Genomic DNA, 104,344 nt, shown 5'->3' on the forward strand with positions numbered 1-104,344 from the left:
CCGTCTCTGTGCTATGATGCTTTCTAAATCCTGACTGAAAGTCCTCAAATAAGCTATTGCTATGTAGAAAATCACATAACTGATTAGCGACTACTTTCTCAAGGATCTTGGAGAGAAAGGGAAGGTTAGATATAGGTCTATAGTTGGCTAAGACCTCAGGATCGAGGGTGGGTTTTTTCAGTAGAGGTTTTATCACAGCTACTTTAAATGACTGCGGTACATAACCTGTCAATAAAGACATATTTATCATATCTAGCAATGAAGTGTTAACCACGGGTAACACTTCTTTAAGTAGCCTCGTTGGGATGGGGTCCAATAAGGCTCTACTATCTGTTCTCCCATTATGCATCTGAGAATGTTGATCGTTTTCTGCTCTTATCAGTTTTATCAATGCTGATATATGGACATCCACTGTTTCAATTTGGTTTTATTTCTTGGAAGTTGAGTCATACAGTCGTACCAGCGGTGGCCTAAAGGTTAAAGCAGTGAGCTTGTGAGCGAGAGGTCATTGGTTCAATCCCCAGACCGGCAGCATCAAATCTGGGTGGGGAAAGTGAAAGAGCAGCCCTTTTGCCTCCCTCATTACCACCACTGTGGTGCCCTTGAGCAAACCACTCCAGTGGAGCTGCTCAGTGGCCAGCAGATCAGACGGTGGTTGTACTGGGCAGCTTCCAGGTATGAATGTGTAACTGTGTGAATGTGATCAGGGCATTCCTGCAAAAGAGAGGTTGCCTCTCAGTAAACCTTCCCTGAATAAATAAAGGTTAATAAAATAATAAATAAAATAAATGTCAGCATTTACTGAAATTATGACTTATCTTCTGTTTGACTTGTTATACGCACTATGCCAGAACATTTGTATGGCAGCTGTACAAGTGTTGGCAAACAAGTGAAACTGCCAAGGGAAAAAACTGGGCAATGTCACACAAATGTCTGCTTTTCTAATATGTCTAAACCCTTTTCTTTTTTCTTTTTCTCTTTTATGTAATTTTTGGACGAAATATTAACCTTATTTACAAATTTTTTTTTCCAGAGAACAAAAAGGGATTTGAGATTAGATTAGATTAAATAAGATTATATTGACAGTTGAAAGAAATGTAGTTGTTGCATGAGCGAATTGCAAACAGATAAGAACAGAATAATTATTGGATGTCTGCATGCGATTACAGTAAGTATTCAGGTAAAAGGTGAACGTGCACTTCTGGCCTACCATATTACTGTAATAATGTCACAAGTTTATCAAGGAAGATTATAATGATAACATAATACAAACATTTTTAATCGTGATTCTAACAATAGTATAGGAGTGTAATGCTGAATCAGTGCAGTATTCTTTCAAGTGCTAAATTGGTATTGATGTGGTTATACAGTGAGTCTCATGATTTGTATTGTTCCAGAATGGGGAAAGTACATAATTTCATTAATGTGGCTTGTGACAAGAAGCAGCAGTTTGATCCTCAAACTGGCAAAATACATTTTGTTGGGGAAAATAAAATAGTAGTGCTTGTTCCTTGCTCATTACAACTGCTGAGGTGTTTTTGATCAAGGCCCATAACTCCTGACTGCTCCTGTGCAGCTGCTCAGTGGCCACCACCACATTAGATTGTGGTTGAGCAGGGGCCTGTTTCACAAAAGCAGAATATATAAATCCAGGATAACTGATAAAGCGAGGCTTGACCTAGTCTAATCTGTGCATCCTGGCTTGGTGCGTTTCACGAAGGCCAAGCCAGGCTGAGGAGGAGCGACTAGGTCGAGCCAGGCTGAAGTAATTCAGATAGATGCGCGTCCACGGCTTTCCTCAAAAGACCGCGAGGTCGATCACAGATTTACTGATGCCAAAATGGAGAATACGCATTGTACATACTTTATACAGAGTGAGCAGCAGCTTCTTGTGGAAGTATGATGATGTGAAACACATTTTTTTGTATAAAAAGAAAAGAATGTAATGTAATGAAACAGTGAGAGAAAGCGTAGCAGACGATCACGGACCGACTGAATGCGTAGCCTAAATATATACATTTACTGACCACTGCTCTGAACTGAAACCGTCATAATCATTCCATTCAAGGATTAGGTTACTAATCATTTGCACACATTAACAGTTGTACTCTTTGCCTTAAAAGTAAGCAGAAGATAATGTTACTCAGGAAATTTACCATGAAGATCAATTTTCTACAATGCTAGAGTATGATGCGTAAATATCTCTTTCACTCTGTTCCTCCCTCTCTCTCATGGGCTAAAATATAAATTTCCTAAGTCATATTAACTTCCACTGCTCGCTTTTAATGCAAAGTGTACAGCTGTTTGCTTTTGCAAAAAAATTCAGTTAAGAGCAGTAGTTCATAAATGTATATTTTTAGACTATCATTCAGTCGGTGCGCTATTATCTGCCACGCTTTTTCTCGCGTTTTTTTTTATTTTTTATAGAGGACGAGTTTCTTCTCTACATATTATATGCCTTGCTCCCTTGTGGACATAGAAAATAAAGACACTGAAGAAATTGGACTCTAAAATCTAGAAACTATAAAGATAATTAAGTGATAATCCCATGCACATTGTAAACATGAATGGAACAGAGTATATTCATCAGTTATTTCCCCCCCCAGCAAAACATAAGGTCAAAAACCATTGGGGTGTCCTCTCCACTGTTGTTACATGAATGTACAGTAGCCTACATCACTAGATAGTTACTGGTCCAGTGAACTAAGACTATAATTTGGGAGGATTGTACAATTAGGATATGTTCTTTAAATTGTACAATCCTCCCAAATTATAGTCCCAGTTTACTGGACAACACAATTTGTGTGCTAAGAATGCCAAATACCATGCACATGGAAGTGGAGCATGATCCTTATTGTTAAAGAATTAAAACAAATGTATCAACTAAAATAATTCAAGGTGCATTAGTCAACTATAGAAATGTACAGCATTGCATGTGTTGCCCTTAGTAACAGACTTCATTTAAAACACATTTGAAATATTATCAGCCTTTTCTAATTATCTCAACAACTGCAGTAATATATTCATCAAACTTCTAACAACAATATGAACAGCAGTCTGCATACAGAAATATAACAGTAACAATGACTGTCACATGAATAATTATTAAAAACAATTTTGGTCACAACTTTAAATAATAACAGTACTTAAATGAACAGCAATATGCACCTGTTGTATTTTAATCCAGGCTGATAACAATAGGGTAAAACCACTGCTGGGTGATCAGAAAAGGCTCCAGGATTAATAAATCCTGGCTGTTAGCCTGGTCGGGAGCAGGCTAGCTGCACAGAATAAATCTCCATGGTGATTTATGTGCCTCCACTTTCGTGAAACCGAGTCAAGGCTTAAATCATCCAGGATAACTGATAAATCCCGGCTTAATCCCTTATCTTGGTTTTGTGAAACAGGCCCCAGGCAGATGCCAGGTGTAAATAATAATAATAATAATAATAATAATAATAATAATAATAATAATACATTTTATTTAAAGCACCTTTCATGACACCCAAGGTCACTTCACAAACAAACAGTCATCAAACATCGTTAAAATTATAGTCATCTCATCTCATAAAAATAAAAATAAAAATAAAAATAAAAAATAAATAAAAAACTCAGTCAGTCAGTCCATAAGCCATCTTGAAGAGATATGTTTTAAGTCGGTTTTTAAAGTCAGTAATTGAGTTACAGTGTCTGATGTGGTCTGGCAGTGAATTCCACAGCTTGGGGGCGATGTAGCTGAAAGCCCTCTCTCCCAGGGTGCTGAGGTTCACATTAGGGACATGCAGTAGGCCTGCTGAGGAGGATCTCAGTGAGCGGGCAGGTGTGTAAACTTCCAGGAGGTCAGTGAGGTAGGTGGGGGTATAATGGTGTAGGGCCTTGTAGGCCAGGAGCAGGACTTTGAAATGTATTCTGTAGGCAACTGGAAGCCAGTGCAGTTGCATAAGCAATGGTGTTACATGGCCAGTGGATTTGTGTGAGAAATGTGTGTAACTGTGTGAATGGAGCAGGGCGTTCCTGAATGAGCTCCCAGTGAAACTACCCTGAGTAAATAAAGGTTAAGAAAAACTGTTACATAAGCTTGCAGGTTGATTCTTGTAATTGCAACCATATTCTGTATATAAAGATATGGCAACTGATATGATTGTAATTGCAGCATATACTGTACATTTCTGTATTTCTTTCTACTTTTTTTTGTAAATGGAGAAACTTCCTGGTGCCTCTGGGGCCACTAGTGGTATAATGTCTCACTCAAAGACACTTCATGCTAGAGATGATCATTCATGCTTTTATACAAGTATAATCCCGACTGGAATACTGCAATTCCCTTTTTACTTGCCTCAGTAAGTCATCCCTAGACCGTCTACAACTGGTCCAGAATGCTGCTGCAGGCTGTTGACCAGGTCCAGCAGGACGACTCACAACACTCCCTTCTTATCCTCTTTACATTGGCTTCCTATCAAGTTCAGGATTCATTTTAAGGTTCTTCTTCTGCCAGATAGCCTTGCATGGTCAGGCACCTGTGTACATCTCTGACCGGCTCCATCCTTATATTACCAGTATGTCCCTTAGGTCTCCTGACCAGGACTTACTGGTTGTCCCTCACGTTCAACTAAAAACAAAAGGTGACCATGCCTTTGAAGTGGTGGCTCCAACACTGTGGAACACCCGTCCTATTGTCATACGATCTGTGGTCTCTGTTGACGCTTGTAATAAGCAGCTCAAAACTCACCTATTTAAACTGGCCTTTGTTCTAATGTTTGTCATTTGTTTGGTTTTTAAGTTTTTACTTTTTTATTATTTTATTCTGTTTTATTGCATGTTCTTTTCACTGTTTTTTGTCTAATTTTTAATATTTTTTCTCTTGTGAAGCACTCTGTGACTTTATTCTGTAAAAGGTGCTACATTAAATTAACTTTTTATATTATTATATCAATGCAGTGGATGTTTTTGCCTGATCACACACACACTGGACTACCATGCCAGAGCAATTGCATTGATGTGGTTATACAGTAAGTCTCATGATTTTTATTGGTACAGAATGGGAAAGTACATCATTTTATTAATCACAATGTCTTGGGACAAGAAGATCAGCAGTTTGATCCCCAAACTGGCAAAATAATGTTGTTGGGGAAAATAAAATAGCAGTGGGTGTCCCTCCCTCATTACAGCTGCTGATGTGCTAAAATGTGAATTCATTTGTTACAGATATTTCAAACAAAAGCACAAGAAATCAATAACAAAAGTTCATCGTACATGACAGCAAACCCCAGTTACATCTCTGAGTCAAACAGCAAATAAAAACTAACATGATGCATGATTAGACATAACTTGTGAATACAATTCTGTATTTTTATATTATATAAAATTTCCCATCCTCGACTGATTGATAATTGCAACAATAATATTAATGATTAGATAATACAGATCATGTAAAGTAGTAGACATTTAACCAGTAGGCAACAAATATCTTTCACTCAACATTACATTAAATCAAGACTTCCTACATTGGCTCTGTGATTTTGTCATTAACTGCTGCAGTAGCTCATATTCTCCAGAGTGGCTAAAGTGGCTCATCTTTCCTTCTGTAACCATGTAGTCCAGTGCTGAGGACACGTTAGAAGTTCTCATAGTGATGTAGAAAATGGGCCTGATCCCTTTTGTTCATCTGCTGGCAAGCTTTCTCTACGTTCTTGGTCAGTCCTGGTGGTCCGCAGCTGAATACACCAAATTTACCCACCTAAAGAAAATAATAAAAATTGATAAGTAGGACAGTGTATTGGGCAATGTTTCAGACAAACACGAGTTAGATGAAGATGGATGAAGGACTGACCTCGGGGTGAACTTCCTGCAGTGAGCTGAAAAAGGAAACCAGGGGCGGCCGGCCGAAGTGAGTGACGGACCTCAGGCCAGTGAAAAGACTGCGGCTCCACACCTTCTGAAAGTGGCGCTCACACACGTACTGTCCACACATCACAAAGACAAGGGTGAGCGGTCATTATTGGATTTCATTATTATTAAATATTAAAGGAACTGTATAGGGAAATATGCTATTGGCCTTCTTCCCGAGAGTTAAATGAGAAGATCAATGACACTCCGTATGCTAAATATGAAGTTACATTCAGCAGTCACTTAGCTTAGCATAAAGACACGACAATGTGGAAAAATAGCTAGCATGGTTTTGTCTAAAGGTGACAAAATCCTTCTTACCATCACCTCTAAAACTCAGTATAACATCTAATATCTGGTTTGTTTAATCAAGTTGCAAATTGTGGTTTTATAGGAGGTTATGTACACAAATATTTCTTAGCTGGCCACAGTGACCTATTGGAGTCCTTTTTTTCTTTTTTTTCTTTTTTTTTTTTTTTACAGATTAAACAAAGAAGATATAACGTGAGCTGTGTGTGCTGGCTGTAATTTCATATTTACTGTACAGACATGAGAGTGGTATCAATCTTCTCATCTAACTCCCGGCATGAAATATGTCTCAAAATGTTAAACTATTCCGGTAATATACAAGGCACGTATTCAGAAGTCAACATTAAAATGAATGTTTGTTAAATATTTAGTAGAATTTCAGTCAACTTTCTATTTCTACACTTGGAAATGGTGACTGCAGGTCTTACCAGCATGGTGGTGCGAAGGTCGAACTTTTCAGCCACTTGAGTGATGTAAGTGTGGACAGAGACCAGTTCCTGGGTGTCCATCTCTTCCACCTCTCTGATAATGTCTGACACCCACTCAAACTGACGCTGTGTACGTGTCACCCAGATGAAGTACACCTTCAAATAATCAGTAAATGTTAGAGAGAGAGTAGAGAGAAAGAGATTAAGGGGGATTCTTGCACAAATAAATAATGCTTCAGGGAAGGATTCAAGACAAAATGTATGGTAGGTTGTTTGCTTTTAAGCAGCACCTTTTTACATTGAATCTTGGACTTGATTGAGGACTTGAACACCAGGTCTTTTAGAATGGAGGTGAATGGGGTGACTCCAATTCCTCCTCCCACCAGAACAGACACCTCAAAGTCAGTCCACTCCTGATGGCCCTCACCAAACGGGCCATCCAAGTACAGCTTGATGAAATAAATTATGAATATCGGTGTCATAAAAGGACAAAGAATGGAGAAGCAGATGAAACTAATTACACACACAGAATAATGCTTAAACCTACCTTTGGATAAGCTCCGAGCTCAAGCAGGCTTTCTTCGGTGTAGAGGTCTCTGAGCTGGCTGGTCCAGGGCCCCACAGCTCGGATGTGCAGGCTCAGGGTTTCTTCGTGCGGGGCTGACGTCAGTGTAAATGGGTGGTACTCATCTGTGCCCAACATCAGGCATGCAATACGAACCCACTGGCCTGAACGGTACACAAAGCCCTGTGGTCGCTTGAATTCCAGATGTGTCACACCTACAGGTAGGACAGCCAAGGGAAGTGTGAACTTGAATGTGCTAGAAGTGCACCGAAAAGTGCAAATTAGTTAGCAAAGACTAAAATAAGGAGAGACAGAGAATAACGAGACATTTTAAAGAATTTCTAGAAGTTGCTAAGTGTCACCTGAAGGCAGCAGCTCAGCTCTGACCACCGGGATCTCCAGCTTCTTCCTGCTCAAGCTGATCAGTTTGTCCAGCAGAAAGAGCAATGCAGGTGGAATTAAGTAGATGTAGAAACGGGGCTCTTGGAGCAGGGCAAAACTGCCATGAACAACTGTCTGTTGACAAAGCCAGCATCACACTATTCATAAAAACGGCCTCTCATAATGAAAGCCACATGACTACAGAGTGCATTTGGGGTATTTTTAAAGTCAAAAAAGTACTTACTAAAATGTACACAACAATGTAGAGGTAATGTGTGATCCAAAATCCTTGAAAGCTGATGCGACGGAAATAGTGTGAGGCAAAAACATACATAAATGCAAAAGTAAAAAGAAGCAAGACACCAGTCATTCCTAGGAAAAGGACCAAAAAGAGCAAAAAACAGAATTATTATTATTATAACAAGCAGTCTATGTACCACTGAAGGTCTAAAATCAGTTTCCTATGATACCTGGGACAGTTTGAAAGAACCACCAGAACCACTTCAGAGGGAGCTCAGACCTAAAATGAAAACACATCGAAATCAGCGAACATAACTCTCCGCAAAGTGTACAAATGTCTGCAGAAATATCTAACATTACCCGTTGTTGGATAAGACTTTGGGAAACAGACAAGACAGGATGCTGAGGTCGCTGATGGAGAAGATGTAGATGTTGACCACATGGCCCAAACTATGAACAACTACAGTCAGAATAAAAATAAGAGTGAGCTCACACTAGTAAAATGTAAACATGTAAAGATATCAGAACTTAACTTTCCATCATCTCTATCAGCTATCATCTCCTCCAGTCTACCAACCTGAAAGGAGGATGGCAGTCATCGCCATGAAGCGATGGAAATCGATGGCAGCGTCGAAGGGGATGTATCGGTTGAGGAATGTCTCTCGGCACAGTGTGATGAGGTTGCGACACACAGTGAGGAGCATGTAGGGAAACAAGAAGGAGATGGCGGCGGCCGAGCCACGGGAGACGATGATACCCACCACTGAAGTCTCGGGGAAACCTGTAGAATCGGCCTGCAAACCATAGTCTGAAAACAATTATTAATCAGTTTAGAAAAGGCTCATGCTGACCAGAAAGGTATGATGCTGAAGGTAAAGAGGGAAGCTGAACAAGGAGAAGAACGATTTCTACTCACAGTAACATCTTTCAAGTGCCACACCAGCTGCGATGCCGTACACGACGATAAAACAGACGATATGACGGCGATAATTCTCAATGAAACGTTTGAAGTGCTGGATCTTCTTCTGTATTGGGTTCCTTATGTACTGCTCACGCTTGGGCTTCACATAGACATTTGGAGTGTTGACACTTGACCTGAAAATATTTAAATCCATTAGACTTTGATACAGTGGATACTTGTTGTTCTGCCTATCATTTAGCTGTTTAGGTTTTGACCATATTCAGGTTACCCAAAACTACAGAGGAAGTTGGGTGTGACAATTTTTTTAACTTTGTAATGTGAAGCCTTTGTAGTTGGAGAGACTCAAAAGCAGTTGCTATATATGTGCAACTTCATACATTTCTAAACATTTTGGTAAACCACAAGCTGCCATGGTTTTCCACACAACCAGTTTCCTGAACACATAAATACTAGAAAAAAAACTCATGAAAAAGTAACTAAGATGTATTTTTTTAAACCTATTTCAGTAAATACTGTGAGACAAAATAGGAAGTACTAATGTGTTTAACTTCTCTATAGTAAGTCTGGTCCATTGTCAGAAAGTCATTTACAGGAGCAGAAAAATCAAACAAGAAACAAACTTTTTCCGTCTGCGTATCTCCAGTCCATCTGTCTTGATGTTGCTGCAAACAAAAAATGAATAATATTGTAAGCTGGGACACAATGGTCACTTGGGATGAAATGAGTAAGTGGATCATTGTTCTTATCCATCGTCACAAGCAACAGTTTTATTTGTCATCTGGATGAGTGATTACAGCCTGTGTGTCCTGTTCTCTGACCTGTTTCCTGCACAGATGAAGGACACCCTCTGGTCTCGACTTAGCCGCTTCTTGCCCTGTTTCTCCATTCCTGTACACACAGCAGACACATTGATTTCATCAGACAAGGTCAGAGAAATGAGAATGTAGAAAAAAGGCTAATTTAAGACAAAACTTTCTCCAACCTTTGACATTGAGTTGGGCAAACTGCAGCTCTTTCTCGTGGTCCCGCAGGAGGAAATGGAAGTCCTCCCATGTGAGTTTCTCCTTGTCTTCAAAGCCTGCAGCCTGCATCATGGCCTCAATGCCGTCCTCCGCCTGGCTCTTTGACAGAGCACCATTGGAGATTTCAATGAAAGACCTGCAGCACATCAAAAGGGCAGAGATGAACCATCAGACAGAAATAAAGACTAGCTGCAGTTATTAAAGAAAAAATGGAAAAAATCAATCAAACCTGAGCATCCTGGCAAATTCTTCTTTTGATAAGAAACCAGTTCCACTGATGTCGTTCATGGAGAACATCATTTTGGATTTTTCCTCAGGAGACCCTGGTTGAATACAAACATCATCAATGACATAATGTAGGACTAGACTAATACTATTTACTGGTTTATGACATCAACTTTCTGTCAACATGCCATTCATGTAGTCAATTGCTTACTCCTGGCTATTTAGATCTACCTCACTCAATCTGAACCAAAATCCTCCAACTGCAGCATTTTTAGATGTACATGTAATGCAGTGTTTAGGTGGCCTAGACACACAAAACAGCTACAGCATTTTGGAGTCATGAATTTTACCTTTCATAAAGATAACCATCACATCAAGAAACTCTTGGAAGGAGAGGTAACCGTTTCCATCTTTATCAGCTAGTGTGAACATGGAGTCTACAAATAAGGAGTCAGACTTGAGGCCCAGTGCATCAGCAAACTCAGACGCTGTCAGCTCGCACTGGAGAACCTCTTTGGCTTTGTTGTAGGAAACGCCACTCATGTCCCCAGCATCACACTTCTCAATTTCCAAGACCTGTGCAGCAGAGGGACAGTGAGGGACAGATCATTATATGTCACCATAGTGTCATTAGTAATATCACCGACGCTAACTGAGGTTACTGTATGTCCATCACAGATGAGGTAACCATCAAAACCAACAATTAGTTATTTTGGCTGGAGGTCGGACCTAATTCGACCTCAAACAAGGATTGACGACATTTTGTGGCTGAGCTTAAAGCTGCTGCCGTTGTAACAGAGCGGAGGATGAGGTAAACACCCAGAGGCTGATGGTACCTTAGAGAAAGCATGTCGAATGAAAGTTTCCACAATCGGAGCCCTCTGCTCTTTGGTTAAAGCCTCCTTCAGCAGCTCCCTCTCTCTCATCTCCGTCACTCTAATCTCCTGCCCGATGTCTGTCACCTGCTTAACAAACGCTGCACGTTTGCTCTCATCATCAAAAAACAGCACCTGGATGTGCAGACAGGAGAAGAAAAACAGGAGTGAAGTAAGATAAAAAGTGATTTAGATACATCTGCAGAATCATGCTTGCATCAACGATTGGATGAGTTGAAAAATATGAGTAGAAGAAACTTCACTGAGAAAAGTGAGAAAGCTGGATGTGCTTAAACTGCAAACATACTTAAATGTGAACACAGAAATTGGTTGTTTATGCTTACACAAGATGCAGCAGCAGCAACATTTTTCAAAACCCCTTTAGTCCTACAACTTCAATCGGACTGCAGCTGCTTTTTCAGATCAAGAACCTGAAGGTGCAAACTAGAGTTGTTCCGATACCAGTATCGTAAATGCCTCCGATGATGCATAAGTTGCTAGTATCGGTATCTGTGAGTATGCAAGTCTACGCACTGATCCTATACCATGTAATTTAGCTCTGAAAAAGATCTACCTTAAAGTAGTTTATTTATGTTATTTTTCCATTATGACTGTCATAATAGATAATGAAAGAAGGTTATATTGCAATCTCTGTATGTATTTGTTCATGTTTCACAAGTTCTGGTATCAGAATTGGTTTCGGGAAGAAAAAAATGGTATCGGAACATCTCTAGTGCAAACCACCCCCTGCTCACCAGGTCGTACTCTTTTGATACTTTGAGCAGCAGAGCTTTATGGTGCCGGTCGTTGGAGAGAAGGACATCTAGGTAGTCCTGGTTGCCCAGATTGAGGCAGCGATGAGTGGACCCAGATCTGTCAAAGACCTGCAGCCTCCTCTTCTCATCGACCTCCACGCTGACAGGATGCAGGGGTTCTTTATGGCCCTGCCACTCGAAGGCTGCAGAGCAAAAGCAGAATGAGACCAGGTGCAAGACAGGACTCTGGATGATGAAGAGGACAGGTGTAAAAACAGAAACTACCAGATTGGTTTCACTGTCACCTGTGAATAACTGATTATCAGTTGAGTTCAGTTTGTCTAGTGTTTATGAGTTGGGTTTTGAAGCTGACAGAATGTAAATCTAGGAAGGTCATTAACACTTAAATCCATATTATCAGCTCAGTTTTACAATTGTGTTGATACCTATGTGGCATATACATAATGGCTTCTGCCGGCGCAGCAGTAAATAGCTGCTGATAGTCAGCTGATGTTTATTAATAATTGACATTGAGTCAAGTATAAAATCTGACTCATAGATATTATGTTTTTACTAACATTAGACATAATAGAAGTAATAGAAGGATTTTTTTAATCACACAGATTTCGTACCAGTGATTCCCACAGCTGGCTCCTCTGTTCTGTCACCAGCTTTTCTTCTTCTCTGGAACTTCCTGTACCTGTACTTGCGGAGATATGCAACCATACAGGCCACCAGAAAACTAACTGAAAGTAAAATAATCAACAAAACTGCTGATGAGTGAAATCAGTAGTATTGCTGTGCCAAAAAAGATGGATTTGTGAGTGTGATACTGACCAACAGGAAAGAGGAACAGAACAATGATAAATATCCCAAAGCCAGCTTTGCTCCCATCAAAGTAATTAAGTTTGGTGGCATTAGTGCAGGGATGGAGCATTGATGCATTCAGCTGTGTAGGCTGAGGACAAGGGTCACCTAGGACAACAGAGAGACCGTTTTTTTCAATCCAAAGCTTTAAATATTGTATCACTGATTTGAATGAAAGCCTTGTTTGTTTATGAATCAAAAATAAAATACACGTTTTTACCATCCTTCCAGAAGAACACATTATTTTGTATATCAGTGGCTTCTGCATTTGTGACTGCGATAAGGACATCATGAAAGGTCACAGTGCGGATCATTTGGGTCTCCTCATGTGTGAACAAACTGGAAGACACCCCAAAGAACACAACTGTAGTAAGAGAATTGGCATCACTGTAATGGTAATTTACACCTTTGTTGTTTTATTAATGGTAAATTATAGGTTTGTTGTTCTATTGCTTAAACATTTCACAGTTTCTGCCTTCAGCACAAATGTTTCCAAGTAGAAGATGTGTTAGTGCTTCTTGACCTTGGAATTCCACATGTTGCTATTCCCTGATAGTCAGACCTGGTTGAGACCAGACTTTCCCTCCTTCCCTTCGCTTTCAGCCTTCGAGAAACTAGATAGGGATAATGCTCTCCCAAAACTCTTTGTTCATTCTCTCAGACTCTCCTGATGAACTGAACCTTCTTTGCGCAAAGGATAAATACTTAAAATACTTTGTTGAGTGAAGCCTTATTTCAGATCTCACCCTATGTAATACAGTTTCCACCATATCACGCAATACTGTAGGATCAGATACTATGACAGCTGTTTTTATTTTGAAAAACCTTCAAAGAGGATCTTACCCATTCTGTTTGTTCTCGAACCAGAAGCGGTCTCCGTTTCTGATACGTTCAAACTGGTCCAAGATTATGGCGGAGAAAACTTCACCCGGTCCATTAAGAGACTCCAGCAGTCCTCCAGGGAAGAGCTCCAGTTTTGAGATGTCTCTGTTGTACAGTTCTGCAATATCGTGGAGCAACTTTTGGACACAAGAACACACACACACAGGATTACTGTTAAACTATTTTAAGCAGTTTGATCGTTCTTTGTTGAAAGACTTTACCTGTGGGTTGTTGCTGTTGAGCTCAAGATTTATGTCTTCAAATGTCTTGACAGGAGGCAGATCTAGAGCTTTTCTGATCTCAGTGTAACTACGTAGGCCAAAGTCTCTTCCTCTTTGGACGGTCATGGCCACCAGATCTGTCCGGCTGAACCTCAGGGGTCCGTACATGAAGTCTGCCAGGGTGCAAATCAGATCAGAGCAGTGCATATTCATTTTTATTGAATGATATGCTGAGTAATGTTATTGTAAATTTCTTTTTTATATGTATAATTGCTTGACTTTTGTGGTGCTTTTTGTGGTATTTTCTGCAACACAACACCAAGGCAAATTGCAAGGCCTTGCATGTGAAAACCAGTTCCTGTGACATGCAGTGAATAAGAATGATTAAACACCTCTCAGGTCATCAACAACAATGTTGTCTTCTCTCTCTGCAATCTGGGAAGCCATGCCCATGAGGAGGTTGTCTACGTCCTGGCTCCTCTTCACACTGTCACTCTAGAAACAAAATGACAGTAAAAGTAATATGGAAAAGTCTATGTTAGTCTTATTTGCTTGCTCTATCCTGGTAAACCATTTAACAGACCACAGTTATCCCTAATATGCATTAGGCAAGCACTAGATATGGCTGTGGCTCAGATGTAGAGCGGTCGCCAACCAATCGGAAGGTTGGTGATTTGATCCCTGGCCCCGCAGTCCCATGTCGAAGTGTCCTTGGGCAAGACACTGAACTTACTCTCAACGCTGCGCGATCGGTGTGTGAATGTGTATCAGCTGAGCAGGTGGCCGAGGCATGTGTATGAATGTGTGTGACAGGTGGTGACTGTAGTATGTTAAAGCGCTTTGAGTAGTGGTTAAGAATAGAAAAGCGCTATATAAATAGAGTCCATTTACATTTACAAAATGAAGCACGTAACTCCGAATTTATCAAAGAGAAATATATTCAGTTTAAGACTTGATAGACTGTGCCCCACAAAAAACTATGCTTTTCTACCAACGGCCCCATTTGTGCTCAGAGACACACATTGTTTTACTTTCCTGCATCCTGAGTCAACAGTCAAATTACTGTCAAATCCTTCCATACACTCTTTTGAAAATGTGTGAAAAGTATGACCATGATATACCTGACGTTTCCAAAAGCTGTTACAAAGACGCATTGCTGGTGATAAGCTGCCGTCTATGTTGACAATCTTCTGAAAATGGCAGGTTCTGTTTCTGTAGGAAAAAGGAGAGCCGATGCGGAAGGTTTTATTTCTAATAGTTAGTTCATACTGTATTTTAGATGGTGTCTGGCATTGTTCACAGCAGAATATTGATATTACACTCAACTTAACTAACTTACTTTGATTTTCCAGTGCCAGGAGAAAAAAGAATAATACCTCATGTAAACACCAGGTGGGGCCATAGTGATGCCAAATCGTATGGCAGCAGCCTGGAACTCAGGAGAGATCCCTGGATCAACAAACTTCTGGTAACCTGCATACAGATAAATCATCATCACATATTACAAAACAAAAGAAGAACAACAAAATAACCTACAAGCTGAATTATAAACAACCCTTATGCATGCAACAAATCTATACTATCATCTGAATAGCCAATGTGAGGCACCAAAAGCAGTATAGATATGAAATGAAGAGTTATTAAGGTGATGGGCTCATCTGACCATTGTATGTTAACTTTCTTCAGCTGCGGGTGCTTATTCAGCAGAAGAAGGAGACTCAGGGTGATGCTTTGCTGACAGAGCACATATTTGTAAAACACCGACAACGATAGCTCACCTCACCACGGCTTGTGGTCACCAGTGCATTACCTGTTCCCCTCCACTTGTACGCACTCTGGTCTTACCTGGGTAAGGAGGAAGCTTTTTGTCTCCAAGATATCCAGGCAGCCATTCGTAGAGAGCAATATTCTATGTGGAAAATAGGAGGGATAAAAGTTATTGCAGCTTTTGTGAATCCATACTAAATCTCAACACGATTGTATGTTTGATGGTAATATATATGATTTTCCCCCTTTTTTGATGGTTTCTATATAAAAAAAATATTTTTTAGAATTGTAGCATGTTATTTTGGATTTAACCAAACACGTAGTTTGATTGTAGTTTGTTAACTTGTGTTTTCAATAGAAGAAGAAAATGTAACGTGTGTGGTGGTGTTCAGGAAAGTTTTAGCAGAGGACAGACTGAACTAATCAAACAAGTGAGAGATGATGCATTCACCCTTAAACTAAAACCATCAATTTCATCCATAAAATCACGACCACCTGGCGTTGATGCAACCTCTCTCTCTTCAGAGTGCAAATTAAATCAGCACCTGAGTAGCGAGAGGATTACATGGAGACTTTTCCTTCTACCTGGAATGTGGCCACAACGATCTTCCTGGCGTTTTGAAAAAGCTCTTCGTCTGACCACTCTGGGTGTTCCTCATGCAGTTTGGAGGCTACATAATTGTGGTAGCGAAACCAGATAATCCCCTCTGCTGCTGTGAAAATGTTCTCATTCGCCCAGGCATTTCCCATCTCTGGACACAGAAGATGGCACAAATTTTAGGGAATTCTGCTCTCCCTTCATGTGAATCAACATCACACAATAAACAGAGAACAGGCTGTATGTGTTTTTATACATCCATCCATCTTCTTCCGCTTATCCGGTAACGGGTCGCGTTGTTTTTATACAGAATGCTAAAATGTTTCACCATAGTTTCACACTCCCATTACAGTGACTGATGAGCATCTCTAACCACTCATGGTATAATAAGTTGGCTGTTTGTTTTTAAGGATGTGACAACAGAGCGGTGACAACAGAAGATCCTCCGCCTTCACCCCAGATAATAACTACACACCTTTAACAACACAAGCAACAAACACTGGTTTCATGACACCTGCACGGATCCTCTATGCTATAGAAAGAGGAATTTACTGTGGTGAGTGTGACAAGCCATTTACACAATAATTAAAGAGTCATAACACACGTCATGTAGGGCCTCTTTTGACTAAGCCTCACAGGGTGCAACCTGTGCAGACCTGTATGTGAAATAATATTCTGCTTGTTTTCAGCTGCTTGCAGTGTCGACTGGGTGGGCATTACCACATACATTGTATTAGACAGTTCAGATTTCAGATTGTTTTAAGGTGTTATTCATCCAAACATACACTAAAACACATTTAATCTCATCTTGAATGAAATGCATCCAAATAGTTCAGTGTGATTTGCTGAGATTTCGAAATCTATTATGTGCAATTTCAACTAGTTTGTGAGCGTAATAATGACCTTCATTCACTAAAAAAAAAAAATGATTGTGAAGTTGGAAAGAGACGTTGCAGATGAAAGAAAGGCCATAAATGTCACTGAGCTCCACTCTTTTGGGCTGAGTTCAATCCAATACACACTAACACACTAAGTCACACTAAACTATATGGTTGAACTGCACTCCAGGTACAGAGGAAATTATGTTAATTATGTAAATCAATGACATACAGTAGAAGTCAATTTAGTGCACTATAGTAAAAGTATGGGGTTCCGTTTATGCCAAAATTAAGTCGACATGCTAACTGTCTGTCTATGTGTCTTCATCCATGTCTATGTGTCTGCTTACTGTCTATGTCTATGTCTGTCTGTCTATGTCGATTGCTCACAACTCAACTTTTGTCTGTGTCAACTCATCTTACTCCTGTCATCTGTTGCCCTCCTTGTCATTTGACTGTGTCGTCTTGCTGTGTCAATGCTGGCAGTGTATGTAGACATGGACGACGACACAGACAGACAGTTAGCATGTCGGCTTAATTTTGGCACCAACAGAACCCCATATTAAAGCTCCCCTGTTGTATTTATAAAATGCCCCTGATGATATAAACCCCACTGTCTGGTACTCAGTGGACAATAAAATGAATCATTTGCAAACAGTATTTGGTGCAGGTCGGATGCGAATGAATCTGTAAGTATAAAATGTCTCACCATAAAGGCCACTGGGTCCATGATCTCCTGTAGAGGGGTCAGCGGCACTCCACATGAGACTGTGTCCTGTAGCCTTATTTGGCATGTTCCACTCAGAGCCTGAAGTCAAGAGCCCTCCGGAGAAGCTTCTCAGGGAGTCAGACCAGGACGTGGTGGGGCCATAGATGGAGCTGCCATCAATCCATGCTGTTACCAAGTTAACCTGCATGTGATGCATTTGTTTTTCTCAAATTATTGCACTTGAGGAAAAGGGAAATGTAGGGTAACATAATGTAAAGTGTCCACCAGAATTGCGACAGTACTTGACCTACTCTTCACATTTACTGATTGTCTCTGGAGGCATGTTGGCGATACTAATAACAAACATGTTATTTCATATTGATACCTGTGTGCGAGGGTGACTGGGACTCTGGCCAGACTCTTTGTCCCACGGTCCTCTCTGGAAGGGCAGAAGGACTTTTCCAGTGTCAGTGGGGTCAAAGACAGGGTCACCTTTTGGGACTGGGATGTTTATGAACTCAGGTGGACACCCAGGAGTTCTTGAGTCGAAAATTTCAAAAGAAACATGATAACCTGAGAAGTAAAAATAATAAAGCCATTACTACAATATATATATAATATGACATATTATTGGTTTAGTATCTGCCAATATAAGCTTTGATTTGTTATATACATTTGTAACATCTTAAAGTTGGACACTTAATTCAACTTTTACATGAGCAACAGTAAAAGTATTAACTTAAAACCTCACACCTGTGTTGTTGCACCTGCATTTCGGTAAGATGTGGGTGGAAAATATCAGTGCGCCATATTGGTGCAGCCTCACAACAAAAATTCATTTTGGGTCAGTTTGTTTATCAATTTTGATCTCTGGCCTACTTTCCAATGCAACAAAATGCACGATATTTACCAAAGAACAGAGAGAGCACGGTCTGGTTGCGTGTTGAGGGCAGACCGGACGGCCCCCCGGCCAGCAGGCGGCTCAGTCTGCGGGGGTTTGGCAGCAGCGGCTCCTGGACAGGTTGGTAGACTCCGTCCCGGTAATGCGCGGGCACGAGGCGCATAAGGTGAGAACCTGCGCGAGCACAAACACAGTGAAGTGCCCAGGTGTGTTGGCAGGCTGTGAGCTACTGCTGCTGCATACTTTGGCAACTTTGTACTGTAACTTACCGACAGCTCCGCGTCTGGGATATCCCAAACTGTTGTACCAGCCGTCAAAGCGACGTACCTCCCAGGTTATTTCACAGCGTGAATCTGTTTAAGACATGTCGAGTTTAAACATCCTTTTCTAGGTTAACAGAGTTGTGTTAAGTGACTCTGAATATGAAGTACAACTCTACTTACATTCACTGATGATGAGCACCAAGCCAACCGCTGCGCAGATACTCCAAACCCGCTTACGCAAATCCATTGATGCGAGAGATGCTCCTCAGCTCAGTCTGCAGCCAAGAGGAGTGAAGGACTTCTGAAAAGTGAAGACGCGGTGAAGGTAACTGACATTCACTGTCACATTTCTATTATATTTCCATGTAATATACTTTGTTGGTTTAGCACAGATTAGAAAGACAAACCAGGAATTCTACAGCTGACACATTTTTGTCTGCTTGAATGAACACAACACTTCGACACTGTTCCATTTGGTCATGTCTGTAAACTGCAGACATCCAAAGGTCCTGTTTCCTGTAGCACTTCATGTTTAATAGGAGAAGATAAAATAGTTGAGTCTTACCCACTGTAGAGGCTGAAATGTAGTGCAGAAGTAGTGCAGGAGCACAGGTGCAGGTGAGGAATGGTGCAATACTAAAGCCAACATGTGTTGCACAGCTTATCACAAACTGCATGTGACCTGTGTTGCCCAAATGGGTATGGTCCTTACCTCTTAATCACACCTCTTTTCCATAGCATTCCAGTCAGTGCATCCTCCTCCTCAGTGACACAAAGGGGACCGGCGCTATAAAAGAAGTGTATGTTCCCTCAACATTCACACTTCACTCTCTTCTTCTTCTTCTTCTTCTTCTTCTTCTTCGGTCCTCTTCTTTCAACTTTTGGGTAAGAAAAATATTTTGGATTTTCTTTGTTTCATTGATTGGTTTTATTTGAAACTTTTCTTGTCATTTAGGTTCAAATAAATGTATTAAAATCAAAAGCACCTATTTGCATTGCACTGACTGAAGTGGTCACGTGGATGTATAGAATTGCATGCCTTTGTGCATTATACAGATGCATTCATTTCTTTGCTGTAAAGATACACATTGCCAGAGAATGTTAAATGATATTACATGAGTCAGACATGGTTGTGCTTAATCATTTGCCATGTTACACAGCAGTAATATTGTCCCATCTCCTATCTGTAAGGAACAAGAGCTCCTATCTCTGCATCTGGAGGAAACTGAGAACCCCGACACTAACACTGTCTTCTCTGTTACACTGTCTAGTTTCAGCTAAGGAGCTAAGATGACTTTCTACGATGACATTTACCCATTCTACCCTTTACAAAGGACCTCCTTCATCTTCAGTGGCCGCTTGCTCACCATTATTCTGGTCTTCCTTGTGCTAGCAGTCAGTCTTCTTCTCATTCTACCAGGGATACGAGGGAAGTCGGTGAGTTCAAAGCATCAGATAAGCTATTACTCACTGCAAAAAAACTCATGTCTCCTGTCACTTTTTTTATTCAGTGCGCCTGAAATAATTTTTATCCTGCTCTTTCTCTTCCTGTCAGAGGCTGTTCTGGATGATTAGAATAATTATCAGCTTGTTCATAGGCGTGGTGATAGTGGGTGAGTTTTGAATTCTTATCATTGTCATTTAATAAATCAAAGATTATCCTTTTTCTGCCAACATCACTCACCTTTGTGTCCTTTCTCCGCAGCGCTCAACTTTACCAATGACTGGGCTGAGGCCAGAATGACCACTAATGCCACCTACAAGTCTTTCAGCAACGCAGTGGTTAACGCTGACATCGGCTTGCATGTTGGACTGTACGGCATTAATGTGACACTAAAGGGTGAGTCACTGTTGCTGTTCTTATGTGCAGATATAGTATGTGTATAATGCACTTGTACACTGGCAGCTTTAATGTTTTGAACAACTTAGATCTTTGATTAAGATGTTTGCTCAATAGTTTGATATGATATTTCCGCAAGTTCTGTCATAAAAACTTTAAACTACAACACCATTTTGTGGGATATTTAAGGTGCATGTGTCATAAATGTGCTCCTGTTTTCTCTCTCAGGGAATCCTGTTGTACAGTTCAATGAGACCATTGACTACAACGAGATGTTCAACTGGCATGACACTATTGATGAAGAGTATGAGGAAGCTCTGGAGAAAGGTTTACCCAACCCCATCTTGTACATCGCTGAGAAATTCACCCTGAGCAGCCCATGTGGACTCATCTTTCAGTACAGATACTCTGGACGATATGCCTCTGCAACCCTCTGGTAACAGAAATTGTATTAATATACTATCAATTTCAGCAGATGGTTGTAAAAAGTAGCAGAAATTAAAATAGCTGCACGCTTTCACAGGACGGCGTTTTGCTGCTGGATGCTCACCAATATCCTCTTCTCCATGCCAGTCATTCTGTACGCCGGGTACATGATGATGGCCACCGCTGCCTTCATCTTCTTCTCCATGGCCTCCTTCTCCACCATCATGAATGTGCCACAGTGCGTTTTCTCCATAGGGACCGACTCGTTTGAAACAGAGTACAGCCATTCATTCTGGCTGGCTCTAGCTACAGGTAAAGATAAGAAGCTGCACATTCATTTCATATGTTTACTCGTGCTAACTAATATACAGTACAGAGCCAGCTGAAGGGTGTTGATTTCTACTAACTGAAATGATTTCCAGGTGTGTTGTGCACCCTCATCGGGACTCTGGTGGTGATGTTGAACTTTCTTATACCAGAGAAGATGAAAGAGGCTTTCAGTGTTGGCGTCGACAGTTATGAAGACGAGGATGATTCTTATGAGCAGGGATACCTGAATTCAGTTTTTCTTGATGGAGTGACAGTTTCACCATTGACATCAAAAGGCACAGCGGTAAGTTGGCAACACTCAGAGGGTAATATTACTTTGTCATTTATTTACAAGCAGTGCATTATTCATTGTTCTTTTATGAACTTGTTGGAAAACTTTGACATTGATATACATTTATTGTCGCAAAATACATATTCAGTTCTGTGACCATTGCAGTATTAATAAGGGATGCAAGATTAAAATAAAATAAATCACTGCTATTATAGCCACTACCGCATATACGTCCTGAATCCTGAGTGCTGCACTTGCTGCACTCATGTCCATAAAACATTAAGGAAGTTATTTCCACCTTTGCTGCTAATTGACTAAGACGATTTTGTTTCTGTGTCTTAGGAACATATATGAAGCCATCCTGGTTTCCCTCAGGGAGCTTTTTCAGCCAATACTTGAAGATATTTTTGCTGAATGTGTTACAGATGGAGTGTCTAATTTCACACCTGTTTCATTATCTATGCGAGCCTGTTAAGTGTTATGTGTTATTAACGATTTAACTGTACATAGTTGTATTTGTAAAGTTATTGTCATGTTGCATTAGTTGTAAGTACAATATATAAAGTTGTATGGGATCCATACACTGTGTTTATACATGGATCAATAAGGATTATAGGTCTCTCATTGTTCAACTCTTTTTGTTGTTTTTGCTTTTTTTAATGCAAAATTAGACAAAATAGTAATAGTATGATATTGATTACTCTTGATAGCTTCTTTGGGATTTCTTGCGATACATGCACATTTCCATGGCAACAACGTGTGGTTTAATGTGCGCATAGTTCCTGAGCAGCGTCATCCTTTATTCATAGCTTCTGAGATTAAAATAAATGTGAAAACACGAAAGGGAAGAATGAATACTAAACTGCTTGGATAAGAACAATTGATTAGTCTCTAATTCAGGCAAAGGTACTTTGCATCTTGTCTGTTTGTAAGTACTTTTTTTGTAGTAACACCTTAATAAAATAAAAACAACAATCATTCATCCATGACATTGTATTCTTAATGTGTTATAACATTACATTCATTCAGTAGTGTATATTTTGATACATTCTTGTACTGTACGCTCTGGTAAAGGTAATGATCACCCATACTGTATGTCTTTGAAAAGTGTGTGTCTTTGGCCTTCAGCATCACCATAATACACATAATGTAGTGCCTTATACAGCATATTATTATCTTCTTTTAATACTTACTGTAATAGATTATCATGTCAGATTGAGAATGAATCCCTGGTCAGTAATTCTTCATAATAACATGCATATACTGTAGTAGTAATATGGCCTTTCCAACCAAGTCCTTGAGTGATCCAAAGTATTTACAGTACAAGTACATTTTTAAACTCCATACACATTATAAAAATGACTAAATAAAAAATAAATGTACTAATTTATCTCTTCATAAGAAAATAATCATGACCTTAAAGCTACTTCTCTTCAACACCAGAAACTCACGTACAGTACCACAGACAGAGTGTTCACATTGTAAGGCCATTATGACAATGTAATTCAAGATAAAACCTGAAAATGAGAACTGGATGTTCTTTACAGTGTTGCAACAAGAGGCCGAGAAAATAAAATGATAGAAAAATAAATTCTCCTCGTCCCACTGAGCCACCTGTTGGTCGTCTGTCCATCGCCTCCACACAGCCAGACATGCAGAACTACAGTGGGCTGATCCATGCAGGGTCTCTATATGTAGATAGGCGTCTCCTGACCTGTCAACAGTCTGAACATCACAGCAGGCATCGTCTTCATGTTGATCTGGCAGAAAGGCAGAGATGAGAAGAGCGGGGACAGTTACACTGTCAACTCAAGAGCCCCTTTATAGAGGCACAGGCCTAATGACATCACTTGAATCCAGGCCTAATTTACTCCCTTTGGTGCCACCAGACACTCAGAGGAGAACTTGAATCCATTACTGACAAAGAATAAGCTTCTAGGCTTTAATGGAGATACATACTGGGAGAAATTGGGGGGGAAACACACACACACACACACACACACACACACACACACACACACACACACACTAAAGAAAACTCACCTGGCCATATATTAAACAATTTATAATGTAATTTATACTAAACTGTCAACTATACAGTAAGAAAAAGTTTGACAACTTGGGAAATATACTTGTTCACTCTCTTGCCCAGCATTAGATGATCCAAAGGTTACAAAATCCACCTACCAGCACCTCTAAAGCTTACTAATTAACATGCTGTATCTCGCTTATTTAATCCGTACAAAAACTCTAATGTAGAAAAGACACATTGTGGTTTTACGAGGGTTTGTGTGCCAGACTATTTCCTGGCTCAGTGCAGGAACTTCCTGGAGCCTTGAAAGGAAGAGCTTTCAACACACACATTTTCACACTTCGATTTGTATTAAACAAACAAGCTTTAATAAATGAACTTTAGAGGTGATTGTAGGTGAATTTTGTAACCTTTGGATGGAGCCATGCTAGCTGTTTCCCCCTGTGAATAAGTGCATTTCCCAAAATGTCAAACTGTTCTTTTGAATCACAGCATCCATACTGTGTTTCCTAAATTTAACAGTGTACCATGACTGTAATTACATATTGCTTACCAGGCAAGTTTCCCTTTAAACAATCTGCTGCACCACTTACACTTGATTTTATCAGTGTTTGCATAAAGATTTAACTGTTGTTGAGAATGTCCAAAATAAGACCCTGAGGCCGGTCAAATCTGACTCCTATTAATTAATTCCTGCGTCTTCTTTTATGGACTTCACTCTACTCTACACAAGGATCAATCAGAGACGATGAGTTCAGTCAACCAAGTTTACTGAGACCGGGTTGGTCCAGCATAAGAGTTACAACACAGCTGTGGGTTCACAAAACAGAGTCAGGGCCCCGTCTTTTCCATACCCTAATCTTTTATTGTCTTCCTACAGGGCGGTTGTCTCTAGGCAGAGACTGTCATCTTTCACAACACATGCCAGGGTTCAGGCCATCTGTGTTGCACAGCTTCCTTTTTTCATACACATTTTCTGTTTTTCTAGCCAACTATCTGGTTCATAATGTTCCTTTCGTACCATATACCGTAAGGCTTACCCTATTTTAAGACTTACTGTAAGCTTAATCTTCTGTGCATCAGAGTTCTTCTTTGTGAGGGCAATGCAAATGTGCCTCACCCAGAGTACTTTTAACCACTTCCTCAATGACTTCACACAGCTCTTTTGCAATGAGCACAATGTAACTTTAATTGTTAATATTCTACACTGTGGACTTTTGACCAAGGACTTTTACTGATTTTATTTATTGATTAAATGCATGCAGTAGTAATGTATGTTACCAAAGGTCTATGCCTTAAACTAATTTAAAACTGATCTAATCTGTACTTATAAGGCCACCTGCATGGTACAGTGATTTCTGTGGTGCAGTAATCAGTGAAAATTGCCATCTTGTGGCATGATGTCTTCTTACCTCACCGACTGAGACAGACAGGGTTTGAACAATCTTCTCATGTGCCATGGCGACAACACTCTGACCATTTATCTCAATGATTCTGTGTCCAACGCGAACACCGCCTCGCTCAGCTATGCCACCTCGCATCAGACTGCAGATCTGAGGATGTGAAAAAAGACACTTTGCATTCAACTGCATAGTATCTAACACACCCCTCACTCTTTAAAACAGCAGTGCTCTTCAGAAGCTGCCATTCATTTTGAGCCTCAACCTAAAGTGTAGTGCCATGCTTCATACTAACAGAGGCTTACTCACAATGCCATTCTGCACACTGAAACCAAGCTGGAACTTGAGATCGGGTCTCTTGATCAGGACAGTGGTGACAGGAGGACAGCTCACAATACTCAGCTTTACCTTCACCTGGTTCTTCAGACCCTGGAGCAAAAAAACATAAAACCCCATTAATGTTCCAGTAAAGTATAAGTCTCATGATATTTCTTATTTTCAACCAATTAATGTATCCTAATTAGTATTAGCTACCTATTACTAAAGTCTAATATAACTGATTCCTCTATTAGTGTCTAAATAAATGAAATAATATGATAAAAGCTGCAATTTATTTTGATCTGATCCCACATACATCTTCTTGTTTAATACTTACTAGTGCACTAAATCCACAGCTAAAAATAGTCTGCAACAACTGCACTATTTACTTCTGTTTGCAAACAACTATGAAATTGTTTAGTGATATTTCCTGAAAAGACTGAGTGAACACTGAATATGTGAAAACCGGAGGTGCATGATATTTCGTACCTTGATGATGCCCTGACAGGTGGCAAGTGGCAGCCCCACCAGGCTCGTGTCATTGATGGACATAATCTGGTCCCCAACACTGAGTTTTCCAGAGCGAGCTGCAGGGCCGCTGTTCAGCATACTGGCCAGGATGACAGTGGGCAGAATGGAGCCCCAACCAGACTCCACGATCACCACGCCTAGGCTCTCCCCTTTCTGCTTCTCCACATGCAGCTGGAACAAAGAAAAAGCATTTCTTAATCATTTTCAAGCACATTTCGAATGTCACATGCCGAGGTTCAGAAGATTTGTGAGATTCTGGTACAGCGATTTATGTTGAGGGAAATTCATCCGTCATCATCCACAATTCACCTGCAGCCAAATAAAAAATGTCACACCTCTTTACAGTTGTCTGAGTTTGAGAAATGGACGAGGTCATCGTGGTACATTTCCTGGGAGTTGATGATGTCACTGTATTGTTTCTGGCTCAAGTCAGTCGGGTTGATGCCGTTGGCTCGCAGGAATTCTCTGTAGGCCACGCTAAAAGCCTGACCGATGGACTGTGCAATGAGCTGTGCCTGTGGGAAGGGGAGAGTTTGGGGAAAGCTACTCAGCAGAAACGCTATCCCAGTTGACAACAGCAAGGAGGTGAGAAAGATCACAATAATGTATTAAACAAACAATTTAATTAAACATTTTAAAATTTTAAACAAACAAACAAATATAAAAAGGTATGTGCAGTTAAGCAGCAAACACTCACATCCTCTGACTCAAATACATAGCAGATCATCCTGTACTGACTCTTCCCTTCGCTGGCAGAGTCGGGAGATTCTGAGAAATCCTCTGATGAGGCCTGAGACATGCGCCTACGTGCCATCAGAACCACAATACTGCCAATGTCTGCAATATAGGAGATGGTCCGTAAGGCACTGTCCATCATTGTCTCCTACGTGGAGCAAAAATAATGACAATCGTTACTCATTATGTCTCAAAGATAGATTTAACACAGAAGGGAGGCTGAATCAACACACAAATAGTTACTCACCTGTGTGTCAGCATTCAGCACTTTGACAGCTTTAGTGGAAATAAACAGGTCCACTTCTGTCATCATTTGAGAGTCTTCGTCTTGGCTCTTTGAAATAAATAGCATATTGTTTTATTAGATATTTAATATTTCTGTTCTTTGTCTCACAATGCAAACTTTCAGCTCATTATCAAAACACTAACATGAGCAGGTGAGCAAAAGAGGCATGCAACAGCTCCACTGTGTGGTGAAGAAATGACTCTGCTGCTGCATGGCGTACCCTGCACAAATAAGTCAGCTGACAATACAGGTATATACTGTATATACTCATAGAAATTCCATTAAAATCCAAAGTTAAAGGCACTTTGTAAGAACAGGCCTCTGCCAGTGCTGAACAAGTACCTTGTTTTTATACCCAGAGACATCATTTCTGATTTTTAAACATGCAAACACACTCTTAGGATTTGGAATCAAGTCTCTCTGTTAGTTTGATGGCTAAAGCTTAAAAGGAAACATGTCTAATGGCAAGAATCCCAGATACAGATCACCAACTTTCAATCAATTTCTCACATAAGGCTAATCTGTATGCCAAATTTCTTTGAAATTTGTTGCTACATTTTTCAGACACAGAAACAGGGAGAGTGCGTGCAGTAACCTCTTTGGCACATTTGAATATGTATAAATTATATCAATGGATGTTAACGACGAAGAGGCAGATTACCTTGATACGACTGACAGCTTCATGGGCTTGGGACATGCGGACAGACTTGGATGGATTTTTATCAGACAACACCTGAGTGCAGCCAAGGTAGTTAGCAGCAAAGATGATCCCATCAATAAGATCCTCTGGCTCACAGGGACCTGGGACTACTCAGTAAAACAAATCTCATTGTAAAACATTTTGATGTTCTGCAAAGAATTATAAAATGTAAGACTATTATGAAATAATTACCATCCTCAAAGCTGGGGAAAGAAGCTGCTTCCTGTGTGTTCTTTAAAATAAGTTAAAAAAATGTTTAGACTTCAATGGAAAACGTTTTCATGGTCATAATACTTGAAAAAGAGATATCAGTTATCAAAGTCAGTATTTATTTGAGTATTGTGGACCATTTATAGTTACAAAAACATTCTCCAAACATTAGTGTGTATGATTAAAAATTAAAATTATAAAGATGGAAAAAGACAATTATCAATAACAACATGGTCATGAATTTAAAGTGGTTGGAATCACATTTAAAAAGCATTGTCTATTGTGTAATATGTCTTCACCTTGGATGTGTTCCTCTCCTCTGCAGAGACGAGTTCTGGACACTGAGGCCTCCTCGACTGCTCTGACATGTCCTCAGGTATCACAGCTGTGCTTGGTTTCTCACCCTGTTGTATACAAACATCTGCTTTAACTTCAGCAAGCCTTGTTGGCAATGTTTCTTATTGTCCTGTGTAGATGTTAACCCCATGGGGAAAAGGCGAAAAAGACTAAGCATTTAATTAAAATCTTACTTAATTCACTCTGGGACACAGAGAAGGTAGATTGTGCAGAAACAAACACAAGCCACAGGGGAAGAGATCTGACAAAGACCTGCCCTATTTGCATTGGTTACCTGCTGGGGTTTCTCTGGCCGTCTCTGCCTCTCCTCAAGAGGCTCCCTCTGTTGTTCTGGTGTGTGATGAGGAGCCAGGGATGGTTTGATAACCCTGGGTTCGCTCTCCCGGCTGTTAGCAGAGGAGGGACTGGGTCTGGGAACAGGAGGAGTCTCTCTACGAGGCGGGGCCTTCTGGGTGTCAGCAGGCGGCTGAACATGGGAATGACGAGGTGGTGGAGGAGGATGTTGCTTACTGAAACCAGACCTAGCTTTGGTCCGCACAGCGGCTTTTTTGCAGTCCTTTGACAAAGTCTTTGGGCGCTGTTCAGAGCTGTCGGTGGTGCATCCTTTGATCCCAGAAACAATATGCTCAATGTCCTCTACCGCTCCCCTCCTCCCTCGTCCTTTACCCTGCCTCTCCTTCTCCTTTGAACCCATGTGAGACGACTCACACTTCTTACTGGCTCCCGGGATATTATGGTTTCTTGCGACTTGAGTGTCATCTACTCTTTCCCTTTCATCACCTCCCATTCTGATTCTTTCATTCTCATTATCCTGATAAAGGCTAGTCTGCCTTTGAACACTGTTCTCTGTCTCCTCTAAATCCTCTATAAATGTGGCCCCATCCAGCACATCTTCTATCTCATCTCTATTACTGAAGAAGAACCTGTTCTCCTGGCCCTTTTCCATCTCCCTCTCTGCTTCATCCCCAGCAGTCGTAGCACAATGTGACCTAAAGCGATGGCCCGTCTTGTGAGGCTTAGTGACTGATTGTGATCCCTCACATATTTCTGTGCCATGACGAGGCCTGGGAGCGAACTGGTCAACAGCACTGCTGTTCTGATTAATATTTTCACCTACTGCATACTTTATATAGCCACCATCCTCAGGAGAGTACTGTTTGTGGTACCTTGTGTCTACAACGCCCTCTCTGTTTAAATGCAGCACCTCATCACAGTCCTGCTCCACATCAGAGCCCACGTTGTCGTACTCAGAGCAGGTGTCCTCCATGTCCTCAGGACTAGGGTCACAACTCATGTAAAAGTGGCTTGCAGGGACAGGAGGAGTCAGCTGCTCATAGTTATCATTCTTCAAGGTACATGGCTGTTTCTCAGATGTCTCCTTCACCAAACCTCGCTGCTCTTCTTGGCTCTGTTTAGTGAGTCCTGGACCGGGGCACAGTGGAGGGCTGGAAGCCAATATCTTGGTAATGGTGCCTGGCCTTTTTCCATGAGCCATAACTGGCCCTGTAAGCCCACTACCCTCAACCCTGTGAACATAAATAATAACCAAAATAAAATTGTTGAGATGCCTTATGCTCTATGTACATTTTCACTTGATACCTTTACCAGCACATTGCTTTTTGATTCACATACGGCCAGAACAATCATTGAAAAAATACTAGGTTTTATGAGAGAATTTTCACAAATCATGTCAAATTTGTTCACTGAAACCAACATATTGTAAAAAATTAACTGCCACAGATTACAGTATGTCTCTCTCTCTCTCTTCCATATATTTTGCACTTTTTTTAGCCATTAAGATTTTGTTTCAGATACAGGACAACCTCTTCCGTTGATTACTTTACAAGTTATTACAGTACAACCTAACAACACATTCCCAGATCATCTCTCAAACACTTTACACTATATCAGATTTAAATAACATATAATCAAAGATTTGTTTCCACATTTACACAAACATTTGAAATGAAAACGTATCAGAGTAAATGTCTCTGTTTCACACTTTAAACAAACACAAATCTATACTTCAAGGACAAACAGCCACTTATTAAGGTGATATTAATGTACATCCATCTATTACTTCTACATCATCTAACACACCATCTCGGTCCTTTTGTCTATGAATGCTGATGTTGTTTGTTATCTGTCATCTTGCTTTGTTGTATCTGCTCTAATTTTGTCTTGATGTCATGCAGAACATGAGACACACAGCAAAACCGTGAATCAGGCCAGCAGCATGTGATGCTTTTCTTATGTAAAATAAGTCTTATTTTTTATACTAAAAGTATACTCTCACTTACAAACTTATCCCTGAAGCATTTATATAATGTAGTTAGTGTGGGTACCAGATTTATGATCCATGACATATGTCCTCTGAGGAAAATCGTTTGTGGAATATTACATCATTCTTTTGACATCTGAAAAGCATCTCTGAATTGTTTGCCCTGGACTAAGGCACAACATAATATCCGATCTATGGGCAAATGGACAGATAATGCTACAGGTCGATGAGAATGAAAACACAGTTGGTGGAAAATGAATTTCTTTGCACTCCTGTGTTTCTTTTATGATGTTTTAGTTGTTTAAGGAGTCAAACGACAACAAAAAAAAGTCACAACAGTGTTATGCTAAATCAAAGTCATACATTACTATATAGCTGAACTGATAAGTGGATTAATCAATTAGTCGATTGACAGAAGATTCATCTGCAACAATTTTGATAATAATTTTTCAAAAATGCAAAAGTTCACTGGTTTCAGCCTCTTAGATTTCTATAATATTCATTTGAACATCTTTAAATTTTGGACTGTTGGTCAGACAAAGAAAGCTATTTAAAGCTGTTACATTCAATAGGCCAAAGAAAATAATTGGCAGAAGAATATTATCGATAATTCTTCAATTCAAAATGACAAACAAAATAAACAAAACACATTGAATTATACTTGGGGACCAATACAGTGATTTATACTGACTATTGTCTAAGTAAGACCTTACAATCCCCTGGGCCCATTAAATGTATTCTCTATTGTGATTTTAAACAAACCCAAATACCCATGAAATGTGAAAATGCTGTTCTCATCCTGGTAAAGGCGTTATCACTTGATTAGTAGCCTACTGGATGTATCAGAGCTATCACTATCATACTGAATGGAGTTGTCTGATACCCGCCCAGTCTAAATATGTCAACACCCTTATCTAAACATGAATCATGTACGCTTGAGGCTGAACTGGAGAAAAAAAAAACAGTACGATTGTGTAGCTTATGTATCGTAAATACGATTGGGCTTAAGCTTTTGGTTTATCACACTAAACACAATAAATCCTAACCGTTCACAGTGTTGATCAGATGATGATCCAACTGAGAGGTATGAGAACAAAAACCTAATCCCCCACCAGATCACCTCCAATACAGTATAACACGACCTAATCATGACCTCTCCATGGTGCTGAAGTGGACAACAATACGGTTCATTATAGCCTTGAATTGAGGTTAATATTTCACGCATTTCGCCCTGCCCTTGACGTATTTGTGGTGGAATTTTATAAACCTATTATGCTGAACTTTTGCCGCAGCTGCAGGAGTGGTTGTTGTGGTTGCTCTGGTTTCCCCATAAGTGGACGCCGCATTCCCATCTGCTTAAATATCGATAAGATAATCGCATGCTATGGTTTCCCTGCGCATTTAACACGCAGTGATGGAGCTGACTCCCTGTACACACACACACACACACACACACACACACACACACACACACACACACACACACACACACACACACACACACACACACACACACACACCACTATAGTTTCACCATCTGGAAGCAAATATTACCCTGCTGCTGCAATTCACATCGACCTTGATTTGAAGCATCGAGACTGCACCATGCTGACATCCAGCTTATGGGCTGATGTACCAGATCGAGGAGCACATCTAGAATTGTCTTCAGCTTTGTTATCGCAAGCCGAATAGGCCTATATGCAATAATTGCATTCCTCCCACCATCCATACACAGACAATCCTACGTGCCACTTACCAACATCAGTGCTGTAGGAGGCCCTCTTGTAAAATGCCCGTGTGCTGATCAAATCAGATTGGTCTCCGGAATGGTGATTTTTGAATAAAAGCCGCACAGCAGCCCAGGAACCTGTGTAGAAAATACACCCCCATCATGTGCTGCACTGCTCTGTCCCTCTTTACAGTCTGTCCACAGTGACAGTGAGAGGCATAATGAGCACATATAAAACTGACCCATATTATTTTAGTTTAAAACACTTAATAGCAATTGCTTGTATTTTTAAAAGTGTATTGAGGTGCCTTTTAGGGTGTAAAGGGGGTTATTCATGTTTTGCATTATATTATCATTGACTTTCAATTTTTAAATATATACAATTAAATATTCTACATCTAGAACAAGATGTTTGATTTATTTATTTTTGTTTGGCTTTTGCGTTTAGGTAGTTGACAAAAATATCGATGTAGTTGGGATCGATTAGTACACCCTAAAGGCATTCTGCGCTCCGCTGGATAAGCCTGAGAAGCGAGAACGAGAAGCGGGATTATTATTATTGTGCACCGCTCCTCTACGGTATGTTAGCTTATGTTTTGAATTGACAGTCTTTTTATATTCATGTTTTGTCGTTTTTCTAATGCATAGAAGCACCAAACTACAAATGTGTGACAATATAAAATGAAGCGTTTCTTTTTGAGCTAACGTAGGTTCGCTAGAGCTATATCATTAACGTTATCCATCGACCCTGTCCACACCGATAATTCTCCTCAGAGTAACGAGGAGCACAACTTCCGCCAGCATCATGACCGAGAGAGCCAACAAAGACAAACTCAAGCGAAGTTTGTCATTGTCCAAGAGTAAGAAGAAAGGAAATGTCAAAAGTGGGATTTCTGCCAGTGCTGCCACCACAACTCCTATCACCTCATTCTTCAGCAGCCAGCCTCCACCTAAATTGTCCTGTCCCCTGTGTGCCCAGTTGGTACCAAGATTCAAGATCAATGAGCACATTGATTTGCAATGTCAGAACTTTGAGAGAGGAGACAGCAGTGTCGCCTCAGCAAGTAATAGTGTTTTGCCAAGCATCCAGCTGTCACCCAGAAGGAATCCCCCAAAGTCTCCAGAGCTGGATCCAAATAAGGAAGAAGAGATCAAAGAGACAAGCCCCTATTTCAAAAGGAATAATTCTCAGCAGGCACCACGGGAGATAAAAGGAAAAAGTGTGGTCAGGACGATTGACCTGGGAAGTCTCTCCTCCAAGTTATCAATGAAATCTCATAAGGTACCTGAGAGGACGCAGACAGAGGATAAACATGCACAGATGTGTCCTGAAAACAAGATATATTCTTCTGAGGCGCTCAGCAGCTCACAGAAAGAAAATCAGAGTTTAGAAGACAAAAAAGACTATGTGGCAGTCATTGACCTTACACAAACTAGTGCAGACACTCCAGTGGAAGATCTCACATGTTCAGACAAAGGATGTCATCTTGAATACAAACCATTTAAATCAGAGACTTTTGAAAAACGAGTTGCTCCAAAGCTGCGCTCTTCTTCCTCCAAACTATCAAAGAGAAAGATGGGAACAACTTCCACTGGCAGGTCTGATTCCAGAAAGAAAGCAAAATATAAGGGGAGCAGCAGGGAGCCAGAGGAGTTGTTGTCTAGTTTATATGTGGCAGAGATGACTGATACGGACCAGATTAAAACTGAGGTACCTTCTACCACTCCTTGTGACCCCTCTCTGAGTTCAGAGGAAACTTATGAGAAAGGTGCGGCAGCGATCAATAGTAATTCACTGGCAGAGTCGGGTGCTGAGAACATCAGCAGTGACCAGGTTGTCGAGAGCTCGCATACCCCATGGCTTCCCTACTACCTCCGTAACTTCCGGACTGTACTACAGGCTGTCCTGGAGAATGAAGACGACAGGTCATTGTTTAACCAGGATGATATGTCACTTGTACATGCATTTGAGAAACTCTCAGGTATGCTGATATATCACTACTTATTGTTATTTAATATAAAAAAAGGCCTCATCGCTCATATGTATGTTTCCCTCTCAAAGTCATGGGGCAGAAGCTGTATGTGAGACTCTTTCAGAGGAAACTGAAGTGGCTCCAAGTAAATAAACTGGATTATGAAGAGATATGCAGTGATCTGGGACCTGTTGCTCAGGAGCTGGTTCAAGGTGGTTTTCTACAAACAGGTAAGTAATCCATAATAATACGTTTTTCACATTTTGCCGCATCTTTAGGAGAGTTAGCTAAAACCTATTGTATTATTGGCATGTGTATAATTATGATGTTAATGAGGATTGTGTTGGTTACATCTTTACAGAAGAAACACAATGAAATGTTTGAATAAAAAACTGGCTCCACTTCTGGACACTTTTTAATCCCTCCTGTATTGTAACTACTGTTCCTTAAAGGTGGTATAGATTGTAGATCAGAAGATAGAAAAGATGCATACTGGGATAAGTTCCTGACTGCTCCCCCCTGCTATTCTGCACAAAATCCTCCACTGCTTAGATAATGAATGGATTGATGAAATTGTTCTATATCTAGCACTGGGTTCCCAAGGGCCCCCAAACTCTGGAACAGTCTTCCTGTTGAAATTCGTTTTTCTACCTCAGTGACTTTTTTTAAATCTCTACTAAAAACTTATTTTTATAAATATGCATTTCTACATTAATTGGTCTTCATGTGCCTAGTCGCTTTTTAACTTCTACTTTGTATTGTACCAATCGTTTTTGCCTTACTATTTTTTTTTTTTATGTTTTGCAAGCGCTTTGTAATATTGTTTTGCAAATGGATTTACAAATAAAGTATATATAATAAAGAATATATGTTATCCTGCTGAAACATCACATCACCCCAACATGTACATTTTCTGTTTTTCTCTTGTTAATGCCCTCCTGTGCTGTTTTTGTATATCAAAGAGAGTGACCTTCAGGACTTGGGGGAGGCTCTGGAACTCCTGCCTGCTCCTGAACTCAAAGCTCTGGCTAAGACTTTCCATCTGGGCAATTCTGGGACTCAGAAACAGCAGCTTGTGGACGGACTTCTCCGTCTAAGCAGGCAAAAGTCCTTCTTCTCTCTGACCCCTGCTCAGAACAACATTGGGGCTGTCATTCTCAAAAGGTGTGATGATCAAACACATTGTGCTTATTCACAACACTAGTATTACAGTAGTGATCTCACCCCTGTTCTCTCTAACCTTAAAGGGCAAAGCAGCTGGCAAGTTCCTGTGTGCGCCTGTGTCGTCGTCCTCGGGCTGTCTTTTCTCGTATTCTTCTCCTCTTCTCTCTGACGGACACCATGGATGAGGAGGAGGTGGTGGGTGGTGGGCAGAGCCAGCTCTTCACCATTCTGCTGGTTAACTCAGGACGCCTGGCCTTCCCAGACTACACAGTGCAGCGCACAGCCAAGGTGTTCCAGGACAGAGAGGATCTTATCAGGTTAGGGTCTGCCAAAATAGTTACATTTATTGTATTTTATCTAAGCAGGATAGCCAAGAATAAATACTCACAATTCAATCTATCACACCAGATATGAAGCATCCATGCGAGCCCTGCAAGAGGTAGTCTCAGCTATGCAGGGAGGTCAGTGGGAAGAGGCCATGGAGCTTTACACTGCTGCCAAAAGTGTCTGGCAGGAGCTGAGGAAAAACCATGACCTCAGGTGACATACTGTACATTTATTTGTTTCTGTCTAAAACAAAGATATAGAGTCCCTGGATATAATGTTAACATTATCATTGTGTTGGATAGTCACCAGGAGGAGCTGCCTGTGTTTCTGCGTAGCTTCACTACAGGATGGGCTTATACTCGGATCTTATCCAGAGGGGTAGAGATCTTGCAGAGGCTACGTCGCTATGAGGTTTTCTGACCATATCCACTCTCACACAAGTATTTAATAAGTTAAAAGTATGTCATAAAGACATTATGGGTCTACTTTTGTGTTGCAGGAGGCAGTAGAGGAGCTGCGGTCCTTACTGTTGCAGTCCGTTTGCTGTCCTGACAGCCGAGGACGATGGTGGGACAGACTGGCGCTAAACCTTCATCAGCACCTAAAAAAACCTGAGCAAGTGAGCATCAGTATCTGTGGTTCCATTCACCTCTTTAATACATTTTATTTTATTTTTGTGTGATTGTGTGCTTTGTAACAGCTGTTGTGTTTTTCGACGGTGGTCTTTTCCCATTGCTCCTAGGCTATTGGTGCTATCAGAGATGGGCTGTCAGACCCTTTGGTGCGAACTGGACATAAACTTTCTCTTCATCAGAGAGCTGTGAGGATGAAAGAGTCTGCCAGCTTGAAGAAGTATCACCTGCACCTAAAAGACCTGCCCACTATTCAAGTCCAAGATGTCACACATGTGAGTTTAGCACAATACAGTATGTCAGTATTTGGGTTTCTAGGAAAATAAACAAGTGCTAATTGTTGGGTGTATGCAAAATAGTACATTTATGAATTTGTGTTTGTACTTTTGTTTCCAGGTGACCATCCGGGGACAGTTGTTCCCTCATGAGGGGGGCATGGGGAAATCTAGGTTCCTTTTACCAGCAAATGGAGAGGGGGAAGAGGGTGATAATGCCACTGTAATATGCTCTGTGGAAGAGCTGTCTTTAGCACATTACCGTCAAGAAGGCTTTGACCAAGGTAAGCAGTTTTGCTTCACCTATTAATTAATTTTTTTTTTTTTTATCACCTTACCATTGCATTGCCATTGTTAATGTAATAGGGATCCATGGAGAGGGCTCAACATTCTCAACCTTGTTTGCTCTTCTGCTATGGGACATCATTTTTATGGAGGGTATTCCAGACGTTTTCAGAAATCCATACCAGGTAAAGTAAGCTCTACGTGTGTTGTTCATGTTTGCAGGATATCTGCATCTACTGAATACCAGTTTAACTTCTCTCCTTTCTTCTTACAGACATGTCCACTGGATCTTTACACTGACTGTTTCTATGAGAACAGAAAAGAGGCGATCGATGCTCGTGTGCAGTTACTAAGGGAGTCATCTGTGGAGACTCTGCATGACATGTTAGAAGATGTCTGGACCTCCCAGGAGGGTAAAGTGTGTTCACTGGTCAACTGGGAGCTTTTCTCATCCCTTCAACAGGCGCAGGTATTTTAGTCACTCTTGTAAATATACTACTTTGTGGGCACACCTATAAAATCTAATGCAACAGTTAAGCCATGAATTATACGTTTACCAGGATGATAGATAGATAGATAGAGAGAGAGAGAGAGAGAGAGAGAGTTACTTTATTTATCCCGAAGGAAATTAATAATAATGTTCATTTGTTTTGATTGAGACTGTCAGCGAGGTATTCATTTGACTATAGCTTTATGATTGATGTTATAGTTTGCAGTAGTGTTGAACTGGACTTCATTATATTGAGGTCTGTTTAATGTTTTGTCCACCCCATTTACAAACATGAGGGGGGAATGAATATTAGAAACACATTTCAATATAATGCATCCCAGTACAACACCACCACTTACTACGACCTCAATAATAAACATTACATCACATTATACTTTTTATGAATGTTACTGATGCATGTGTTACTGTAGGTACTAACATAACCGCTTTTATACTCTAATTGCAGTCTCTCGTGTCATGCCTGGGTGGAGCCTTCTTAGGAGGGGTAATAAAACGAATGTCGAAAGACTACAGACACTGCCGTGGAGGCTTGCCTGATCTAGTGGTGTGGAACACCTCAAACAACAGCTACAAGGTGAGCTGTTGAATTAGATATTTTCCTTTATGTATGGCTTCAGACACTGTGCTACCTGATTCTTTTAAGTCTGGTTACATGAATTATACCGCAGCATGCAATGTGATGTGGGGTGTCTTGTTGTAGCTGGTGGAGGTGAAGGGGCCCACTGATCGGCTGTCCCAGAAGCAACAGATATGGCTGGATGAGCTGCAGAAGCTGGGGGCTAATGTGGAGGTGTGTCACGTGACAGCTACTGGAGCCAGAGGAGCTCGTCTGGAATAAACACAGACACAGGAAAACTGACTGATAAGACTTTGCTGCTAATTATTCAGAGTGTGTGTAAAATGGAAACATCAGCAGACAGAAACTCAGAAAAATCTGTGAGCTTTTTCTGAGTCTGGTCATCTAGAACAGATGTTGATGTTTATCTCAAAAACTACATCTATCGTCCATCACAAATGTAATCCCTTTTGAGTATAGTGAGTATTATAGCAGGGAGTGTGCTTCATGACATGTGGCATTAAACCACTGCCTTCAACAGGAAGAGGTGCATCACAAGATTTAGATCTTTGCTGAGAACGGCCAGGATCAGAAATAGCTTCCCTACAGATAATCAGAACTGATGCATGAAAGGAAATGCATCCAACACCCACACCAAACTGATGGTATTTCCATTTCTTCGGCAACACTATTTTCAGGATTTTGGGTTGCCAAGCAATGAAAACACACATTTAGTTGGCTGCTTATGACAGCTCTACAAGTTTGTTATGCAAGTAATTACTGTGATAACATGCCTTTAAATAGGGCTGAGCGATATGGAGAAAATCAGATATCACAATATTTTTGACCAAATACCTCGATGTCGATATTCCGACGATATTGTAGGGTTGACAATTGGTGCTTTCACAAAATATTTTCACAATTAGATTTTAGATAAATAATCATCAATAATGCAGATATAATGATTAAGTGGTTAAAGGCAAATAATAGAACAGCTAGAACAGTCTGGTAAAATCAGAATATTACATCACTTTATTGTTATGCTGTCTTTACACCCAGGAAAAGACAACACTTACCATATTATGATATATATCTAGTCTCAAATCACAGTACGATATATTATCTATATATTGTCAACCTTACCTCTAAATATGCTGTTTTTCCACTACTCTACCAGATAAATTAAATAATAGGGCTCCAATTAATGATTTTTTAAATTTTTTTTATAGATTAAGTTGCTATGTTAAGTTTTTTTCTCCATTAATTGATTAACCTTTTGGAATGTCAGAAAATGGTGAAAATTACAATTACAGAGAGCCCAAGTTGTGATCATCACATTGCTTGTTTGGACTAAAACAACAGTTCGAAACCCAAATGATTCAGCTTACTACAACAGCCATCACAGTTGATAAAGAAAGACACAGTTGAGAAGCTGGAACTTGGGTGAGTGCTTTAGCCAATGGAATTGGCATTTTTGTTTAAAAATGACTCAAATGATGAAATTGATTATCAAAGCAAACCAGTTATTAATTTTAATAAAATAATATATAATGGTATTAAACAGATCTGTCACTGAACTGTCTTTATACTGTATGTATAATGTAAGAACTGATTTGACACTGAAATATTAAAAGACAACTTTGGTATTATTTTTCTGTTTTCTATTTTAACTTTAATGGTGGGGGGAAAAGATGTATACATACAGTGCATACATTACATTACACCCAGGCATAGTTAATGGTGTGCCTGGGCGGACTGTAATGTATGCAGGCCTGGATCATGGATGCGTTTGGGGGAAGGGATCATGGAGGAAGGGATGCCAAGCTGCCGTGCGTCTGACGTCACGACGCTGGAGCGAGAGGAGGCGATGAGAGGAAGGTGCAATAAACACACAGGGCGTCTGCGCCTATCTAAGTAGGACAATAAAGTGGAAAAGGTATCAATGTTCTAACAATGGATTTGTCAGACATGCTTCTTCTTGAAGTTTTCCTTTTCGTGTACCTACTAAACTACACCCAAGGTGAGTGAGGCATTTCCAAAGAAAACCTTACAAGTTGTGTTGAATCCATGAAGCTAAGAGGAGAAAGGCTGATAGCCCGTTAGCTAACAGGAGGGATCAGCAGGGCCTGCTTGTTATGAAGAGGACTGCACCCTTTTGCAGTAGTACTTCAAGCTAACAAATGATATATAGTGTAAAAGCTTACTTGGATTCGTGCAGTTGATTGAAATAAACCGATATTGATTAGTTATTTCTGCGTGTTGTCACCATTTTTCTTGTCAGGTTTGGGTCGGTTTTGTTGTTATCGTGCGAATAGCGCCGACAGCCATTGTTATGAGAAGATGGAGATGCCGACTGGGTTAACGGACCGTTAGCTTTGTGCTAGCTAACACTTTAGCCTCTAACGTTACGATTTCTGTCAAAAATAATACATGAAGCCACTGTCATTATGTTACCTGCACCGTGTCAGGGTTTACGCTTAATATGATCGACAAGTTTTCAGTTTTGCAGGCATCATTTTGTTTCTGTGTTGAGACTGGCCAATGCTGTGTCTTAGGCTAGCGTTATACTATTGTCTCTATTCTCTAACAGTAATTTAACGTAGCATACGGTACTGTCTTTTACTTAGGCGCAACAACTCTGTTTTAAGTATTTAGAAAATAATTGGTCTGTATGGGTTTTTTTTGGAACGAAATTACCCCTCCATAAAAATACTGTATTTATTTGTGATGTAGCTACGTTACGGCATCATTTATCCGTACTACTACACTACTGCACCTTTATTATGTCTCATCTCCTCACTATATCATTATATTATATTGTGTTATAATGTTAACGTTACATTGACTATTGCACTATATTGTATTATATTAATACAGACAAACACTTGCGTTTCATTACTTAACCGTATCAGTCTGGTGTAACGTTACACTGTTTACATAGACCTGTTGACTGCTGCTATAAATCACACCACTGTTACTTTATCATGTCATTTTCCTCCAAATACTGTTGTATAGTTTCTATTTGATTCTATTCTACTTTTGTTTGTGTACTCTTATTATGTATTTCTACAATAATCTGTATACATTTTTGTTGAGTCTATTGTACAGCTGCATTTCCTGCTGGGGATCAATAAAGGTGTATCTTATCTTACTGTGTTTTTAAATCGTTTAGCAGTAAAATACAATTAGCCACATAGGACTCAAATTTACTTCTAGAAAAGTCTCAGTCAGTTGTAGAGTCCATGTTTATATTTGGCAATCAGAATATTTTAAATCTCAAGCTGGTTCACTTGTCAAATTTTAAAGTATCAGTCCCAACATTTTCACATAATAGGGCCACGTCCTGTGGTAAAAGTAACATCAAAAGAATGTGCTTCACCACATCATGTTATCAATCATATGTTGTTTTGTACAGGTCTTTAAATAATTTGCATGGTTTGTATGATCTGTGAAGCTGTTTATCTTATTTTGTAGGCCTTAAGAGATTAAGCTAGTTCAGAATAGTCATAGCCTTCACTTCTCATAGTCACCTCAATGAAAAATTTAATGTTAGCACCTAAATATTTCATACTTCCCATGAACAGAGAATTAGCTGAAGCCTGGTCTACTTACCCATGTTTTTTACATAGTTACACTGAATCCTATAATTTATGACTCACTAGTCAGGCATAATTACCTCTCAGACAGTCCTAATTACATATACTATATTTACTGAAAATACTTTCTCTTGGTTTAAGGGGCAAAGATCAGATCTTATAGACTCGCCGCCAGTATGCTTAGTTTACTGTCTAAACATAAAAAAAAAACAATATAACTTTAAGAAGGACTTAAATAAAATCAAAATTACTATGTTTTCTTGAAATGGAGTCTGTCAGACTCCTTTTGAGTGTGATGCAGTGAAATGGGTGGGAATCTTTTTTCTTCAAGCCCACCACCCACTCTTCTGGTGGCGAAGTAATTATGCTGTGACGCTGGAGGCTGTTGTTAAGCACAATTCCAAAACTGGCTGCCATTTGACTTAAATATATTTAGCTGAATTTTAAAACACGGACCATACTGGTTTTCTGTCATTGTACATCATTTTAATCCTGCCTGTCAAACATCTGCCTGATCATCGAATTTTTTGTGGACCTAAAATATAACTTACTCTAAAACGTAGCTGTTATACTCTAATATCACCTTAAAGACTCAAATAAGATGATCTAATGCTAATCTTTTTTTCTGCCATCTGCTAAAAATAGTTGATGTGACAGACACACTGTGGTACCAAGGCGGTAACAAACTTATGGACTTTGATGTTAGTATTTTCTTTGGTAGTGTGCAATTTGCCCTTATATGTTGGTTACCTTTTCTATAATCTTTAATTTAATTTCTGTGTAATGAGGCACACCTATAGACATTTTATTTATTGGTCCACTTACGTACAGACAAGTACACATACATGTACAACCCAGAATGAATGACAAAAAGATTGTATCCATACACCTAGGGTGTCTGTGTTGTCATTTTCTTTAATTCTATAAGGATATGCATTTAATTGTATATCATCAGCATATCATTGCTTGTCTTTTGTCTTTTTGTTTTTGCTGATAACATGAGTTCCTCTGTTCTTTTCACACAGGACACTATAGAAATCCCCTGAACAAGTACATCCGTCACTATGAAGGCCTGTCCTACGACACAGAGCTTGTGCACAGCAACCATCAGAGGGCTAAGAGGGCGCTCTCTCATGAAGACAAGTTTCTTCATTTAGATTTTCACGCCCATGGAAGGTTTGTTTTCCCAGATATTACCCTGAAGGGACATTCTGTTCTATCATGTGGTCATTCTTCTATTTTTATGTCTCCTCATCTATATCTTTATTTACCTGACTGTATGTTTATTTGCAAAACTCCTCCCCTATGCCTACATTGTTTTTGAATAAAGGTGGAGGTCAGGATTGGAGGATTTTAAATCTCATCCTTAGTTTCTTCTGTGTAGTTTCCATGGTCTCCATTAGAGAAAACGTGATTAAATCAATTGGTTGATCATCAGGAAATTACCTAGCTATATTAACTATTTTTAAAAGTCGATTAATCGTTCAAGACTTTTTTAAAGCAAAAATGCTACACATTCCCTAGTTCCAGGATTTCAGTTGCAAGGCTTTCCTGCTTTTCTTTGTCATATTAAACTGATCATTTTTGGGTTTGGGACTGTTGGTTGGACAAAACCAGTCATTTGAAGACATGAATTTTGCCCAAACAATTAATCGCTTTAAAAAAGATTATTTAGCAGATTCATCGATAATAAAAATGGTTGTTCGTTGCAGCCCTAGTGAGGGTTTGTTCCAATTTCCTGCCACAATCTAAACATGCAGGTTAGGTGAAGTAGAAACTGTAATGTGTTGGTGTGTCTGTTAAGCCCCTGACACACCAACCCGACGGCCGACCGTTGGCAGAAAAGGCAGTCGGACTGATCAGCCGACTCCCCGAGGTCCAAAAAGTGCTTCGGAACACACCGAAGCAACGCCGACTTGAGCGTACGTTCTGCGCGTGCGCGAGACGTAATACATCTCCATAACAGCAGGCACTAATCTGTATTGTCGCCCAAAAAATGAAAACCGGCAGCTGATTGGACGAACGCGTCACGTGGGTCTGGCTGCTCCCGAATTTTTCAACCAGGCATAATGGCGGCTTCATTCGGAATACAATCTCATATTTTACTAAAATAGTTCACCGAAACGTGTTTCTGAAAACATTTTAAGTGAGAAATAGGCCATGCAGTTGCTGAATCTGTCTTCATTTCAGATCGACAAAGGTCAGTTTAAAAGAATTTCGTCAGATTTTGAGAGGCTTAGTCACGCTCATCCCGCTCGTCATTTCCGGGTTAGCACTCCACCAATCAGATTGGTCAATGAGTCTGACTGCCCGCCCTCCGACCCAGCAAGTCAGGTCGGCCAAAATGAAGGCCAACAGCTCCTCCGACCGACGACGGCACGGAACACACCGAACAGACTCGAGTCACTGACCTCGCCAGACTGTCCGACAGCCGATTATCGGGTTGGTGTGTCAGGGCCTTTAGTTAGCCCTGTGATGAATCAGGTTTTTTTCCAGGGCGTTTCTGTACACTTGATACCTGGGTGGGAACTCCTTTTTAAGGTATAGAAGATGGATAGGTGGACAAATGGAGTCTTTTCATGGTTCTTCATCCAGCACTATGAAGAGGTGGTGTTGTTTGATAGAAAGTGTCCACACTCTCCATGACAAAGTCAAGACCATCTGGCTGGGAGCTTGGCAAAGGCTGTTAGTCGTCCTGCATGTAGCAGGGCCTGCTGTTCCCAAACTCTGATGCTGCCTAATAGGGAAGAGAACGAAAAGAGCTGTGCAAACAAACACAGAGAAGGAAGATGTCTGTTCTTTTGAAAAGAAGGAATGTGTCATCTTTTTTTCCTTTGAATTCATGACAAAGCTCAAAACACAACTCAAATTCTTACATTTAATTTGCAGCGCCCCATCCACCTTCCACTTGCTGGTGTTGTGTATGGATGTGTTTTAAAGTGCTCATATTATGCTCATTTTCAGGTTCATAATTGTATTTAGAGGTTATATCAAAATAGGTTTACATGGTTTCATTTTCAAAAAACATTTTTGTTGCTGCAGCTCCTCTTTTTACGCTGTGTGTTGAGCTCTCTGTTTTAGCTACAGAGTGAGGCATCTCTCTTTAACAGATTTATGTGCCATCATGTCTAGTTTGACTATACTTTTCTGATCTAAAAACCGACCCCTGTTTTCATGCAGTTAATTTAACTGCTGTCTGACCTACAGAACAGTAACTTACACACAATACGAGCACAGATGCATGAGCACTGTGTAGGTGTTACATGAAACCCAAGGTTTACTGTAGTATCTTTGTTATCCTGCCATTATGTTTAATAATAATATTTGTTTGTCAGCATTATTTTAAAATGTCCTTATTTTTTGTTCCCTGTCTTACAAGAGAAGACAGCAGTTTTCCTTCTGCAACAGAAAACAGCGTAGATGTTTTGTCTTTGCCAAACCATGCCATGCTCTTTCTTTCACCTTTTTTCCCCTTTCCTTTGCATTTTCCTTTTTCTCAAAGACCGCGTGAATATTGCTTACTTTCCAAAGTGAGACCACTGTGTGAAATGGATAACAGCAGCAGACGGTTTCGGACAACAAACTTCTCGCAATATAGATCACTTTTCCCATTGTTATCACCTCTCTCTTATCACATTAAAATGTCTTTTTTTCCCTGTTGCCCATAGTTTCATTTCTTTGATTTCAGGCATTTTAATTTACGAATGAAGAGGGAAACCACCTTGTTTGCCCAAGATTTCAAGGTAGACGTTTCAGGAGATGAGATTCCATTTGATACCTCTCATATCTACACTGGAGAAATCTACGGTAAGATTGTCCTTCTCATTATAATATACTTGTTTTTATGCAGTGATGCTTGATCTTGTGTGAATCCTCTGTAATTTGGATTCCTAGGTGAGAAAGGTACCCTGACTCATGGCTCAATCGTGGATGGTAAGTTTGAGGGCTTCATTCAGAGCTATCATGGCAACTACTACGTGGAGCCTGCTGAGCGATACCTGGAGGGCAAAGACGTGCCCTTCCACTCAGTCATCTACCATGAAGACGACATACGTGAGTCCCCAGCTACTTCAACTACACAAATACTTTGACGTGATGAAATCATCAAGTATTTTTAATTGGATGCACACATATGTAAATGTGTGAACCGGGAAGTGCAAGGTTAGGGCAGCTCAGCTGATGGAGGCAGACTGGTGTGATCGACCCCCCCAAGGAGCAGAGATACCCGGGGTACTCATTAGCTGAGTAACACAATCTTTCTCTCGGGCTACTGGCTGATTTTAGAAGTCTTTACAATGTTGGTACTGTTAGTGAGCACCAAGCATACTTCACTACACTGGCACCCCCTATTTTTCAAATCATCTGTGTACATATTGTAAGTGGCTGAGGGGCAAATTAAACCCAAGTGTGAGAGGAATCGCTAATGAGAGCAACATGAAAGTAGCAGCTCACATAGCAAAGCTAGGCTCAAGTGGCATGTAAGTAGATCCATTAGCTGATCATGAATAGCGCCAGAAATAGAGAGACTCAGGGGGTTAAGTAGCTAACATTGTCTCCCATAATCCTAACTGTGTTGTGTCTGCCTCTCTCACTCAGACTACCCGCACAAGTATGGCCCAGAGGGAGGCTGTGCTGATAGCTCAGTGTTTGAAAGGATGAAGAAGTACCAAGCTTCAGCCGTAGAGGAGCCACCCAAGGTGAACTTAACCACAGTAAACCCTTTCAGTGACTATTAAAAGGAGTTTGGGGGAATTTACAGTTTTCTTTCTTAGTCAGGTTCAGAGATACCCATGGATGCCTTTTAAGTCTCTGTGTGCACTTTGAGGTTATATTGACTGGTGAGAGTAGCCTATCTCAGCTCAATTAATTTTAATTAATTAGTAGCTCATCACAATAGCAGGAAATAAAAGTTGGTTGCTAAATGTTTTGTACTTTGTTTTGTCTAAATTAGGGATGTATGCAGTTATGACTTGACTATGACTTTAAAACTCAGAGCCTGAAATACGCAACAAATGGCAGCAAATGTCCAAAAATTATAATTCCCATGGAAATATTGTATGTTTAAAACTATGAAAAAAGTGACATTAGTACTCATCAACACACAATATTAAACAAGTAAGCTTGGATGCTGTTTTGTTAACTGGTCAAACATTAGTTAACACTTTGACATTCCGACGGCCCGCCGGCGGGCCCGGACAATCTTTTGTCTTTCAGAATCTGTAGCAGGCTCAGATGTGAAGATAGAGTGAAGATATTCATATCATACGAAACTAGACGATCTAAGGAATCCAATGGTACCAACTATGTAATGCTTGTCGGCAACGTGGCTAAATAATGCTCCAAAGTTAGGCTAAAGTTCGGTGAGGGAAAAACTAGCGTGGTCATTTTCAAAGGGGTCCCTTGACCTCAATTCAAAATATCTGAATGAAAAGTGGTTGTGTGGGTACCCACAAGTCTCCCCTTTACAGACTTACCATACAGACCTTACAGCCATACAGACTGTATGCTAATCCTATGCAGTTTGGGCAATAACCATGCAGTTTTTCTCATGCAGAATACATGTGTTATTTTTGCCTATTCTAAAATGGTGTATTTTAATAATTTTGCATACTGAGGTCTTGGAGTTGCATAAATTGGGTATGACTGGAAAGCTGACACTCTTGTGTATTAAATGAGGGGATTGGGAATTGGAGGGACTTGTATTAATGTGTGATGATGTCAGTCTCCATTGTAGCCATTTCAATTTAGTGAGACCATTTCAATCAGGAGAGAGCTCATTTTGAGTGAACAATTATTTATTGACATGCACAATAACAAATTATAAATTAGAAAAGTCTTTGGCAATTAGGCCCCATCGTGACTTCATGAAATTCCTATTCTGACGTCATCATATGTTAGAGGGGGTTGAGATGCCGTGGATAGTGTAGGATACCCCCGTAGGAGTCTGTGATGGTCATAAATGAAGAGGATGCAGAGATCTGGATGAATGAGAAGAGGAGCGAGCTCTGGTTAGCTCAGAGCTGGGAGCTGGAAATAATGAACTGGAGGTGAACGGGGGTTTGCGGGGGGGGGTTGCAGCGATTCACACTGAATTGAGAGCTGACAGCAACGGAGAGGATTTAAATACACATTTAAATATTGACAGCAAAGATGTGCTTGGCTGAGAGAGATTGTGGTTAAATCTGGATGGTTTAATTGGTTGGTTTAACTAAAATAGTAAACACCCCTAATCAACTGATAAGAGGAAGCAGGAGAAGAGGGAGAGTGAGGGGAATAAGAATGAGTGAGTAACATAAGATAGTCTTCCTGGCTTGCTTACTTGGTGTTTTAATGCGGTATTTTGGAGGGATTTTTGATAATTTCTATCAATTCTCGAGTGGCAAAAAATCTCCATGAATTGTGGAAAGCTAGTTTAATCTCACTGTCCAGTGATCTTTGAAAAACCCTGCAGGCCAATTTACAACACTGACTGCTGTTCTGAATATTTTCCAGAATCCTCAGGGACTCTTCTAAACAGCTTCATGAAAAAATATTCAGTCCACTGTACGACAAAAACAAAGATGCTAGCTGGAAATTACAGATGTCCTTCAATGTTCAATTTGTATCACGCAAACCAAAAATAAAATATTATCAGTTATATAAGTTTATATGTTTCTTTCCAATATATGTTTCCCAAACCAAAACATCCGTATTCTATTATATTGTTCTTATTTCTTACTTTTTTCCCACCATATTATTGTATGTGACACATACAGTACATTTTCCACAGAAACATACTGAACTGCAGCTGAAAAACCACAGCCTAAAAATACCCGACATTATTTATTTAGCCACGATTTGGTTGAAATGTTATGTTTATGTTTTATTTAACTTGTCTTTTTTCTACTCTTCATCTTCTCACACCAGGTGCTCCACACTGAGGCGGGCTTTAATGACCCAGTGCTGCTGAGGAAGAAGAGGATGGCCCAGGTTGAGAAAAACACCTGCCAACTTTTCATTCAGACTGATCACCTCTTCTACAAGTACTACAAGACCAGAGAGGCTGTGATTGCACAGGTATTACACAGTCCCTGTCACTCACTTGACACTTGATGCTGCTGTGGTGCTGTTAGAATGAGATTTATACACATTTATACAGTAAGTATTTTTTTTTTTTTGGACTGTTGGTGGAGAGGCAAATTTTTAACCCAGCAGTAACATCATATACAAGACTATAAAGGCTAATTAGTAGTGATGTTACGTTCTGTGCCGAGGCTTCGACGCGTGTCGAGAAATCCCGGAAGTTTTCCGTGAAGCGTGTATCGAGGCTTGTATCGATTTAGACAAATGATGTCATTGATGACATCCGAAGCCTCGCTGCGCGTCTGTACCACGTGACTGGTTTTTGAAGTGGTTCAAATCCACACGGTTTTATTATACATCCATTATCTACACACGCACATTCACTGCCCTCTGCCCAATTAAACCATTGCCACGTACCAGTTTAAGATTGGCCTACAAAACAATTACCCCTCCTGCTATTATATTATGACCCTATTGATGTAAACACGTTTGATAGCCGCATTCCTCTCAAGGAAATTGGTTTATTAGGGACTGTTCGTTATTTATTTCAGGGGCCACCGGAGGAGTTTTGGGATCTTTAGTCAAAATAGACCTGACCCTCCCTTCATCAGCAACAAATTTTGGATGACCCTCCAAAATGATATGGAAAAAAGGAATGACCCTCCCCAACTATTTATTGATGCCTTCTGTACTGGTTTGCGCTTGGCAAAGACATACAGATAGCCATTGTTTTTTTACAGCCATGACATATGTGACTAAACCTCTGCATTCTCATCTTACGCATCACACTCCTCTGTTATGGTGTGGTGGCCATTTCAGTAGATTTACTCACTAACATAGTTGTGGAAACACAATAAGCATGGAAACTAAATGCACACTTCCTGCATTACTGCATTACTTCAAATACTAAGTTACTCATCTAGTAAACTAGTATTCACATGAAATAAAACAATAAAACATTGAGACCATTCAGCAAAGCACACTGGTTGCTATGGACTCGTCACTAGGCTTCCTCAGTCATTGTATATTTTAGCATATAGGTAAAGCTGCCAAAGCTGAACATTATCCAAAACTCCATTTCTCAGACGAACGTCAATTTGGGAGCTTGCATGCTACCACTCCTTCCTTCTCAAATGTCTTGAAAAGGCTGTCGTTTATATATATATATATATAATATATATATATATATATATATATATATATATATATATATATATATATATATATATATATATATATATATATATATATATAATATCACCGGACCGAAAGGATATTTGAGTCGGACCTCCCGTCTCATGCCCTACTGGCTTGGTGCAGTCCGCAAGCTTTGACTTTTCAAAATAAAAGCTTGCGTCTGGTCCATTATGTTTTCGTATGGTGTTTTGGATGTTTTTGAACTAAACAGTACGGCAATCATGCTAATGAATAAAATTATTTTTTCATCAGATGTCTTAGTTACAACACGATGGAGCTAGCAAAGCAGTTTTGTGTTTATATGTGTGAGCGGGATTTATTCAGTTTGGGAAATACCACGGTCTAAAGCTACAGTTCAAATTGTCTGGCTGACTAAATAGGGAGGGACCCATCTGCTAGCGATAGGGGCCGAGACTGAGAGAGCTACATGGATAAATATGCACCAAACAAGCCACTTTGAAATGTTGCTGTTCTCATGAATACAAAAGTTGGGTGACCCTCCCCCTTAGACAAAAAAATTTGGATGACCCTCCCCTCAACAAAGAACAAAAAGACATGACCCTCCTCTATTTTCCTCCGGTGGTCCATTCCATAAATACCGAACGGTCCCTTATACAGTTATGTTAATTATATTATACCACCAGAAAATACACACAATATTGATATGAATGGATTACGTGGAAATTTGTATTTCTTAGTCTTTACTGGCGCAAAATTCAGTCAAAAACTGTCTCTGATACAGTAACACAGATCACATAGATCATCAGTAATATATCTGCCTGTTTTACCTCTTTGACCAACAGGTGGTATTGTGAGCAAATGAAGCCTCGAGAAATGAACCTTTTTGCGAACCACTTTGCTGGAAAGCTTCAATGATTCATTAGGCTTCATCTCGCCATCACTACTAATTAGTATTATAATAATAACATTCACACACTATCATTTTCATTCGCACTGTAGTGAGGCCGGCTGTGGGAAACCACAACACTAGCAGACTGAGGTGGACAAAACACAGTAGAGTACAGTAAAGTACACTCGTGGTTGAAGCTTTTTGTTACGTCTTACTCTTTCAGATATCCAGTCATGTCAAGGCCATTGATGCTATCTATCAGGGCACAGACTTCATGGGCATTCGCAACATCAGTTTCATGGTGAAAAGGATCAGGGTAAGTGTCATACCTATTTTAAGTCTTTTGTTGATTTTAGATTTGGTCACTTCCTCTACCCTCTGACCTCATCATCATCATCCTCTTGTGTAGATAAACACCACCAGTGATGAGAGGGACCGATCCAACCCGTTCCGCTTTGCCAACATCGGCGTGGAGAAGTTCCTGGAGCTGAACTCGGAACAGAACCACGACGACTACTGCTTGGCTTATGTGTTCACCGACAGAGACTTTGATGACGGGGTGTTGGGTTTGGCCTGGGTGGGAGCCCCCTCAGGTACTGAAAGACAGTCATCAGTGATCAGAAACTGCAAATAATCTGTCCTTTTAAAAAAGATGAACAGTTTTTATTTTGATTTATAACAAAACAGAGCATACCGCTCACAACATGAACACATACCCCCCTCAACCCCCACACACATCAAATTGGTCCTATTTTTAAAGCATTATATATCACATAATGTAACGTATAATATTCTTTGTACTGGGTTGGATGCACATTATCATAAGGGACACCCTATCTTGTTTGAATATGAGATTATTCTAAGAAAGCACCTGAGATTTACAGTATTTACTTATCGGAATTACACATTGCAGCTACAGCAAGGACTCAGTGGTATTTGGGATTGCAAATGCTGATTCTGATGTTGATTTGTGTTTCAAATATCAACTCAGACAATATGCAGATGTGATGATTCCCAAAGGTTTTCATCATGGCCCTAGCTATATATTGGTTGCACTCTGTAACTGGTGAAATAGTAACTAAGATGTTTTATGTTCTACATTCTTGATTTGAAGTTTTAACGGAAAATATTGCACTGTTGAAATCTTCAATTTGCTGTTGGAGTTTATGTGTCTCCTGCTGGCAATGACAAATAATTTGAATTTAACATGTTCTGTAAACATGTTGACAAATACACTCATTATGTTTTGAAGTAAGCCATTATGTCATCTGGACATTAATTGAAAAACTGTCATGACATTTATCAAGATTCTCCCTCTTTAATGAGCAAAATCCTTCAGGTTTTGTAGCTGTGGTTTGGAAGGTTTGTTCTAACTTATGCTTTTTCTTTCCCAGGGAGCTCCGGAGGCATCTGTGAAAAAAGCAAGCTGTACTCAGACGGAAAAAAGAAATCTCTCAACACCGGTATAATCACTGTACAGAACTATGCCTCCCACGTACCTCCAAAAGTCTCCCATATCACTTTTGCACATGAAGTAGGACACAACTTTGGCTCCCCGGTGAGTTACTTAGATGTATCACATTTATGTACAGTGAGAATTAATTTATTAGGCTCGCACACTTTCTCCCGTCTTCTTTTAACCTGTGCTTTTTTTTTTCTTTCTCATTCTCAGCACGACTCTGGATCTGAGTGCACCCCAGGAGAATCCAAGAGCCAAGACAAAAAGGAGAAGGGCAATTATATCATGTATGCAAGAGCTACATCAGGAGACAAGCTCAACAACAATAAGTTCTCCATCTGTAGCGTGCGCAACATCAGCCAGGTGCTGGAGAAGAAGAGAAGTAACTGTTTTGTCGGTACGTTTTCATCTTAACTGTCCAACTTGAGGTTTTGTAAATTCTGATTCTGCTCTCCCTGTACTAATGAGTGTGTGAGAGTTTAACCCCGGTGCCCTAATTAGTGATTTATTTCAGCCAGTTTGAGAAGCACCAACACATTGGCTGGTATTAGCTTTGAAATGCAATCTTGGCTTTAGTCCAGTGTTATTTTTACTGACAGTATTTGACATATTGCGGAATTTTGCTTTGTAATCTTGTTTTTTCTTTTTGCAAGTGTCACACTTAATACAACTGTCAAATCGGTAACATAAAATAAACAACAACTAAAAAAGCTTAATTTATTTAGCACATGCTGTTGTTTGAAGTCTCATGCATATCCATCTGGGCTGATATAACTGGGAAAATATTAGATATTGGTGTAGGCTTCCAATACCTCGGTACACCCGTGCTGCATTCTGTTTTTGCCTTTCCTCAACCAAACTTACAAAGAGTGTGTTTGAGTTTAATGTTGCATTTGACTCTATCAATGGTCTGCTTCTATTTAAAGACTTTGGTATTCTTTCCATGTTTTATTGCAGCAACTAACTCTCTAACAGTATTTGTTTGGTTGGGTTTTGTAATGAGACAGATCTCATAGTAAATGTCTGATTTCTAATACACTTTTAGCCTTCAGTCAAAATATTTATACATGTTCCAGTTTTTGGGGACCAGACTCAATATTATATTTTTCCTTCCTAAACAGAGTCAGGTCAGCCCATCTGTGGTAATGGCCTGGTGGAGCCAGGAGAGGAGTGTGACTGTGGCTACAGTGATCAGTGCAGGGACCTGTGCTGCTATGATGCCAACCAGGCTGACAACAAGAAGTGCAAATTAAAGCCCAACAAAGTCTGCAGGTAGATGTGGATGTTATTTTTGTGTTTTTGTTTGCCTGACCGTTTTGATTTGTGATTATTCTTGACCAATCTCTTCTGTTTCCCACCAGTCCCAGCCAGGGTCCTTGTTGTACTGCTGAATGCTCTTACAAGGGTCGTAATGAGAAGTGCAGAGAGGAGTCAGAGTGCGCTCACCAGGGCATGTGTAATGGAGTCGGTGCCCAGTGCCCCACATCTGAGCCCAAGGCCAACTTCACCGCCTGCCACGGAGAGACTCAAGTCTGCCTCAACGGGGTAAGTGGCTGAATGCTTCACACCTAGAAGAACTGGTTATTATAGCATCTTTATTTTCATACCAGTCAGCCTCTGATCTTGCCTGTCCTCATGCTCCTCCCCCCACAGGGCTGCTCTGGCTCCATCTGTGAGAAGTATGGGCTTGAAGCGTGCACCTGTGCCAGCCAAGATGGCAAGGATGAGACTGAGCTTTGCCATGTGTGCTGCATGGAGAAGAGTGAGTCATTTACCTTTTTCCCCCCACCTTGATCACTTTTTTAAATATAATGTGCTTGAGATTTTGTCTTTATAATTTAAATGGTGTTGACTGACTGTGATTCATCTCCACAGTGAATCCCAACACATGCAGCAGCACAGGATCAGAGCGCCTGGCTCGTTTCTTCAATAAGAAAGTGACCACGCTGCCAGCCGGCTCGCCGTGCAATGACTTCAAGGGCTACTGCGACGTTTTCATGAAGTGCCGTCTGGTAGATGCAGACGGACCGCTGGCCAGGCTGAAGAAGGCCATCTTTAACCCAGAGCTCTATGAAAACATTGCAGAGTGGATTGTGGTACGTATCAACTTCGTGATTCTGATTGGATGATTGGTTATTATTATGAGGTGTTTTTGTATTGACTGTGCTTGATTTGTGCTTCATTCTCTTCTCTAGGCCCATTGGTGGGCAGTGTTGTTGATGGGTATCGCCCTCATCATGCTCATGGCTGGCTTCATTAAGATCTGTAGTGTGCATACACCAAGCAGTAACCCCAAACTTCCCCCTCCCAAACCACTTCCAGGTGAGTCCAGAAATGTACAAAGAAAGTTAATCTCACCAGAGAAAATTGAACTTATTTATAAATATATTCTAAATGGTTACACATGGTTTATATCGTTTGCCATTTGACTGATAAACCATGTTTTTGTCATGTGTGTGAACAGTTAACCTGTTCACATGGATGTACCACCTGCTACCCAACTGCACTGAAACATGTTCATTTGTAGTTGAAGGGTTGTTGTATTAAAGGTTTGTGATATCGTGTCCATCCCCTAACAATAAAATGTCCTGGTTATTGCATATGTTAAGCAACATGCATAGTGTGAAAAAAGCAAAAAACTAAAGATATCTGTTTTTAAGATGTTTACATACCTCAATAAATAAAAACATTAGGCATAATTACAGGTATGTTAACCAGATAGTACACCAAATACTGAAATGATGGTAACTGTTGTTTTTTGTTGCCTCAATAGGCATATGATGAAATTGTTAATACATTTGATGATTGTTGCAGTGAAATAAGCTCAAATTCTTAACATTTCCAATTACAATGGTCACAGTGTTTGTGAAACTCTTTTTAGGTTTCAACTTTCAGCATTGAACTTTTTAAAATAAGTTATACTCCGAAAGAAAGTGAATCTGGCATGTTTGCACAGGCTGAAAGGCCCATACCCATACATGAATGTGAACAGTATCATATGTTTGATTTATTTCTGTAGTTTTTTTTTTATTATTTCAAATTCTTAGGTTTGGTATGAATGCCATTAAATGAACATAGAGGGAGTTTAGTAAAATCTTCTTTATTGCCATACTGATTAACACAAGTGTGAGAGAAACTTGTTGAAATCTTTGGTCATTAAACACAAGCAGTGGTCCTGGGTCATACTGTGAGACATGTCTAATGGACAATTTAAAGCTAAAACAACCAAAAAAGGCTCAGGTCAGATATTTAGGACCAAAATGCCACAATGGGACTGCTGCTATGACCTACGTTTGCAAACCAATCATTTTGCAGAATTGCATTTCACGTCCTCTTTTTCCACAAGCTAGTCACACACTCCTCTTCAGAGGTTTTTCAGTGCGAAGTGGCAGCACCATGGCCAAAACTTGAGAGCAGTGCAAAGGAATGACTCAAGTTTTATTTTTTTGTGATTGTAGTGCTACAATTCTCCACACTTTCATCACATCATCTGACATGCCTCCAAATTGATATCGGACGTACAGTCTGATACAGCCTGCGGCCACAATTTTATTAGACTCATCTCTCACAGTGTCACATGTAATGAACTTGCACAATTGTTGTTATTGCAGTGTAGGCATCAGTAGCAGAGTGTCAGTAGGTGCAATTTAGTTTGCAGTAAACCCGCAGTCTGTCTTTTAACAAGCTCAATTAACGGCCTCTCTCCTGACAGGCACTTTGAAGAGGCGGCGAGCGCAGCAGCAGCAGCAGCAGCTGCAGCAGCAGCAGCAGCATGCTAACTCTCAGGTGCAGCACCAGTCTCAGCACCCGCACGCCCACCAGCACGGACACGGCGGCCAGCGGCAACCCCAGAGGCAGCCTCAGCGGCAGGCGCAACCCCAGAGGCACCACCGTCAGCCCAGAGAGAACTATCAGATGGGCCAGATGAGACGCTGAGACCCTGCATCCTGCCCCCCTCCCCCCAATGCCTTGGCTCCTCCTTGTGCCTACAGTGGGAAACAAAAGCGTCACTCCATCCAAAGAAAAGCCTGACATGGTTGTTAGTCATCATATCCTCCATTTACAGACAAAACAGACACGTGAAAAAGAGAAAATACTATCTAGCAACTCGATTGGCTCTTTGTGGAGTGGACTCAAACATCAGCCATTTCCAATGCAGTGCTATCTAGCATCCCGTTCCATCTTTTATTTTTCTTTTAAGGAGTGCCAAGGAGTAAAGGAATCATCTGTAGCTTTAGTACATTCTGTGATGTGTTTTTTGTTCTATTGCAACGTCTTCTTGAGTGACACGCTCGTGGCTGCTGGTGAATTGTTCAGTGATTTTCTTTCGCCGTTCTAGCCAGGAATGAGAGACACTCAGTGGGGATTTGCAGCACTTTTGTGATTTACACATGTCAAACGGCAAAAGACACAGGCTCCGGTCTCTCGTGCAGACCGTCTTCTGCATGTGACTGTACATATTTAGTGTAACATAAGTGAAAACAAACTATTTCTTCTACTGTAAATGTGTAATTCTTCACTTATTTTCTTTTATTTTTCGGTTAGTGCTCTCAGGACTCTTAACACATAATTGAAGGAATGATGGTTGTGATGAGTTCCTTGGACGTTGCTGTTGAGGATTTGGCGCCATCAAGTTCTCTTCGCAGCCGTCCAGTCAGGTGGATCTCTTTCACTTTGGTTAGATTGCTAGATTTCAAATTTGAACAAGGTCACCATATCCCACTTTTTAGGCCTTCTCTGTTCAAGGTCCCTTTGTTCATTTTTCTTTTATTGTCTTGCTAACATCATGATTTGCTCATGTTGTGTAACAAGCTAGATGAGGTAAAGAGTCATGGGAACAGAAAGGGAAGATCACCTTTTATTGTCTTTACCGATATGTTTTTGATAATGAAGAATGAATAACCACTAACTGAAGCTGATGATAATTCTAGATATGAAGGCGAGGGAACATAAAGGCTGCTGTGACTTAGTTTAGAAGTGAGAGTGTATCATGTTACAGAGTTAGTAAACATGAGTGTGGAAATAAATTTAAAAATGACTCCAGTGTGGATGTACAAAAAAAGTAATTATATTATTCTTCAGATCGCGAATCTAAGAACTTTTCAATGTGGGCATGCAGACACATTTATTAAATGTGACTAATAATTGACCAAGGTCTGTAATATTTGTATGTCACGCAACACTATTTACTTTGACAGCTATTAATGTTAGTCTTAAAGCTAGTGGAAGGAGCAGTATAAAGCAGCAGTATTGTCACACTATTCACACATTTCCTCAGTGTGTTCACTAGTTTCACAAGAGACAAGCTGCTGTTTTATTTACAACTCACCTGCAGTTATCTCCCGGTCAGATTTCATCACATACTCAATCCCCTTGAGAGCTCATGAGTGCAGGCCTCTGTGTGAGTTAACATCAGCGTGCCATAAAACTTTATACAACTGATCTTTTTGTGCACAGGTTTTATAAAAATACAGGAAGCACCTGTAAAGTTTCTGGAGCCACTTTAAAGGAGTGAAGGAGATGTGATTGTTTTTTGTTGGATTGTTTGACCTCAGGTGTTTTCTTTCTCCCATCGCTGCAGCACAGCATGGGGGGCATTTTTGATAATGATAACATGATAACACTAACCAAAAGGATGTGATAATCTGGCCATGATATGTTGTGCAAAATCTCATGATTTATTCATCGCGCAAGCATTTCACCCACCATTCAGATTTAGCAAGTGGGTGAAAAGTTTGTGAATTTTGCATTAGGTATTCGGCAAAGTACGTTTTTGTGCTCTGACTTTATTTTATCCTGGCATTATTATTTGTAAACGCATGCAATACTAATCACAACTAATATCTTACAACACTGTCCTGATGGTTGTAATAATCACATGTGCTCTGGAGGGGACATTAAAATCAGTGTGTCTCAGTTAAAAGTTTATTTCACATGGCAGATGAATTAGGCAGGTCAGCGGTCACTATAATATGTCTGTACAATATGGAGCTCTTTTTAAATTTCCTCTTCTAGGCTGGATCGCGCCCGTTAAGCCTCGCGGATTTACATGTAAACTTGTATAGTACTTCGAAAATTTGCATTTCATTTGAAAATGAAAAATTACATTTTGATACATCAGTTTCATTTTTTGTATTCTAATTACAGAGTAAGTTGTTCAAAGATGTTCATATGTGACAAACTTTAATCTCCTCTAAGTTATTTATGTTCTTATATGTGCTAGTTGAACTGAAGTCTGCTTATGATACTTTTCTCCACCATCATCAATGGTAAAACAATTCAGGGTGATGGAGTTAATGTTACATTCTCATTTTTGTCTTCGTTCCCCCTGTGGCATGGTTTGGGTAGAAGAGCAGAAGAATAATGCCTGTAAATTTATTTTCTTTTTAATTTCGTAGTCTTGGTAAAGTTTTTAGATAAACGTGCACTGAAAATGTCCAAATTGAGTTCAAATGTTGTAGGTGATGTAGGCCGAAAGAACACAAGATTAAAAAGTAATACTACTGTCTGATTTTAATGTTCACTGTGTTTTATACAGTATCGGAAATTTTTGTTCACTTTGAACATTTTTACAAAAAAAAATTTCAAATTGTATTGTGCAAAGAGATGTAATTTTTGGAGTACTTGAAATGCATTAATTAAAAGACTTGTTCAAAATAAAATAGACCCCTGTTTACTGTCTGTAATGTGTGCTCTCTTTTTCTATTCCTTTGGTGCAGTTTTAGTTGTGTGAATACAGAGATGTAATGCGGAGATATTTTAAAGGGCACGCTCAGCCTGTGAACACCGTTGTATAATGTCCTCTGGGGTTCCTGATGATGTTGGTACAGTTGTTTCAGATTGGGCTTGAGATCTATAAACTTATAAAGTCTGCATTAGGACTAGTATTGTGGAGTTTGAAAGATGTGGGCATTTTGGGTCTAAAAGACGCTATTAAGTTGCATCATGGGAAGTACAAGTTTCAGTGTGTTTTGGCCTTGACCTGTTTTATTGTACCTTCAACTTGTTTTTGGTTGCATTCGTGTATGAATGTATACGGCTGAAAATCGTTTAGCAAAATAACAAAAATGCATCAATGCTTAATTAACTGCGTTAATGCTAAGGATGGAATGGGTCAGATTTATAACATCCTCATTTTTTAATGTTCTTTTGCACTGTAAATTTTGCATGATGAAGTGTGAAGTAAAAAAGAAAGTATTTTAGTATGAATTATATTGCATTCAGATGAACTGATATGAAGAAATAGATATAAAAAAAGAGATAAATCTGACCTTTGCTTGTTGATCTGTCTCTCCTCTAGTGTTGGGCTCTGGAAGCTGTATTCTGGATTTGGTAAATCCCTCCGTATTGTTAAGTTCCTGTAAAGTAAACCTGCTCACTCAGCTGTATGCAGTAGTGGGGCGTCCACAGCAGAGGGAGCAGCTGCTTGGTCAGATGCTGAAGTGTTGGGACCTATACAGTCTATGGTTGGGACCAGAGGTTGTGGAGCAGCCTGTGAGTCACCAACATCAGCACCACCAAGCCACATACAGTACAGTCTCATCCCCTCTGTTTCCATCAAATATTGGGTCATGCTATACTTTTGTGCGTAAAGTGGGCAGACATTTATTTTTATTTTTAGCTACAATTAAGCAGTTTATTCACAGTATAATTCATGTGTTTGTTACAAACTTTATTTACTCATTGCCTAAATTTATTGATGACTTTTTCCTCATGGGTGTGTTTGATTATGCAACAACCATAGGAAACTGTCTGTCCTGGAAGCACGCATTTGCACATGCAGTGGAATGTGGCCTGCTATTGATTTTCAATGCGGATTTTCAGCTGCAGTTGCTGGTTGTGACATGAACAATCACAGTCACCTCAAACAAGTTTAGGTTCAATATTTTCTAGATAATGCAGCCGGCGAGTTGTATAGCAGTAGGTTTATATTGTTGTTACTGTAATGTAGTCCATTTTCTCACAGCTCTCTTCAAGCTGATGCCTTTAAACAATGTCCCTGCAGAGAGGACAATGTTACTGGTCAATGTTCTACATTTAGAGTTTCAGCTCTGTGCAAGGAGCTGACGGCATGGCCGATGAGCGAGCAGCACCTTTTGTCTCTCCTGGCAGTGACAAAGCATGATTGTAAAAGTGGCTCTGGCTGACACTCGCTCCAATGAGTATATGACCCTGAATACTGTTACTGTTCTAGCTGGTTAAGGTGGAGCCAATCTTTAAACTATTTTGTGCAACTAATAGTTTAAAATTATGATTATTTAATGTAAGGATTAATCTGCTGATTATTTTCTTGATTAATGAATTGAGTTTGTTTTGTAATAGCATTGCTGTCACAATTACACAGAGCCCAAAATTACACCTTTACAATGCTTGTTTTGTCCAACCAACAGTCCAAACCTCATAATTATAAAAAAACAAAACATATATAATAATAAATTAAATTAAATTAAATGTTTTTGCATGAAAAATGACTTAAACGAATAGCAAAATCATTACCAATTAATTTTCTGTCAATAGATGAATGGACTAATCGTTGCAGCTGTACTTGTACATTGCCATATGTTTTGTATGAAATAATCTTAATTTGTAAAGTAACTAAAGCTCTCACTAATTGTAGTGGAGTAAAAAGTTTAATAATTTCCCTCTGCATTGGGGTGGACTTGAAGTAAAAAGTGGAATGAGAAGAACCTCAGATTTGTATTAAAGTACAATACTTGTAAATGTAAATGAACTAGTACTAGTAAATGAAGCATTTAAAAAATAAATATGTCAGTTTAGTTGAAGGTAACAGCTGCTTTGGAGAACTTCAGTCCTCAATAAACTTGTTAGTCCATGTGATACAATTTTGAGGCACTTTGTACTCTGTACTACTTCTACTTCACTCAAGTGGGAATTGTTCTTTTGACTCCACTTTATTACTTTTTTACGAACAGCCTCTAAAATATAAATATTTAACAAAGCTGCTCAACAGTATGTAAAATGTGGTTCCAAGTTGACTAATTGAACAGTGAAATGCTACTTAGATGTAAGTACGGTACATCTGCGCTAATAATCCAATATGTACAGTATAATAATAAATCAACACAATTTACACTGAATAATACTTATTTCCAATAATACTTAAAACACATTTTGCTTTTTTGTTACTTCACTGTGCAGAATGATAAATGTGACACAAGATGGACGTTTTCAAATTTTTTGATTTGACACTCTTGGCAACTGAGCCAGTCATGGTCCAGTTCGCAGTTTAAGCAACAGTAATGTGGAAACGTATAACGTATACTGTATGATGTAATAATGTATATGAAATGTATATTTTCAGTGAAGTAGGAGGCATCTTGTGTCCAGCTGATTAATGTTTAAAAATGAGAAAAACATTTGTACATCCATAGCTTCTGGATTTTTCAATGTGAAGAATTTTTAACCAAATATCTGAACTCGTTGGTGGAGTCTGGAGGGGATCTATAAGTAAAAGTTTGAATTCAGTTCCTTTACCTTAACAGAGTAGGTATATTTGCATTGTGGTATTGACACTTTTACTCTATTAAATAGTTTGAATACTTCTTCCACCACTGAGCAAAGGTGTGAGGAGTCTCCACAGGATGACAGGAAGGCTCCCTTACAGAGAATTAGACTTTAATTTATTCATTTGCCAACCGCATTGCTTTTACAACTTTCACTTTCAAACAGTGCCATCACCGCCTGCGAGTTCAAATCAGACGTCCCACTGTGACTCAGATAATCTTTGATATGTACAAGGACATTGACTAGAGTAATCAGCTCATGCAGGACATATTTCACAACATAATGCACTGAGCTGACACTGAGAGGTGTAATCATCCTCTGCCATCATAACAACTAAAAACAAATTATCCATCACTTGTGTCGGTCCAATTATAGTTGAAAGTGTTCAATCTTAGACTAATAAATATACCTGTCTGCTGGTGAGGTTTACTACAAAGATCCATGTCTGTTATTGTCCTCTTTCACTTAATCACACAAGCCTACACAGCAATTTAATGGACATATGAGGATATATGGGGTAATGGTGTAAATGCTGAGATGGACATTACATGGTCAGCTGAACTGCAGTTTTCGGTGATAAAAGTAACAGATGACGGAGTCTCATCCCTGAAGTGAAATATTTCTTATGCAATCGATATTTGTAGAAACTTTAATGTAGACAAAACAACACAGAGTAAAATACAAATATTATTAAAGAATAGGGAGGGAGGATTCCTCGTGGTTTGCAAAAGAACAAAACAATCACGAGTTAGAAAAAAACAAACTAAAAGTTTTAAGTGAAAATACAGATAATATCATCACAATCACTGAAAAAAATGGAAGCAAACCTAAAAGGAGACTGGCAGGCATGTTAAACTATTAGTCCAGTACCAATTGTGAATATAGCCAAATAAAGGGTCTAATATCAATAATACAGTATTTACAACACATATATATATATATATATATATATATATATATATATATATATATATGAAAAGTCATAACAATGTGAAGCACATAAGACTGAAATTTTCATGTGTTTATGAAACATAAAACGAGACAGTCCAATATTGGTGTAGACACTGAGAGAGGACGCCTGTCCGCTCTTCACCTGACTGACAGGAAAAACTGCTGAATCTGACCAGTGAGTCCTGGAGGTTAATGTCTGTTTTTTAGCTCATGGTGATCATCTCATATTTGTCCTTCAGACTGATGTCCTCTTCATCCTCGTCTTCCTCCTCCTCCAACTCCTCCTCCTGGGGCTTTTCGGGCTCATCGCGCTGGTGGTGCAGCTCAATGAGCAGATAGTAGATGAGGGCTGCGACCAGCCCCCCCACCATGGGCCCCGCCACAGGGATCCACCACCAGTGGTCTGCAGTGCTGTATAGTATTTATTTAAGTATAAGTATGAAAAGACCAAAAGAAAGAGTTAAATATATCTCTGGCAGTCACACAGAGGCCACTGTTGGTCACTGGTGCCATCACTGGATCATTCACAAGCATCGACTGCATCTGTCCAGTGCATGTGACATTATGTAACACACATTATTGTCTTTATTAAAATGTTCATAGATGCTTGTTTTTTTATTTGCATCCTACAGTAGGCCTATGTAAAGAGTATTTTAAGACTTTGAAAAGCGCTATATTAATCAGATTTTATTTATTATTATCACTATGGTTCATGTCAGCAGCTTAGGTCTCATCCGTTTGCATGATGACAGTTGATACATTATATATAAAATAATTTAAACTGAACTATAATTATTCCTTGTTTAATTATTGGACTAAATTTATTTGTTAATAAAGATCAGATGTATTTCTTGAAATAACCAAAATCACGTATCACAGTAACCAAATAACATCTACATAAAGTTAGACAAACCAACAAACATCCTATTTCTGAAAATTAAGCAATAACATCTCTTTGTTCTCACTCAAAAATAATGATTCACAACATGCCATTATGGACATAATTTAATTTTGTTCTATAATGTAGCTAGATTACAATTCATCTGTCCACAACATTGTATGCATACAATCCAAAGGCTAACTCAAATATTTTTTTGTTAATATAATTGTATAGGTTGATAAAATTATAAGCGTTCCCTTCAGATGTAACATATATTTATTCCATATTTCTTTATAGTTCTCATTTTTTCATGGTTCTCTTTAATAACATTATTTCAAATGACGTTGCTCTAATTAATAATCCAGATGTGGAAGAAGTACTAGCAATACTACAGTGTAAAAATATTCTGTTTCAGGTAAAAGTCCTTTACTTCAGTAAAAGTCAAAAGCATCAGAATATACTTGAAGTACGAAAAGTAAAAGTACTCATTACTAATAATTTTAATTAATTTACATGCTGCTGGGTATCTTAAATCGTGTATTAATAATCTGAATCTGCTAAGTAACTGGTAACTTAATATCAAATAAATGTAGTGAAGTAAAAAGTACAATATTTCCCTCTGAAATGTCGTAGTATAAAGTATAAAGCCGCTAAAATTTAATTTCTCAAGTAAAGTACAAGTACCTCAAAATCATATTTAAGTACAGTACTTGAGTAAATGTACTTAGTTACATTCCACCACTAAATAAATCTTACAACTTTTTAAATGAGGACGTATTTGGACATACAAAGTATAATTGCCTGTATTTGATTCAACCCAGGCACATGAGAAAAATTAAAGTTAACGTAAGGCTCTTAGGGGGGTGAAATCCTCTGTTCTATATGTAGTTACCTAAAGACCTCCATCCCCCATCCGGCTACAGCTGTGAACAGTCGGGGTCCCAGGTCTCTGGCAGGGTTCAGTGGGTAGCCACAGTTCAGTCCCATGGACACACCGATGGCCATAATGACCAGACCAATAGCCAGCGGCTCCACACCTTTGGGAGCTCCAATGTTTCCGCCATCAATAATAGCCAGGATACACAGGACCAGCATACCTGTCCCCATCACCTGCAGGAGTGGAACATCATTCGGATCAACGTAGTACTAGAATTATATGTAATTCTGTTTATCTTCCTACTTCTCTAGCACAGGGGTTTTACATTCATGTATATCTGAGTATATGTAGGTAAAAAAGGTGTCTGTATATATGCGAATGTCTTTGTGTACATATCATGCATTTTATAGTAATAGTATATTTAAAAATAAATAAAATATGTAGAGTTAACCTGTATAGTGGTCAGGCTGTTTTGGGCACAATAAGATAACATTTGCAACATTTTCTCTGCAGTCATTCAGCATATGACTCCTTCTAACTGTGGAATCTGTAATATGTATCTCTAAAACAAGTGTAATCTTAATGGTTCAAATATAGGTTTTAACTGCTATTATTATTTAGTATTTAGGGAGCGGAGCGCACACTGTAAAGCACCATTGTTACAAAGATATTCAAAAGGAAACATTAACATGAGCACAATCACACTAATTGGACTTATTTTAGTGGTTCACCTGATGTGGTTTTCAACGGTTTTAAGATAATAGACATGTTATTTATGGATCGCTGCACCAACTAAAAAGGCAGAAAATGGTGTTAAGTATAGATTTGACCTTCCAGTGAATGCCAGGAAATGGGTCATTAAACCCCAAACTGAAGCAGAAGAGGGGGTGTTCTCAGAGTAAATGGGGCAATCAATTTTGCATTAGCTACTTTTGCCAGACTTTGCAGAATTTAGACCATGAATGGGAGCGGCGATGCACAATAGAGGGGAGGCCATTGTTTCACAGAGCTCACCTGATCAATAAAGCCTCCGAGGATTGACAGGTGTCTCGAAGGGTAGGAAGCAAAAATGTGACCTGTTGCATTGATTCCAGTCACTGACAAAATCCCACTGGTGAAGTCCATGAAAGCATCTGTGAGGAGGACAAATAGCTGTAACACTGTACAAAGGCATCAATTAGTATTTTATATTGATGAACATGTAGCTAAAATATTTCACTGTGACAGTGAAATATTACATTACCCACTGGTATGGTTTGATAGGCATGTGTAAGCGAATAAAGTTGAGGCGTATTCACCATGGTATAATCCAAAAACTGCAGCAGCTCCAACAAAAGCACCAAGAAACTGAGCCATGACATAGAAGGGAAACTTCCAGATCTTCAGTTTGCCTAGAACCACCATGGCCAGAGACACAGCAGGGTTCACATGCCCCCCTGGGATGGAAGACAAAGCAAAGAGTGGAAGAGGGGCGCAGTGGGTGGGGGTGTCAGGCATGATATCCTCTCCATCATTAGCGAGGCCGTCACATTTACGAGGGGCAACAGAAGGGGAGCAGCCCCCGGGGCGGTGCAGGGTTTTGTTATGCGTGTTCACAAGCAAAGAAGCAGAATAATGGTCACATATTAGAAATTTAACCTATAAGTAAAAAAAACAAAACAAAAGGGCGCATTATTCTGTTCCTTTTTTTAATCAAGCTGCGCTCGCATCCTGCCGTTTTTAAATTTTTATAAACATCTGTCATCTGTCAGTGATCTGTCTTCATTAATTCAGTTTGGTCCTTTTGATGTAAAATTGGAAGTAGCTGCAGTCTCGTTTGGACTGAGTCTGGTCTCTGTCAAATGAACGTAGCCTATGATCAATGGAGTTTGCAGGACATTTAGTGCCCAGGGTTATGTATGACCCCAGAGAGGCTGTGCACCAGTGCTAACAAATCAATGGTCAGTACACATTCATTGGATCTGGACTGAGAGCTGGAATGTTCCTGCTGACACTGTAGCTGTGGAGGTGGCACATGACTAGACAGGAAGTCATAAAGTTATATTATTACAAGCTGCAAGCCTCATGAGTATGTACAATGTTTTCATTACAACACATACAAGTGAGCTGTGTCAGGTTGTTTGCATTAACTATGAATTATATTAATGCAGTCTGTAGCGCTAAACAGTAAATTAAATGCTGCAAAGAAGCTGAATATCCAAAAAACAAACTTTGTTATTCAAACTGATGATATTTTTCAGTTGTTTTGACAGGATACCAATACCCATCAGAGTAGGAAGTTGATTCCATCCAAATAACAATTATTCATTTAATGGAATTGCTCGTTCATTAAATCCAAAGTACCATATCGAACTAGTGGCGTGTGTGGTGGCTCATGTTAAATAAGTTCTACTTGAGTGGAAATAAACAGTTAGGTGCAGAAGTTTCAACAACCACATGAAACCACATTTACCTGACACTCCACCGGCCACGTACGCTGCCATCATCAGTCCCACAGAGAAGCCGATGTGGACAGTGAGAGGCTCACCCAGAGTGTTTCGACTAAGGACGGTCTGAGCGACTGAGCCACATCCAAACAACTGACAAACAAGAGGGGAAGAGAACAGCAGACTATCACCAACATCATAAAGGGACAAGAAGATTACTGCAGTCTGGAGCTCAACACTTAACTGAAATAAGCATATAAAGAAGATCTCAGACTTGAAACAACTTGTAAAGCAAATATGTATAGCGATATATTTTATATTTTGATTCCTATCCTGAGTATAAAACAGTTTTATAACAGAAAATGCTACTTACAACCAAAACAAATGTCCCCAGGAATTCTGCCAGGAATTCCTTGAGTATTCCATGTTTGATAGCACAGTGTTGCCTCATGCTTCTCTTGTGTTGTATTTCCATGTATCACCGTGCCAACTGCTGTTAAAACTACAATATGTCCAGCAGTGTGAACCTCTGGAGATGTCAAATCTCCACCTCTACCCGACCGCAGCCATTCAGCAGGCACCATTGATCCATTTGTAAAACCATCAAGCTCCTATCAGCCTCGTGAACACATAAAGTTGTAACTTGTATCGTTTCTCCATCAAACGCAACTTCAAATCAGATTTTCTTTATTTGTGTGTGTCATCAGAGGACAAACATACAGCTGGATTTGTTTCTTTTAAGAGTTTCTGGAGGTGTATAAACATGAGTTAATGTTGTGAATGTATCTCACACACATTTATTCATCAGTTTAAGTTTTTCAGATTGCATCATATTAACTCACACTGCAAAGTAATAACTTAGGAAACAAATTAATCCATTTCAGATACAGGTAAATAAGCCAGTGTGTCAGTTGCATTGTAAAAACATCAGTTTGTCAGGTATTATATATATTGTAGTTATATGTATTGCCACAAGAGGTCAGCCTTGGTAAGGTGCCACGCTATTCACAACTGGAAACATCATGAAGTCACCTGAGTTTGTTAATGAAATTATGTTGAATCATGATATCATGGGTTCTTTACAGTATGTCCAACATTTATTAATAAAGTCCAGAAATTGTTGTTGGACAGCATTTTGTTTTAATCACACGTCAGTCAATCAGATCCAATGTCATCCACATCGTTCACATCGTCCTCCACAACCTTAATGAGAGGAGGTGATTTCCTCTTACGCCTGTTAATGCAGAAAAATAAAATGACTGGAGTTAAAGAAAGACATGATTTGATGTGAACACTGTATATTCGAGGAAGAAACTCAGTGGCAGAAGGTGAGTGGTCACCTCATCTCGTTCCGCAGTGAGCTAAGTTGGCCATGAAGCTGCTCGTTAGCCTCGATCTGCTCATCCAGTTCTCTCTGCACCTTCTTTTTGGCATGTTCCAGACGCTCAATCTCCTCCTCCGCCTCATCCATCTGCCTCTTCGCTGTCTTCAGTCTCTGAGTCAGCTGCAGAGTTCACAAAAGTGAGATATTGAATCACAAGTCTGCAGCTCCTGACTACAACTTTGTTTTTTTCTATATAGTTAAAGACGTGTCTACCTGGTCTCTCTGGCTCTGCAGGTTGATGTGTTCCTCGTCCGTCTGCATCTTCATCTCCTTCACTTTGCGCTCCAGCTTGCGGTTCGCTTGTTGCAGGCTGTTGTTGTCTCTGAGAGCAAAAAGCACCAGGAGATCACATCGCTGCTGCAGCTTCCTGTAACTCAACACCTTCCTAGTGTGTTTCAGACCAGAGATACTCTCACTCTTACAACCACAGGGAAAGGGATATGAGTGGGTTCAGTGCTCGACAGCTACCATCAAGTATCTGATGGAACCATAATCCAAAGTGTTATCCTGCGCTGGTAAATACAAACTCTGTATATATTTATTTTTGTTAAGAGCTATAAGGTCATTATTTAATGTGCAGGCTTTCACCTCTCTTCTCCTTGCAACCTTTCCTCGAGTTCCTGGATGCGGGTGTTCAGTTTGGAGACGAGTGAATCCTGGTTTGGCCTCTGCGATCCTTCCAAATTAGTCACTCTGCTCTTCAGGTCTTTATTCTGACAGAGGGAATAAAACAGAAAAAATATCATAAATTAGGCAAAGTTTAGAGGTACCCTGGAGAGTCTTCGACCAATAGTAGTGCTATGGAGCAATGTCAAAGGAGGACATGCATGCATGCACTCAATCAGGCAGATGGTGCAATACACCGTCCAGCCAATGGTTTCACATTATTCCATTGAGGAAATACAGCATTGTGCCAGAAAAGGCAGGAAAGAAGAAAACTGCTAACTTGTAAACATGGATGTAAACAACGCAGGTTTCACATTTTTTTAAAACAATTGGCTTTGCAAATGTTTTATGAGGAAGGAAACGCATTCAACACGATACAAGTTGATTTTCTTTTCACTTGCGATGGCATACTCTAGAGGACGTGCTACAAGGCCAATGTGCAATCATGATAAGAGTAAAAAACGGGGAAGAGAAAAAAAAATGATTAGTAATAATAATAAATTCTAAATATATGTACAGTAATAAAAGTAGTAAAAATGTAAAAAGTACATGTGTCACATCTGTGTATAATAATAAAATCAGGGGACCCAAGTGTGGATTTTCAGATGGTAGGATATGACATATCTGATCCAGGATCTGTCTTTTTGTCATACTTTTTTTTGTTATGCGTGGCATCAGAGGTCAGTACCTGTCTCTCCAGGCTCATCTTGTCACACTCCAGGTCCTGCCTGACTGCTCTCTCCTGCATCAACTCGTTCCTCATCTGATCCATCTGTCACACCGAGAGGGAACAGCTTTCAGCATTCAGCAGTGGAAAGTAACTTAGTACATTTACTCAAGTACTGAACTTAAGTCAAATTTTTAAGTAGTTGTACTTTCTCTAAATATTTCCATTTTATGCTACTTGATACTTCTACTCCACCACATTTATCTGACAGCTGCAGTTACTGGTTACTGACCAGATTGAGATTTTACATAAAGAAAAATCAATTCAACATATCCATATGTGACCTCTCTTGTTATGTTTCAGATGTCTATGAGTTGTTGGCAGATCAACCAGGGGGACATTTAGTCTCTAAACTTCTCATGTGGCTTCATTTGAATACATTTTTGAGACTCAAAGGGGTCAAAGTATAAAATATATTTTACATGACAAAGCAGAAATTCAGTGAAATGTGATATCCTAAACATATTTTTACATTGCTATATTGGTACTGTATTAGTAAAGGATCTGATAATTCTTCCACCACTGGCATTCAGTCAAAATATACTGTATAGCATAACGTATATGTAAGAAGTGTAAAATGTGGGCTCTGAATCCCTAACTAATTCTTTATGCCAATTTCTAACCATAGAGTTCAATATGGGCTTGCACTTTCTATGTACTGTCTTACATATTGACTGAAAACACAGTCATACGTTATTAAAAAGGGCAGCACCTGTTGACAAGCACTTTTCAGGTTAAATGAAAAGTTTTCAGCTTAATTCCTTAAGTCAGAGGAAATGCTGTCTGGTCTGAGCAGCCACATCTACGGTGGCCCTGAAGTGCAAATCACCACAGCAATTAGACAAACGCAACAACAAATCATAAAACACAACGGCAAATAGGAAAACACGACAGCAAATATGAAAACAAAACGGCAAATAGGAAAACACGACAGCAAATAGGAAAACACGACGGCAAATATGAAAACACGACGGCAAATAGGAAAACACAATGGCAAATATGAAAACACGACAGCAAATATGAAAACACGACAGCAAATATGAAAACACGACAGCAAATAGGAAAACACGACAGCAAATATGAAAACACGACGGCAAATATGAAAACACGACGGCAAATAGGAAAACACGACAGCAAATATGAAAACACTTCAACAAATCACAAAACACAACGGCATTAACTTCTACCGGAAAAGGTAGGGCCTATCTAGTAGAGGACGGACCCTCCTGATTGGACAGACGCACTGTCTTTTGACAGGAAGGAGAGGTGAAAAAATAAAAGTGCCTCACTGTCTATGCTTTTAACAGACGGACTAGCCGTTTCTCATTTCAAAACACTGGACGAAATGGATGTGGAACTATGAACTGTGCTGTTGGTGAATCGGCGTCAGTCTGCTTGCAGGAGGAGAACATTCTGTCAGGAACTTTGCTCGCAACGTGCAAAGGTAGGTAACGTTACCGACACCGATAGGCTTTAATGTAAGCAATAGTCGTTTTGTCTTATTTACCCCATGTCAATAAATTAAAAACTCGTGGGAGTTCATGTTTGTACAGTAGTCATAACACTTACCAGTAAGGAGAATTACAGTAGCTAGCCGTTTACATTAGCTTGTAGTTTACTGCATGTATGCAACATTAGCTCATTGTCCAGTAGCTTCTAGCTTTCAGACAAATGCAGTGCAAAATATGATCAGCAACTACAAGGTAAACGCTACCAGCTAATGAGCTACCACAGGCAGTATGATATGCATTAAACTGCAAGTGAGAAAGGGTAAATAGTACTGTAAACACACAAGCTACAAGGCTACAACCAACATATGAAAAGTCATAATACCTCCATTGATAAACACCCACTAACACAGTAAAGGTAGGTGTAAGTGTGTTAAATGGTCAACAGTTGTCAGTTAAGACCATGATGAAGAAACTACACCACTACACAGTTACATGAAGTACCTTCATGTTTCAGTATGCTTAAATATACTTGTGATACAATTCTAATCTTACCAGGACAGGTTGGATAACTACTGGACTAACCTAATCTTACCAGGACAGGTTGGATAACTACTGGACTAACCTAATCTTTCTCCTTCTGTCTGCAGTCCGGAAGCAACACCATCATCGGGAGCTGAGTCTGATCGCCGCTTCATGTTGAATATACTTGTGTACAGTATATAGTAATGTTTGAATAAATGTTATAATAAAGATACATGTTTCATTAATGTCTTTTTAGAGCTTGTATACCTAACTAGTTATTAAAACAGGTAGCATCTGAATATAATTACTCAGTTAGAAGTTTCCTGTGTCCAGGTCATAATTTGATGGAAAAATAAACATTGAAAAACAGTTTATATTATATACACACCCAAAAACTTAAAAGACACAGACAAACTAGTTAATTTAATGCATTTATTTTTTGAATGGCAATCTCTAATATAGCAAATAATCTATTCAACATCTCTTTTTGGCCTCTGTCTCCCTGCTTGTCTTTTGCTTTCCCTCTCCTCCTCATCTCTCCCTTCTGGTGACGCTAGTGCAGCCACGACGCTGAAGTTGGCATCCGATCGCAGCTTCTGATTTGGCAGTTAAGGGGAACTTAAAACTGTTTTTTTAACCTCTTACTGTATTGAATGAGTGTTGGTCATTAAGGTAAATTTATAATTATGTCTAAAACACACTTTTAGATTTGTGAAAGCTTTATTGTCTTTATGAGAAAATAAGTTTTTTTTCCACATATAAACCACATTAGACTAGGTCTAGATCCACCTAGACTTGTCAAATCTGGACTACATTATCCCAGAGAGGCTAAGGAGTCTTAAAAACACAGTTTGGGATTTGTGAAAGCTTTATTCTATTTGTGAAAATGCCATAAAGGGAGATTTTACTGTTTTTTGCATATGTAGACCACATTGGACCAAGTCCACATCCAAAACCACAATACCTAAACTTGTCAAAACTGGACAAGAATTAACTCACTCTCTCCATGTCATTTATTATATCCATGAGCAGGTCTTCCCCTGTACTTGTGTAAACACGGTAACGCAAACTTGGTAATCTACAGTGGGCAATACAGCACCGTAAAGAAAAGACCTTTACGACAGCAGGTGTGGTGAAAATACTACCACTTTTGTCCAAAGTGGCCGCTAGAATTAACACAAACTGAAAGTTACATATAGCCACTTTAAGTCATAGAAAAAAATGTCTTCATGAATATAATGTGGAACTGCTGTGGACCTATCTCTGACAGCAACACATTTAGGATGTATTTGATCCTGTCAGAAGACACCATGGTGCACACTTTATCAGAGAGTGTGTCACAGCTGTCGAGGAAGTTTGACAGGTATTTCACAATCCTGTCCAGCTGGGTTTCATCATCAAAGAAGATCGGGACCCAGCGTTCCCCAGAAGTGGGGTTGCTCCTCACCTGAGACAATGGCCTATGAAGTATGAATTAAAAAAAATCTTAATAAATACTCAGTCCTGCCTCTTTTTCTGAGGAAAGGTGAGAAAACAACACTTATGTTGAAGGAGAAGGATTTGAAGAGTAAATTAAACCACTGGCAAATCTATGACGATATTTGGATTGATTTCCAAAGGTAAAAATAACTTTTTCTACTTTTCTTTTGAAGTTAGAAGGAAGACCTGCTCATGGATATAAGAAATGACATGGAGAGACGTGGACTTGTACGTTGAATGTCAATTAGCAAAGGCCATGCTGTGGCAATAAAATAAAACAGTTTATTTAGCCTCTCTGGGATAATTTAGTCCTGATTTGACAAGTCTTAAGTATTGTGTTTTGGATCTGGACCTGGTCCAATGTAGTCTATATGTGAAAAATACAGTAAAATCTCCCTTTATTGCATTTTCACAAATAGAATAAAGCTTTCACAAATCTCAAACTGTGTTTTTAAGACTCCTTAGACTCTCTGGGATAATTTAGTCCTGATTTGACAAGTTTAGAAAAACGGTGAAATCTCCCTTTATTGTGTTCTCATAAAGATAATAAAGCTTTCACAAATCTAAAAGTGTGTTTTAGACATAATTAATAATTTACCTTAATAACTAACACTCATTCAATACAGTAAGAGGTTCAAAAAACGGAGGATCAGTCACTTAGCAATGTAAATTATGTTTCCCTGCTGAATCGGACAGTTTTAAGTTCCCCTTAAATTTCCCCTTAACTGCCGAATCGGAAGCTGCGAATCGGCAGCTTCAGCGTTGTAGTGCAGCCTCCATTTGTTCCTTAGTCCCTGTTAAAAGACAGCAAACACAAGAAAAAGATCTTTACCATTATAAATGCTATAACGGAATGTTATACTTGTTACATGGGAAACTACTCATACATTTTAGCTTTCATTTAACGTTGCTAGTGAAGTTAACAAGGTGCAGCTTTACCTCCAATCCTGCAGCTACAACTGATAAACAAACCAATTTCTAAATCTCTGCTAACATTACGCATATACAGTAACGGCTTACAAAAAGAGATGAAAATGCCACCGGACATTAAACTTTACAAACACAAATGGCATAAAAGACAGCAACACAGCTAGCTAGCTAACAGCCTAATGTTAAATGATAGGTTCAGTTAGCTTAACGTTAGCTCGGGTGTATCTACCTAATTATAATAGCAATTTGTACCAGCATTAATGCGTAACACTTGACATTGATGTAACACATTAACGGTGATAACAAATGTACGGCAAACACTAAATATACTTACATTTAAATGTTAATTGTGCCATCAGCGATGCCGCTCCAACTCCCACTTAGGTCCGCCATTGTTGTTGTTTTTTTTAACGAGCCGGCAAAGCCGCGCGCATAGGATTGTGGGTGATTTGGGAGCGCGAAAGACAGACAGTGCGTCTGTCCAATCAGGAGGGTCCGTCCACTGCTAGATAGGCCCTACCTTTTCCGGTAGAAGTTAATGCCGTTGTGTTTTGTGATTTATTGAAGTGTTTTCCTATTTGCTGTCGTGTTTTCATATTTGCTGTCGTGTTTTCATATTTGCTGTCGTGTTTTCATATTTGCCGTCGTGTTTTTCTATTTGCCGTCGTGTTTTCCTATTTGCCGTCGTGTTTTCCTATTTGCCGTCGTGTTTTTCTATTTGCCGTCGTGTTTTTCTATTTGCCGTCGTGTTTTCCTATTTGCCGTCGTGTTTTCCTATTTGCCGTCGTGTTTTTCTATTTGCCGTCGTGTTTTCATATTTGCCGTCGTGTTTTCATATTTGCCGTCGTGTTTTTCTATTTGCAGACGTGTTTTTCTATTTGCTGTCGTGTTTTCCTATTTGCAGTCGTGTTTTTCTATTTGCTGTCGTGTTTTCCTATTTGCCGTCGTGTTTTCATATTTGCCGTCGTGTTTTCCTATTTGCCGTCGTGTTTTCATATTTGCCGTCGTGTTTTCATATTTGCCGTCGTGTTTTCCTATTTGCCGTCGTGTTTTCATATTTGCCGTCGTGTTTTCCTATTTGCCGTCGTGTTTTCCTATTTGCCGTCGTGCTTTCATATTTGCCGTCGTGTTTTCATATTTGCCGTCGTGTTTTCACATTTGCCGTCGTGTTTTTCTATTTGCCGTCGTGTTTTCCTATTTGTCGTCGTGTTTTCCTATTTGCCGTCGTGTTTTCCTATTTGCTGTCGTGTTTTTCTATTTGCAGACGTGTTTTTCTATTTGCTGTCGTGTTTTCCTATTTGCAGTCGTGTTTTTCTATTTGCTGTCGTGTTTTCCTATTTGCTGTCGTGTTTTCCTATTTGCTGTCGTGTTTTCATATTTGCCGTCGTGTTTTCCTATTTGCCGTCGTGTTTTCCTATTTGCCGTCGTGTTTTCATATTTGCCGTCGTGTTTTCATATTTGCCGTCGTGTTTTCCTATTTGCCGTCGTGTTTTCCTATTTGCCGTCGTGTTTTCATATTCGCTGTTGTGTTTTCATATTTGCCGCGTTAGTTGGTTGTCGCGTTTTTCTTATTGCTGTTGTGATTTGCACTTCAGGGCCACCGTACACATCAGATCTGAAGGCTCTCTCCTCTCTAATACCACCCAGAGGCCCAGTGAAGGGAGTGTGAATAGCTGCTCACAATAGTTTGCTGTTTTTTGTCTTTGCACTGTGTTTTGTGTCAATTAGTCTGCACCACTTTGCTCCCATGAATGGTGGCCTACTTTACAGGCGCACTGAGGACGTGAGGCGACATCAGAGATAAAGAAACATATATGAAGTCTGTACAGTTCAGTCATGTTTCAGGGATGGTATAAAGTGAACGTTAAGAAACAAAACAAAAAATGTCTGAGAGGAAATCTGAGTACACAGCTCTACATCTGTTTTTGATAGAAACAGATGTAGGGCTGGGTGCTCAAAGTGAAGATTAAAGAATTGTCTCTTCACAGTTGGTTAAAAGGAATGAATGATAGCAAATACAAAATGAGAGTGAGGGAGTGGACCTGCCTGCTCTTTGGTTTTGTCTAATCTTTCCATCAGGCGGTCAGCACTGCTGCGCTCATCATTAAGAGCTTCTTCTAGTTGGCTGATACGTCCCTGAGAGGAGAGGAACACATGAAAAATGTGTCAAGTTTATAAATATTGCATTACGCTGTAATGTTTACAAGTACAGAGGACATGATGAATCTATCTCTTGAGGCTGTGGTTAGAAAACTGACTGACTTATTTTTAAAGGGTATTGGGTAATCATTTATGACTAAAGCTGTGGAAATAAATGCAGTGAGACAAAGTGAACAACATATGAAAAAGATTTTGAACGTTTCTTAACTGCTGAATGGAAAAGAGTGTTTGACATTGGAAAAGGGGGAAAGAGTGCAAGAATGAGAACACCCAGACAGGTCTGATAACTTTGTACAGTAAACATGAGCTTCTTCAGTCAATACGCAGTTCCAACAGTCATCACACTGATGTCACGGTGTGATGTTTTGTAATCAGCAAGACAAACAGTGCTGAGAGATGGTGTTGCTACGGCACTTTTCAGCACCCTTATAGTTCACAGTGCAAATACTGGCACCTGATCAGATAAACACTTCAAAATGTGATAAACTGAAGCACATGCACTCTAATGAGAGTAAGTACAGTTTCTAGTTGAAAGCTTCAGATGATCATCAGTTTTTAGCAAACATATACCTGTATACAGTATGTTATTATGCCAGGGAACATTGCTGTTGTCATCTAAACACACTCCACTTATGTTTAAAGTGCGACTTAAGGATGAGATCTACTGTGAGCTTAGAGGTATTTGATTTAATTTGTCATTTGTTAAAAAACGAGGAGCATCATAAATTCTTTGCAGGTGGTGAGTAACAATAATCTGCACAAAAAGACAGTCAGACCTGAGGAAGACAATTTGTGGTCAAAATATTGTCCAATAAAAAAAAGAAAAATTGGGATGAGAGAGCAGTGTGTGGGTAATTTTTCTTCTTCTTCTTTCTTCTATATTCATCCATTAGCAACAAATGATTAATATTAATGTAACGTTTATGCAAACATAATTCATTTTCACAAAGTATACCTATTATTTAGATGCATGTTTAGCTTGTGACAGCATCTTAAAGGGTCACTCCGCCAATTTTATACATCTTCAGTTTACTAGTCATATTAAGTACTACTCAGCCTGTTAAAACAGTTGTATAATGTCTTTCGTGGCTCTGGAGGGAGGTTTCCAAAGTCTGAGAAGTCAGCTTGGGCTTGGAGACCACAGATTTATAACAGAAACATTGCTTTGCAAACTGGGGATGGCCAGTCAGAGAAGGTCTAACTAAAGATGAAATGTAGGAGCCAGTGTTTAGACCCATATTTGACCCATACTAGAGACTAAAAGTCAGGCTTTCTAGTTTCTTAAGTTAAGGTTGCTGAGACCTTTACCTCCATGACTTTGAACTGGCGCTCTCGCTCTCCCACTGTGGCTGTGTTCCTCTCCTCCAGCTCCTCCACCCTCTGTTCCAGCTGCCGGCCCCTCAGCTGGGCCTCCTGCTGCTCCCTGCGACACCGCCGCAGATCCTCCTCCAGAGGAAGCAGCTGAACACATAACAGACCACAGAACAAACACACACTGTAAGATAAGGTAACATGCAATGTCTGCTGTTTATTTTTTTTATTTATTTAACCTTTATTTAACCAGGTAGGCCGTTGAGAACAGGTTCTCATTTGCAACGACGACCTGGCCAAGAAAAGCATAAGCGTGCAAGACAACATACAGTTTCACATACAATAAAATACAATAGGCTACATAAAGTGCAGATTAGGTAGGCATTACAAAGCCGGCGCAAGGTGAGGTGTAAGTAAGTCGGACGATATGCAAAAGTGATAAGGTAATAACAACACAATATACATGAATAGACAGTCTATAATATGTGCTGAGATGTAGTGAAGAGTCAATATACAGTTAGTGCAAATAGTGGTCTAGGTGATAATGTAGATCAGGAATAACACAATATACATGAATAGACATACTGTATAAATGTTGAAAGAGTCAGCAAAGAGTCTGTTAGGTAATGGTCAATCAGTCAGACATCATTATAGAATTATTTAAATCGGGTAATACATCTGAGACTACTTTTATATATTTTTTTAAATCTCACAAAAAACTGTAATTGAATTGAAAATTGTTTTAAGATCCATTTAGACCTAATAATAAGAAAAATACTTTAAAAAAGGGACATAACTCCTTTTTATCCTAGTGTTGACTTTTCATTTTATGTTATTGGTGACTCAGGCAGTTGTACCCACATGCTGATGAATCAGAGACAATGAGTACCACACCTCTTCCTGGAGTTTTTTGGCTGCCTGTCGGTATTTCTCCAGCTCTGCTCCCTTTTCCTGCAGCTGTCTCCGCAACTCGTCCAACTCCCTCTGACTCTTGTCTCTGGCCTCATCGACCTGGTTCTGAAGTACATCTGTAGACGCCTCGCACTCCTCCATAATGCTATTCATCTAAGACAAACAAAGAGCTTCTACAGTGAGATAAGTGGACCTCTTTGGGTGTATGAACAAGACTGGCTTCAGAGTTAAGATAACAGTTTTATAGGTCTTATTTGGCTCCAAATGTTGCCTTGGGGCCAATAAATAGTCCAGGTCCACCTCTCACCTTCCTCTGCAGTTGCTCCACAGTCCTGTCCTGCAGCCTCCTCACATCCTCTAGCTCAGTTTTAGTCTTCCACAGCTCCTCTATTTGTTTCCTCTCCTCCTTAAGCTTCTCCTTCAGGTCCCTGTGTTCATGGTTTAGCTTGGTTAACTTACCCTGGGAAAAAACACACAAAGGAAACGGAATGACTGTGAGCTTCCAAGCAGGGCTAAAAAGACGGTGTGGAGAGGCAAGCAACGTGGAGAGAGGGAATGGCATGCAACAATGTACATTGTAGTTACATGGTATGCATGTGAGACTTAGGCCACCAAAATTCCACCAAGGGGTTACTCTGAAGCTAACAGCAACCTTGCTTTACCTGCACGTCCTCTAAGCGAGTGAGCAGCGACTGGTTAGACTGACACATCTCCTCCTCATTCCTCCTCACATCTTTCAGCACTTCCTCAACCTGCTGCTTTTCCCTCTAGGGACCAAGGAAAACAGAACATGGCAGAATATATCACATTAGTAAGATAAATGTGGATAAAAACATTTAGAAACATAACAATAAAAAGTAACTACATATGTTCCTCTTATCTCCATAAGGTTTCCCACCTCCAGCTGCTTTTCTCTCTGCTCCAGCAGTCTCTCTGTGGCTTTAGACTCCTGGATTGCCTGACTCAGCTGATCCACCTTGTTGTTCAGCTCTTGCACCTTTCCTCTCAGCTGATCTCTCTCCTGGCTCAGCTCCTTTAACTGTACCTTAGCTGCACTTCTCTCTTCCTCTGCTTCATCCTTCTCTTGACCCAGCAGAGCATTGCTCTGTGACACAGGACGGAATAATAAATGATGAAACCATGTTTTAGCTTTAGAAAATAAAGAGCAGTAGTAGAGATGCATGTCATGCCCTTTTACCTCTTTAGCCAGCTCTAAATCCCTGAGCAGCATTTCAAGCTCATTCTCATATTCATCCTTCAGAGCGGTCATGTATGTGTCATGAGTCTCCACCTCCTCTTTGAGCGCCCCCTTCAGGGCGCTCAGCTCCCTCTCCCTGCGGTGCAGCATGTCCTCCTGCTCCTCCTTCCCCTGCAGCATCTCCTGAAAGTCCACACGCAGCTGCGCCATTTCCTGACAGACATCCATCAAAATACCACATCACTGCCTAGAGTCCAGTGAAGGAGCTTTACAGCCGCTGTTGATTTGTGAAGTGTATTTTGTTCATGTGGTTTCATTTACCTCCATAAGGACTTCTTTTTCTGTATTTATCACCTCGGCCTTCTTGGCTTGGTCCAACTCATCGTGCATCTCAGAGAGCTGCTGCTGAAGGTCTTTCATCTCCGTCTTAGATCTCTCTCTCTCTGCCTTCATCTGAGTCAGCCTGACAACATACAAAAAAAAGTATGCAGGAAAGACAATATGGAAATTTTAGTTCCATATTTTACATCAAGGAAAGAAGCCTGCTTAACGTACTTTAAAGTTTTAGAAAGGTGCTTGATAGAATTAGATGACAAAATAAGATATCTGCACACTTAATCCAAATGGTATTTGACCCTGCTTTCGGTCAAATGACCGTCATCAGATCATACATCACAGTTCACTTGACTGACCTTAGAGTATGAGCAGAAGCTTAGTTAAATGAAGTGGAACATAGCATTGAGGTATTCTATTTAGTTCTGCATTTCAAAACCGTCCCATTTAATATCAATGAAAAACATCTAACTTAGTTTGATACACTTGCGACACTAGACACCCAGAGGAATCATTTAAAGGAATAGTTCAACATTTTGGGAGAGTATAGCAGCCCTCATTTAGCTGATAAGATTTGCATATTTTTTACATAGCATAGTTTTCATTGTAAACTTCCTGAATGACCCAGAGGTCAGATTCATACTCGTGTTTGGTAGACTGAAGTTTGGCCTCGATCTCAGCCAGTCTGTCGCTGAGTTTGCAGAGCTCCTCCTGACTTTTGGCCAACTCTTCCTGAAGTTTCTTCTTCTCTGTCCTGGCCCTTTCACAAGCCTTGGCTAGAGTCTTTTCATTCTGTGCAACACAACAACATCATCAGTCACAGGAAAAATAAGTGAGTGTTTTAGAGATGAACCAGCAGGATGGGACTGCACTACACCTTAATCTCTGTTTCCAGTTTTTGCTTTAATTCAGACACTTCTTTCTCCAGCGCTGCCTGTTTCTCCTGCAAAAGCTTCACCTCGGCTGCACAATCCTACATATGTGGAAACGCCCAACATTATGGTTAGTTTCAGACCAAGACATTAAATCATGCTAACCAGTGATCAACACTGGCAAACATCTCATCCCAACACACACTTTCTCCTCCTCCTCCACATTTTCAGCAGTCTTCCACTTGACATTGTTGACCCTTTCAAGCAGCTGGGTGACTTTCTTCTGAGTGGTGGAGTCATCATCAGTCATCCTGAGAAGCAAGAAAAATATTTCACAAACACGCTAACAGTACTGACAGGGGGTAATGATAACATTGAAATGTATTCAGTTGCTAAACAAAGACATGGCAGTGCAGGACCTCTCCATGGAGTGAAAGGAAAAGGTGTAACTCTTTTCACAGCGGTTTTTAAACACTCTAGTTCAGCAAATATATTTTTTAGAAGCCACTGATGGATCATAAAAACTTTCCATGTGAAGAAGTTATTTTATCAGTGGAAATAAGTACATGCTCTGCATTCCTGACTGCTGCGTGAGCACACACAGATGGAGCAGAACCCCCTTATCTGACTACACTACATGATCACAACTACAAGCTAATCACTAAAATGTGTTGGGTTAAAAAAAAGAGAAAGTGTTAAAGAAAACAAATCTTTTCATTTTGGAACTTTGGAGCTGAAAGTGCAAATGCAAACTCATTTATTGAGCCGTTTTAAAGGAATATTTCAACATTTGGGTAATATGCTTTTTCGCTTTCTTACCAAGAGTTAGAGAAGAAAGCAAATAACCATATTTCCCAAAATGTCAAACTATTTCTTTAACTAAAAGTGCTCAGTGCTGAGCGGCGCTTACCCATCCTGGAGGTAAGTGAACAGCATTTGTTTTGCTGTGTCTTCAGGTGGGTCTACTGAGAGTTCTTGCTGTCCTTTCAGAAGATCAGGAGTGACCTGTTTAAGGAAAATACAGCAAATAAATACACCCTTTTAAATGACAACTGTGCCCTGGTGCTAATCTCTTTACCTGTGTTTCTCTTTCATCAGTTTCATCAGTATAGTCACTATATAACCTGGAGATGGAGGATTTCTCTGCTCTGTGAAGTAATTTTGCGGCATGTGGAGACATCGTCTCTTTTCCATGGTGTTCTTTAAGCAGTGTGCTGGGCTTGTTCTCCTCCCTTGCCAAAGAGGCTTTTCCGTCAAGGAGTCGAGCCCTGGCTGACCCCGGAGGATATATCCCACCTGGGGTCTCACCCCTGATGCCCTTCAGAGACGAGGCACTGCTGGAGGAAGAGGAGGACGAGGAGTATGAAGTTGGACCGCTGTCCGCGCTGCGTGACCTTCGACACTGCTCTGGGTCCAACCTGTTCCTTGGGCCTGCCCTTCCCCTCCGCTGGCTGCTGTTGAACTGGCTTATTAGCTTCCCTACAGATAGGAAGGAGTCTGTACCCACCGAGTTTGGGGACCTTGCAGGGACTTGTCTACATGAGGAAGGTGTCTTGTTCTGGGCTACCTCACTCTGGTCTTCCACTGTGCCCTCAGCAGGCAGAGGGATCCTGGGTTTGGTCACATTAGCAGTCTCAGAAGGAAGGCCAGTGTTTAGATCTCCAGGTTGAGCAACTGAAGCTGCTGAATGAAGGACTAAGTTCAGGTTATTACTTTCAGGGTCATAAGGTCTCAGAATCTCTGGGTGTTTCTGATAATGAAATGCGGAGGAGGTTGCAGTCCTCTGTGACTCAGAGAGAGAATGTCTTTCATCCACAGACCTCCTCACCATGCCAGGATTGTACCCCGCCTGGTGAGTGATGACTGAGACGTCCCGGTGGATCTCCTGGCCAGAACTGTTCAGAACCACGTAGGGTTGACCTTTAATCCCTTGGATCTGCACCCTGACTCCAAACAAGTTGTCCTGGCTGCCTCTGGGACTGTGTTGCTGTATGCAGCTCTTCTGTATCCTGATATCCGGTGAGCCACTCAGTCTGTGAGACTCCATCGTGACTCCGCTGGATTAACAGATGAACTGGTGAAAAAACAAACTGACATGTTAAAAATGACACTGAAGGAGGCTGTCAGACCCTGCATGGGAATTGGAGAATCAGAGGTTGGTGTTTACACAACATTGGAGCAGGGTCAGAGCCACACTGGGACAGAACGACACACATCCAGGGAGCTCCTCACACAGCTGCACTCAGCCGACATGAAGAATAAATGGACACTGACGAGAGCCTGATATTGCTGTGCAATGAAAACAGCTCCTCCTGTGTGCTCATGACAGTGTACTATTGTACAACTGCATGACGGGTCTCCAAGTCGTCATCCACTTCATGGTATGACACTTGAGGAAAATGTTTGTCATCAAATATGTTATTGTGAGCCACAAAAACAAAGGAGGTGTTGTGCAGCAGACAAAACGGTATCTTCTTAAGAGCACTATCTTGATGGCTTTAATTAATAATACAACAGTTTGCAGATTATTTACAATAATAATAAATAATTGCCTGTTGGTACCATTTTCTAATAAGGCACATTTGAAGGTTTTAAAGTTTTAGGTTCTATAATTGTTTTAATAATGTTATTCATGTTTTATAGATCAGTTATTAAGTCATTAACAAGAACAACTGTTGGGTTGCCAGGTTGTGGTAAATCCTCCTCCAGCATTGCTTTGACACTTGCTTTGTCTTTGTAGCTGTTTGACCACCAAAATCCATTTGTTACCAACTTTAAGTTACTAACATCGGCTACTTAACAGTCATACAGTCAATTCAAGAGCTAAAAGGACAAACCCAGCGTCATTGTGGACGAGGATTTTGTACAACTTGGCAACCCAAATTATGTTCTTATTAATAGCTTATAACTGTTCCATGAAACTTTAGTAAAATATTTATTAATTATTAGCAACGCCACTAGTTAAAGCTTATAAACCTTTAATAACGTGGGCTTTATTAGAAAGAGGAACATTTTAGTCCAAATCAAGTTCCTATGCATTTGTCCAATAGCCTATAGGCTATATAAAAGGGATTTTTCTTTTATTATTTTTCTTATGTTGGCATCACACTTTTGAACACACTTTTGAAGTTTCACTGTTTATGAGTGAATCCCATGCAGGTAGGCTGTGAAAATGTGCTGCGGATCTGCGTTTATCCGGTTTTACTAAATAAACTTTACATCACCCTTTTAACAGTAAACAAAGTCTAGCCTACAGTTTGCGAAAACATATACTGGCACATTAAATTAAGGTTAATTAATATAAGGAACATCAATCAAAAAGTCTATCACACAAAATCTGTAGCTTTATACTCACAGATGAAGAAAGAAGATGAAAAAATACCTCAGAGTATCAAAGGCTACATTAAGATCCCTAAACTCACCACTGAGCCCCGCAGATAGACTACAAGTCGCTGTAGAAGAATATCGTGTTGTTATTTTAAGGAAACATGCGTTGTAAAGACATCGATCTGAGCTGAAACTTACCAGCTGTGTGCCCCGTCTGAGTAGTTTTGAACAGAGTCCTCCTCCTCCTCCTCCTCCTCCTCCTCCTCCGTGGCTCAGCGCGTCCTGCCTACGCCCGGACACGATCCCTGTCCCGCTCAGAGAGGCGTTCACTGCCGCCTCTGTGTCAGATATTCAATCCATATGACTTTCTGTGGCAAAGTGCTTAATATGCTGACATATATATGGATTTATAGGAAACGAAAAATTATCAGAACAATAGGACCATTTATTACACTGTAACAGAGTGATTATAATCCACTGAACTGTGTATAGAGGGAAATATGACTAACAAAGACTGTTAGAGGGATGAAGGAGGTTGTTTTTTTGTGATCAAATTTTAATTTTATTTTAAAGAGACAGTACGTACATGTATGTATACGCCTCAAAAATAGAGCACAAAACATATATTCACATACCTACCTGTACGAGGGATGAAGGAGGTTAAAAGTTCCCATAACAGTTTAAGGACACCTGGAGAGACGATTGCAGATGTTTGTTGTTTAGGAGGCCTAGTAGCTTACTGTTAGCTTTGAATATTCCTAAACCGAAGGAAAAGTTTGTCACTGGTCTTGTAAAATTGATTTTATATGTTTTTAGTGAACAACACATTTGAGGAAAGAGGCAGTAGTTGTCCTGTGACATATTTATGGTTTCAGTTGGACTTCTTTCTGTGTAAAAAACATGTTCATGTGGGGATAATGGTAAAAAGATCCTCATCAAATACTTATTTTGGATCATTCGGGTGCCCCTGAATTACATCTTTGTATGATGGCCTTGGATAAATGTTTTTTTCTGAACTGGTTTCTGAATTGGAGCCCTTCTATAAATAGACCACAAGCTATGTGAAAGTCATTTATTGGAGGGTTGACAGGAGAGAACTGACAAGAAATGAAGGGTGAGACAGGGGGATGATAGGCAACAAAGGTCCATGCAGAGTCAAACCTAGGATGTTTTGATTACATGGTCAGCCCCTTGAAAAGTCCTCTTTATAGGCGACCTTGACTCTGGGCCATTTTTTAGATCGTAAATTTGTAGTGTTTAACACCAACTTTGTAAAAAACTGTTTCTTCTAGCTGATGTAGTTTGGTCTTTGCTGTCATACAGCTCAGGCTTTACTAAACGTGTTAAAGCTACATTGTATCATTTTCAGTTTTTGTGATCAGCAACAACTATTTTGTTTCTTTTAGAACTTTGTACTTCACATTCATTACCTTGGTAATTTTGGCTTTTTTTTTACTTTCCTACCCCATTAATCATCTCACAAATCCCCAGATTTGTCTTGTGACCGTTCGGAGGGAGGGGCCTGACCCCTAGGTTGGAAACCACTGGAAAAAACCGTAACTAAAACTAGCTGCACATGGACTAGCTGCAACAGTTAAATGACACTAACAATCTAACAATGACTACAACCTTCTTATAATGTAGTATATGATCATTTATAAGTCACAAAGGCCAAGTACTTTTACTTTTGATACATGCATTTTGCAGATAAAATTTAGGTAATTTTCCTTAAGTACACTTTTGAATGCACTTGTAATGGATTAGTTTTACATTGTTGTATTAGTACTTTCACTTATTTCTACACTATACTGTATGTATACAGTACAGTAGGTGTGTGTGCATGTGTTTTACTAAAACATATTACAGAACATACAGACACACACTATTTGAAAAAAGACATTTATTGCTACATTATCATTTTGACACATGCCTTTAGGCTACTTCAAACTGTACACGGACTGTACATGTTATGATATTATTATTCAGATTATGTTTGATTATTATTTGTTATTTGTTTAGCAGTGTGATAAGCAAACAAGACATCAATTATTCTGGAATACTGTATTGCTCAGAGCATGAACTGTGGCTACATCTAGTGAAACTGCACAAGGGTTTTATTATATAAAAGTAAATAGAGACATTATGAAATTCACAATATTTGTATAAAAGATAAGTTACATAACTTATAAAAAAAATTTAATGTTCTATTAAAAACTCAAACATGCAAAAAGCTTGGACTACGTCTGAAGAGCAATAATTACACTGAGAAGAAGGATTCTGTCCACCAGTGTATCATTAAGTGTAATCCTGCTACAGTATAACACATATTTGTAACAAATATACAAATAACAGATAATGCCCACATGTTAAAGAACATTCTCGGAGATCTGTTCATTCACAGAATGGTCAAACTCCTGAACACACAAACACACACACACACACACACACACACACACACACACACACACAAACAGAACAGCTCACACACACCACAGGACAAACTGTTGTCTGAACACACAGATGTGGGAATGTCAGTCCTCTGAGCTGGTGGAAATCACAAGTGTACCTGGTAAATAGTGATACACTGTCATAAACATATCTGGATCTGCCAAAAAATCTAAAACTGCAGATGACACCTCATCACTACTGGATTTCTTCCTTTAAGATATATTCAAAACGGACAGATAATCAATAAATATACAAAATATGTACAAAACATCTGCAGCTTACAATGCATTTGTCTGTTACAAGTTAAGTTTAGGCACAAAGTTAGAAGTCCGTTTGGGAAGCGAGGAGATGATTGTGAGAGGTGGACACCTTCCATTCTGGTCCGAATTTAGAAGAAACACTGGATGTCCAAAACAGCTGGACGCTTCCTGGGATGCATTTCACGCAACATCTGTACATCAAAGACACAGAGATAATTACTAAATGAGACCTTTCATATAAATATTATTACAGTAATGTTCCAAATATTGTTTGGTAGCATTAACATTTTTTCAACAACAATATTCTTAAAAAAAACATATATTTTCTGCTGGCTAAAAAACATATAACATGCATCTATCAAATGCTTTCACAGATGTATAACTGTTTACGTGACTGTAACTGCAAAAGTGAATGTTTCCTACTTGATTGCTGGATTTGCAGTAGTTATTATTAGATGCTCAGAGGTGGCCCATGGGGTTTGCTGGGTCTGTCAGGCTGGGATGGAAAGCGAGATGCATGGACTGTGGATCCGTCATGACTGCAGACGCCTTTTCTTCCTCTCTTCTCCGCAGACACGCTGCCTTCGGGTTCAGGTTCCTCTCTGTGGGATTCAACAATGGGTTAACATTTGACTAAATAAAAAAGTTAAAGACGTATACCCCTTTGTAATGCAGATTCAGGAATTTTAGTTCTGGGGACACGGTTTGAAAATACCTCATGAATTCTGCTTTGGATGTCGACTTTTCTGTCATTATTAATCTTAGTGTATCACCAATTATTGTGTCATAGTGGCTTTAAAGCAGCTCTAATCAATATTTGTGTATTACTGATCAATTTGACTACATGTAGGCTATTGTAAAATACGTCACTCGTGACCAACCCACGGACAATGCACCAGATTGCTGTTTCTCTCAGCTCACTGTTTTCATTTTACAGCTCCCAATTTTAATGTTTTGGTTCACTCTCTCAGCTCTCATCAGTGTAGTTTTGGGTGAAAAGGCCCACTGTACACTACCTGCCTAGCATCAAACAGCAAACAGATGAAGTTAGTGACTAGCTGGTGAACATAGTTTTTTTTATGATATTTCCCTCAGGAGTTGGTGGGCAGAGCTAAAACTTGCACTCATCAGGTGGATATGACAGATGAAATGATAATGTTGCCCAATTTCTGCTAATTGTGTAAAAAGCCAACTGTGTTGCCCTCAAGGTTTAAAAAGATATTTCACTCTGGATAAACTGTGACTAAAAACATGTTTAGAGTCTGTAACCAACTGGTTACTGTCCTACACTTATTCCCAACCCCTAGTTGGCGGTTTCTATCTTATCTTCACTCTCTACATTACGTATTTGACTTGACATAGAAACATCTTAGGATACACTGACCTCTGACTTGTTGTTCCAGGCTAAGGATCACTGCCACGGCCTGGTGCAGCACCAGCAACTTGGTCTGTGGCTTCTCACTCTTCAGGTGCAGCTGACACATGTGGCCCAGCTCCTTAAAGGCCTCGTTGATGTCCCGCACACGCAGACGCTCACGGGCGTTGTTGGCCATCCTCCTGTCGCGCTCACGTTCGGCCTTCTGCTCCGGGCTCAGATCCTCATCCTCATGGATACTACAACATCAATCAGATTTAAATGAGAAAACACTGGTAAGGATGCTAATTAACAGTTACAGATTTAACTGATGTTAAAGCTTCAGTGGATCACACATAAGAGTTGAGTTATTTTTTGGGTCTCTCTGCCCTCTGCTGGTCACAGAGCTGACATCATGTAATTGAGTCTCCTATTGTCATCCGTGATACCCTAATTTGTTCTGTGAAATGGGCTTACATAGTAACACAAACACACAAAATGCTAATGTAATCAAGCGCACATTTATTAATAATTAATCTATGAGAGTATTTATTTTTGAAAATTTTTTTTTTGTTTTTTGCACATCTCTACTATAACTATAGATATTTAAGTGATGCACTTTTAGTCACCTTTTAATAATTATTTTATTTTCAATCATTGTCTCATTTAGTTTGAAAAAGAAACCAAAACAAAGAAACATGTCCAGTAGAAAAAGTGTTGCTGGGCGATCGTTTACATATGCCAACATCGATTTCCCTCAACTAGATTATAGATCTAAAAAAAAGAAAACATGGTTTGTCCTTAAGTGACCTTTGAAACTGGAGACACCAGGACGTACACTCAAAGTAATATGTGAGATTTTCAACAGTCTGGCTCATTTAGACTAAAAAAACAATTAATAATTAATAAATCTAAAATGCCATCCTTCATCATCAACGATTAAGTCTGATGTCACAGATAGAGCTGAAACTATCTGCTGATTAATTGATAGTTGATAAAACAGAAAATGAATTGGCAATTGAGTGAGTGATGTGCAACTGAATGCAAACATTTGTTAAATTAATTTATTAAGCAAAAAAAAGTAAAACACTCCCTATTTCCAGCTTCTCAAATTTGAGGATTTGCTGCTGTTTAATTGTGTAATTTGAATATATTTTGGGGTTTTGGACTGTTGGTCAGACAAAGCAAATATTTAATATCACACTGGCCTCTGGGAACTTGTAACAGAGGTTTTTTGAAAATTGAGAAAAAGAATTTTATTATTATTATTAGATTATTCAGTAAAAGTTGTCAGTTGCCATTCTAGTTACAAATAATACAAGTGCAGTGAAAACTCATCCTATACTGCATGTTACTCTTATACTGAGGACAGTGGTAGGATACCGGTAGTATAAAAAGACTTATTTTGGCACCCCTTGTGTTTTGGAGATTTCTTTCCGATAACTCCACCATCAAAATACACCTTTCAATCATTTATGTCTTAAGCATTTGCTGTATGTCATGCCAGCTCCTCTTTTTTCCTCATTTAATTTACTGCAACTTAATGCAACATGAAGAAGAAATATGAGGGGGAGCTAAATAGGCTCGCTTGGACACAGCTGCCCTTCACAGCAGGGGTTCTGACAGACAGTGTTTTACATTAGTGGAAACCGAAAGGCAAGAAGGCTCTACTTGCCTTTGAGTGAGGGACTTTTATTTTGAAATCTGCTGTACTATTTTACTGTCACAAAATACATATATTCATAATTATTTTTTAATGAATCATGCAAACCACAATTATTTTAGCACAGTGAGTCTTCAATGATCACACTGAACTAGTTTTTCCGACCAGGGGAATGCTGTTTTTTTCCTACTAAGTAGAAAAGCAGGAAAGTGGTACTGTTTACCTGTTACATCCGCTGTTTTCTCCTTGTGTTTTGTGTTCGCTCTCCTCATCTGATCTCTGGCTGTCAGAGCTGTGACTGTGATTGGTGTGCATCATCTCTTCCCTATGCCCACTTTCCATTTTCAGCTCCAGATTACTCTGAACTCCCAGACCTCCTGTGGGAGATCACACATAATTAAAAACATATACAGCATACATATTAAAAATGTGAGATCTCTTAAGTCCTAATGGCTCAAAGGTTCAAACGTTCAGATAAAAGAGGTGAAATATATGAATGCAGCAGCCTTTACCTCCACTTTGCATGGGCTTAAGAGTGGCCCTCTGTCTGGCTGAATATGGGTGGCCATTTTGTGTGCGGTTCTGGAAGGCTGAGTGGTTGTTATTCATATTGACGGCTTCAACCTTTATGACACACAAAAAAGGAATGAGATATTAATATGTTCATAAGACACCAAGCCTGGCTCAGTCACATACAACTTTTAGATCCAACCAATGACAAATAAGTCACAAAACCAACATCTGCCTCCTCATTTCCGGCGTAATACTGGGTAGATCTCTCTCTCTCTCTCTCTCTCTCTCTCTACAGAATTAATTTAATCTCAGACAATCTTAATCCTTCCCTTAAAACTACTATATACTCCCTACACATATCACTAATTCTCTTCAGGAATGATTCACTTTGGACAGACACATCATTTGGAAAAATAAAAGTGAGAGAATTTAATACCCCCCCTCCCCCAAAGGATTACACTAAAAATCCTTTCCATATATACTTCCACTCCAGCTGGGCCAAAATCCCCATGTCTGCTGAAAGGGAAACATGCTGGAATGGGAACTGCACAATACAGGCGTCCCCCATAACCCCACAGTGGAATTAGAGTCTGCACATAGTGAGCACTCTCCATACAAGGGTGACGCGTCACAGCGCTCTCCCATTGTGCTCAGTTTCCTATTTCAAGGACAACAACCTTTACATGAGGAAAACATGCAGACATAGCGGGTGGAAAATTCCTGAAACTGAATACCAACACACACACACACACACACACACACACATAGGATTTCCATACACGCTGCCCTGTCCTTCCATCAAAGAAAGAGTTGCTAACCATGGCTGAAGTGTGACAGGTGAGCGGTAGAGTGCTGGCTGATCCCAGGTGGCCGTGGAGGTTCTGGTTTAGCAGGCCGTGGATGTCAGTGGGTAGGCCGGCTGTGGGGCCCACAGCGTGGTTCCTCAGGACGTGGATCACATCGTCCAGTCTGTCTAGTCGGTCCTCCACCTGAGACTGCAAACAAAATGTTTTTTGTAGCATTTGCCAATCTGGACACAGTTTTTAATATCCTTTAAAGAGTTAAAGATGAGACATTTTGTTTTAACAAATTGCAGCTCTATAGTTCAATATTTTGAGAACTAGCATTATTTACATTCTTGCCAAGAGGTATCTGACAAAATCAATACCACTCTCATGTCTGTGCATTAAATATGAAGCTACAGCCAGCAGCCAATAAGCTTAACTTAACAGGCTAACCCAGTTTCCAGTTTTAATGCTAAGCTAGGCTAAGCTAAAGTACCAATCTTCTCTGCTAACTCTTGGCAAGAAAGCAAATAAGCCTATTTTCAAAAATATGAAGCCATTTCTTTAAGGTGACCATCATTCCAAAAAAAATCAGTCCACACACTTTATGTACTTTGCAAACTGTAAGTTTAGTTTTAGTTTTCCTTGCTTTGTAGCCATTTGCAGTCTCTTCTGGGTGTTTGCTGCTGTGTATAAAATTATTATATTGGTATTTTTTATAATAGTCCAAATTCATGTAGGTATGTGCACATGTAGGTATTTGTTTGAATATACTTTTATTTAATATATTTATTTTTAGTTTTTTTTTTATACTGAGTATATATTTCTTGTCTTTTGTACTTTATTGCATTTTTTTCCTTATTATATTTACTGCAATGCTCTCATGAGTTTCATTTATTTATATATCCATTCATTCATGACACAATACTAATATTAACATCAGGCATGTGATATCATATTAGGTCTTTACCAATGATATAAGTGAAGACTCATAGTGTGGTGACACTGGTGCCTGAACTGAACTCCGGGGCCACATGTTGGTACCTGAGAGGAAGAAAACAACCAAATTAAGACCATAAAAGGTTTGGAAAATACAGAATGTAAATAATATTTCACTCTGGGCAGCAGCTACAGCAGCATGTGTTACTCCAGTTTACCTGCAGTTTCAGCTGCGTTGGGCAGCGGAGACGGAGACCTCACTGGTGTGGACGAGCTGGAGGGGAAGCTGCTGCTAGTGTGATCGGGGGAATAAATCTGGCAGCAGACAGGGAGGGAGAGAGAGAGAGAGAGAAGGAGGGGGAGGGGGTGGAGTGTGAGTAGGGCATGGATCATTTTAAAAGCACAACTTGTCATTTCTGTGTAAGGTTTTACAGCTGCTGCCACAGCCTTTGGAGCAGGCTCGTAACCTGAACTAAACTCATCAATTCTGGTCATTTTACTAGTCAGCAGCCAATAAAAAGTCCAGCAGCACGAGAGTAGCCCTACGTTAATATGCACTAGTCTGTTACAGGCAGGGACAAGCCACTATTTTCCTTTTGCATTATGCAGCTGGGGCTCTGAGGGCTTTGCTTTATGCTCTGATCTGACTGTTTGAACATAACACGGCATAGATGAGCCGGGCTAATTGGATTAAGGTGGTGCATACTTACAGAGGCCAGAGCTTTGCCTAAGGTATCGCCCGTCTGTGATCCTCCTGACACATGTCCCTTGCTCCCTGAGACTGAAACCAAAAAAACACCAATTGTAAGATATTACAATAAAGAGCAGATTAACTAGAGCTGAAATAAGCAGTGAAGATTATATTCTCCATTTCCTGACCTGTTGAATTCTCTGAGGTGTTGATTGACGGAGTGTGTGACGCTGTATTGTTGCGGTGAAAAGTGGACATTGGTGGGAGACCCCTGTTCATGTCAGCAACCATCACTGAATGTGGGGAGTAGTCCTGAACAGTAAGCAAATACAAATTACAGTCAGCAGGGGTTAAAAGGTGCTGTGCTGTCAAGAGCCAAGGTCCTGGAGGTAAATCTCACCAGGTGGCTGTGTTGTGGCGGCTGCAGGCTGCTGTGTCTCCCCGGCTGTGTTTGGTGGGTTGTGGCTGCTCCCAATGCACCTTCATAGCCCTGCTGGTTCAGCCCATTTACAGCATTCCAGATGTCGGGCGAATTGCTTGTCCCCTCTGAAATAGATAACAATATGTTATAGCCGGCACTGGAGCAGCATCTCAAGCAGCAGTTAAAATCATAAAGTTCTACAGCAGCCTATCAGTCAATCAATGGCTGGAAAATGTTAATTTATATAACTGATGTGATAATCTTTGTCTGAGCTCTGAGAATCATAGGAAATGTGCAGTTTTTAAAGGCTCTTTAAATTTGATACTCACATTTCAATGTAATCTTAATTCCATTTTCATGCCATTGTTTGAATAGTTCTTTTAGGTGGTTCTTAAGACTAAAATATATAATAAACAACTATTGGATGGACTGCCATTAAATTTCCCATTCATGGTCCCCAGAGGATGAATCCAAGTGACTTGAGGGGATCCTCTGACTTTCCCTCTTGCGCCACCATGAGGTTGACATTTGTGGTTTTAAGTGAAATGTCAACAGCTATTGGATGTATTGTAGTCAAAGTTGATACACACATTCATTTCTCCCTAAGAATGATTTTTAATAACTTTGTTGATTGTCTGATTTTTTATCTAGCACCATCATCAGGTCAAATTTGAATTACTTTGGTTTATGACCAAATAGTTGATGGCTGTTTTGTTATCCCTAAAACTCATATAGTATGTGTATATGTATCTAGGTGCCACCATACTAAAGGGATGATAGGTTTGAGTTGCTGAACCAAAGCAGAATGATTCTTATTATAGTCATTGCCCCGCTACTAAAATAATGATGGTTGTTGAGCTCACCAAAGAAGGTGCTTGCGAACACATTGCTGTGGGCCTTGTTGGACGAATGTGAAGATGAGTTCTGGTTGATGTCGTCATTAGTGGGAGACTGCCCATAAACCTAAGGAGAAGAGCTTGTTTAAGGCATTGTCAACTTTGAACCACGACATAATGTACACAAACAATATTTTTCTGTGTGTCTGTAATACTCACACCAGTCTTACTGACAAAAACACATGAATATTGTGAGTGTGAGCTGAAGCAACAGTATTACAGAAACAAAGCAGAGAGCTGATGCACACTTAGAGCATTTGCGATAATCCATAAGCTGCAGATCCATGCACCTCCTCATCCGGATTTAGGAACCATTCACCATGAGAAATCCCTGCCCTAATCATGATCAGGTTTGGCTGGCTTCAGAAGACTGAGATACAATTTCTTCCCAAATAAAATTGCATTGCAGGCCTTCTTCTATTGTGTCCTCAGAAAGAAACGAAACAGAGAACTGAGTTTCACCCTAATGACCCCAAATAAAAGGAAATATAGTAAACAGCAAACAGATCTAAGAATTTAACTTTGGCTAATGTTTTTTTTATCTTTTAATTGTAAAGCACAAGGCTAGAAACTGCAAATATGCAGACAAAACACACCAACACATGCTCACTCACTCAAACCCACCAAGAGGTCTGGGCTGCACCTGCACCTCCCTCGATTGCTTTGATGTGCCCCAGGAAATGAAAATAAACCTCCCTGCACAGCATCAATGGGGTGTCAGTTACCCGGACGACAAGTTCTGTAAAGCAGGCTATTAAAGACTCTCTTGAGTATGCTTGTGCTAGCACACTCACAGGCTTACACACACACACACACACACACACACACACAACCGTGACCCTGGTTGGCATGAGTCCCATGGTGATTGTGGGCTTGGCCAAACAGAGGAGCCCCTGCCGACACTGGGCCCGTCTGAGCCGCCATGGGCAGCATATGGCGAAGGATAAAGCCAATTGTCCTCCTTACCATCAGCATAGCAGGCGACCCGTTAATAATGGTCACACCCCCGCCCCAGCACGCCCTCTCTGGCCCCCGTTGGAGAGGGGCCATCACCATGGCATCCTCTTTTAGCATAGCATTGATTTAGGAACCATCAATCACGGCATCACAAATGATAAGGGACTTTTTTTCAGCAAATAAAAACCACAACTAAGGGAGAATTTAAATACTATATAACCTTCATAATTGCTTGAAATACTTATTTTAAACATGTGTCCTTTTTGGGCAATCTATTAGTTGCATTTTAAAAGTTATTTTGATCTATAATGAAAAACAACAATGTACAAAAAAAAAGAAACAGCTATATTATTTTCCTATTGTACTGTAAATGTACACAGCATTACCATGCTAGATGAGTGAAATATCAACTTGCTATTCAGGGCCTATGCTGTGCTCCATCACGGCCAACTCCAGCCACATGCAACCAATTTTCTGCCTCTGTGATCCACGATGTCTGGATATGGTTAGTCTCACAGAGATCAAAGCTGCCTTTGATAATGGCAGCAGCGGTGGAGGGACTGCTCCAACATAGCAGGGTTAAATCAAATAGAAATAGAAGCAATCTGCTTCATGTCAAGATGTTTTCTGCTGCTAGGCTTGACTACATGGTGCTTTGCTAACAGGAAGCAAGAGTCTCACCGGTGCATTTCAACATGAGATTGTTAAAACCACAAGTGAGTGAGGTGTTACTGAACATTATTTTCGGTGCTGTGCATGGTGAGTTGTTATAAGTTGTTTGATTTGTAGCTAATCATGATTTTGATTCTCAAAGAATAACATTTTTAACTTGGTTTAAATGCTTTTAATGGGGAACCAAACAAACAAACAAGTGACCAATGGGCAACTCACAGAGAGTTTTACCTTGTTCTTGCATTAACTCTGGCAAGTTGCAACTACTGAGGTAAGAACAAGAATAAGCTTACATACCATGTACACACAACTCTTCAAGGAAGTAATAATGACACATTCCGCACAAACAGACATGACCTCCCCAAAACACAAAAACCTTTCTCTCACTCACTCACTCACTCACTCACACACACACACACACACACACACACACACACACACACACACACACACGCACACACACGCACACACACACACACACACACACACACACACACACACACACACACACACACACACACACACGATGATTCAGCCAGATAAAACAACCTTACATCCCAACAAATGTTCTGTGCAGAGTAGGAAGGATCCCCACCAACTCTGAAAGGCCTCATTAAAAGGTATATGCAAATGAGAAAATGTTAAGTTATAATTCTCTTAACTTTTATACAGGTTGCACGTGAATGAATTTCTTCCTGATGCAACATTTTGGATGTCAGTTAGAGAACACTCTCTTCAACCAGTATCACAGTAATGGATAAAGCTGGAAACCAGTGTTTCATTATGCAAGTCAACAAACAAACAAACAGACCATCTGAGAATACTATCAAAGAGTCTAGGAGGAGCATCATCACCAAACAAACTGACAGTTCCATGTGTCCTCTGAAAATAAAACATAAATATATATAATAAATGTACTCACTGGTTTCATGTTGTAGCAATACATCAATGAGTTGTTGCCTGTGCCAGAGACAGGATGAGCACAGTACATAACTCCGTCTGGTTCAGTGCAAGGCTCCAAGCTCTCAATACAGTCCACAAGCAGCTTGTCTGTCCGTGTCTTTACTAATGTGGATGTAGTCCACATGCACTCCTTCCACTAACCTACCCCTGCTGGTCATGCAGCTACCCGCAGACAACTTATGCAAATAAGGGCTGGACCATTCCAGGCAGCAGAGAGGGGTGGCCAAGGGTTGATGCTATTACTGTACTACAAGCCTGGTCTAGAATATTATAAGCAATCTTTTTTTTATTTTATTAAAGAGAAGTCTAACAGTAAACATAGTCAGGCTGTAGTGTTTGGTGTGTGTTGATTATTAAGGAGTCTGTTTGTGCAAAATGGCATCATTAAAATATCTTGTAATTATCAGGGAATTCCCCACCGACGCATGATCAAACACCTTGACCACACCAGGGAAAAGGAAAGAAAAGCCATAACCAGAGTGGGTTATACATTTTGTTTGTTCAGCTGTCATCCTTTTCCTATGACATCCTATGTTGGTGTAAAATCACATGCAAGCAAGCTCAGAAATCCCTGTAAGCAGTGATGACGGTGACGATGATTATCTCCTGTTAGGCAGGTAGAGGTTTCCAGTAAACAGAGGCTACCACACCCCTTTCTGACCTACATGTACAAATAGATCCAAATCTTTAGTTTGTAGGCACGTGTGGCGTGTTGAGCTCCTGAGTTATTTATACATAGCCTGCCTGGGTGCTGTGTTAATGTAAAACACTTAAACAGTCAGACTTCCTGTGATAAGTGAAATCCACTGTCCACTGGCCTGGTGCTGAAACTGACAGTGACCTACTGCATGTGCCAACACACCACTAAGATTTATGATTTCTGGGTACTTTCTTCAGAAACCTGTCATAGGAAGTCTACTGTTCATATTCAAATACTTGAACAGCCAGAATAGAGGATGTGTAAACAGTACAAGGAACTGACCTGCTTTATTTTGTGCAGTATTCTCTGTATGTTACATAAACACAATTTGCCAGAGAGGGAAAAAACACTGCAGTTGGCATGATGCTCAGTATGCCACACTGTCCTGGCAAGGCATTTTGTCCTAGAGAGACCTCACAAGAATCCAATCAAATAATTCCTACTGAGACATCAGCCTAGTCTTTATCTTGAACTCGTTGTCTTACTAACCCTCCAGTGTTTACACTGAAGCCGCATGGGACTGTTTGTAATGTGGAATCTTTCCATAACATCTATTTCTATTTAGGTCATTAGCAAAATGCATGTTGTGCTTCCCCAATGTATGACTTTTAATGCACAGCTAGTGCAGTTTAAAAATAGTCAACTTATGTTTGTAAAAAAAAAAATATTTAATGAACCAATAGTGTTTAGGAAGATATCCATCCTGTTATTTAAGCAGCAGGAACATAATAAGAAGTCCTTCATCTTCAACAGAACAATCATTTTTGGACCTTTCCTTCTTTTTCTAGGAATAGTGTCTGTCCTACAGTTATTATTGTTTTCACTAAGTTAAGATGCAGGTTATAAAGGCAAATTGTCCTTAATGCAGGTGTCTTTAGCCAAAAATGAATAACAACATTCATTTACAAATGTTCCAGGAACACCAGTGGCTACTGAATGACCTTTTCCTCTGACAGAGATCAGTTCTCCTAAGCATGCATAACACACACACACACACACACACACACACACACACACACACACACACACACACACACATCTTGGGTAAATGATCCAAGAGCAAATATATACAGTCCCCTAACCCTGAACTTTGCATCAATCTTAGTTAATTGCAGTCTTGTCAGGAGTGCGATTATTCAAACAGGTAATGCAAATGTTAATGAGTTCAAATTTGCATATCTTTATTTTCCCATGGTTGAAATGTCATTGGTTATGACGCTCTACAATAAAGAATGTCACTCCTGATGGCCCCCTGATACGTTGTTGACCATTAGGAGGCCAAAAAGGAGCAACTGAAGGGGATAGTGGAGAAATAAAGAAGGAGCCATGCTTAAAATAAAAGAAAGTAAAAATGAAGACTTTTATGTGCAAAAGAAATAAAAACACATGCACACAATCACACCATCACTGCAGCCCTCAGTTATAAAATTCAATTATTGCAGAATATATTAGTGAAAGGAAAAACTCTATATTGGTGTGGCCCACCAATAAGAACACAAAGAAAGCATACACCCATTTGCAGTCTGAAGTCATGGTTGTCCTTTTACTGTAAGATATGCTGTTGTGCATACTACGGCTGCAACACACATTTCAAGTGTTGCTGGCATATTGCTCATCGTCATGCGCCTGATTTGACATGGCTTAAATAACTATCTTCCTGCCAGTGATTGGCATTCACACAAGAAGGGGTGAGTGGGACTGGGGAGCAGATGGTGACATTCCACATGACCAAACTGATCAATCAGCATGCTGAGGCGCAGGTGCAGCACAGGCGGGCAGCACCACACCATCTATTTCACCATCTACGGGGCACAAACACATGGGCACCAATCGTGGCACCCTGAGGGTCTGCATGCTCCTCTGTCCCGCTGTGCCAAGGTTGATGACATCAGAATTTCCCATCCGCTCTTCCACAGGACGCCAAGAAAAAAAGGGAAAAAAACACTGTATAAAATCTGCAATGACAGCCCGGCCTGGGATAGGTTGTGTAAGTGACGTCAAAGCCAGGGACTCCCATATTTAATTGTGGTACTGAAATGATAAACCAGAAGGAAACATGGCTTACCTACACATTTTGGAATTAACAGTGTTATTTATGGGACATGGCAACAGTATTTGAGGGGTAAAATGTTTAAAATGTCTTCCTTATTGCAGGCACACTGTGGATACTTTAGAGGACCCCATCCTAATATTCAGGTTGAGCGTTTGCAAAAAGATAACCTTTAGTTACTTTTATTAATCTGCAGATTGTTTTTTTCAATTACCGGTAATTGCCTCAATTAATGAAGTTATTACAAAGCCTTTAAAAAATAATTGTGTGCACATCCCACCTTCTGGCAGGTGCAGGGCAAATGAGAAATACAAAATTGAAAAAAATGTAATGTCCGCAACACTGCTTTAAGCTCCCATATTTAATACAAAGGCAACGTTTCGACCCTGCTGGGTCTTCTTCAGGCAAACGCCTTTGTATTAAATATGGGAGCTTAAAGCAGTGTTGCGGACATTACATTTTTTTCACGTTATTACAAAGCCTATCATCATTTATCATAACCCAAGGTGATATATTATGACAAATTGCTTTTTTTTTTGCCCATAAAGAACATTCTCATGATGCCAATTCTCCTTAAAACATGAACAAAACAAGTTAATGGACTAATCAATTAATCGATTAATCCTTTCAGCTCTAGTTGCTTAGTTCCTATCAATTTAAACAATGAATCCACTGAATGAATGAATAAATGAATCCAATGAGCACTTGCATGCTTGAACTAGAAGTAGGTTACCAACAACAGTGGTGCTGATTTTGCCAGACAAATTAAAATAGTTTGGATTATACTGTACATCAACCATATGCTTTTCTTAAACAGTATTTTGTTTCTACTAAAGCAATTCATACAGAAAATATCTGTAAATTATTCCCTTGAGCGGACATGTCAGTGATTGCATCTTAATAGCAAACTACTACTAAACCTACTACACAGAGGTAGGCATACAGAGAGAAGCGTGTTGGCTGTGGTGTTTGATACCTGCTAGCGTGACTCTGTGCTGAGGATCTACTGTATCTTCAGGATAAGACCTGAGCATGGCACGCTGATCTTAAAGTCTGGCCTGAGTGCAGGAAGAAGTGGGGGTTGTAAGAGGATTGGAGCAGCCATGGCTGCACTGTGCACGTGAGAGCCAGACTCACCGACCTCTGCACCACGGTGACCTCGCTGTCCCACATTCACCAGTTCCTACGAAGACGAAGGCAGCTTTAGGTCACTGCCGGTCTAATGTGTGACCTGCTTGATTTCCAGGGAGCAGGTTATGAATTCATAACAAAATAACTGGTGCTAGAGAGCAATTAGTGTGTTTAAATGTGCTATATTAACAAAATGTACAGAATATTAGCTTTAATTGCTTTCTCTTAAAATTAAATTAAATTTAATTTAATTAAAAAAAGAAAAACATTGTTGGGTTCTTGATATAGATACATATATATATATATATATATATATATATATATATATATATATTTTTTTTTTTTTTTTTTATGTATATATTTTGGGCTTTTTTCCACCTTTAATTGATAGGACAGCTAGGTGAGAGAGAGGGGGAAGACATGCAGGAAATCGTCACAGGTTGGATTCAAACCCTGGACCTCTGTGTCAAGGCATAAACCTCTCAGTATATGTGCGCCTGCTCTACCCACTGAGCCAACCCAGCCACACTTCTTTATATATTTCTCATTATATTTATATATGTCTTTGAATTTTAAGTAGCCTGTATTTAAGTTTAAGGGAGAAAAGATTTGCCGGTGTTTGGCAAATATGGCACAGCATGATTCCATTGAAAATGAACATTTTGTGTAAAATTTGAATAATCAAGCAATGTACACATGTCTCAGAACTAAGTATCTACATTGAGGAGATATTGTAAATTGTTACTGTGTCATATTTGGCTATATGGGTAGAAATGGCCACAAAAATGGCAGCAACTTTGGTAAGAGTGTCTTAACATTTGGAGGAATGAGCAAGGGCAAAGACTACTGAGATGAGACCTTACAGCCCAAATCAGAAGTGACAGGAGATTGACAGTAAAATAAATCAGTCCAGAATAGCCAGCAACCGGAGGTCAAAAATAGAGTGAGAAAACAATGACTAACAAGGAAACAACATTTTCTTGAGATTTAGATGAAGTGTCACTGTTCCACACCTCCGGTGTTGTTAACAAGCCAGCAAATGATAAGGTTTGATAGATGTGTGTGATACGTTATGGAGGGAAGGAGAAATTGCCAAGAATATATAAATGTTGAAGAAAATTACACCAGCAATTAAAAATGAAACATTTTGATCATAATTAAAGCCTGTCAAGTGAGAAAATGTTTTACAATATCCGAGACTTTTACCCACATCTCAACCGTTTACACACCACAACTAAATTAGATAATTGAAACTGAACATCGCTGATCTTCTGTTTTACTCCAATCTATAGTTTTCATGTTTAAAAAAGATCACAAGATAAAAAAATAAGTAATTTCTATTGGCCTTTAGTACGATAAATGGAGGTTTTATTTGAATGTCATATACCAGAAGCTGTAAAGCTAAACTACAAGACCATACATTCTGCATAGAAGAGTGGCATATCTTATCACACATAATATATGTAATATTTGTAGCTGCTCCACGCCAACCTTATGGCTTACCTCACATGGCTTCCTCCTCATACGTTCACTAATTTGTGAATATTTTGATGTCTGCAACATCTTTCCTTACTTGTTTACAATCCACCCCAAACACTACAGCTTAGTCTAAGATCAAGCACAATATTTATACAGTGGAGTTGCATATAGGTATCGCTATTAAACCAAAATGTAAATCAAATATTTTTCTTGTCATAAACTTTCTTCTATAATTAAGAAAGTGTATGACCAATATAAATATTTAACATGCTCTTCAGCCTTTTTAATATCTCAGCTACAAGAACAATATCATCAGCATAGTGAAGAATAAAAACCAACTGTGTGATTAGGGGCTCAAATTCTGTTAGCAACCACCAGTAATTCCTTTTTATATATATTATTTAAAATTTAAATTCATATTAAGCACATGCTTTAATCCTTACCTGAAGTTCATAGGCACAAAGGCACTGTTGCATTTAGTTTTAGGCATATCTCCTATGGTTTAATGTTTTTTTATGATTTCCCTTCTTCATTTTATAATGCCTATGTATTTATATATTTTATCTCCCAGGGCACGTGCAATATTTTACATATCATGTGCAATATCTTACCTTGTTGTATGTAACTTAAATACTGTGTCTTTTGTGTACCATTGTTTGTCTGGTGGCTACATATTGTTTTAAACAAAATTTCCCCCTGGGGACAATAAAGTATACAGTATCTTATCACTATAAACTGTGCTGGAAACAAACCTGTTCTATGATCATTAACTTGTACATGTTTAACATTTTCTTTACAGCAAAATATTTTTATATTCATCCCAAACTCAATATGTCTGAGAATAATGTCGTCATTCATGCTATAAAAATATTTTCTGAAACGCTAAAAAGTGTACACTAGATCTCCTTCTTGTGTTCCAGGGTGCAGTGGTAGGTGGTGATAGCAAGTATATTTGACACCATTTAAGTTATCTACTAACAAGCCAGATGTTTCCAAATAATGGGAAGGTTTAAGGTGTACATTTTATACACACCATGCACACCACCAAAATACTTTTCAAAGACAATCCATAGGACTCTTGTATCATTCGTGTGAATTATTTAAATTATTAATTATTTAACACTGATTTGTGTCAAACACAGGGAATTAAACAATACTCATAACAAATATGATGCGATTATGCATGAATAAGCATGGTGACATAAGTACCTTCACCAGTCAGGCTTTTCTTATTCTAGTGCCATCATTTTCATCCTAATACTGGTATTTAAATACATGATTACTGGAATATAGCCTACTGATATCCATGTTATTGTATAAATCCAGTATCCTTGTAAGGCAAACACACACCCAATTAGACTCTGAATTATCAGCACAACATAAAGTACTTATATCATTTTCTAATTTAAGTACTTCCTGTCTCTCAGATTTTTTAGTACAAGCAATATTTTTTATTCGTTGTATCCTCTTATTTATATCATAAGATGGAAATGACAATACAAAAGTTTAAGGTATTACCTTTCATCCATTCCGACTGTATTGGTGCATTGGTCTATGTTTGTGCCAGTGAAACAGCTAACCAAAATAAAGGAGGTTATAATACTGAAAGAAAAAACATTTGTCACACACACATACACACAGAAGTAGTCATGAAGTAATTCTGAAAAAAAGGTTTAGTCACTGCATAGGATAAACAGAAAAGTAGTAACATCATGTGCTAATAGACATTACATAAACAAAACTGGAGCAGAGCAACTTTACGTCCTGCAAACAAACAGAAGCCAAGTAGCAACATTTCTATTATCCCCTCTTGTTCCTATTATGCTTATCTTAAGAGTTACTGTGTAGGCTACTTGTCCATACATGCCTTTGCCATGTGTGCATGAGTCTATTGCTGTCTTGCATTATGTTTCATGACCATGGTGTCAGTGGAGCATTGGAGTAACGTTACTTGTTTCCATCAATAGATGGCAGCATAAAATAAGTCATGATGAAAGAATTTATTTAGGTCTTGTTTTTCTTGACCTGGTGGATTCATTCCTCTGAATTTCCATATTTATATTTTCCTGAAGAAGATATAAAACATTACTAATTAAGTAGGTTAAAAACAGTAAGTATAATTAAACTAACTGGACATGTGTGTAATATGTGTCATTTTACAGCAGGGTTACTGGTGTGGTATAAGTTAACGTTATATTTATATCTGGTACAGACAGCCTCAATCCAATTAATCCTCGCAGGTTATTTTTTCGCCAGCTGTGTCTCAGATTTCAACCGAAGGGAAGAAAAAAAATAGTCAGCTGTGTGATGAGCAAAGAGAAATCTTGGAACAATCTGTTTAGTGTTTCAGCACTTCCTCCAAGAGTCTGATCAGATTATCATTTGATAGAAACATATTGGTAGATCATTTGATCAATACACACGCTGGTAAATGACCAGGTTACATGTTGAAGTGATATCATCC

The 104,344-nt window shown here is 39.6% G+C and overlaps 8 protein-coding genes across 13 annotated transcripts; 3 read left to right on the plus strand and 5 right to left on the minus strand.

The window, feature by feature from the left end:
- Positions 1-5,004: 5,004 nt before the first annotated feature.
- On the minus strand, positions 5,005-18,941 carry duox (dual oxidase). Its single transcript, XM_031283479.2, has 33 exons — positions 18,875-18,941; positions 18,701-18,784; positions 18,441-18,605; positions 17,916-18,103; positions 17,531-17,732; positions 15,931-16,097; positions 15,424-15,487; positions 14,955-15,051; positions 14,700-14,790; positions 13,971-14,073; positions 13,579-13,751; positions 13,319-13,494; positions 12,696-12,814; positions 12,446-12,583; positions 12,241-12,354; positions 11,609-11,811; positions 10,815-10,988; positions 10,329-10,554; positions 9,983-10,076; positions 9,714-9,889; positions 9,550-9,619; positions 9,352-9,393; positions 8,726-8,904; positions 8,387-8,617; positions 8,170-8,269; positions 8,040-8,089; positions 7,814-7,941; positions 7,551-7,704; positions 7,171-7,403; positions 6,914-7,072; positions 6,624-6,779; positions 5,831-5,959; positions 5,005-5,737 (listed from the first exon to the last, which is right to left on the minus strand). The coding sequence occupies exons 1-33, from the start codon at positions 18,939-18,941 to the stop codon at positions 5,615-5,617; spliced, it is 4,575 nt and encodes a 1,524-aa protein (XP_031139339.1). The 3' UTR covers positions 5,005-5,614.
- Positions 18,942-19,115: 174 nt separating this feature from the next.
- Positions 19,116-22,502, plus strand: duox2 (dual oxidase 2). The gene is made up of 8 exons (XM_031282508.2): positions 19,116-19,579; positions 19,966-20,131; positions 20,250-20,307; positions 20,400-20,534; positions 20,763-20,970; positions 21,058-21,272; positions 21,383-21,573; positions 21,904-22,502. The coding sequence occupies exons 2-8, from the start codon at positions 19,985-19,987 to the stop codon at positions 21,913-21,915; spliced, it is 966 nt and encodes a 321-aa protein (XP_031138368.1). The 5' UTR covers positions 19,116-19,579; positions 19,966-19,984; the 3' UTR covers positions 21,916-22,502.
- Positions 22,503-22,539: 37 nt separating this feature from the next.
- On the minus strand, positions 22,540-32,344 carry apba2a (amyloid beta (A4) precursor protein-binding, family A, member 2a). 2 transcript variants are annotated; one of them, XM_031282505.2, is made up of 12 exons: positions 32,168-32,344; positions 28,405-29,656; positions 28,073-28,177; positions 27,756-27,795; positions 27,525-27,670; positions 26,825-26,911; positions 26,540-26,725; positions 26,178-26,357; positions 25,801-26,013; positions 25,303-25,422; positions 25,006-25,146; positions 22,540-23,321 (listed from the first exon to the last, which is right to left on the minus strand). In XM_031282505.2, exons 2-12 carry the CDS (start codon positions 29,623-29,625, stop codon positions 23,250-23,252), a joined length of 2,511 nt encoding a protein of 836 aa, XP_031138365.1. In that variant the 5' UTR covers positions 29,626-29,656; positions 32,168-32,344; the 3' UTR covers positions 22,540-23,249. The 2 variants fall into 2 exon arrangements, with proteins under 2 accessions (XP_031138365.1, XP_031138364.1); XM_031282504.2 differs by lacking the exon at positions 22,540-23,321 and adding an exon at positions 24,485-24,800 and having other exon boundaries at positions 24,906-25,146.
- A 305-nt stretch (positions 32,345-32,649) lies between these two features.
- fan1 (FANCD2 and FANCI associated nuclease 1) lies at positions 32,650-39,200 on the plus strand. 2 transcript variants are annotated; one of them, XM_036002842.1, is made up of 14 exons: positions 32,650-33,898; positions 33,929-34,122; positions 34,203-34,343; positions 35,076-35,277; positions 35,361-35,594; positions 35,686-35,817; positions 35,907-36,015; positions 36,104-36,223; positions 36,347-36,511; positions 36,633-36,795; positions 36,878-36,981; positions 37,071-37,265; positions 37,753-37,881; positions 38,008-39,200. In XM_036002842.1, exons 1-14 carry the CDS (start codon positions 32,946-32,948, stop codon positions 38,143-38,145), a joined length of 2,979 nt encoding a protein of 992 aa, XP_035858735.1. In that variant the 5' UTR covers positions 32,650-32,945; the 3' UTR covers positions 38,146-39,200. The 2 variants fall into 2 exon arrangements, with proteins under 2 accessions (XP_035858735.1, XP_031138363.1); XM_031282503.2 differs by having other exon boundaries at positions 32,650-34,122.
- A 432-nt stretch (positions 39,201-39,632) lies between these two features.
- LOC116038274 (disintegrin and metalloproteinase domain-containing protein 10-like) lies at positions 39,633-58,708 on the plus strand. Its single transcript, XM_031282507.2, has 16 exons — positions 39,633-39,883; positions 42,485-42,635; positions 45,148-45,266; positions 45,354-45,512; positions 46,056-46,156; positions 48,366-48,515; positions 50,792-50,884; positions 50,978-51,161; positions 51,963-52,126; positions 52,241-52,424; positions 53,149-53,299; positions 53,389-53,572; positions 53,681-53,789; positions 53,903-54,123; positions 54,223-54,349; positions 55,740-58,708. The coding sequence occupies exons 1-16, from the start codon at positions 39,817-39,819 to the stop codon at positions 55,961-55,963; spliced, it is 2,388 nt and encodes a 795-aa protein (XP_031138367.1). The 5' UTR covers positions 39,633-39,816; the 3' UTR covers positions 55,964-58,708.
- Positions 58,709-62,185: 3,477 nt separating this feature from the next.
- Positions 62,186-67,249, minus strand: LOC116038639 (aquaporin-9-like). Of its 2 annotated transcripts, XR_004897884.1 has the most exons (7): positions 67,060-67,249; positions 66,713-66,839; positions 65,559-65,696; positions 65,275-65,393; positions 64,276-64,493; positions 62,538-62,914; positions 62,186-62,503 (listed from the first exon to the last, which is right to left on the minus strand). XR_004897884.1 is itself a non-coding variant. In XM_031283186.2 (6 exons), the coding sequence occupies exons 1-6, from the start codon at positions 67,159-67,161 to the stop codon at positions 62,707-62,709; spliced, it is 912 nt and encodes a 303-aa protein (XP_031139046.1). In that variant the 5' UTR covers positions 67,162-67,249; the 3' UTR covers positions 62,186-62,706. The 2 variants fall into 2 exon arrangements, 1 of the variants encoding a protein (XP_031139046.1); XM_031283186.2 differs by having other exon boundaries at positions 62,186-62,914.
- A 107-nt stretch (positions 67,250-67,356) lies between these two features.
- Positions 67,357-84,284, minus strand: LOC116038638 (cingulin-like protein 1). Of its 3 annotated transcripts, none has more exons than XM_031283183.2 (19): positions 84,157-84,284; positions 81,710-82,705; positions 81,542-81,636; positions 80,837-80,942; positions 80,637-80,732; positions 80,403-80,551; positions 79,748-79,889; positions 79,427-79,639; positions 79,127-79,333; positions 78,891-78,995; positions 78,536-78,688; positions 78,211-78,381; positions 77,314-77,466; positions 75,892-75,981; positions 69,425-69,508; positions 68,659-68,783; positions 68,284-68,392; positions 68,027-68,190; positions 67,357-67,920 (listed from the first exon to the last, which is right to left on the minus strand). In XM_031283183.2, the coding sequence occupies exons 2-19, from the start codon at positions 82,676-82,678 to the stop codon at positions 67,842-67,844; spliced, it is 3,210 nt and encodes a 1,069-aa protein (XP_031139043.1). In that variant the 5' UTR covers positions 82,679-82,705; positions 84,157-84,284; the 3' UTR covers positions 67,357-67,841. The 3 variants fall into 3 exon arrangements, with proteins under 3 accessions (XP_031139043.1, XP_031139045.1, XP_031139044.1); XM_031283185.2 differs by lacking the exon at positions 84,157-84,284 and adding an exon at positions 84,054-84,146; XM_031283184.2 differs by lacking the exon at positions 84,157-84,284 and adding an exon at positions 83,987-84,146.
- A 1,557-nt stretch (positions 84,285-85,841) lies between these two features.
- On the minus strand, positions 85,842-96,687 carry LOC116038724 (transcription factor 12-like). The gene is made up of 13 exons (XM_031283319.2): positions 96,480-96,687; positions 93,896-93,995; positions 93,012-93,157; positions 92,800-92,923; positions 92,631-92,701; positions 92,139-92,235; positions 91,952-92,025; positions 91,015-91,191; positions 90,196-90,307; positions 89,907-90,060; positions 88,051-88,280; positions 87,090-87,268; positions 85,842-86,857 (listed from the first exon to the last, which is right to left on the minus strand). Exons 1-12 carry the CDS (start codon positions 96,642-96,644, stop codon positions 87,126-87,128), a joined length of 1,593 nt encoding a protein of 530 aa, XP_031139179.1. The 5' UTR covers positions 96,645-96,687; the 3' UTR covers positions 85,842-86,857; positions 87,090-87,125.
- Positions 96,688-104,344: the final 7,657 nt, after the last annotated feature.

Source organism: Sander lucioperca, chromosome 7 (assembly GCF_008315115.2).
Source record: "Sander lucioperca isolate FBNREF2018 chromosome 7, SLUC_FBN_1.2, whole genome shotgun sequence".
Classification (NCBI taxonomy): domain Eukaryota; kingdom Metazoa; phylum Chordata; class Actinopteri; order Perciformes; family Percidae; genus Sander; species Sander lucioperca.

Excerpts from the sequence above, each read along its gene's own strand:
- duox (XM_031283479.2), bottom strand. The coding sequence starts at position 18,941 with ATGGATTTGCGTAAGCGGGTTTGGAGTATCTGCGCAGCGGTTGGCTTG. Across the intron at positions 9,620-9,713 it reads TGCCCAACTCAATGTCAAAG|GAATGGAGAAACAGGGCAAG; the intron begins GTTGGAGAAAGT and ends CTGTGTGTACAG. Across the intron at positions 7,705-7,813 it reads ACATTGTTGTGTACATTTTA|ACAGTTGTTCATGGCAGTTT; the intron begins GTAAGTACTTTT and ends CTTTGTCAACAG.
- duox2 (XM_031282508.2), top strand. The coding sequence starts at position 19,985 with ATGACTTTCTACGATGACATTTACCCATTCTACCCTTTACAAAGGACC. Across the intron at positions 20,971-21,057 it reads TATGCCTCTGCAACCCTCTG|GACGGCGTTTTGCTGCTGGA; the intron begins GTAACAGAAATT and ends ACGCTTTCACAG. Across the intron at positions 21,273-21,382 it reads CTGGCTGGCTCTAGCTACAG|GTGTGTTGTGCACCCTCATC; the intron begins GTAAAGATAAGA and ends AATGATTTCCAG.
- apba2a (XM_031282504.2), bottom strand. The coding sequence starts at position 29,625 with ATGGCTCATGGAAAAAGGCCAGGCACCATTACCAAGATATTGGCTTCC. Across the intron at positions 27,796-28,072 it reads AGGAGAGGAACACATCCAAG|AACACACAGGAAGCAGCTTC; the intron begins GTGAAGACATAT and ends CTTATTTTAAAG. Across the intron at positions 26,014-26,177 it reads ACTCAGACAACTGTAAAGAG|CTGCATGTGGAGAAGCAGAA; the intron begins GTGTGACATTTT and ends TCTTTGTTCCAG.
- fan1 (XM_031282503.2), top strand. The coding sequence starts at position 32,946 with ATGACCGAGAGAGCCAACAAAGACAAACTCAAGCGAAGTTTGTCATTG. Across the intron at positions 36,796-36,877 it reads TCAAGAAGGCTTTGACCAAG|GGATCCATGGAGAGGGCTCA; the intron begins GTAAGCAGTTTT and ends TTAATGTAATAG. Across the intron at positions 36,982-37,070 it reads TTTTCAGAAATCCATACCAG|ACATGTCCACTGGATCTTTA; the intron begins GTAAAGTAAGCT and ends TTCTTCTTACAG.
- LOC116038274 (XM_031282507.2), top strand. The coding sequence starts at position 39,817 with ATGGATTTGTCAGACATGCTTCTTCTTGAAGTTTTCCTTTTCGTGTAC. Across the intron at positions 52,425-53,148 it reads GAGAAGTAACTGTTTTGTCG|AGTCAGGTCAGCCCATCTGT; the intron begins GTACGTTTTCAT and ends CTTCCTAAACAG. Across the intron at positions 54,350-55,739 it reads CCCTCCCAAACCACTTCCAG|GCACTTTGAAGAGGCGGCGA; the intron begins GTGAGTCCAGAA and ends CTCTCCTGACAG.
- LOC116038639 (XM_031283186.2), bottom strand. The coding sequence starts at position 67,161 with ATGGAAATACAACACAAGAGAAGCATGAGGCAACACTGTGCTATCAAA. Across the intron at positions 65,697-66,712 it reads CGTGGCCGGTGGAGTGTCAG|GGGGGCATGTGAACCCTGCT; the intron begins GTAAATGTGGTT and ends CTTCCATCCCAG. Across the intron at positions 64,494-65,274 it reads TCGGAGGCTTTATTGATCAG|GTGATGGGGACAGGTATGCT; the intron begins GTGAGCTCTGTG and ends CCACTCCTGCAG.
- LOC116038638 (XM_031283183.2), bottom strand. The coding sequence starts at position 82,678 with ATGGAGTCTCACAGACTGAGTGGCTCACCGGATATCAGGATACAGAAG. Across the intron at positions 80,943-81,541 it reads TTCACTTACCTCCAGGATGG|GATGACTGATGATGACTCCA; the intron begins GTAAGCGCCGCT and ends CTTGCTTCTCAG. Across the intron at positions 79,640-79,747 it reads AAAAAGAAGTCCTTATGGAG|GAAATGGCGCAGCTGCGTGT; the intron begins GTAAATGAAACC and ends GATGTCTGTCAG.
- LOC116038724 (XM_031283319.2), bottom strand. The coding sequence starts at position 96,644 with ATGTGGACTACATCCACATTAGTAAAGACACGGACAGACAAGCTGCTT. Across the intron at positions 93,158-93,895 it reads GTTCGCAAGCACCTTCTTTG|AGGGGACAAGCAATTCGCCC; the intron begins GTGAGCTCAACA and ends TATCTATTTCAG. Across the intron at positions 87,269-88,050 it reads CCTGGAACAACAAGTCAGAG|AGAGGAACCTGAACCCGAAG; the intron begins GTCAGTGTATCC and ends TGAATCCCACAG.